Source organism: Andrena cerasifolii, chromosome 14 (assembly GCF_050908995.1).
Source record: "Andrena cerasifolii isolate SP2316 chromosome 14, iyAndCera1_principal, whole genome shotgun sequence".
NCBI lineage: Eukaryota > Metazoa > Arthropoda > Insecta > Hymenoptera > Andrenidae > Andrena > Andrena cerasifolii.
The window spans coordinates 5,153,724-5,284,573 of NC_135131.1; the positions used below are offsets into that span (position 1 = coordinate 5,153,724).

At 43.0% G+C, this 130,850-nt stretch overlaps 23 protein-coding genes across 49 annotated transcripts; 12 read left to right on the forward strand and 11 right to left on the reverse strand.

Moving 5' to 3' along the window:
• Positions 1–1,377: 1,377 nt before the first annotated feature.
• Positions 1,378–9,116, reverse strand: Bicd (Microtubule-associated protein Bicaudal D). 2 transcript variants are annotated; one of them, XM_076827330.1, is made up of 8 exons: positions 8,668–9,116; positions 7,623–7,763; positions 6,705–7,541; positions 6,474–6,620; positions 6,215–6,247; positions 5,127–5,556; positions 4,773–5,039; positions 1,378–4,248 (listed from the first exon to the last, which is right to left on the reverse strand). In XM_076827330.1, the coding sequence occupies exons 1-8, from the start codon at positions 8,875–8,877 to the stop codon at positions 3,968–3,970; spliced, it is 2,346 nt and encodes a 781-aa protein (XP_076683445.1). In that variant the 5' UTR covers positions 8,878–9,116; the 3' UTR covers positions 1,378–3,967. The 2 variants fall into 2 exon arrangements, with proteins under 2 accessions (XP_076683445.1, XP_076683446.1); XM_076827331.1 differs by lacking the exon at positions 6,215–6,247 and having other exon boundaries at positions 8,668–9,114.
• A 1,233-nt stretch (positions 9,117–10,349) lies between these two features.
• On the reverse strand, positions 10,350–16,009 carry Cnbp (CCHC-type zinc finger nucleic acid binding protein). Of its 3 annotated transcripts, none has more exons than XM_076827350.1 (3): positions 15,794–16,009; positions 14,406–14,665; positions 10,350–14,244 (listed from the first exon to the last, which is right to left on the reverse strand). In XM_076827350.1, exons 2-3 carry the CDS (start codon positions 14,652–14,654, stop codon positions 14,020–14,022), a joined length of 474 nt encoding a protein of 157 aa, XP_076683465.1. In that variant the 5' UTR covers positions 14,655–14,665; positions 15,794–16,009; the 3' UTR covers positions 10,350–14,019. The 3 variants fall into 3 exon arrangements, with proteins under 3 accessions (XP_076683465.1, XP_076683467.1, XP_076683466.1); XM_076827352.1 differs by having other exon boundaries at positions 14,412–14,665; positions 15,794–16,007; XM_076827351.1 differs by lacking the exon at positions 15,794–16,009 and adding an exon at positions 15,402–15,555.
• Positions 16,010–16,843: 834 nt separating this feature from the next.
• Spf45 (splicing factor 45) lies at positions 16,844–19,226 on the forward strand. The gene is made up of 4 exons (XM_076827343.1): positions 16,844–17,826; positions 17,896–18,207; positions 18,295–18,726; positions 18,897–19,226. Exons 1-4 carry the CDS (start codon positions 17,710–17,712, stop codon positions 19,182–19,184), a joined length of 1,149 nt encoding a protein of 382 aa, XP_076683458.1. The 5' UTR covers positions 16,844–17,709; the 3' UTR covers positions 19,185–19,226.
• A 787-nt stretch (positions 19,227–20,013) lies between these two features.
• On the reverse strand, positions 20,014–21,941 carry Alg2 (alpha-1,3/1,6-mannosyltransferase Alg2). The gene is made up of 2 exons (XM_076827342.1): positions 21,693–21,941; positions 20,014–21,566 (listed from the first exon to the last, which is right to left on the reverse strand). Exons 1-2 carry the CDS (start codon positions 21,939–21,941, stop codon positions 20,586–20,588), a joined length of 1,230 nt encoding a protein of 409 aa, XP_076683457.1. The 3' UTR covers positions 20,014–20,585.
• Positions 21,942–22,203: 262 nt separating this feature from the next.
• On the forward strand, positions 22,204–23,667 carry LOC143376723 (vesicle transport through interaction with t-SNAREs homolog 1B-like). 3 transcript variants are annotated; one of them, XM_076827356.1, is made up of 3 exons: positions 22,207–22,346; positions 22,729–22,923; positions 23,044–23,667. In XM_076827356.1, exon 3 carries the CDS (start codon positions 23,139–23,141, stop codon positions 23,481–23,483), a length of 345 nt encoding a protein of 114 aa, XP_076683471.1. In that variant the 5' UTR covers positions 22,207–22,346; positions 22,729–22,923; positions 23,044–23,138; the 3' UTR covers positions 23,484–23,667. The 3 variants fall into 3 exon arrangements, with proteins under 3 accessions (XP_076683470.1, XP_076683471.1, XP_076683469.1); XM_076827354.1 differs by lacking the exon at positions 22,207–22,346 and adding an exon at positions 22,366–22,626 and having other exon boundaries at positions 23,044–23,230; XM_076827355.1 differs by lacking the exon at positions 22,729–22,923 and having other exon boundaries at positions 22,204–22,346.
• Positions 23,668–24,784: 1,117 nt separating this feature from the next.
• Positions 24,785–33,726, forward strand: Cnk (connector enhancer of ksr). Of its 5 annotated transcripts, none has more exons than XM_076827319.1 (13): positions 24,785–24,953; positions 25,443–26,032; positions 26,352–26,462; positions 26,529–26,779; positions 26,853–29,104; positions 29,190–29,319; positions 29,387–29,884; positions 29,950–30,093; positions 30,473–31,182; positions 31,243–31,644; positions 31,716–31,945; positions 32,014–32,059; positions 33,546–33,726. In XM_076827319.1, the coding sequence occupies exons 1-13, from the start codon at positions 24,896–24,898 to the stop codon at positions 33,602–33,604; spliced, it is 5,481 nt and encodes a 1,826-aa protein (XP_076683434.1). In that variant the 5' UTR covers positions 24,785–24,895; the 3' UTR covers positions 33,605–33,726. The 5 variants fall into 5 exon arrangements, with proteins under 5 accessions (XP_076683434.1, XP_076683435.1, XP_076683432.1 ...); XM_076827320.1 differs by having other exon boundaries at positions 31,716–31,888; XM_076827317.1 differs by lacking the exon at positions 33,546–33,726 and having other exon boundaries at positions 31,716–31,888; positions 32,014–32,741.
• Positions 33,688–34,652, forward strand: LOC143376721 (uncharacterized). The gene is made up of 3 exons (XM_076827349.1): positions 33,688–33,828; positions 33,999–34,248; positions 34,331–34,652. Exons 2-3 carry the CDS (start codon positions 34,058–34,060, stop codon positions 34,629–34,631), a joined length of 492 nt encoding a protein of 163 aa, XP_076683464.1. The 5' UTR covers positions 33,688–33,828; positions 33,999–34,057; the 3' UTR covers positions 34,632–34,652.
• A 140-nt stretch (positions 34,653–34,792) lies between these two features.
• On the forward strand, positions 34,793–36,364 carry LOC143376719 (uncharacterized). Of its 2 annotated transcripts, XM_076827346.1 has the most exons (3): positions 34,797–35,240; positions 35,319–35,375; positions 35,451–36,364. In XM_076827346.1, the coding sequence occupies exons 1-3, from the start codon at positions 35,177–35,179 to the stop codon at positions 36,227–36,229; spliced, it is 900 nt and encodes a 299-aa protein (XP_076683461.1). In that variant the 5' UTR covers positions 34,797–35,176; the 3' UTR covers positions 36,230–36,364. The 2 variants fall into 2 exon arrangements, with proteins under 2 accessions (XP_076683460.1, XP_076683461.1); XM_076827345.1 differs by having other exon boundaries at positions 34,793–35,375.
• Positions 36,365–36,489: 125 nt separating this feature from the next.
• Fbw5 (F-box and WD repeat domain containing 5) lies at positions 36,490–41,326 on the forward strand. Its single transcript, XM_076827339.1, has 9 exons — positions 36,490–37,326; positions 38,152–38,309; positions 38,408–38,585; positions 38,672–38,864; positions 38,942–39,169; positions 39,235–39,416; positions 39,490–39,805; positions 39,873–40,085; positions 40,447–41,326. Exons 1-9 carry the CDS (start codon positions 37,038–37,040, stop codon positions 40,712–40,714), a joined length of 2,025 nt encoding a protein of 674 aa, XP_076683454.1. The 5' UTR covers positions 36,490–37,037; the 3' UTR covers positions 40,715–41,326.
• On the reverse strand, positions 39,841–45,601 carry LOC143376724 (E3 ubiquitin-protein ligase PPP1R11-like). 3 transcript variants are annotated; one of them, XM_076827357.1, is made up of 6 exons: positions 45,243–45,598; positions 43,360–43,471; positions 42,616–42,771; positions 42,412–42,544; positions 41,534–42,341; positions 40,985–41,476 (listed from the first exon to the last, which is right to left on the reverse strand). In XM_076827357.1, the coding sequence occupies exons 1-4, from the start codon at positions 45,330–45,332 to the stop codon at positions 42,540–42,542; spliced, it is 363 nt and encodes a 120-aa protein (XP_076683472.1). In that variant the 5' UTR covers positions 45,333–45,598; the 3' UTR covers positions 40,985–41,476; positions 41,534–42,341; positions 42,412–42,539. The 3 variants fall into 3 exon arrangements, with proteins under 3 accessions (XP_076683473.1, XP_076683474.1, XP_076683472.1); XM_076827358.1 differs by lacking the exons at positions 40,985–41,476; positions 41,534–42,341 and adding an exon at positions 39,841–40,205; XM_076827359.1 differs by lacking the exons at positions 40,985–41,476; positions 41,534–42,341; positions 42,412–42,544 and adding an exon at positions 39,841–40,205 and having other exon boundaries at positions 45,243–45,601.
• LOC143376716 (succinyl-CoA:glutarate CoA-transferase) lies at positions 43,561–45,177 on the reverse strand. Its single transcript, XM_076827341.1, has 2 exons — positions 43,933–45,177; positions 43,561–43,863 (listed from the first exon to the last, which is right to left on the reverse strand). The coding sequence occupies exons 1-2, from the start codon at positions 44,992–44,994 to the stop codon at positions 43,633–43,635; spliced, it is 1,293 nt and encodes a 430-aa protein (XP_076683456.1). The 5' UTR covers positions 44,995–45,177; the 3' UTR covers positions 43,561–43,632.
• Positions 45,602–46,966: 1,365 nt separating the features above from the next.
• Positions 46,967–49,559, forward strand: LOC143376253 (putative RNA-binding protein 18). 5 transcript variants are annotated; one of them, XM_076826374.1, is made up of 6 exons: positions 46,967–47,274; positions 47,360–47,585; positions 47,710–47,807; positions 48,222–48,435; positions 48,536–48,651; positions 49,121–49,559. In XM_076826374.1, the coding sequence occupies exons 2-6, from the start codon at positions 47,580–47,582 to the stop codon at positions 49,377–49,379; spliced, it is 693 nt and encodes a 230-aa protein (XP_076682489.1). In that variant the 5' UTR covers positions 46,967–47,274; positions 47,360–47,579; the 3' UTR covers positions 49,380–49,559. The 5 variants fall into 5 exon arrangements, with proteins under 5 accessions (XP_076682489.1, XP_076682488.1, XP_076682487.1 ...); XM_076826373.1 differs by having other exon boundaries at positions 46,967–47,244; positions 47,315–47,585; XM_076826372.1 differs by having other exon boundaries at positions 46,967–47,244.
• Positions 49,560–49,826: 267 nt separating this feature from the next.
• Positions 49,827–50,864, reverse strand: Mrps25 (mitochondrial ribosomal protein S25). Its single transcript, XM_076826378.1, has 3 exons — positions 50,496–50,864; positions 50,287–50,393; positions 49,827–50,143 (listed from the first exon to the last, which is right to left on the reverse strand). The coding sequence occupies exons 1-3, from the start codon at positions 50,630–50,632 to the stop codon at positions 49,884–49,886; spliced, it is 504 nt and encodes a 167-aa protein (XP_076682493.1). The 5' UTR covers positions 50,633–50,864; the 3' UTR covers positions 49,827–49,883.
• An 807-nt stretch (positions 50,865–51,671) lies between these two features.
• Alars (alanine--tRNA ligase, cytoplasmic) lies at positions 51,672–57,919 on the forward strand. Its single transcript, XM_076826990.1, has 15 exons — positions 51,672–51,810; positions 52,017–52,201; positions 52,760–52,948; positions 53,029–53,174; positions 53,291–53,482; positions 53,553–53,843; positions 53,920–54,029; positions 54,099–54,373; positions 54,456–54,779; positions 54,849–55,107; positions 55,601–55,853; positions 55,927–56,191; positions 56,274–56,558; positions 56,646–56,823; positions 57,190–57,919. The coding sequence occupies exons 2-15, from the start codon at positions 52,058–52,060 to the stop codon at positions 57,843–57,845; spliced, it is 3,567 nt and encodes a 1,188-aa protein (XP_076683105.1). The 5' UTR covers positions 51,672–51,810; positions 52,017–52,057; the 3' UTR covers positions 57,846–57,919.
• On the reverse strand, positions 57,857–61,264 carry LOC143376520 (mitochondrial ribosome-associated GTPase 2). Of its 3 annotated transcripts, XM_076826984.1 has the most exons (8): positions 60,599–60,769; positions 59,646–60,513; positions 59,333–59,569; positions 59,142–59,261; positions 58,700–59,038; positions 58,467–58,605; positions 58,153–58,385; positions 57,857–58,074 (listed from the first exon to the last, which is right to left on the reverse strand). In XM_076826984.1, the coding sequence occupies exons 3-8, from the start codon at positions 59,567–59,569 to the stop codon at positions 57,910–57,912; spliced, it is 1,233 nt and encodes a 410-aa protein (XP_076683099.1). In that variant the 5' UTR covers positions 59,646–60,513; positions 60,599–60,769; the 3' UTR covers positions 57,857–57,909. The 3 variants fall into 3 exon arrangements, with proteins under 3 accessions (XP_076683099.1, XP_076683101.1, XP_076683100.1); XM_076826986.1 differs by lacking the exons at positions 59,646–60,513; positions 60,599–60,769 and adding an exon at positions 61,137–61,264; XM_076826985.1 differs by lacking the exons at positions 59,646–60,513; positions 60,599–60,769 and adding an exon at positions 60,888–61,023.
• On the forward strand, positions 61,160–63,481 carry LOC143376521 (cilia- and flagella-associated protein 300). Of its 2 annotated transcripts, XM_076826988.1 has the most exons (7): positions 61,160–61,287; positions 62,088–62,221; positions 62,317–62,398; positions 62,478–62,547; positions 62,612–62,784; positions 62,850–63,022; positions 63,097–63,481. In XM_076826988.1, exons 2-7 carry the CDS (start codon positions 62,127–62,129, stop codon positions 63,293–63,295), a joined length of 792 nt encoding a protein of 263 aa, XP_076683103.1. In that variant the 5' UTR covers positions 61,160–61,287; positions 62,088–62,126; the 3' UTR covers positions 63,296–63,481. The 2 variants fall into 2 exon arrangements, with proteins under 2 accessions (XP_076683103.1, XP_076683102.1); XM_076826987.1 differs by lacking the exon at positions 61,160–61,287 and having other exon boundaries at positions 62,035–62,221.
• Positions 63,373–68,360, reverse strand: LOC143376519 (uncharacterized). Of its 3 annotated transcripts, none has more exons than XM_076826982.1 (11): positions 68,245–68,360; positions 67,071–67,223; positions 66,958–67,005; positions 66,688–66,872; positions 66,497–66,617; positions 65,898–66,426; positions 65,618–65,823; positions 65,292–65,529; positions 64,345–64,561; positions 64,098–64,270; positions 63,373–64,010 (listed from the first exon to the last, which is right to left on the reverse strand). In XM_076826982.1, exons 2-11 carry the CDS (start codon positions 67,202–67,204, stop codon positions 63,912–63,914), a joined length of 1,950 nt encoding a protein of 649 aa, XP_076683097.1. In that variant the 5' UTR covers positions 67,205–67,223; positions 68,245–68,360; the 3' UTR covers positions 63,373–63,911. The 3 variants fall into 3 exon arrangements, with proteins under 3 accessions (XP_076683097.1, XP_076683098.1, XP_076683096.1); XM_076826983.1 differs by having other exon boundaries at positions 68,239–68,344; XM_076826981.1 differs by lacking the exon at positions 68,245–68,360 and having other exon boundaries at positions 67,071–68,191.
• A 684-nt stretch (positions 68,361–69,044) lies between these two features.
• On the reverse strand, positions 69,045–85,143 carry LOC143376517 (phospholipid-transporting ATPase IF). Of its 4 annotated transcripts, XM_076826976.1 has the most exons (20): positions 85,028–85,143; positions 84,762–84,898; positions 75,986–76,090; positions 75,650–75,904; positions 75,287–75,439; positions 74,920–75,218; positions 74,629–74,843; positions 73,664–73,950; positions 72,929–73,108; positions 72,558–72,705; positions 71,948–72,090; positions 71,638–71,877; positions 71,417–71,559; positions 71,166–71,325; positions 70,793–71,101; positions 70,356–70,542; positions 70,133–70,278; positions 69,964–70,067; positions 69,408–69,633; positions 69,047–69,321 (listed from the first exon to the last, which is right to left on the reverse strand). In XM_076826976.1, exons 2-20 carry the CDS (start codon positions 84,762–84,764, stop codon positions 69,259–69,261), a joined length of 3,366 nt encoding a protein of 1,121 aa, XP_076683091.1. In that variant the 5' UTR covers positions 84,765–84,898; positions 85,028–85,143; the 3' UTR covers positions 69,047–69,258. The 4 variants fall into 4 exon arrangements, with proteins under 4 accessions (XP_076683092.1, XP_076683089.1, XP_076683091.1 ...); XM_076826977.1 differs by lacking the exons at positions 84,762–84,898; positions 85,028–85,143 and adding an exon at positions 83,932–84,035 and having other exon boundaries at positions 69,045–69,321; positions 70,356–70,458; XM_076826974.1 differs by lacking the exons at positions 84,762–84,898; positions 85,028–85,143 and adding an exon at positions 83,932–84,035 and having other exon boundaries at positions 69,046–69,321.
• Positions 78,023–84,549, forward strand: LOC143376518 (2-oxoglutarate dehydrogenase complex component E1). 2 transcript variants are annotated; one of them, XM_076826979.1, is made up of 14 exons: positions 78,023–78,129; positions 78,254–78,535; positions 79,108–79,318; positions 79,384–79,561; positions 79,618–79,733; positions 79,849–79,988; positions 80,068–80,213; positions 80,534–80,723; positions 80,791–81,012; positions 81,279–81,555; positions 81,641–81,726; positions 81,989–82,309; positions 82,374–82,661; positions 83,522–84,548. In XM_076826979.1, the coding sequence occupies exons 2-14, from the start codon at positions 78,374–78,376 to the stop codon at positions 83,720–83,722; spliced, it is 2,538 nt and encodes an 845-aa protein (XP_076683094.1). In that variant the 5' UTR covers positions 78,023–78,129; positions 78,254–78,373; the 3' UTR covers positions 83,723–84,548. The 2 variants fall into 2 exon arrangements, with proteins under 2 accessions (XP_076683094.1, XP_076683093.1); XM_076826978.1 differs by having other exon boundaries at positions 78,117–78,535; positions 83,522–84,549.
• A 992-nt stretch (positions 85,144–86,135) lies between the features above and the next one.
• Positions 86,136–96,181, forward strand: LOC143376703 (solute carrier family 25 member 32). Its single transcript, XM_076827309.1, has 6 exons — positions 86,136–86,589; positions 90,814–90,967; positions 91,961–92,213; positions 92,309–92,422; positions 92,505–92,650; positions 95,313–96,181. The coding sequence occupies exons 1-6, from the start codon at positions 86,427–86,429 to the stop codon at positions 95,497–95,499; spliced, it is 1,017 nt and encodes a 338-aa protein (XP_076683424.1). The 5' UTR covers positions 86,136–86,426; the 3' UTR covers positions 95,500–96,181.
• A 73-nt stretch (positions 96,182–96,254) lies between these two features.
• LOC143376566 (uncharacterized) lies at positions 96,255–97,375 on the reverse strand. Its single transcript, XM_076827045.1, has 4 exons — positions 97,247–97,375; positions 96,820–97,007; positions 96,624–96,731; positions 96,255–96,528 (listed from the first exon to the last, which is right to left on the reverse strand). Exons 1-4 carry the CDS (start codon positions 97,373–97,375, stop codon positions 96,387–96,389), a joined length of 567 nt encoding a protein of 188 aa, XP_076683160.1. The 3' UTR covers positions 96,255–96,386.
• An 18,530-nt stretch (positions 97,376–115,905) lies between these two features.
• LOC143376272 (uncharacterized) lies at positions 115,906–121,086 on the reverse strand. Of its 2 annotated transcripts, XM_076826400.1 has the most exons (5): positions 121,010–121,086; positions 120,512–120,638; positions 120,200–120,393; positions 119,857–119,964; positions 115,906–116,362 (listed from the first exon to the last, which is right to left on the reverse strand). In XM_076826400.1, exons 1-5 carry the CDS (start codon positions 121,033–121,035, stop codon positions 116,227–116,229), a joined length of 591 nt encoding a protein of 196 aa, XP_076682515.1. In that variant the 5' UTR covers positions 121,036–121,086; the 3' UTR covers positions 115,906–116,226. The 2 variants fall into 2 exon arrangements, with proteins under 2 accessions (XP_076682515.1, XP_076682516.1); XM_076826401.1 differs by lacking the exon at positions 119,857–119,964.
• Positions 121,087–125,328: 4,242 nt separating this feature from the next.
• LOC143376166 (uncharacterized) lies at positions 125,329–128,628 on the forward strand. The gene is made up of 4 exons (XM_076826103.1): positions 125,329–126,067; positions 126,442–126,622; positions 127,892–128,051; positions 128,381–128,628. Exons 1-4 carry the CDS (start codon positions 125,933–125,935, stop codon positions 128,532–128,534), a joined length of 630 nt encoding a protein of 209 aa, XP_076682218.1. The 5' UTR covers positions 125,329–125,932; the 3' UTR covers positions 128,535–128,628.
• Positions 128,629–130,850: the final 2,222 nt, after the last annotated feature.

Below are 130,850 nucleotides of genomic sequence, written 5' to 3' on the forward strand. Positions count from 1 at the left end.
GAACCGACCACGCGGTCGATCACCTTTTTTCCGAGAACAATCGTATTACTGAGAAAGAGGACATGTTCCACGACAGAGTAACGTCTACGAGGAGCTTCGACGATACGTATATAAAGTGGAGGAACTTTGTGAAGGACGTCAAGTGCGTGAAGGACAGTACGATCCCTCGGAAGGACAGAATGTCTTTGGCAAAAGTCACTTATAGATTTGCGCTGGCGAGAGGATCTCATTCGTTTCGTGTCACAAAAATCTCTTCTATTTCTACCGCTCCCTTTGGAAGTTCGTACAATCATTGGAATGCAATTGCATTTTTAAGCCTGTAATTTAGAGTCGAAGTCTTTGAGGCCTGATTCGGGCTCCGAACTGCTACTAACAAGGGAAGATCCCCAAACAAGAAATTCAAAAAATTATAAAATTCTTTTTTGCTGCTCAAATTCACTCTAAGGGGGTGAAATTGACCCTTAAAAACCCAGAAAATTTCCGATTTTCTGTTATAACTCGCGAACTATAAATTATCAAATAATAGTCGTAATTAAACGAAGCAACGTTTGTCTGAAAACTTTGTTTCCCTCTTACATATCCCCAAAGTTTCATAATTTTGTGAATTTGCAGGATGATCTTCCCTTGCAAGCATAGGCGTTGCTTTGATAGTGTTGATATCAGTTTGATGATGTCGCGAATGAGTTTTCCGTGTTACTTTGGCAGTGTCAACATAGGTTTACCGGCGTGGATATTGGTTTGGCGATGTTGATGGCAGTTTGATGCTGTAGGTGTTAGTTTGATGTCAGCCTTGGTTTGATTGCGATCAGCACAGACTAATACAGAATAACGAAGTAATACTGTAAACGAGATCAGGCTGCAAAGACTTACTACACTACGATGTACAATATTGCGATTAATTTTTCACCCTTTCAAAAATGACAGACTGAAATTCACATCTCTTAATTCCGGTTGCGAACGGTATCGTCTCGCCTTGTGAATAGCGCGGACGGCAAGGCAAAAAGTCGAGGACGAATTTCTTTACGTTAAGGACGAAGTCAGAAGGAGAATACCTAAACTAACGGTCGTGATAAAGAATAATCGAGAAACGAAAGAATTTCTTATTTCTGTTTCGTTCCTGGCAATGGTGTGGGGTGAGGGGAGGAAGGGACGGTGGTTGAGGCTGGCTCGGTTTATGGACACAAATTAGAACCACCTGTGTCTATCGATAACAATTCAGCCTAAATAAACAGTTAAAATGCAAGAGAAACCGATTTACGGAGACTAATATCGTCTGTCGTCTCTAACGCCCGTGTGGGGTATTCAAAGAATCCTAATTAACTGCGTCGACGCGCGTAACAGAAGAGATAATTAACATAAAAGAATTAACACAAAAGAGAAGTGTAATCGCTGAGTTTTATTCCTCTGGATTGTTAAGTAATGTTAACGCGAGTCAGAAGAAAGAAACATAAACAAGGACTTCGGCATCTGCTTAGATTCATAGACACAGGCAATAGTGTTACTATATGGTATAAATATAATAATAATGACAACTGATCAATTAATTGATAGTCAATGAACGATCGATAAATTCTCTTTAGGTACTCATCTGGATTCCGCGATGAAGCCGACAGCAATATCGCAATAATTAATGTACAATAGTCATATTGTTCGTAATAATAATAAAGATAATAATACTAATAGTGCTAATAACAAATTTGATTAAAGACGGTTCACGATAATCGTACACTGATGACGTACACATGCAGGATACTTTGCGTCGTATAAAAATCTCACCGGCGACTCAGCGAAATAAATATCGTTACAATAAAAGCGTAAATCTCGTTAAATATTCCTGCAAACATTCTGTAAATATCTCGTTAAACATTGAATACAGCAGATGTAAAACGTCGGAAATTAGTTTAGTTGTAAAAAAGGTTGTAAAGTATATACCCTAAGAATGTCTCACGCGTGTAAGTATAAAACAGTATTTAAATATCCTGCATAATGTACCAAGCACATCGTGCTTGAATCTCTACGAAAAATACCACACGCACACGCACGCCTGCACACTTCGACGGTTCATCGAAAAATTCGAAAATTCTAATTTCAGAAAAATTAGTCTTATTAGTGATTCTCGCAGAGACGCGTTAGATGCACATAAAACTGTTTTCATGTAAACCTTATTTGCCTACACTGCAAATAAGCATCAACGCCATTTGTTTATGCTCTATCTCTCTCCCTCACTCTCTCTCTCTCGCTCTCTCTCCCTTCTCTTCATTTACTTACCTCGGTAACATTCTGCTATCGGCAGAACGGAAATGAAAAGATGGTAATCGGAGAGCAACAACGAAACTAGTTTTATGTTAACAACAAATGTACAAATCAACAGGCGCATAAAAATTCAAGGGACCAGCAAAAGAAAGCGGCGTGAATTATATACAGCCGCTTCCGGTTCAGAATTAATAATTAGTCAATCTCGCGAATAGCTGCGCCGAAATTTACAAAATATCTTCGGATCCGTGTTAATATTATACAATTGGTCAATATAAAAAGCGTAGATGCTGGTTCCGATCGGAAAGATTGTTAAAATATATGTATAAATAGAGATAAATTAACAACAACTAAAAATGCAATAATAAATCTATATTCAATATAGCAATAATGCTAATAATGTTATAAATACGATAATAAAAAAGCTGCCAAATTCAATAAAATTGAATTAAAGCCTATTTAGGCCGAGTTCCATGATCAGACTATAAAATCTTCTATTTCTTGGAAATAACTGAAATTGTAGAATACTATGGTACAATAATAGTCTACCGAAAGGGACGTTAAAATGCCACATACCAGAAAGATAACAAAAGAAAAAGGAAAGCTACCTAAACGAAAAGTAAAAGGAATACGTGTAGACGGTGAAACGACGCTTGCCTCTTTTTAACTGCACAATGGTTGTTTATCTGAGACGCTACTAGGAGAATGGGTCCCTAATTCCGTTATTTCGCTACTCTGTACTTTTCAACTCTAAAACGTCTACGGTTTTCCATTCTACTTTGATTATAAATGCTACTGCCGCGCACAATAATATTGTCTCTATGGTATGCAATGTAAAATTCTCGTTTATCTCGTTCGTCTACCTAAAAAACAGTATACGTTCGCTTTACCATGCATCCCCCATTAATACGAAACATCTTCATCGGTATCATATAATTATTATAACCATATGAACCATCCATGCAGAATACTCTCTATGCGATTACAGTGGTACTCGACATTATCATACTGGAAAATGTAAATCTCACTACCGAAACAATTGTGATTGCTAAAGACCGTAAAAACAAACACGTACATATACAATTGAAGTGTCCTTCTTAAAAAGAAAGAGTAATCGATTAAAAATCAATACATTGGATATTAATAAACGACTTGTCCACGGGAATGCGTAAATAATTCGCCGCGGATGAGCCTTTGAGCACAGAATGTTTAGTCTATTCTGTGGTAGTCGCGCCGAACAAAAAACTCTTGCAACCGAAATACATTCTATACTTGGCAGGCATCTTTACTAACAACATTGGTAACAGAAGGCAGAGCTTTCTAAAAACCCTACGATATGGAGCAATATCGATGCAAGAAAATATGAACATTTCCAAGCTTTCCAAAATCTCCTGCTTCACGTCCGCGAGTTATCCAAAAGCTTCTCTTCGCGACGAGGATAACGCGTTCATTATCTGTCCGAATTTTGTAAAAATATTCTCGTGACGTAGTACAAAAACGATGCCCTGTACCATCTCTACTCTTATGTCTACAAATTACCTGGCGGGTCGCGTGGAAATAGTGTGTGTGTGTGTGTGTGTGTGCAACGTTTAAGTGCTCAGAGGCGCATGTAAGTTTTCTGAGCCACGTAGTTTGACGATGAGCAGTAAAAACATTGAAAAGTTCAAAATCCTCGTCTCTCTCAGAATATCTTGCTCCACATCTTCATCATTTTCTAGAAGAAATCTCTGCCTAAGTGTGGACGGTTCGTCTGTTGTGTCAATCGCGCTCTACCTCGTCCGTTCGCGCTGGCGGCGTGCCTTCGTGTGTTTCGCAGCTCTCTATCGACTTCTAATTCCTCCAGCTTCATCGTCAGACCAAGCTTTTGCTGCACCGCCAGCCGCAAAAGCTGGTTCAACGTTTTCCTGTCGTCCTCTGCGGCGGCAAGCTGGCGCTGGAGTTCGTCGACCTGGGTCACGTATTCTTCGCAGCGTGCGGCGAACATGGCGCGCAGACCTGAGAAGTGTGGTTAGCAGGTATTAACACCAAATACAGGTAGAACACAGAAGGAAAGTACGCGGAGAGCATAATGGCACATTAGAGAGAAGCGATACATTAATCAGAGACTAATTTTCAGTTATTAACAGTTAACAGTTGTTTTACTTTGAAGACTTCGATAAATAGAAGCGCAATGAATTATATGGTTAATGAAATGTAAAGAATTGTTGCTGTAGTATGTTCTGCTATGAAACAAAGCAATATCGTTGATGGCAAACTCCTAATGCAACCGCGAAATCGATTGTTGCGCAACTTGTTACAAGCAGTAAGACAGACATGAGTGCTGATAGTTATTTTTGTGTTAGTTTGTTAATGCGACGATGTTAGTAAAACAAAATAGAAAAAAGTGGATAGATTAACTATATCTCACTGAGTAAACTAAGTACTTCAAATAATTCTAGAAAATACAAACAATCACTAGCATCTAAAGCTAAGTCTGTACATAGCTACAAACTTAATTAGAAATTTTACAGTCGACTTACTTGAGAATGTCGCAGCATTTTCTTTCAGCATCCTAAGCTCGTGTCTCAGCTTCAACATGGTCTCGTTAACGATGCTCTTCTCATTCTCGTATTTGCTCTTCAAGTTCGTGAGCGCCACTTCAGCGGTATTCTTGTTCGACTTCAATACTGTCCTCAAAGTAGCGATCTGCTCGCGCTTAGCTGACAACAAGGCCTTCAGCCTCAGTACTTGTTCCTGTAGGTCCGCTACTTCAGCCTTGTTCTCGCCTACAAATCCTACATCGCATTCTGCAACACACAAAAGAGGAATAGAATGCCACGAATTATAAAATTAAGTAAACAAGAACAAATTCAATCAAGATATGCCTAACTCACGCTCGCAAACGCTGCACACGTTCGATTGTATTCCCTTGGCCTTCGAAAGTACAATCGTGTGTTCCACCGCGCTTCGGAGATGTTTTATTTGATCCAACGCGATTTCTATATGCTTCGCTATTTCTTTCGCTTTAGTCAAACTTTCCAAGTCTGTGATCTGGATATCAGTCTTGAACAATGTTCTGCACCACTCTATCTTCCCGCTCTCCTCCTCCTTTTCAGGAACGATCTTCTCGTGATCGAGGACCACGCGCGAAGGTATTTCTCCGTTAACGGTGCAGACGTGATGGTAAAGTTGAGCGAGCTCGTCGGAGATGTTCTGTAAGTCGTTCTGCGCGGAATCAGAGAAACCACCAGCCTCCACTGCGAGTTTCGAGAGAGTAGCAATATCAGACTCAAGTTGCATACTTCTTTGCTCTGTGTCCAAAAGCTGAAATGTAATACACAATTTGTATAATCACGTTCTGCTTATTTGCTAAAAACCTATCTTTCTCGTGTATCGCGTATTCATTAGAATTCCGAGTGTATCAGCTTTAAAGCCTTCGTCGTAGAGGCAGATTTGATGTTTCAAGGAAACGATGCTTGACGGCCGTAATAATTTTGCAAGACTGTACAAGAGATATAGTGTATCTGTTTGATCATCGTGCAAACAGGCTCTGCGAGTCTAACTCATGCCACGTTAGATGCAAGTGGAACAAGTAGAAGAACAGTGTCCACTGAGTTCTCGTTCCTAAGCACATTCTATTTTAATGCCACAGTGCACAGCGACTGAGATCCGTACATTTGTTCGAGCATTCGATAAGAACATTCATATAGACGCAAGATGTATCGACCCATTTGTGAAGACGATAACACGGCAGAACTCGTAGATATCTTTCACAAAGGAGTCCGCGAATTATGAGACGGTGAAATGTTCGTCAGTAGATATAGCGGCATGTATAGTTAAGAATATGAAGATATCAGAAGCAATAAAAGACGGGCTTTTGTTAGGACACTGAGAAGCGATCTGTACGGATGATTAAAGGAGCCAAAAGACAAATTGTTATTAAGTAATTGATATATACGTCAAAGTGACCACACGTTCCAACCTTTTGTCGAAGGCTCTTCTCTGACTCGGGGATCTGAAACGCCATAATTTCTATTCAAAGTCTAAATTTTGAATGTTAATCGTCGTCGCGTCGAAGTCACAGTTAACTCTCGTCAACTCCGCGTATCAAGTTATTCTCGGTGGAAATTTAACGAATTGGTAACTTACACTTCTTTCCCTTGTCATAATTGCCGCAATAATGCTGTTTACGGATTTATGGGATGAAAAACAATGTGTAAAAATGCAGAGAAATTGTATACCTTGTTTCTAAGATTCGTTAATTCCGTTCGTAATTGCTGCGTCGAATCGGATATAGTTAAACCATTCTCTAAATCAGCCAAGTCTTTTCGCAGCTGATTTACTTCGCGTGCGGACATAGTACTCCATTGATGGTACTGCATAATTACCTAAGATAAAACATAAATAATAAATAACATTTGGTTACATATAGAATTAATAATTCTGTCCTTGAAAATATTTCGCGCACATACTTGATTCAACTTATCCAATGTGGTTTCTTCGGTTTGCTTCTCGGGCAAATTGGAGTGAAGGTGATGCAATGATTGCACATGGGCTGCTAATTGCACAATACGCGCGACAAACGACTGTAATTCATTCTGACTCTTTTCAACAGCATACTGCGACTCTCGTAAGTTTTGTGTCACATGGGCCTTCTCGGACTCTGCCAGCTCTAACTGTTTCTCCAGTTTCTTCAGTTCGTTTATGTGGATTTCAGAGAATAAGTCTACTTGCTTGTCAGTGGCAGAAGTGCCTGGTTCTTGGGTTTTCAAGTCCGCTTCGATTCTACGCAATGCAGGAGAATCATCCTCCCCGTCGCTGCATATCGTTTGATCTTCTGTGATCCCTCTAATTGAAAGCGCAAGATTGCTAAGGTTATAAATTGATTCGCTATTAATTCTCTGATCCAATTCCTTCTTAAGAGCATATTTCGCCTCGCGCTCGGCTTGTAAAGACTCAAGGGCTTCCTCCATTTGCTTCTCGGCAATCTTCTTTAAATTCATTAGCTCTTCGACTTGACTATTCAAAAGCTCCACGTCCTCCGTTAGTCTCCTTATTTCATGCTTGGCACCTTCGAATTCTACCTGACTGGAGCGTAAGCCAGACACCTGTTTCTGTAATGAAATATTCTCGTCCTCCAATTCAGAATAATCCTGGAGGAGTCGCGCTTCCCGAAATCTACATTCGCGTAACATAGCGCGCAAAGACTTTCTCTCCGTCTCCGCTTGCTGGTGATCTTTCCCGACTTCTTCACGCTCCTGCAGCGCATGATCGCGTTCCGCTTGCACTCGTTCCAGTTCATGGCGCAACTAAACAGAACAGTACCAAATCAGAGACACATAAACGTACAAATAACTTTTTATATATCTCTTCAGAAGTAAGCTACGTACTTGCTTCGTTTCATTTTCTAATTCAATTATTTGTGTTTGAAGAGATGTTTCTCGGGCGGCACTTTCATGAAGTAAACTCTCTTCCTGCTCTATGCCACTTTTCGTAGTTAATTTCGTAGTCGTCTGAAACTTTGCTAATGCCTGTGAAAATATAAAAACCAAATATCGATTTGAGCAACTTTCTCAGAGTACCAATATCTTCTCGTTAAAACAACAAATAACTCTTGCTCGCCATTGGTAAGAAACTTTCATCGGGTTACTCGTTTAACCGACTTCTCTGAAATAACGAGCTGAATTTATAGCGCATGAAGTAACACAGAGTATGCGTCTGTGAGTTAGACTTTAAGCGTGCTCTGATCCCATTTGGTTTACTTTAATTAGTTTCATTTAATTTCATACAGAGGCAATCCGCTGCTTAATAAAGATCATTCTAGTGGAACAAGAGAATCTATCATAATATGATTTATCTACCTAGTTACTCTATTTATAGCAATTACATAGCAGCAATGTACAAATATGGTAAATTAAAATGCGCTTTGTATGTATTTGGTGAGTATTCTCAATACTCCATCTACTTGCAAGCTCCTCCCTCGATCGTTTCTCAACATTTTCTCACCAATTAAGTTGCGAAGTTTCCTCTAAAATGTTTCCTATTAATCGCTCGTCATTTCTATCATACCATAAATTTACCAAATACATAACTACACGCTCTACGATTTATTTTCCATTTTACCCATCAGCCCCTAAAAACTTTCAACAAATGAATTACTTGATTTCTTTACAGTCGCGTCCAATCTAAACGTCACGCAGACTTAAATATCACACCCAATCCGCGGTAAGAAACAAATGTCTGCCTAATGTGTTAATTGTGTCCAAGCACAAAGTAATTACAATCCGTCAAGCGTGTCCCTACTCACGATAAGAGTATCGAAACGGAGTTTGGAATTGTCAGCAGTGAAATTAGCTGTGGCAAAGGGACTTCTCGGCAGATTGGCAAGCAGCCGATTCACGTGCGATCGGAGTACGCAGAGAAGATCGAGCTAACCTCTTGCGTGATCTCCAACTCGTGTTTCGTGTTTTCGTAGAGGGCCTCGAGATCGTTGCATCTTTGCTGCAGGCCGGACTTCTCCTCGAGCAAGGCGAGACCGTATTGAGCGGACTGTATCTTCTCCGTGGACGCCAAGTCCAACTCCCGTGAAAGCCTCTCGATCTCGATCCGGAGGTCTTCTATCGTAACGCCGTCTGTCGTGGCCATTGCTACCGCGCGCACCGTACAATATCACTTCGCTCCTTTCCCCGTCGAATGCGTCCTCGTCGTTACCGCGAATATGTCGGAACATCGGCGGCCGTCATGTACTTCGAATATGAGAGCATCATGCGGATAAGCCTCTGACGCGGTCCCCTTTGCGTGCCCGTTTTCCAAGCCTTCACATCTTCCGCGGTGACCGCGGACGACTCACGACCGTTTGACAGACGTGAGTTACGGGCGGGGAGAGGCACGCGGGGGCGGAGGGGGAGATCGCACGGACCGGATACATTGTTCCCTTCACGTGTTCCGTGTTCCCAGGTTCTCGTTCCGCGATTCCAACTGATTCCAACCGTTCCTCGGTATATAGCACACCATGACGACCACGACGGACACGTTGATACGTGCGACATGATTATATTCATCGAATAAAATCATAGCGATCTTCATTCGTTTGGAACGGAGAATTAAAATGGGAATTTCTCGTGTTACATTCGTACATGTTTCAGCGTTATTATTTATTCATTGTAGATAAAAACAGATATTCTTCCCCCTTCCCCTCCCCTTCTCGCCTCTCCGTCTTGTTAGGCTAATCGTATCTCGTGAAATACATTTCATATTCTGATATCTTACGCAAATATGATAAAATTTCTTCGGAGAATCGTAGCGCGTATGTGTATACGCGCTTCGATTCGCACTTTAAAGAAAGTGGAGAATGAAATTGTCTGCGATGCTTTGGATTTGCACGCGTTACGAGAGAATTTTAATAGACATTTACTTCCGGCAATGCATACAGAATTATGATGAACGCGTATGGAATGAAATATTGGATGAACATAGCTCTCGTTATCGAACAAACTGTTATTTAGTACACGTATGCGTTTTAGGGTTGGATTTAATACTGAAACCATTGAAAGAGTTCGCATAACCCTATTAGCTATTTGACCTTCTCCGCGAATTATAACCACTTTTGTGTTTGACCAATTTATAGCTGCTTATCTTTAGATATGCTTAAAATAACCATCTCGCATCTCGATACAACCCTGCGAACGTGCGATCTTCAATTTTTTAGCGAGGAATCACGAAAGCTACGGAATTCCAACGCGTAATGATCTTATTCTCTATTAACCAAGCGTTAATTCTAAACAATTCAATGTACCTACATGATCGGTTAGGCCAGTCCAATTTAACAGAGAGGAGCAGAAAAATGGCTACAATTCGGTAATAGTGGCAAATAAATCAGATGTTTACACGAACTCGTTTTTTATTGTTTAGTGTCGAATCCAACCCTCAAAAACCGACATCCTATGCATGAAATAATTTAGGTTCCGTTGAATTGCTCGTTTCGCCCAACGATACAATTCCGAGATTACAGTATTTATGCCTGCAGATGAGCGCAGATTTGACGGAACGTTTGATTAAACAATAAAAGAAGTATCACGCAACAGTACATATACACAAAAGGATGAACAACTAAAAAGGAAAGCATACATTTACATTTTATTAATAATCGATCTCCTTTTCCAACTGAAATATAAATAATACAGATGAATGTATATCGTACAATTTCTTAGTCGTAGAAATGCCGGTGATACTCCCTCGGGTAAATAGAAGAGCAAATTACCAGCCCGATAAGCAATATGTATGGGGAACAGAAAAAAGAAAAACAAGATCACGTCTTTGCCTCTCCGTACACATTCTATTTCAAAAATTCAGTTTAAAAACATAACTTCAAATACTCCGCAAACCTTTATTACTTTGTAGCTTATTTCTTTTCTTTTTTTTTCTTTCTTCCTCTTCGTCCTCTTCCATCTTCCTCCTCCTTTAAGTATTAATAGATTAATATATAAGTCGAGCTGTGACCGGCCGATAATACCGATCGAATTATAGTTCATACACTGTAACAGTCGTATTCTTTACAATATTCGTACGTAAGTCTTGTAGCAGAGACAAAAAAGCGCAGGTGCCCTATCGCACTCGTTTTTATTTTTTATGCTCGTTTGAACCTCCGGTGCCACCAATGAACCCCCAACGCCTAAATCGTATTTACTTCCAAATGTGCTTTTCGCCCCCGATACCATACATAGTAAGATACCGGTCGGTTTTTCATCTTCAATTTTTCACCATACGTCATATATCCGTGCACGTGCATTCGAACAGTACAACACATCAATCGCAAAAAAGAAACAAGGAAAAATACTTTTACACGGATTTTCAATCTTTTTTTTTTGTTTTTTCTCTCTTTTTTCTTTGTTAAAGTCGTGCATCCAATGAGAGCACCAAAGGTTACCGGTCCATTAGCGAAATACAATTTTTTTTGATCCTCCAAATCTCGTCAGACGCACTAGCGCACTGATTATTAACTACTACCAAAAAAAAATCATACATATGAGATCGGTTTAAGTCCCGAACAGTTAAGTGTATAAAATTGTTGCAGGACACCTGTACTACACACGATTACAACGCACAACGGCGCTTCTTCACAGTTCCACCGAGTCAGGCACGCCTGGCTTCTTCTGAACATTAATACACATTTGTCGCTGCTGGCAAAAGTATCAAGTGTTTGGATCGCGCGCAGGCCCCGCACGCGGAAGATCCGTGGTAATTTCAATTCATCGAATTTAGAAAAAAACAAAAGTAAGGGCAGAGAAGAAGAATACTTCGAAACATGGTTGCACGGACCGGCACGCGTGCAAGGCGCATTCACGCTGAATCCATCTATAGACTGAACAGAGATCCGTGAACGATTTTCTTGTTAATTTAAATTTAATCACTCATTCCAGGAAACGAATTCTTATTTAAAGTCTCACGGACTCGATCGATTTACATCTCAACAACACTGCTCGTATTTCTAAACCATAACCGTCATCATACAAAATTTGCACCAGCGTATTTTCAATTTCTTATGTAGTTCGTTTTCTCATTTTTTAGGGGGAGGTGGGGGAGAAAAGCTTTGTACAGTGTGTTTATACAAATGTGAGACATTTTATCAGGATCGCTTCTATTCATCAAAATAGTTTAGTTTTGCAGTTATAAGCATTTTTATATTCTATCAAACACCGGCCCGAAATGTCTACAAAGGGTAGCCGGGAGGCCTGGCGCGTTCGTCAGTTGGCCTAGTACACTATATTTTCAATCATATCCTTTCCTTCTCGCCTTTAAAAAAGCAAAGGCGAAATGATAATCAATTTATCGATCCGCGGAAACGCAGCCGGGCTTCGTTAAATCCCACTTCAATAGACATTTCCGGCCCGTGTTTGACGAAATATAAAAGTGCTTATAACCGCAAACCAAAGCATTTTTTTTTATTTTTTTGGCGATTAGAACCAATCCTGAAACAATGTCCCACATAGTTATAAACACCCTGTATATCTCCTGCTAAATTATTCCAAGAGAAGTATCCGAGGATTTCCAAATACACAACAGGTTTGTTTTCCTTGTTTATCGTTTCATGATTTTTTGTTTTTCCAGCAGACATTCGGCAAAAAAAATATACTAGACAAATCGCGTCTAAAAATTTCGTTCTACGACTTGTAAAAAAAAAGAAGATTAGCACGATACTTTATACATGAAAATATAATTCCTTTCCTTTTCCTTAATGTGATGTATAAATAAGATAATCATCGGAATTAGTCACCAGCAACGACCAGAGTATGTCTAGCTTTTTACAGTACAAAATACAGCTCCTGCACATATGTATGTATATATGTATACACATATGCGCATATATATATACATATACCTAGTAACGAAACATTTCACCATATGTAAGGATATAGTAAGGGTAAAATGGCAACTGCGTATCCATTGGATGTCCGTAACGATCGCTGACAATATGAACAATGATGACCATCGGTACAATTATGACTTTTTACGTATAAAATGTGCAAACTTGTATAGACCTCTGTGTTTATACGTATATATACATATATACGCCGCGATGATCACTGGCGATCATACGCCCAGCAGGTTCCGTTCATTTTCCTTTTCACTCGATTAAAGAATCTGACATACGAAGCACACCGTGCACTGCCCTAGTTTATCAGAATTCCAGAATAATGGCCCAAGTATAACTGTATATAAACTCGTAAACACTGACGACCCTACAATCGTGCAGCTTCCCGATGACGTGTGAAACTAGGTTCTGTTACAAAATAATGCGTTCGACGAGCCTCATTACATCCTTACACATTAAAAATTGGCGTTACTAAACCTTATTTATATGTATTCAGGGCCGGCATGTTCATTTCCTTTCCCATTTACTTCTGAATTTTTTATTATTTTTCTTTTCTCTTTTGTTTCTCGAATTGCTAGAGAGTTCGAGAGGGAGGACCGGATACAAGATGCGTGGATGTGAGAAAGGAACACAAGTCTGACTTATTACGATCTGCTCATAACCATCGTATCCCTCTCTTGTGTGGCAAAAAAAAAAAGAAAAGATACGTAACTGTTGCTCCAATATTATTTTCTTTTACTTTTCCCTTTCTTATCGTTTGATAATCATCCTTGGTTCAATATGAGTCGCCAGTACGCGTCGAGCTAGCGGCCAGGCTGATAAAGGAGAATTGCCGTGAATGCTGACCGTATAAAATTTCTTTGACAAAGTATATTTTAAGAATTCATACATCTTGCATCACAAAACAATGCGCGTACGAGATAGTTTGAAGGTCAGGGGACAGAGGATTCATGTCTCTACTCTAATTCAATCGAATGTTTATAATATTATTACCATCGTATAGTGTGTTATGGGTGTGTGTATGTGTATTCATGTAACGCTGGATGTGTTTTCCATGTGTAAATGTACTTCTTTTTTTTGTGCGCGCGCGCGCATATGTTACGGTAGTGTAGTGTAACAGCAATAAAAAAAAAACAAAGACGTCATAAGAAAAAACCCTTGGCGAAGAGAACAACGATGTGTAGAGGGTGGGGTGGGGGTGGGGGAAGGAAACTAGGAATAAAAATGGGCTTCCGGAAGTTGGGCACGGGAGAGATGGAAATTCGAACGATTATGACGAAACGCGCTTTCAGCGATTATACCGCATCAACGAGACATACGTTCGCACATCCCTACCTAGCTACAATCCCCGGTAGTAGCGCGCGCGACGGTAAACGGCTTATCGTTAAGCGAGCGGCACGGATTCCGGTTATATCCTACTTCCTGTCATCCTGATCACATTCACGGCTTATGTGACCAGTCTTGCCACAGATGTAGCATGTCTTTCCTCCAGCTTCAGTGCAGTTGCGAGCGATATGACCTGTCTTATTACAATTGTAGCAGCTCTGCATCGCGAAGCGTCCAGAGTCGTTACCAGCCTCCGGGCAGCTGCGAGCAATATGTCCAGTCTTGTTGCAGTTGTAACAGCTCATCTCGGGCCCCTATCGAGAACAGTCTACATTACGCTACGGCGCGACACCTCGTCGTTAATGTATTCCAAGGGACTCTTCGCAATGTATCAAACCACAGGGCTACGGGAGCCTGTTGTGCTAGGATTCATTGAATTACTGGAGGCAGAAATAATGATAAGCATTAGATTTACAATAACCTGTTGGCAGTCTTTCGCAATATGCCCGACTCCGTTGCAGCGGTAGCAAAGATCTTGATCCTCCTTGCACTCACGCGCAAAGTGTCCAAATTGGTTACACTTGTAGCATTTGTCGCGACCGCGTCCAAAGGCACCATCTCGGTCGCGACCACGGTCGCCTCTACCGCCGCCTCCGCCACCTTGTGGACACTCCCGTGCGTAGTGGCCCATTCGGTTACATTTATAGCAAACGCTCGAACTCATTTTTTATGAATCTACAACAGTCAAACAACTTTCTATACTCGCTTTCTAATAAACATACACGCATATGTTCGCTTCCGAATGCTCATGCTACGATTGATACGTATATGGCTCGACCCGAATCCACTGGAGTTGTAACTTCAAGAGGATGAAACCTGAGGCTCGGGATAGAATTTAAATATCGACGAAAAATCAAAAGAATTGATTAAAAATTTGTTGGCAATGACTGAAATATTGCAGAATATTAAGACGTATATTATACTAATATACATTAAAACAGACCTAAAAATGCAAAAATTCGTCTAAGTTCGAGATTAGTTGGAATATTTATTGATGAGGGGTACAGAAAATCATGATGCAAAAATATATATCGTTACGCGATATTTGCTCCGAAAAGAGTTACTTAAAATAAAGCGAAAAAAAGCGAGGCATGAAAAACAAGATACAAGTATTGCGGAGGCACGGAATTGATAAAATCCGCGAAAGATCCACGTTTTTTTCGCCCCCGGGAGCCATAAAAGCGGTCGCGCATAACTGGGAGGATATTTGGAGGAGTTTTAGAGTTATTTTAAATAACAGTATAAGATGGCATCGTGCATCCGTCCATACTAAAGGAGGTACGTAGAATACACGTGTCGTGTGGAGCGACGCGGCGCACAAGGGCATTTTTTCCCGGTCCCGGGGGGATTTTCGTGGCGCGGGCGAATTTTCGCGAAGGAATATACGTATCGGACGCGCTCGATGATTTACATGTATGAAAATCTTCAGAAATCGCCGTCCATCGTACAACGTGGCTCTATCGCCCCCACTTTGCAGTGGTGGTACGCAAGTACGCCACGGCGCGAAGATGGCATCCAAGACTGACGCCGTACTGCGCTTTTTTTGCCTCGGAACGAAAAGATCGGCCGAGGGCGAGGTGTGCACGCACGGCCTAATGAAACCGCCGCGGGCACGCCGGATGGCCACGAATATCCCCCGCGGGGCAGGAAGATGGGGTCGGGATAGCCCGTTTGCCGTGCAGCAAGAAAATCGAATCAGCGAAGTCGAGGACCACGTGTGAAATCGCACAGAAAGAACCCCGCGGGGCACAGAATCGCGGCGGCGTACAGCACCGTTTCTTTATTAGCGGCGCGGTGACTTACCTCCGGTGCTCGATGTATCACGCACGATAAATCCTCCTTCCGTTAGGCTTCGCCGACGCGTCGGGGACAATGGGTCCGCGGGAAGTAGTGTTTTCCCAGGAAAACTCGAACCGATACTCAGCCGGATGACTGCGGCGACCATCGACTACGAGAGGAAAGACCGGCCAATCCTAGCTACGTTGCCCGCCAAACTCCCGTTGCAACTGTGGGCGACTGTGGCGACCACACTGATGCCTCCGGTGCTCGCCGCCAGAGGGCTGCGAATAGAAGCCGGGTTTGCGAGCCTTTCGATGCCTCCGAATCTATTTAAATCTGCAATTCTGTATCTTGTGCAGAGTATATTCGTGTCTGATACGGAGTCTATTAAATAAGCTCTATTAATAAATGCAATTGATAAATTTTTTCAATATAACACGCTCCTTTTAGTTCCTTGCCCCGACTTAACTTCAGTCGCGACACAATAACGAACACTACATCCCCTAGGAACAAGGGATGTCGTAGCCAACTGGAATCTCAAAACAAGAATTTCCTCTAGCGAAATTCGATATTTATATGTTAACTAGATTGGACTAGGCATTCATTGAAGCCATATAATGTCGTTTAAAGTTAATTGATATTGAACAGAAAAGTATAATTATGTGATAATGGTGCTAATAGTCGACTTCGATGTTCATTGGTCGCGTATCTATGAAGCTGCGTTAAAAATTCATGTCGACCAATCACTGTACGATCGAAGGCATTATAGATTCGTTCAATGAGAAATGATGTTGTGTGAATGTGCAGATGGAGGGAAGATCAGCCAATCGGTAAAACCATGGACGTCACTTCCCTTGTAGACGCCTATCGTGACCAACTTAAATCACGAAACCGTTAATTTCTCGTAATCAAACTTCCTTTGTACTGCACAGTTTGATGAGCACATTGTGTTAATAAAAATATTACAATTTCATTCGAAACTGGCCAATTTGAAAATTAATGAACCCAATATACCCTCAACAATATCGTCAGTATAGTTATCGACCTCTGCATTCATTGATTAGCTATCTTTGGAGCTATATTGATAACCCGTTGTGACCAATTGCGTTCTACTCTGAACGCATCATAGACGCATTTAATTTGAAATAATATCGTGCGCATTATGTGTAATAAAACCTTGAATTACAATATATATGCTTTGTATAGCCGAGGCAAAGGAAAATCGAGTTAGTAGCTGGAGGAAGTTCCATGAACAACAATCCCCACTCTCTACCTTATCCCAACTATCTCGATGATCTTAAACATAATATTAGAAATATTTCGATTTTTGTTAATGATGCATATTATTACTACTATTTATATTTACCTCTATTAACATTTATATTAACCCCTAATAAAACATTCCTAAATAAGTAAAAACACCTACCACCTACTTCACACATGCAAACACTACATGCAATTGTTTAAATCTTGTATACCGCATGCGGTATCTACATTAAAATAACCCTTTCGTTGTCTGCATCTGTATAAATCCCGAAGCTTGTAATATAACCTACACTTTTCGCAGTTCGATATATATAAAACCAAACACAAATCGCTTGAATTAGTTACTTTCGTATGTGTGTGTACACTCGCCGTTTCTGTTTAAACAGACACATTCATAGAAGCGCTGTTAGCACTAACCTCAAATACACAAGGATTTTATTTAATGTTAAAAAAAAAACAACGTATAACCGTGTTTATTTTAAGGAATCGCTCGATTAACAGTATCTTTATTGTATTAATAAAACTGTTGAAATATTTGAGCATCACTGGTTTTGTAAGATCTATGACTTAGCCATACCCCCAATTTTAATTACGAGATCGAACAATACACTGCGATTTGTTATTAAGAGGCAACGTTTAAGTTAAGCGCAATACGCTTTGAGAGATTTAAAGCAATGTCTTTATACGACGATTTCGATAAACATCGAACATCTGACAAAGTGGCGGGATGGTCGTCCAGCATTAAGCTATTGCAATCTCAGTTACAATTAAAAAAAGCTGCTACTACGCAGGTAAATCTTTTATATAATAATGACTGAATTATAAGAGCATTTGAGATCATCGCTTTACTATGTGTTTAGCCAAAGCGTGAACAATATAGAAAAGCCACGGCGGTATTGGCACCTGTAATTGATTTGAAATCAAAGGCGAATCGAAACACAGATAGGGAGGAGGATGGGCCGCATAATAATCCGCTCTCCTCCGGTACTGTTAGCAGTATCGGGGTGGGCGGGGAGTTCGATTGGAACGTAGTAAACGAATACGATCCTATGTGGCCCAACGAATATGACAAAGTTGTTAAAGAATTAAGAGATTTACGGGATAGAGAGCACGATCAAGAGACTGAAATGCGTAAACGCAGGCGAGATAGCTCAAGGTTTGAGGACACGCAGGTAATGTATGATCGTTGTACGAACTTTACCTTGTATGTCTTGAAAACATAGACATTCCTCTTTATATGATACAAATGCCTGCTTTAGGCTTCCTCGGCGAACAACACAATGATTCCTCCTGAGAGAGACGAGGAAAGAACACCAACCTCGAGGGGTATCGTTGGTGGAGCAGCTATAGCACCGCCACCTTCTTTGCAAGAATCTTCCGACCTTCCACCACCAGCGTCGAGGCCACAAGCTAATATGGGATACGCGACATCATCCGTGGCGGCTAAAATAATGGCTAAATATGGCTTCAAAGAAGGACAAGGGCTCGGTAAAAAGGAGCAAGGGATGTCTGTTGCGCTACAAGTGGAGAAAACTAGCAAACGGGGTGGAAGAATTGTCGGTGAAAGGGAGCAGCTTATGCCGCCGCCGCCACCCCTTGCTGTTTCTCCACCTCCAGCGGCATTACAAGGTTCTCTGGTACCATCTGCGGAGGAGCCTAGTATTACAGAAATAATGAAATGTCCGAGCAAGGTAATATTGAAGGGAAATGATGGATGTCGCGAATTATTTGAAATATTCTCTTATTCGATGCCCATTCTTATTGAGACACTTAAGGGGTCATTCTGGTAATCACGCCGCAAAATTCGGCAACATTCAGGCTTTTTTTTCTCCATTTAAAAATCTATAATGTTCTCGATTAGGTTGTATTGTTACGTAACATGGTTGGTCCTGGAGAAGTGGACGAGGACCTCGAACCTGAAGTTAAAGACGAGTGTAACACAAAGTATGGCGATGTGGCGCGTGTTATTATCCACGAAGTGGCAGACGCTGTTGCCGAAGAGGCTGTCAGGATCTTCGTAGAATTTAAAAGAATAGAAAGTGCTATCAAAGCTGTCGTTGATTTAAATGGACGCTTCTTTGGTGGAAGACAAGTTAAAGCAGGTTTTTATTCCAGTGAAAAACTTGACACTTTACAATTAATGGACTAACTTCCTACTGAACAATTTCATTTAATAAATGCAATAAAACAATTGTACCAAATTAAGGATATTATTCCGAAAGGGACCGGTGGCCGATCGAGATGAGGTTTGGGGGAGGGGTTGCGGATCCTAAATCTAAAATTGTAGCTTCGGGTATTTATTAGTTTCCGAAATATTAATAAAAAATTATTAATTTTTTTTTTAAATCTTTTTTTGGACGTTGGTGCAGGTCCCCCTACCCGGGAACCTTCCCGTCCTGCCATTTTTTCATTTTTTAAATTTTGTGACCACAGTCTCATTTTTAGCATCCCCAAACTCACATCGGTTCGCTACCATGCTTTACGCGCTCCCCGCACTAATCTAGCCCCAACCAATACTAATACCCGGAACAAGTTGGAAAGTGGAATGCGTTGTGTCGGTATAAGTCAATAGAAATATTGTTAAGAGGGGGGACCGTGGTAAAGTGATTAAAAAAAAATCGGTAAGGCGTACCCTTTTATGCACAATTACCCCTGTATCTTTTGAACGCATTAATTGCCGAAGCTAAAATTTTATATTTGGGGTCTTTCCGCACCCATCGTAATACCCACTAAGTTTCATCTCGATCAGTCACCGGTCCCTTTCGGAAGTACAGCCCAAATTAATGCGTTGACTATTATGTAGAAACATATAGAATGTATTGTAGTTTTTAAGTTAACGTTTATGCCATTACATTTAAATAACGTGGATGAAGTTTCTGATGACTCGATGCGATGGAAGGGAAGCAGAATTTACACGATAGTCAACGAATTAATAAACATTTCAGTCCATGTTCCATTTAGAACTAAACGAGGTGTAATATAGTTTAAATGCTTTTATATGTATCATATAATTACTAATCTTCTTATGAATGTAATATAAAGAACATGTGCACAATAAATATAAATGATAGGTACATATAAAAATTCTTTGTCCTACATAAATAAGAGTAACAGCAGTGGCGGATTTAAGGAAAAGGGCCCAGGTGGCAAACGTTCCGAGGGGCCCATTTTATCGGGAAAATGAAAAGGTAGTTTACTAAAAACGGGCTAAGGCAGCAACAGCTCATCGGCCGCCTATTAAATCCGCCACTGAATAACAGATAAAATTGAATAAATACTCTCAACCCTCGATACAAACATTAATATATAAAATATGGAATATAGAAGACAATAAAGGAACATATATACTTTTTCGAACGTCATAATGGACTATAGTAAAATGATGTAGTAAATCTACACTTGCATTGCAATTTCAGTTCACCCGTGCAATGATATCGTATATCATCTCTTTGTCACATTCTCCATATATTTGCATTGTATAAAAAATATAATTAAAATGTAATAGATCGAATCTTCATCAGTAACATACAAAAGTCCAACAATTAGGAATTTATGTTGACTTTTTATTACTAATTAAGTCCTTGACTGCCTCATCTAGCTGAGCACTAAATGCAGTAAAGCTGAAGGTCTTCATAAATCGATCTTTGCCCTCGATACCAAATTCTTGTACGCTCTTCGGATTCTTTATCAAAAAAGCTATTTTCGAAGCAAACGCATCGCCAGATAGGTCGACTAAAAACCCAGTAACTCCAGAAATCACAGACTCCTTTGGACCACCGGAATTATGCGCGATGACTGGTTTACTCGTATACATTGCCTCGAGTGGGACGATACCAAAGTGTTCATTTAACGGTGTGTATAATAACACTTTACAATGATTTAAAATAGATACTTTATCAATGTCCGACGGAGAGCGAAGGAATATTACTTTGTCAGTGACGTGCAATTCATCAGCGAGCCCTATTAATTCCAAGTAATGCTCCACATTCTCCTCCACTCTTTTGTCATACCCCCCAGCCATAATTAAGTACACTTTCTGGTACTCCTCGTCTGTTAAGTACTTCTTAAGTTCCGCGAGCGCTTCCACCGCTAATCCCAAATTCTTCTTACGTTCGTATCTATTAATCGACAACAATACGATACTATCGGACGGTAATTTCTTATCGAGTACTCTTTCCAAGGTGATTATTCGAGTCTTGTCGAAAAAGTCTGTGTTAATGGAGGGATACAGGACTTCAGGCTCCACGTGCAATCTCTTAAAAGTATTTTGGAATACGCTGCGCGTGTACACGCTATTCACGAATATCTTATGCGCCATTCCAGTCGTGACTTCTTCCAAATAATTCAGAGGGGCGCGATACAACTGTTTAATAATGCCTTCTGGTTGCGAGAGCAACTGGTCCGGGTGATGGCAGTAAAAGATTATGTATGGAATTCTTAATCGGAGGATGGGAATGCATACAGACACCAAGTCGCAGAACACGATCTCTGGTCGGTGTTCGCAGAATATGATGTAACTAGCGGCGTATATCTGTAACAAAGATACAGCATTGAACGGGCGACGGAGGATCGTGATCCCGGTGCGGAAGGTATGTGGCAACAGGTTCTAACATATTAAAGCGAGCGAGATTGCTTAGTATGTATGAAATTAGCTCACCATACGTATGTATGCGAAAAGTGCAAAGAATCTACCCAAGACATGCCTGGGTAACCAGTTCCCAACGACTGTAACGGGAATCGTTCCATCTTTGGTTTCGGAGAAACAGTGCTCCGGATCGTGATGAGTTGTCACGAAATTAACCTCGTAACCCTTTCTCTTTAAAGCCAGCGCAGCATCGACTACCAGCCGCTCTGCTCCCCCGATTCCAAGGTCGGGATGCAGAAATGTAATTCGTGTCATTTTCATTAATCAAATCACATCAAATACAATATCCTCTTAAAAGAACAGCATTAGATCGCAATGTCCACAATACTGCCGGCCGCTAGTAACACCTGGTAACACCTGTTAGACCGTCACTGTAAAGGCTATTTTTAACACGCAAAGAAGCTGATATCATCGCGCCTGTCAAAGTCATAGAAACTGCCGAAACATTAGTCGAATGTTTATACAGCGACGATACTGCATAATACAGCTAAAATCTCTTTATGCGGTTACAATTTAGAGGAAAATTTGAAGATAATTGAAAGCGTATGTGCACGGGAACGGATTAGAAAGAAGTGCGTATTGCGGAGCATACTTGGCCGCGACATAACCAGTTGATTAACAAAAGACGTCAATCACCAGATCGTTCCCTGCGACTTCACTGATAAGGTAAACCCTGATTATTGAATTTCAGTGGTAATTAAATAGATTCTGTCGATTATGTCGGCTGTTGCGAGAAGTAACTTGGGCGGGAATGAAAAGAAACGCTTGAGAGAATCGTTTCGTCTGATGGACAGTGACGCAGATGGTTATTTAGATTATCATGAAATGAAAGCTGCGTTGAAAGCTCTGGGCTTTGCAGTCAAAAAATCTTACGTCTTAGCTGTTATGCGAATGTACGATAAGCACGGTTCTAACAAAATTAGTCTCGAAGATTTTAATTATGTTGGTGCGTGAAAGAAGATGCTTGTTAATTATGCATGGGTAGTGTTAACCTAAATAGGGTGTCGTTAAATGTTTCGAAAGTAACGTCGACTCGATCTTTGTACAGTGTCAGAGAAGTTAAGCAAACGCAGTTCTTTAGATGAAACGAAATATGCGTTTAAGGTGTTTACAAGTAATTCTACAAGTAATAGGATAACTTTAGAAGATTTACAAAGACTTAATAGAAACCTTGACTGTAACTTGACAATCGAAGAGATGGAACTTATGATCAAAGAATTTGACTCTGATCAAGATGGTTCTAGTAAGAAGATTTTAATAAGAGTCGATTAAGTTTATTGATATGACTTAAATCTGATGTTATGTATTTTATTTTATTCTTTGATGAAGTAGGTAACTATATAATGTCTATTTATGATTTTAGTCGATGAGAGTGAATTCATGGAAATTATGACGGATCTTGGAATTTAAATGAGCGTTGCTCTTCGGTTGTGAATGTAAATTGTGAATATCTTCACGATGGATTTCGGGATCAATTGGGAAGAAGAACACAGGCGTACGTTACTGGAAGGTAATGCAGTACTGGCGCGTTCGGTACAGTCGGTTGCGAGGTCTCAAATAGCTGCTGCCGAGAATGAGCAAATAGGGACAGAGGTGATTTCTGAATTGGGGGGGCAAAGGGAGCGGTTATTACAAGCTAAGAGAAGATTATCGCAAACAGATGAAGAATTGAATAAAGCAAGGAGAATACTAAACATTATGCGAAGAGGTGTTTTAATGAATAAGTTCGTATTAATTCTAATTATACTGCTAGAAGTCGCTATACTTGGTATTATCGTGTATCTAAAATTCTTTCACTCATAATATAATGCAGCGTATTAATTGGTTTGAGTATTCCATATATTGTATGTATATATATGTACACAGACTCTTAATTTTATTAATGTAATATGTATATTCTGTATAGAACCCATTTCAACTTGCGTTATAATTCAAATATTCTAATGTATTTTACTCAAAGTTCATACAATAAAATAGCGTAATTTGAGTCCCACTAGTACATAATACTGAATATGAAGTACCAACTATATAGGTATAAATGAAATCTTAGAAATAGCTGTGTTTCATGACATTGTAATTTGTTAATGGCACCATGACATTGTAATTTGTTAATGGCACGATGACAATACAATGCAGTTTAATATATGTATGTGTAGATCATTGAGCTCTATACTATAGTCTGATTTTCGAGAGTTGAGACCTGAGGCGGGTCCCTCGGTGGTTAAGGAGGAACCAATGGTACGCTATGGATTGTGGACCCGCCTCAGGTCTCAACTCTCGAAAATCAGACTATAACTGGAGTGTGAACAGCGCACAGAGCAATGGCGGCCGGGCCAAGGAAGAGAAATATTGTGCTTTCTCTGTCTTACTACAAACTGCAAACTCCCACGGATCTGACACATGCGATTGGTCGTAGCACTTTCCCTGCCGGTTTCCTACCAATCAACAGTATATCCCTGCGCGGAACGAGTCCACTCTAAAGTGGAATGCAGTATAGAGTTCAATGGTGATTGACCAGTGGGTAGTGGTCAGTAGCAGAGTTGGGCAAAATGTAATCTAATTACAAATTACGATTAAAATGTATTTGTGTAATTGATTACACATTATTTTCTGTAATGTGACAAAATTGTGGTCAACTACCTAAATTAACGATTACAGGAAATAATACGGGGATAGATATACAAGCTTAAAAATGCTTTGTAAATTAATTTTCAAGTTTTCATTCTATTGAGAATATAGAGACAAGTCTCCTTACTCTTACTTCATGGGTAGACGGTACAGAGTCTGAACACCTGTCTATTAGTATCCTATACCCCGTCTGTGGTTAGAGACACTATAGTGTTTCTATTTTCAGTCGTGTTGCCGCGCATTCTACATTCCAGAACGGTGACTTTGGGAACTACTTCAACTCAATCACCGAAGTCGGTAAAGTTAGTAGTGAATGAGAAAACAGTTCCAACCGCTAGTAGGATTGCGATCGAATTCCACTCCGAATCGATAACATTGCATGCGGCACGAAAATGGTAAGAGGGCCCCAAGAGCCCCCGCTTTGTGTGGCAAAAATTTACATAGGATGCAAGGTCTATTCTATATCTTGTCCGTGATTGAATCAAGTATTTAACAGTTATCGACGGGGCGAAGTGGAAATTAGACCGAGTGAGAACGAGCAGAATCTTTACTCTTTAGTATTTTGTGAACCGATACATGATCGGGACATGGCGTATGTTAATGTAGCCGAATGGAAAACCGATCAAGTGTGCGAGTGGTTGAAAGGTGCGAAAAGCCTAATGCCTTTTGGAATCAGTCCACCCTTTGCTAGGTAGATTTCGCGAAACCCAGTGACTTCACATACCCGTCGAAATGGTGCATCGCCGAGATATCCGTGTGAATATACCACTTGTAATGTACACCCGCAGCCTCTCTCCTGTTCCCTCTTCCCAATTTAATCAGTCACTTCGTTATATGTGTTAAACAGTGTTGATTGGTTTAATCGTCTGCAGCGAATGCGCAATTCATGAATGATGCATTATCTCGAAGAGGGAAAGTGTTAGCGCCTAGTCAGCCAGTTTCTATTTACAAATATTCTTCTACCACAAACAATAGCTCCGTTCCTTACAGCAATTATTAATGTCTTTGTTTACCTACACTGCCATGTCCATCCGTCAGTGGACACTCGGTAGCCTCGGACGAATAGCAAATTAACGCGACAGAAAAAAACGTAATATAAATTTCAGATTAATTTAGACGCAATTTGTTTCGCAGGCTTGGACAATTCTGTGCTACCCTATGTGCATAGCTTCACGAATCACGGTGTCAGTGGACAGCAACTATTAAGTCTTAGACCCGAGGACCTAGAGCATCTCGGAGTGTTGAAGCTCGGCCATCAGGAAATTATTCTCGAAGCTGTAGAGTATTTAAGAAACTTCCATTATGAACTCGATCGCGAGAATCTGCAACTTTTGGCACTGCGATTGTCTTGCCAAGCGCACAGCCTGCAAAACGAGCTCTCCCGTCAGACGGACTCTAAACCTGTCACTACTCAAACATTATCCGACGTAGCGTCGGTTATAACGGCCGTAAAGCCATTGGTGAGGTGGCTGGATCGGCCTCCCTTCAGCGGGCAACTAGAATACAATGACAAGAAAGCCGAGCTGATGAAGCTAGCCTTGGAAATGGCCACGTGCGCGCAAAGAGATAGATTCGCTGAAAAGCCGATAGAAGAAATTAGGACGATCTGCGGGCAGCTGGCGAAATTGGCGGATTATATAATACAAGATATTACTGATCCTATGATATTGCAACCTGCTAGTTTAGACCTGGCTACTTTAAAGAAGAAGCCTGGAGATGACTTAGTGAGTATTCAAATATTTTCAATTACTAATAAACAAAATACCCTTCTATTTTAGGCCTTCTATTTTGCATTCTTCTCTTTTAAAGAAGTCCATAATGTACATAGAATATATAACATATTTGACACGAGTCGTACAGTATTACACTTTATGACCAGCATGAAAAAAGTTATCTGCTACATCCTCTACAGATAATGCCGCACCCATTGATTCAACGCAACCCTAACATCCTGCTTAGATAATTCTTCTGTAGGATATAACTGAGTTGTTAACGTTGTAGAAAAAGAATAATCGTGTATTATGAAGAATTTCTGTTTCGTAGGGATTTTACATTTTGCCATCTTTTCACGGAGCTCATCAAATCGCCGAAATTAAATTCGGCTCGGCTGCGCATCAGTGCGGCAAAATGGAGGAAGGGGATGAGATAGTTCAGGTATTTTCCCCCTGATACTCCTCCACTTTATGCTGGACGTGCCAATAATTCGAATAAATATCTTAGGTGAATTATCAGACCGTGGTTGGCTGGGAACGGAAAAATCTTCTGGAATTATTTCGCGAGAGTCCGGCCGAAGTATTATTAACTTTAAAGCGCAGGCCGAGGCACACAAAAGTATACGGTCAAATTTATATAAAGCCATATCGACTTCCAAGCAATAAGAAGACATCGTACACGACACGATGGCAGCACAATCTTCCGTCGCCGAGGCCAGAATTATTGACCATACCAGATTTTACAATGCCATTACCAAGGTATCGTCCATACCCTCCCTTTTGGCGCTCGCGTGGAGGTATGAAGTTTAATTTCTTTGTAAAATCTGTTTAGGCATATGCCAAAGAATCCCAGTCCGGAGCCCGCGAGTATTTTAGACACGGTGAATATATTAGACACGATGATCATAGACAGTAGCGACTCGGACAGCGAAGCGGAACCGCCGTTGTCCATTCGATTGTATTCAACAAAACCAAGGAATTCGGTTCAGCGGCGAGCGACTATAACTGGTGCTAGTCCTACTACCAAGCATGGAATTGATATCGAACAGTTTTGGAAGGAATTGAAGCAGGAGCATAGTACAACTTCTCAATTACGAGACAAAGCAGCGTCCTGCGCTCACGGTTTAGATAACGTACCTTCGAATATACGGCCGCAATCGTGCTTGAGCATAGAGCAGAGCAAACGAAAGAAAAGGCCCGACGGCCAAGCCGACGATAAAAAAGTGCAGTTCCAAGAGAAATTTCTTAAGCCCGATGTTCCTCAAATAGATAGCGTTACGCATGAAACGAAAGATGAATGTAAGACCGTTGAAAATTGCGAGGAAGCGTTAACTATTAGTAATACGAGCAATCCTAGCCAAGTTTCGCAAGCATCCACTAATGTTACCAATAACAATAATTCGAGTGATACAAGCGTGCCTTTAGATGAGTGCAACAATTTCATTAGAGATAGGCATAGTCATAATAAAAATATACAATGCAGTAAAGAGTCTAGTATATGTAGCGTTAAAGAGCGAGGTAAGTTGGACAAGAGTTACAGCACACCAGCGTACGACTTAATGGATACGGAGAGTATAGAGGAGAGGAAGCAGAAGTTGTTTCACACGCTGGAATCGTCTACAAGTAGCTTCGGTAATGTATCTACTACTAAGACTGATATTCGATTGACTTCTACGAATACCGAAGACCAACCGAAATCGATAAATATCGATGATCAAAGGCAAAGTACTCGCGCATGCTTTGCCAGCAGTGCTGTTCAAAATGTTAGCAATACGGACAGACATATTGTACAGAATAACGAAGGAGAGCAATTTGTCGAAGCATCCCAACACTCAAACTCGCTTAAAACTTTTGTACGTAACGTAAGTGATGTAAGTCCTAGAAACAGTATAGCAAACCAAAGCAATAAAGAGTGTATTATCTCAGATGTAAATAAGGGTGACAAGAATAACGTAATGGATAACTTAAGCGGCGAATTCGAGAATGTATCGGTAGCATCTAGTAATCAAAATTTTGCGAGTAATCCTAGCTCGTGTCACGAAAGGAATGAAGATAAGTCGGAACCGATGAATAGCTGTGCACAAAATAACAGCGGAAGCAATCAAAGTTTAACTAAATTCGGAAAGATTCTTCAAACATTTAATTGCACTCAGACGGAACAAAAGAAATTAATTGAAAGGAAACCTTCCAGCGCGTCCATAAAAGAAAAATTGCAATTTGAAGAAAAGTCACGAACAAACTGTGATTTGAATTCTGCTGAGATCGATGCGTCGAATATTAATCAACATGCGCCACAAATTCAGATTTTTCACAAAATGCAGAACGATAATACAAAAACTGAAGATGTGACTTGTCAAGGGAATATGGCACAGCCTTGTAAATATGTAGAGCTAACGAAGGTCGAATCTAGTAAGAAGCCGGATCCCAAGTCACATTCGATACCTCCGGATCCTCCTCCACGAAAATATTTTTCAAAATCAACAGTGAATTCATCTTCAGATAATACTTTAAGGGTTTCCGAAGATCAAGAGAAGCATCGCGCATCTCAAAGACCCAATGTCAGGAGGGATCTAAAAAGACCAGAATTCTCTCTAGATAATCATATTAAAAGTAACTTGGATCTTCAAGAGAGGCAAGATTATTTTGATACGTGTAATAGCTTCGCAGAGAGATCAATAGAATTTATCGACGAAACGAACGCTTTAGGTAACGAACGCAGACCTAGTTTAAACATGGACTCTTCGTATATAGAATACAATGATAAGCAAATAAAAGAAAGCAAATCTATCTGTGATAAGTACGAACCGTTCAATGAGAAATATGCTTACGCCAGTTCGACGATGGATAGTTATAATCACGAGTCTTACGCTCAAAATACGGACTCTCCCGATGGTTCGTGCTCTTCGAAGCAATCGCAAACTCTAGAACATAAATCGAAAATTTCTGAGAAGGAGAGGAACTTCGAAAAGGGCGTAGTCAATAAGGCCATGATGGTAGCCAGAAGTATCGGGCTGCATGGGAGTCTAAGCAAATCTTCGAGTAGTAGTCCCAGGAGTAGCAGGAAACGAAGCATATTATTCGCGAGTAAGAAACTTACGTTCAAAAAGATCATTTACTAACTGATGCTTGCGTTTCTAAACACTAATTTCTGTTTTATTATTTGTACTAGGGAAAAGAAATATTTCTGTGAAAGATATGGGTACAGTCGATTTAGAAGGCTGGTTAACGTACCGCACAAGAGGTGCGGGTGGTGCTTGGGCTAAAGCTTGGTTCGTGTTGAAGTGCTCCTCTTTATACAGGTTTGTTAAATAAGCTTTCATATTTGCGGGTTTACAAGCAGTTATTTGATTGTGCTTATAAATACAGGTTCAAAGCTCAAAACAGCATGAAAGCGGATTGTCTCATAGCTTTGCCAGGATTCACTGTGTCGCGAGCTGCTGAAGTGAAATCTCGAAAATACGCGTTCAAAGTTTACCACACAGGAACAGTATTTTATTTCGCTGCGGACACAGAAGACTCCCTTACGTTATGGTTAGAGGCAATCAACAAAGCAACTCTGGGCGCAGACGGTCACAGTCGAAACAGCGCTCTCTTCAGCGAAACCGACGAAAGCGATGGCGAGCAAAAGAGTAAAGTGAAGAATGCTCTTACGCCAGAATATAAATCGAACCTCGACAAATCATTCGGATCGTTGAAGAAAGTTGTTCGCAAGGACTCTACTGGGTATAAAGATCACGAGATTAATGGTGCTAGTTTAGATAGGAAATACTTAAAGTTTCTTGGTACAAGGAATCACAACGTACCGGTTCCAACCGCACAATTTAGGAGTTACAGGAGAGTGCTCCCCACATCTACGCCGAACAAGTAAATGTATACGCTGATGTATATCCCGTTCAAAGTGAACGTGTAATGTTAATTCTGCTTTTCAGGAAACAAGACTCTGTTCCTAATTCGCCGGATCTGCAAATGACAATCGCAGGAAGCACATTTTATGGGTTGTGCGCTTCACAGAGCACTACAGATATGTCGTGTAGTACTCAGGATATGGGTGATTACAGACGCACAACAGACAGGTAACAATTTACATTGCATGCTGTAATACCAATATTAATTTTGTTGTTCTTAATCGTAGTATTTATTTTTTTAACACTTCACTAAACTCGAGTTACTATATACTATCCCTTTTATTGAAAACGTAGATTTTTAACTTGAAAGAACAGTGAAAAACATTGTTATACCTTTGAATTTACAATAAAATAATTAACCCAAAGCGCTGATTAAATTTATTTTATATGTTTATAGTTTGTGCATGTCTTCCCTTATTTTAATCACTCCCATGTACTCTATCCTCAATTGGCTTGGAAAGAATGTTTACTATTAATTTTATAATGCTATAAAGGACGTAATGAAATAAATGGTGGAGCAATGTTTAATGCTTAGATGTTCTAATAGCAGAAACAGAAGACCCGATGACCTGCAAGGTTTTATCACGCTAGAGGAATTCATGTTATCCCAACGGGAAGATCGGAGACAAATAACTAGGAATAGATCCGTATCGCCGCGAATGACACCTTTAACCAGCGACCACGTTCACGTTCAACATAGAAATTTTCATGACAATGGAACAGCTAACACTGAAGCAGCCGCCAATAACGATGTTGCATATGCTCGAAGTAAAACTAACGATGAAGTAGCGAATAACACTACACCCTCCTACGGGTACATGCGTAATATAGACAACTCGCACGCAGCGAGGCAATTAAGTGGTGATTTTGATTCAGAAAGAAACGAGAATAAGGGGGAATCGTCGAAATTTTCAGTTCACAAAAAGTCGAGTGAATTTAATTGCGCTCATAAGAAAAAGACGCAGGATGGATTAAGTTCGCGCCATGTAAAGTCGTACGACTCGACTCATTCAAGAAATGTTACGAATGATCAGAAACGCTCCACTTCTCTATACCATAACACATCGGATATTGATGAAAGGTTCGATAGACATGCAAGCACGGTTGGCGAATATAATACTAACGCTTGTGCGTATCAAGCACAGCCATCGAACAGTAATGAAACCTCTAGAGTATACGATTACTACTCATCGAAGAAGACCAATAGTTTTACCGACGATATCAAATCATTGCCAAAGCGACTTGCCCGAAACGATGGTAAGTTCTATGCGGAAATGGTATTTTTCATAGAGAAGCTGCAACAAATTTATATTTCAGGTTGCTCTGGGTCCAGCAGTGATCTTACATATCATGCTTCTTACGAAACGTTGCAACGCGCGAAGAAAGATGCGTCTGTAAGTCGTAAAGGGAGCTTCAACCTAACTAACCGACGTGATTACGGTCCATCGGACAAGCATTGGTTGGATTCTCTACGGCGAACTGATAAAAAGGATGTAGATTACGATAAGACTCGTTTAAAGAACGCAGCGCAGTACCAACCGCCACCTATACCATCTTCTCCATTCGAGCAGGAAGGAATGACGGCTGCATTCGAGATGCATTTGGACAAAGGCGAACAAGTCCAGAAGCCAAGTCGCTTGAGAAATCTATTCGGCAATAAATGCCAGCAGAAGCCCTGCACGTTGGATTTGCCTAAAGAGACTCAGAAAACTTTGCTGGGTGAATACGACTGCCTTCGTTTTATATTCCAATGATGTGCATCTTATACTAACTTTAGCATACGCTTCCAGGATCGCCAAGATTGCACAGAGCCCTTTTTCGAGAGAAATGTTACAACCAGTCCCGATTGCCCAGCCGATCGAACAGCCAAAGTCCCGGCGACAGTGGAATCAGTCAATCTGTTAGCTCCTTCAGTGGAAATAGCCCTCAAACCCTCAGTCAGAGTTTCAGTTCAGTGAGTTCTGTAAGTGATTGGAGTCCAGATACGCCATCGCCATCTGCTTCGAACTTAATATCAAAAGTACGTGCTCGAACAGCGTATGAGTTTCAAATGGAATCCTTACTGTAATTCGACGAACTTGCTTTCAGGGCGGCGCGAGTCATCTGTTATGCCAGAAAGGATTCACCAGCACAGGTAGAAACTCATTAAACCCGCCGACATTGCCTTACATACCACCACCCACCTCACCGCCACCCGATTACCCTGGTCTCGAGTACCCGCCGGTGTTCGAGCCCGGAACCTATTCCCTTTTGGACGCTTCGTTGCTGCGTAATCGTAACAAAAGCAACCGGGACCCCCATTAACCAGCGATACCATAACGTAGGATCATTGGATCTACGATGACAACAGCCAAAGATAATTCCTTTCATTATTCATTAACGTAATCAGCTGTCTTGTGTAAGAAATTTTTAAGAGTTTACTAGTATTTTTCCACGAAGTATTGGAATATAACCGTCCATTTTATGACCATTCGAAAGCTATCAAAATCGTTTTGTATGAACTGAAATTTATAAACTATCCGCTCAGAACGGCACGAGTCGAGTGTAATATACGTCAGCTGAGTGGACGACTGAAATCGATATCGCGTACCATTGCCTTTGTAGGTGTACGGGAAATACTACTTGTATCTAATTTGAGGGGATTCCTTTTATTATCGTTATTTGTAATTATTTCTAGCATAAATAAGCGACTCGAGACGTTTTACTGTACTTTTCGAAGTGTTTTCGAGAGAGTATTATGTAAACTAAACATTTTATTGTATATGGATTATGTAATTCTATATTAATTAATAAGGAAGCATCTTTACACGCAGAAAGTTACGAGGCCACTCTTCTTTTACATAAAGGACTATTACGAAACTTATAATTGTACATTTTCTGACGAACAAAGGGGGTTGATTAGATGAACCACGAAGCATCAAATATTTCTACGATATCTAGATCGATTCGTGTATGCAGCAGTATCTTTAAACGGTCATCTCTATTTTAAATGCTGGCGTAGAATGGTCTGTTTTATTGTATATGTATATAAAGATTTAAGCTAATGAATAATATCGAACAAAAATAACGGAAGTGCTCTTGGAAGTTAGTAAAATACGAATATATTATAATTTGCATTTCTATGAAATCCATTGAAAGGGTACTGCGTTAGACTTTTTGATAGTATTTTATAAATAATTTTATATACATTAATATATATATATATACACATTTGTACACGATGTGATGTTCTGTGAAGTGCCTACATATCTTCTTTATATAATTTTTGTATATAATAAAGTCCATATTTTAGCTATTAATATATATAATTTGAAAGCGTATGATTTCTATTATAATTTATGCTCAAGAGATTTTCAAAAAGTATTACAAAGTATTAAAAAGTATTCGCGTTACGAACTATTTATGTATTTTCTGTATTTTTATAATAGTTTGTAACTATGACACATATTTTCTAAATATACTGGAAAACATTAATTATATCTGATATAACAAAGAAATGCCTGTTTTATTATAATAAGCATTTTCCGCGTAATAGTCAGATGATATAAACGAATTCCGAAGTAACGTTAAATAAAGTTATATAATTTGCTGCTAATAATAGAAAAACGTTCTTGTTTTAGGTGAATGCTTTCGTATTCCCCGCTCGACAATTTCGTCGCTTCGATCGCGATTCGATTGAAGATATCGATCAATATCGATTCTCATACGAAGAAGAGGTATCGACTATCGAGGGATTTTTCGAGTTTGTATGGTGCGACTGGTAAATTTCTCACGTAGAATCGGTTTTTAAACCGTGTTGACCGTTTGGCTGCCAAACTTTGGTGTGATCCAGTGCATTCAAGTCGATCGTTACAAAAGATACGAATTACTTTGGTGATCGAAGAAAGTTTATAACAATACACGGTTAGTACAACAGACTTCGAAAACAAATTTAACGATTCAGATTCCCACAGTTACGAATTAATACCATTTACACTTTCAATCGCTAATAACCATATACAGCGACGAAGCGATGTATTGTAAACAATTACACAATACATTCAAGTACATCAGTAATTCTCCAAACTTTCTAGAATTTCGCAGCATACACGTGCGCGCGAACACGTTATAAATAAGGACATAAACAAGAATCATGTCAAAGGCCATGTCAGAGCCAATCGATTTTATTGACTTGACGGTAGAGTCGGCGGAGAAATATTTAAACAGAAATAGAAACAGGAACGGCAATGCTGAAAACATATCTAATAATATTGCGAGAACGAAGCCAAAAAAGCGTACCTCTTCCAAACAACAACAAACGACGCAGCTCAGCGATTCGATTATGTATGTATCACTTTGTAATTAATCTCCCTTCTTTCGCTTTAAACAGAGTCGGGTGTCGTTAATAGTATAAATTTCATTTTAGAGAAATAGCAGTCGAAAGCGCGCGCAGAGATGCAAAATCGTCGGAAGTCATAGACATTGATAATAATTCAGCTCGCAACAGTGGGACGTGTTGTATCAACGAGTCCACGGCGGGAAACTTACATGTGTTGACGTGCCCGATATGTTACGAAGAACTGTCTTCTAAACTGAAACCTATGTCTACGCGCTGCGGGCATATATTTTGCTCGCATTGCTTAGAACAAATTATGCGTACCTCAAGAAAATGTCCAACGTGTCAAAGAGCCATTAAACACCGAGCTTGTACCCGCTTATACTTCTAGTTTATATCTTCTTTTTTTATATTTATTCGCATTTCAACTTTCTCTCTCTCTCTCTCTCTCTCTCTCTCTCTCTCAAAATATATATATATATATCAGTATTAGTGTAACAAGTTCTGATTTGAATCTATTTTATTGTTTAAAAAAGGGCAAATTATTAACAAATTATTCGTATGTAAGAAAATTCCAATAATAATTCGATAATATATAATTCTAGTTACACAAACATTGATACCTTAAACGAATACAAATTTTAACAATACTCAGAATATGTTGTCAATTTTTTTTATGTGTTCATTGTAATAGTTTAGTAAGATCTGAGTGTGCTTCTGACTTTAAAGACAATTTTCGCGCAAGTGGGCATTCAAATGTAACGAGTTCAATGTTTACACTTTGTTGCCACCTTAAAGTGCCCTTCAGGATGTACATGGCACAACATGAAAAGACTGTATTGTCCTCTCCGAGTCTAAACAGATGAAGTTCGTCTGCCGATATAACTGTGTAATTTAAGTAGCGTCGTATATCATTTGGTTTAGTGTAATTGAGAAATGTTCAAGAAAAAGGAAAACAGCATGACGTACTTTCTCGGCGGCACCGCAGTCGGGATGGCAGGTAATCGTAACTTTAAACATTCCCAGTGGATATATTTTCTCGCACCGGACACCCTTATTGCACAGTTTATGTTCATAGCTGGCCTCTTAGTCGGGAAATTAATTTCAAAATCAACTACGAACATTCAAAGTTTCGGTAAGTTTCTATTAGCGTTCTACGTCGAGTAAGAAACTGCGCGATTACTGATATCCTTAATTATTATTTCCACAGAACCTGGAATTCCTACCAGAGAAAGCGGAACTGTACACAAATACTCTCAGGATGATAATATTCATAATCCATATTTTCATAAAAATATACATTGTCATACGCGGTCTCGAAGCGCGTCTCGATATGAAACTAACAGCCGTTCAGAACAACCGGTATCTGCAACTTCTTTGACAAAATTAAACGATTTCAACGGTAATATCAACTACTACGTTCCCGAAGAGAAATGTGCAAATGTACAGAAGATTTCTTGCAATAATAATCAGCTACTTAATATGAGCATGGAAAACAACGCTGGATATAATTTGTCTGATGAAGTTTTCCCGGATCGTAAGGAAGAGGAGGAATATAATAACTCTCGTATCTCTAACACCCGAAATGCAGGACGTAAACCATCGTGTGTAACTCAATCGAACAGTCCTGGTTCAACAAATACGGAGCATAAAGATCCTTCGAAGATAATAAATATCGAAAGCGTGAACAGTTCTAACGTAAAAGATGCGAAAAGCTGTAGTAGCATAGAAATGCCAGAAACGTCTAACGATTTGTCTAGCGACTCCCACGTTGACGATAGCTCTGTTTGCAGCAATATTCAGAACACAAACAATTCTACGACTCTTTCGAAAATATTACAAAGTGCAAGTTACAGAGTCATGTGTAACAGTATTTCACAGTCTAACTATGAAGAGGAAGAATGGATCTCGCGCTCTAGTTCCTCTGAAGAGTTTTACGACGCTGATTTAATATCGTCCACGAGGGAAAATAATTTAGGTGTTATGTAAAGCTAAGAAATCGGAGAATATCTACTATTTTTATAGAATTAAGGAGTTACGTTAAAGAGAATACTACTACGTTACTTTGTTATACTACATTGATACTAATAGAAGCAAATAAACTGTTTTCTTGCGATTATAATATACCACACGCTGAGCTATCGTTTCTATTTCGCAGCATTACCAAATTTGGATTGAAGAAATATCTCTCGAGCGACCCTTCGAAAAAACATCGCTCCGCACGCACCAACCTAATACGATTTAAATACCATCGGCTCGCAGCAAGCGATGGTTGGTCGCATTTACCGTTTCCATATTTACATCCAGGCTCCGCCGATTGTCGCTTGGCAAATAGATAAAATGTGCTCTGCTATTCCCAAGAAACACGTTGCTTAAATTTTGCGTCTTAAGAACGCATCCTCTCGCGTCCCTGTACGCATTCGTTATATTCGCGGAAAGAGATCGCGCGTACGTTGCAATTATGTTTCGATCCTCGAGGGTCGGTTTTAAGAGAGAGAGGGAGAGAGAGAGAAGAGAAAAAAGAACAGTAGGAATCTCATTATTATTTCCGACCGTGCGATCTATTCGTCGCTGGTCGAGTTGGAAATGTACTAGACACCGTCGGCTCTAGCTTTTCCTTTTCAATTACGCGAGGATTCACGGACGGAACGGCCAGTCGCACACCTGCGGTGCGCTTAAATGCCAGTGTTTTTGATCTCGGCCAGCCACGGTGTATTACCAGACGTGCACGCATCAGGGGCAGGTATCGCCGATAGCTGTATCAGCTGTTCCGCAAAATAAAAAGTCGCGCCGCGATATGGAAATGATCGACAGCCTGACGGAGAATCAGGAGAATAGCGACGAGGATGCGGCCACGTCCGAGGACAGGAGCGACTGCTTGTCGGAAACGTTCGAGGGAAACGCGAACTGGTGCTACATGTCCGACTCCATTCTCCTCAATATCTTTAAATACCTGACACCGAAGGAACTGACAATCGCTGGGGAGGTGTGCAGGTCATGGCACAGAGTGTCTCGCGACGAGTTCCTCTGGAAAGATTTGTTCTACCAGATCTATAAAATAGACCCGGATATCGGCATTAAGCCAGGTTAACTTTATTTGTTTATTTATAAACCCTCACACTGTGGAGAATAACACCTTTGCGAGTCGAGAGCATGTGTATGAAATGTCATTCTTTTTCTATCAGATATCGTGTTTCTCAATGATCCATGTACCTCGCTTTCAGAGTAAATAGTCGAGACGAATTTCTTTCAATTGTCATTGCTTATTTCCCTTGGTTTCAGCTTTAACGATGCGTCCAGAGCTTTATGTTTTAGTAGGACCTAATTTGGATTCTTAGAAAATAATTCTCTTTATTGAATAATAAATTCAGAATATTTTCGGGACTCGCGTGTATTTTAAAGGATTCTTTTACAAATTTAATATAATCTGTAACAGCTGGAAAAATGATATTTCATATCCATAGGAACACAATACGTATCAATGGCGCGCTCAGTATTTAATCTTGGGAGAGCCGGATAGAAATGTTTTCAATGCAAATTCAATAAAATTCATTAGGTGATTAGAAGAATTTATTTAAAGAATGAAATCCAGTTTTCCTTCCTTTTCTTTCACCCCCTCTGGGTGCGCCACTGATACGTAGGGTGGGCTCAGTTCACGGTACAACCGAAAGTGGGGTGATTCTTTATGTACAAATAAATAAAAAGTATTGAATAAAATTTTGTCCTAACATTTTGTTTTCAAGGAGATTGATTCTAGAAATTCATCGAGTATAATCGAGACGAAGTGCAGCTTAGTTGTACCATAAATTGTGCTCCCATCCTATATAAAACTATTGCTGGTATTAAAACTCGGCTCTATATTCCTCGTTTTACACTTGACATTATCATCTAAAACTCATTATGTTTTATAGGGAAATCTTCTTGGTTAGAAGAATTTAAACGTTTAACGTATCATATACCGCTTGTAGAAACAGAAGTACTTAAAGCACATTCTCATCAAGTATTACATGTTAGCTTCTCGCACAATGGGAAAATGTTCGCAACATGTTCAAAAGATGCATATATTTTTGTGGGTTACTCTCATTTACTTTTTAATTATTATATGATTTCCTCCGCTATGTATAATTATATTTAAAGACATAAAACCAGTCGTACGAATTTCCCTAGGTCTGGGATAGCCAATATCCTGTCGGCATAAAGTATCTCCGCGACATGAAAACATTTAATTGGAAGTACACGCAATATTCGCAGTTCAATTCCTCCGATACCTTATTACTCGTCTCTGGCGTACATTTTGGAACTCCTCTTAGTACTCTAGGAGAAATAGCAGTATTTAGACTAGCACGTAAGAGTATCAATGAATTACCCAATATTCTATAATTAATGGTACAAAGTAGCTTGCGTATAGTTACTTGATTCTCGCTGTTGCAGCTGGCTTTAATCTCCAATGTAGAGTCTCGAATAAACCCTACGACATATTCGGTACATGGTATAGCGAACATTATCTTCTAAACGGAAACCTGTTTTGGTTGGCTCATCTGGTTACGACTAGCGTCCTTTGGCTTAATAAGGCAAATCAGGAGACATCTAGCGAACATGTACCTATCATGTCGCAACTTTTTAGGTATCACGAATATGGTTTACGAAAAGAATTCTCCAACTGTGGGACCTTTGCGACTTTGGATGTTTCACATATTTTAGGTTTTACAATGGGAACGCGTCGTCGATTCGGACGATCATGGTAGCCAATTGCTTGACACCTGAACAGGCAGAGTCCGAAGAACAACAGAGCGAGCCTTCGTCCTCCGATGAGAAAGAAGAAAAGGGGAATCCACCGAGTCATAAAGACATTTCATCTACCTCTTCTAACGATGCCATTCAACATCAGGAAGAACCAGTTCTTCTTCGACACGCGTCGTCTAGATTACAGCAAGTATACGCGTAATAGAGCAACGTGCGCACAGATCGACATTAACCGAATTATATGCAACTAGATATAACACGTTGGAAGGTATATTTATGAATTGGGAAAAGCTTGGCGATGACTTTGAATATGCCAATCCTATACAGTACAATCAAGAATACAGACAAGTGGAAATGGAGAAAAAGGTTCAAGGGAGCGAGAAGGATGATGAGAACGAGAGTACTCAATGGGACGAGGATAACGAGCCCGATGGTACAATTAGCTATTACAAAGTTATCGCGATATTTTTATTCCCCGAATCCCATTGTGAAGTTTTATTCGTCAGATTTGCCCTTGGAAGATGATACCGACGAATTGACAAATAGCTGCGACAAGTATCTCATTTTCACAACTGGATCGAAAACTTACACACCGCATCAAGTGGGTTTCAAGAGAATCAAGAATATCAAGTTCCCAACGAGATTGGTCTCGGAGCCGTCGTTGCGTGAAAGATTCGCGGAAAGAGAAAGGGAACGAGGATTACTGAACTTCAATGCTAATTGGATGAATTACGAATCTGTAGCCGATAAATTCGACAAAGTAGATCACGTAATTGACTTACACGGGCATATTATAGGAATGGGACTTTCGCCGGATCATAGGTCAGTTGTTTACATTACGAATATAAAATCACCAGTTTCCTCTTTCACGGTAAACGTTTATCTCCAGATATTTATATGTAAATACAAGACCATGGCCGCGGGGTTACGTTATTACAAGCCCGTTACAACCTCCCCCGATAGCTCAAGAGATCGACATACACGTAATTGATTTAGTAACACTGAAACAAGTTGGTACCATGCTAAGAGCTCACAAGGCTTACACGCCGAATAACGAATGTTTCTTCATCTTCCTCGATGTGTGCGACGAATACGTAGCAAGGTAATCGATACAATCCGTTACAGTTTTCTCGTTCTTAGAATTCCTATTACCCCGATGGAGGAGAAATCCTGGCCCTCTGTCATCTCCCGATTAATATCAGCAGAAGCATGGCTTTTCATGCTGAAAAGAAAATTCATGAAGTTAGGATCTGTTCGTGATATGTTCTCTCAGAGTTGGGCATTATTCGAGTAATTTTTTATCCATTATTCTTGAGTAACTTCGTTTCATTGGCAATTCTTATTCGAAATCATTGGAATAAAAATTTATTTGGATAATGCCCAGCTGTGTGTTCTCTCATGTACGATGAAACGTTCAATACTTGGGATTATATATTTATGTTTGAATATGAATTTGTTATTAGCGGTGCCGAAGACAAGCACGGGTATCTTTGGGACAGATATTACGGGGTATGTTTAGCCAAGCTCCCCCATTCTGATGTCGTTAATTCCGTTGCCTTCAATCCGCGTGATCCCGAAATGTTGGTAACTACTAGTGACGATTATACCGTTAAAGTCTGGCGTAGTCGAGCCATGGTACAGGCACTGGGATCAAACAAAGACGCTTTCCGTAGAGGTATGGAAGTACGAAATAGACGCAAGTTTCATAGAAGTAGTTGTAACATCGATTGACTAAAAACTATTCAATTTCCGATTTAAAGATGCTTCTAAAGTCTTGGACAGTATATTAAGTTACTGTATCTACACATTGTACTTACATTTGTAACATATTAATACCTCTACGAATTCGTATAAAAGTATAAATTCTATTTTCGATGAATTTAGAATAAAGGACCCGTGACGTTGCAAATCCTGATCTATAAATGTTTTATAAAATTTCGCACAACTTTCATTCTAAAGGGGGGAGTGTAGTTTGTAATAATTCGGAGAGAGAGAGATCTATTCTTTTATGTAACATCGTTTTATTAGAGTTAGAATATCACTTGTTTCAGTAATTCAATAAGCGCATACAAAAACTGTTTTTCGCGATTGCTTTTTTTTTGTATCGATTTGTGTCTTTTCTCGTGCTGCTATCGTAGCCTGTGTGTACTTAAGGTTTATAGCTTGGAAAGATAAGTTGTATATTTTTAAACATTTACAAGGCATAAAAGTGAGAATTTTTTTTAACATTTTCGTAACGGATTTTAATTGACGATATTTCTTGTCTTTAAGTAATTGTTCCGACTGATACGTTTTAATTAATTTAGAATAAACTTTGGTGGTACGCGAGTATTTATTACGTGTGTTAAATAAAAAAATTATCACTTTTACGTGTCTTACTGTATTACAATTTTCGCTCGCAGGATAAAATTTGAAATGTATCCGAAGCTTTGGCACAGTAATTTCAAGCATTCGTTTTCTACAAAAAAGAAAAAAGAATGACAAAGGAACATACTCTAATTGATATACATATATATATATATATATATATATATATATATATATATACACATATATATGATGTATCATCAGAAATGTACAAATAACTGTTCTAATTGTAGTTGATGCATTCGAATTGTAGATGTATTCGAAGTAAGGAACTATGCTTTAAATTAAAATCGAACCGGTGTTTTAATACCAATCGTATATATGTAACATAAAGTTACTCGAAATAAAGATATTTTGCTGGTAAGGGAGTACATGTAGGCAACTATTATTGTAGCGAAATGTAAAATTAATAAACAGCACTATTTCATGTTACAAATATTTCAAGCAATATACCTGTCACAGGATAAACAATATATAATTAAATGTTACACAAGATTTGTTGGAATTAACATTAGACATTAGGAATTTGTTTTTCATTTAGAGTATTTAAATTCGTTGGCAAACTTTTTAGATACCTATAGTAATGCGACTCGCTTTAAATGGCTTTAGTGCTTTGAAAATAGCTAAGACAATATGCATGCTCTATAATATAGAGTCTACATTATAGGAACTATTAGGTATTAGACTTCTATTAAACAACTAAAGAGATGTACGTGTGTTCACATACAGTCATTTCAACCCAACATACTATAAAACCATTATCTATTGTAACAAGAATTGACCTCATAAGTAACAAGAGTCAATATATTTCCCTTCTCTTTTTTTCGTTTAATAATAATGATATGCCCTACCAGTATTTCTTTACTTGGAATTATAAGTACCGCAAATCTGATTCGTAGTACTTATTCAAACATATCAATGTCATTAATATAGACATTAATAAGACAATTGCATTCAGAGTTGTAATATTTCCATTGATATTACCAATTCCCTGTAAAATGAAATTTAATCACGTACTTATCGTTACACTGTACACTTCATATAATACAAAAATAACGTACCTATTCTCCGTCGCTTTCTTTCAAATAACATTGATACAAGAAACGTACGAGTAACGTGTTTTTTTTTTGTTTCGTTTGGAAAAGTTATTTATACCAGCAATGTGCACTTATGTAGATGCTTTTACTAATCATTCTGCGAAAGAATACGCATACATTTACAAATATGTCTCCTACGAGCATGCTGGCTTTACGAAATCAAATTACCAGCGCTAGAAGGTATTTCTTCCTTAGGTGGTTCTGCGTTATGGTGTAGAACCTTTTTATGGGCATCTTTGTGTCCATGGCAATGCTCGCATTCATCCTCACTCTCTTCGGAACTACTTTCACCGAAGCTTCGTGGCTTTTCGTAAATGCAACAACCTATAGCATAGATATGCGTGCCGATATAAACATAGCTGCGGGAGGCATAAATGAATAGGCAGGCCTATCTAGAAATTTGCGAAAAATCGATTTTACGATTTTTATATTTTCTTGAAGTACAACATCTTAAAAATATTCCCTGAAACTTTAAACTGGTTTTCCTCAAAATCATGTTTCCAAAGTAGGTGAGACACATAACTAAAAAATTAATGAACCGATTTACTCGAGGCTTTGCAGGCTTATTTTAGGATTAAAAATCTAAGCGCTATCGGCAGCTTTTCCTTTTTTTTTACCTAGACTTTTTTTACACTCGAAACACGAGCGATTCTTTGCCAAATATCGATGCTTCAACTTTACACAGCCGCTATTTTGTCTCAAAATAATTTTTCCAAAATTGGGCCCGATAGCGCCTAGATAATTTCAGATATTATCCGTAAGATACTTTTATTATTAAACATTAGTCTATTGTACTCTTTCCAATAGACTAATGTTTAATAATAAAAGTTTATCGGTTTTTCTAGAAAAAAATCCCAAAAAGCATGTTGTTTGACCGTTCTAGGTAGGCCTCCTCCCTTAATGGAAACTTACATTTAGATTTCTTCTTATTCATGTGTTCGTTGTCCACAGTACCTTGAGTCCACTGAACTTTTTTATTACATTTTGGTTTTCTGAGGCGTAGTCGAACAGTTGGTGCCACATCCTGAAAGAATAATGAACAGATTAACTATTGTTTCATACGCGTCGATTGATACAGGGTATATTCAGAGACATTTGTACTGAGCTGTACGATTATGTTTGAAAATATATTTATTGCTTTTTAAATTGTATACATAATATATAAAATATAAACAAGGATCTCTTCTATTGTATAACTTTAGTCTTCTTCAAAATTTGTATCTTATCGTCAGAATAGTTTAAAACACTTTTCAATATTTCTTCAGTGTGCTGCCCTGAAATGGGAGGTGCTAATCTAACTTTATTTGTAGCGTAACTGTAAGTCACAGGAGGACCGATAACTTTAATCTTCTTCCCCGTGGAATGTTCTATTTCTTGTACCATTTCTATGTGCTTCACATGAGGATCGTCGAAAACCTATAAAATTGTCGTGCGTAAAGATCATTTAAGTTACCTACCGCAGCATAAAGATTTACCAATCTGTACCTGTCCTATCGTATTTATTGGGCCATACGGGAAAGAGGAGCCTTCGAATATCTCCGCCCAGCTTTTGTTACCTTTCTTTTTAAATTCTCTTCTAAGTATCTCTAATAACTCATCTCTGTTCTGGACTCTAGATGTATTGCTTTTAAATTTCTCACAGTCGAGCAACTCCATTAATCGCATTCTTTTAACTAGGTCTATAAATTGCGTGTCGCTTCCCGTCCCGACAGTCATATACCCATCTTTCGTGGGGAAGGCTTCGTAAGGTACAATGCTCTCGTGCTCTGAACCCCAGCGCACTGCTTCTTTATTAGCATTTAAGTAACTAGAACCAATATTTATTAAACTGGCGACTTGCGTCGCTAATAGATTACACTGAATCCATTGCCCCCTGTTGGTTTTCATTCTCTGGTACAACGCCGTTATTATAGCTCCATGAGCGTATAAACCTGTGGCCAAGTCAGTTACCGCTACGCCGACCTTACACGGTGGCCCATCCTTCGCGCCTGTTATGTGTAATAACCCTCCGATGGAGGCAGCGATCACGTCGTACCCTGGTCTATTAGCGTAAGGACCTTTGTATCCGTAGCCAGTCAAAGAACAGTATACAAGATGCGGCGCTATCTTGGAAATGTCTTCGTATCCCAATCCTAACTTTTTCAATTTCCCCGGAACATAATTCTCTATCAAAACGTCGGATTTTTTAGCCAGCTCGTAAATGACATCTTTACCTTGTTTCAAATCAATGCATATGCTCTTTTTGTTTCTGTTAACACTGAGAAAATATGTTGATTCCTGTGTCCCTTTAAGAAACGGCGGGCCCCATTTCCGTGCTTCGTCCCCACCACCCGGCCTCTCGATCTTCAAGATCTCCGCGCCAAGGTCGCCGAGAATCATAGTGCAATAAGGTCCAGCCACGATTCTTGTCAGATCCAAGACGCGAATGCCAGACAGCGGCGACCTGCATTCTTCGGTAGTCGCAGAGAAATCCCTCAGATTCCTAATATTACACGCACTTGATAAGAGTCTAGTCTTTATCGCACACTTTGACCAGAAAGCATACATGCCGTTAGTTTGTATACTACCGACGCACAGTAATTACTTCGAATTTTACAAGGAACTTGTAGCACACTCACAGAATCACCAAATGTCAGTTGAATCGCGCAACATCGGTAACTTTATAATGTTTCGGGTGTAACACTCTTCGTACAGGTATCGCGCGCTATCTTTTACAAGCGCGGTGTAAAAAAAGCATCTTTGGCCTTAAAGCTTTATCAGAATAATGACGTAGCCATAATATAAATCGAGCCTACCTGAGATCCAGAGTCTGTGACATCCGTTTCCAAAACGGTTTCCGTTTGGGTCTGAGGTGCCGATTGCTCGGACATCATTGACCTATCCATTCGAAATCTCTTTTCCCCGAAGTAATGCAACGAAGCTACATATAAGAGCTTCACCGTGATTCAATATCGCGGCTACTCCATGCTGTCATCATTCGTGATCTAATGGAAACGACGCCATGCCACTATGCTAACACAATTCTCATCTCCTATAATTCTATTTATTATTCATCGAAAGGTACCACGACGACTTCGGTGCCGCGAATCTGCCTGCAACCTGCAACAAGCCTTACGCAGCCTAATGAGATCAACGTTGTAATTAATAATGGTTTCAAATGTCCCTACGCCAAACGTGCGGGCCGAAACTGTCCCTACCGCCACGGTGTGGAGACACGCCGATGCCAGGGAACGCGCGGAAACTCCTAATGCAGTGTTTCCCAACCTTTTTTGAAACGCGATCCCCTTTTATGATATTCAAATCACCTGCGAATCTCCCCTCCATACAGTGGCGCACTCAGGATGGAGCTGAGTTGAACGGATAAAAATATTGTTAAGAAAGTTTTATTTAATGCAAATTCAATAAAATTCATTAGGCGATTATAAAAATTTATTTAAAAAGTAAAATCCATTTTTCTTTTCATTTTACAAAGCCCCTTCTTTGGGGGGTGCCACCTTGCAACGAGAAGGTTGCATTTTTAAACAATTAAAGCATAGTAAAAATATTTCAAAAATGCATATGAAGATTTCGATGGATTTACCTAATTCCTTACCGGTGTTACGCTTGAACGTGGCTGGGAAATTGCATGTAATCGATATGTATATAAAGTACGTAGGCGATTTCGTCGACGAGCTCGGGGCTTTTTCTTTGACGCTACATGCATAAAATTAGAAGTGTTCTAGACGGGAACCTGTGACTTGGCAGTACCTTCACCATGTTCATGAAATACTGTAGAATGTTAGCGATGAAAAAAGCCAACCATAGTAAGCTCGAATACAATCGAATCTCGATCGGCCACAATCGTTTGAGCTGTGTGTTGTTGCAGAACTATTAAGAAACGAAAAAAGATATTTAAAGATTGATCAAAGGTTAGGCTTTATTATAACACGTCCGTGCTTTTACAACGTCGGTGATGAATTGCGAGGCGAAGAAACAGACTTCTTCGTACGTTCGTTCCTCTTTTTTTTTAAAACATTGTTTTCGAGCGATAAGGAAGGAGGCGAAGACAAATTTCAAATGTAATAAACTTCATCCTTAACTCTTTAAAGTTCAAACTTCACGCTCCAAGAGCTTGCGCTAATCGCCGCTAGAGCGAGAATCGCAACTCGCAACAGTACGTATTAATTACTAGTACTTTCGAAAAACTGGAAAGGAAAAACCCTCGAGAAGCACAACGCGCTCTACGTGTTTATGAGTCCTAGCAATAAACTCTTCCTCGTCCTCCGTTTCGATCACGCTTAAAACCTTCCAGATGTGCTGCTCGCTTCGAACCCGCATGCCTACAATAAATCTTTCCGCTGCAAAGGATTTTGAATTACGCTCTCATACCAAAACTTGATATCTCTATGTCCTATAGCTAACTCCACATAACACACAGATTCAACCAGCGGAGATCGCACACATAAAAGCACGGTAATCGGGACATCTACCCTATTAGAAAAAAAAAACCGAAAAACCGTGGCGACCTCCCAGAAAACACTTCGCGACCCACAGGTTGGGAATCACTGTCCTAATGCGTAGTCGTCACTGCCAGTCAGAGTTCAGAGTTGAAGTTGACATAAAGCTGTTTACCTGAGCGCTATTTTCGGTACGTCTGCAAATGAAAAAATCACGTTTCCTAATTTGTGTGTTGAAAAAGTACTCGGTTTCTCGCAAGTGCGTACATGTATGTCACGATTGCGTACCTGCGCTCGTCATTCTAAGCGCAACATTGTAAATATCAGTGCACGGTTGCTGAAGCTCATACATGCTTCCGAAGTACGTACAGAGACAACTTAGTCACGATAAGTACATGATCAGGTTGAATTAGAGTGTTAATATTTATTAGGAGATACGAGGATATGTTTGCCTGATGTGTCCGAACTATTTTTAGGAACAGGTATTATGTCGTTTATAACTATCGCCCGTAACGATGAACGATTTGCTATACTGCCGTGCGTTGACTGCAGTGCGAATGGTCCGCTGTGTTTGTGGGGCTTCCTATAAATATTTAAAATCCGATGCCGCGATATGCACGGGAGCACGCTTTGAGATTGATAGCGGCAACTGAGGCGTCTCTGTGTTAATTTAATATCATTTCGGATTCCACTGACATGGAGGTGAGAATTATTCCTTTACGCTCTCGGTTATGCACAGGTTATGGGATCCTATTTAAAATTCATCGAGCGCCGCGAAATGTACGCGCATTAGGAGCTTAGTAATATTGTTTTGTTTTATTTGTAGCCAGTTACTAAAGTTCCTTTACCATTAGAACCCATAAAGTCGAATCAGGTGGAGGACAGAAGATTGTGGGTGGGCAATTTAGATTTAAGAATTAATGAGTAAGTATTTACTTAAATTGTTCGTTAGGGGGAGAGGTCGTGGTCAAAATAGCAACTTTTTGAATGGGATCGATTGACAAAAATTTGAGGGATGTTATAAAGTACTACCGACACGTTCGTACGACTTAAGGCAATTTTGGTTGGTGTGTACCTTAGTTGGAACTTTTTAGTTTATAAATCAGTGTTGATGGTGTCAATAGAGACAGTTCTTGCTTTTATGCTGACACTTTTCTATGAGAAGCTTCGAACGTACAAGGCAGATGTTTAGAAATGTTCAATACCTTTAGCGTCATTAATGTTTAGAATTAGATACCAATTCCATTCGAAAAGTGTTTGTTTTTACGTTTGTGTGCGGTATGATCTTTCTGTACGATGGAAGGAATCTGAAAAAACTAACTCTTTATCTGTCTACTGGTACCAACTCCTAAAACTCGTCCAACAACATGGAACGATAGAAAAGTTCGACCTCCTGTTCCACCGATCAGGCCCGCAAGCTGGTCAGCCAAGAGGATATGCATTTGTTACCTATAAAACTGTTCAAGACGCAGAAGCGGCCAAAGATGCTTTACATAACTTAAAAGTAGGAGCGAAAAATATTATCGTCAGATGGGCTCATAGCGTGACAGAGGTAATTGCTAAAATAACACATTTGGCGACATAATAACCCTTGTAATATACATAATTGTTTTACGATACGTGAATGGTATTAATGTTATTTGATTTTGAAGTCTGATATAGATAAGCCAAAACCGAAGATAGATATTCCTGCTTTAGCTGGGGCTAAGAAAGAAGATAAAAGAATAAGGTACATCGTTGAACAGAAATATCTCTATGGATTATGGGGGTAGGTTATCCTGAACAGCCCAAAATCAGGCCCTTCAAACGCACATTCTGAAGTAATAGATGAATATAGTTTCTTAGAATAGATGTTTCTGATTTTTTCCTTTTTTTGTAGGAAAAATATTTATCTTTTTTTTAAAGAATGTATATTGAAAATGTGCTCCCAATACATGGAGGGGAATAGTTTCCAGCAGCTCTCTGTAAATTTTCATTCAAATCGTTGGAGCGGTTTTCGAGATTTTATGTTCACCGTTTTGGAAAACGTAGTTTCTGGGAAATCGCGTTTAAAGTTCGACATCGTTATCCGATCTCATGTGCAGGCTCGTACATTTTTTACTGTAATTCCTTCAATTTTTAGAATTTCGGGGCCCGGTTGCGCTTAAAATACGTAGAAACGGTGTAGCTGGCGGAATATGCAAACATCCTAAAAACCAATTTTCGAAACTTTTGAGGGTAACCTACCCCCTTAAAAGGGACGATCGACAAACATTGTTTATACGAACATATAATTTTCTCAACAGCCGCGAGACAGCGATCCAGGCTATAGAGGCGAAACTAAAATTAATGAACGAATCTGAGGAAGAATTTGAACTAAATAAACCTTTGAATGGATCGCCCATAATACAGTTATATCAAAAACCAGAAAATCCAAAACCGTCCACGTCGACTCGTTATAATCGAAATCATTATCACAGTAATAAGCCGTATAACCGTTACAAGCCGAGGAGATAACTCGAACCCTTTTTCTTTAATTTCATAGTGTTGTGATTAAGGATAAATCTACTTTTGCAGACCAACATTTGTTCCATGACTATAGTTGATATATTATTTATATTTTCTATTTAAGTGATTTCTGTGTAACGATTAAGTTTTTTTGTACCATAAAGTCTTGTATTTTTTAGTTGATATTTATATCTGTTTTTGTACTAATCGAACATGATTCCTATAGTGGCGCACCCGCGCATCGGATACACGTGTATCTTAATTCACTGATAACGCAATGCTTAATATGTACATTAACGTACGTGTATTTTCATAATCTATGATATCTTTTTATAATAAACAGATACATACTTTAAATATGTATTTTAAAATAACGCAGAATACGATGGTCCTTTTATTCGAAAGTATCGGTACGCATCTGTATAAAGGGTATGTGATCGAATAAGACAAGTGCGATTACTATACAATTATTTTTATTATATACACAGTACGATATTAAAAATATACTTATATTTAATCATTAGCATTCTTCATTTTTCCACGCATATGGAACGGCAAAGGTACTACGCCAGGGCAAGGTATTTGACCAGGAATTACGCATATACAGCTCCTCGGGCAGCCGACGCCGAAATTTGCGGGGTTGTCTTTCTTTTCTAATCTGATACTTTCCTGCTTCAAAACTTCTTTAGGTTTACCGACTACTTTTACGAGGTGATCTACTATATCTTCGTTTTCTTGATTATCTATGTCGATTAACATAGATTTCCCATCATCTACGTAAAAGTGAAAGAGCAATTTTATGTGAAGAATTAAATGTTCCGTTATTTGCTTGATTATTATCTTTCTAACATTATACGACATATATAATAAAATTTCGTGCTGGACAAAGCAGTTAATATAAATCTTCTGTACGTACCATAATAACATTTAATGAAAGGCGTTGGTGTTAAATTTTTAAACGTAACGACTTGCACCTCTGGATTTTTATATTTCACTTGTGGTAGATTCCAGAATACGAAGTCCCTAAACATAAATCCTATTTATGTTGAATCTTGCATCGTACATTATATTAAGTTTACAGTTTAAGCGACTTAAGTACTTTTGTAAAGGTAACCTGAAACTTGCCTGGTTCCTTTATGGTTCCACCCATGCGTGTTATAATTCACAGAAAATATTTGTATGCCATCTTTTAAAATTAATTTGCCCGCTTCTAAATACTTTAATGACCTACGTATAGGCCCCGGACCGATCATAAACGGCATTTTAGCTGTTTCTTAATAAAACGCGTAACAAGGGACCAAATTATGTATTGCTATTTTCGAGTCAGACGTATCTATCGATCTAAAATACAAAATTTCTATCACAGATTTCTGAATAGAAAAGTTTGTCTTCAAAGATTCCCTTTATTTTTTAAATATCCTCTGTTCGTCATCGTACGCTTTTAATTTATAACATTCTTATATTGCTATTCAACAAACTATACATATAAGCAGGGTCGGGCGGAAACAGTGAGGAGCGGAAATTACAGGATGATCAAACTATTTCGCGGAGGGGGAATAACCAATCAACGCCAAGGTGGGAAACGCTTGGGCTGGCGTCGTTTCGTTTCCTATCGTTTCCCATCTTGGCGTTGATTGGTTCGACGTCGCGGCGCCCATCGCGCGCATGCGTGAGTTCCCCCACCGCTTTTAGAAGTACGTTATTTTTTCCTACTATTTTTAAGTCATTATGAAATTTCCTATAAAAATTTGACACATTTGGTACTTTCGCCCTAAAGCGCTCAACATGCTTCCCAGCGACGTTACTGTCTACTCGGAGAGAGGGTTGTAGGAGTCGTCCCACCTTAGCTGAAGGCGTACCGGTGGAGGGAGAACCGAAACATCTGTTTTAGGAGTGCATTTCCCCTATTTGGGAAGGCCTGCTCTATGTCAAACTCTCTCTCCAAACAAATCACACGTATTAAAGTACGCACATACCTTTCAGCATTTGAACACATTTCAGAGTAGTTGCTGAGTTGGACGCTGTCCATGAGCAGATGCCACTACATTCAGACCTCAAATTGCGGGTCGGTAATACAGTTTGGGTGGCGACATGAACATCTATAAGGTGATAGGTCTATTCTATACCTCGTCTGTGCTGGGACTATCGGCGAGGGGAACGTAAGCTTGGAAGGGAAAAGGCAGAGGTTCAGATACAGGCACGTCGGGTCAGCTTCGGATGCATTCGGCATGCCGAACCACTGAGTTACTCGATTTACCTGTATCGCTCCCCTTACCGCGAACCTTGCAACCCCCCTTAGCTTACGCTCCGTCTATATATGTCTATGGGATTTCCGCCGTTCACTGAGTTCAGGTCAGTTTAGGTCAGTTCAGGTGTTGTGCATGCACGTGCATGTCAGGCAGCTGTCCTGATATAAAGTGCTATATTTGAAAAGACCGACGTAAGTGTTAACACCTACAGTATTACGTGATTGTTTTGAGGAACCTTACAAGATTAAGATATTATCAACAATTATAAAAAAAATAAATACACAATCTCTCAGTTAACATTATTTATTCAGATGTGTTGCTTCCTCCACGATTTGATACCACTCATTCCATATGTTGTAATTGACTTTGAAATACTTCATTACATATTTCATTCTAGAAATAGTTTGGGGAAAAAGAGAAACTAGTAACCGCCTCGATATGGCTGCAATAATGAATGCCAAGGAAATTCGACAAGCATATATCGACTTTTTTAAAAGTAAAGGCCACGAATATGTCCACTCCAGTTCTACGATACCTCACGACGATCCAACGTTACTCTTTACAAATGCTGGAATGAACCAGGTATAATGAATCATTGAAAATATTATCCGTTATGTATGTATTAATTAGGGATGAGTTTCTTGAAACCCAAGAAAGTTTCCAGTTTCAAGAATTCAAAACTGCGCTTTTTTCGTGATTCAAAACTCTTGAGAGCCAGATAAGAAGTATAAAATTAATGAATAAAGAATCGTTCCCAACGTCCTTCGAGAATTTGTATATTTTATGCGTTTGTTTAAGATTTATGCAAAAATTTTGTTAACTTCAGTTCTTAAAACAAGACACTCCACTCACAAAACAAAATCAGCAATTCAAGTTTTGAGAGTTTCGAGGCCTTACAAAGTTTTGGCTTGGAATTTTGAGAATTTAAAAATTAGGTTCAAACCCAGCCCTAGTATTAATATATAGGATAAGGTACTTGAAATTACCATCTCTATTTACAACATTGTTTCTGGAGAAAGATGGCTTTAAGGAAGATATGAGTTGGAGCCATATCTCTTTAGTTAAATGAATCAAAGCGTCGATTTCAAGTATCTCATCTTTTATACCCTTTCACCCCTTATTCATTGCGGCCTGTTTCAGTTCAAGCCAATGTTTCTGGGGACAGTGGATCCTAACAGCGAAATGGCAAAGTGGGTGAGAGTTGTCAATAGCCAGAAATGTATCAGAGCTGGAGGAAAGCACAACGATTTGGACGACGTTGGAAAAGATGTCTACCATCACACATTTTTTGAGATGATGGGCAATTGGTCCTTTGGGGATTATTTTAAAGTAAGATCTTAAGCACATGACGAGTTCAAGATACTTAAAAGTCACTACTGTAATCCCTATATTTATGATTCATCTCTTAGAAAGAAATCTGTACTTGGGCCTGGGAATTTCTAACAGTCGCATTAAAACTATCACCTGCTCAATTATATGTGACTTACTTTGGAGGGGACGAGAAGAATAATTTAAGTCCCGACGAGCAGTGCAAAGAAATCTGGCTTTCTTTAGGGTAATCACATATCTATTCTCACCACACTTATCCCTTTAATAATTACTAATCTATACCGCATTCTAGGAACCACGCACGAATCCCGTAACTTATTAATATGTACGATTTCCTTTTAGCGTTCCTCCTAGTCACGTGTTACCGGGAAACATGAAAGATAATTTCTGGGAAATGGGAGAAACGGGTCCATGTGGGCCGTGCAGCGAGCTGCATTACGATCGCATTGGGAATAGAGAAGCAGCTCACTTAGTGAATCAGGATGACCCAGATGTTCTAGAAATCTGGAATCTCGTATTTATACAGTTTAATAGGCGAGTAGCTCGCAACGAGTGAAACAAATTTTACTTGCTTATTCTACTTCATCTTTTTGCATTATTTTAGAGAATCTGATGGAAGTTTGAAATCGTTGCCGAAGAAACACATCGACTGCGGCCTAGGCTTGGAAAGATTAGTGTCAGTCATTCAGAATAAACGTGCCAACTACGATACGGACTTATTTGTGCCACTATTCGATGCTATACAAAAAGGCACAGGAGCACCGCCTTATCAAGGACAGGTAGGCTCGGATGATAAAGATGGCATAGATATGGCGTACAGAGTTTTGGCAGACCATGCGAGAACTCTTACTATCGCACTTGCGGATGGCGGTATACCGGACAATACTGGAAGAGGGTAAACTAAATACATCGGTGCACATTCTTTTAATTCGTATCTCAGTGCATCGATCTGAACATTGATTGTAATTTAGGTACGTGCTGAGAAGAATTCTGAGGCGCGCTGTGCGTTACGCCACTGAGAAGTTGAACGCGAAGCCTGGATTCTTTGGAACACTGGTGAACGTAGTAGTTGAGCTACTCGGTAGGTTTTTATATAAAAAATTCTGGTATTACGTAGGATAAATTCATTTTATACTTTTTCATTCCACAGGCGATGTTTTCCCAGAAGTAACTAAAGATCCGCAGTATATAATTGACGTTATCAATGAAGAGGAGGTTCAATTTCTTAAAACCTTATCGCGCGGTCGGAATTTATTGAATCGTACTATAACAAAATTAGAGTCAGCGAGTACAGTGCCGGGTGATGTTGCATGGCGTTTGTACGATACGTACGGTTTCCCGGTCGATTTAACGCAGCTCATGACCGAAGAGATGGGATTGAAGGTGGATATGGTAGCCTACGAAGAAGCGAGGAAGCAAGCCCAGGTATTATATAAGATACTCTGGTAATAATAGTCTGAACATGTATCGTTTAATAAGGTAATTAGAATTGCTTTGTTTACGCCAGATTATGTCGCAAAGTAAAAGTGGCGGTGTAGACGATCAGATAAATCTCGACGTTCACGCAATTACCGAATTACAAAATAAAGGGATCAAGCCTACTAATGATTTACTAAAATACAATTATACAGTAACCAATAGTAAAATATACGAAGAGTATGAATTCTCTCCGTGCACTGGAACTGTGATCGCTCTTAGACGCTCTAAGACTTTCGTCGACGAGGTGTCGTCAGGAGAGGAAGTTGGAATTCTGTTAGATCAAACGAACTTCTATGCCGAGCAAGGTGGGCAAATATACGACGAAGGGTTCTTAGTGAAGGTTGACGATGAAGTAAGTAAATAATGTACTTACATCTGCATGTGTTAATATACATATGAGTAATAATCGTTGTCCTCGAAGGATACTGAAGTTCGAATAAAAAATGTTCAAGTCAGAGGCGGCTATGTGTTACACATTGGTACCGTAGGCCAAGGATCGTTGAAAAAGGGTGACAAAGTGCACTTAAACGTAGATACTACACGCAGGAGGCTTGTAATGAGCAATCATACTGCGACTCATGCTCTCAATTATGCTCTCCGAAAAGTGTTGGGCACGGAAGTTGATCAGAAAGGTTCTTTAGTTGCGCCGGATCGACTTCGTTTCGATTTTACAAATAAAGGTTTGTGAATAAATCTACTTAGAGTAGAACTTTATTATTTTCGGCCTCACAGCCATGAAAAAAGATTTGATTTATGTAAACTCTTATCATATTCTCATCCTCGCATACTCTCGCATTTCCCCTTATCCGCCTTTCATCTTTTTCTGCTTTTTCTCTACTTCCTTACTTTTTCTGCCGCTGACTATGTCCTCGACCCTTACTTTCCCTCTCTTCAACTCCTCGCAATCTCGTACTATATGGTCTAACGTTCCCCTCTTTCACATAAATCGCATCTCCTTGCCTCCTCCGCTTCCCAATCTATTTTTCCACGATCCTGCATCTTACCCTCGCTATCAAACTCTGGCTATTTTCCTTCCCTTTTTTACTCGAGTACTCTTGTCTCTTGTCCCTCCTTTAACTGCTCAATCCCCAACTGAATCCCTCTCTTTACTCGTTGCCTGCACTCGTCCTTCCGGATACGGCACCAAATACAACTTCACACCTTCTTTCGCAGGAGCTATGACTGCCGAACAGGTGAAGAAGGTAGAAGAAATTACGAACAACATGATAAAAGAGAATAGAAAGGTGTACGCTAAGGAAAGTAATCTAGCACTGGCTAAAACTATTCAAGGCTTACGTGCTATGTTCGAGGAGACATACCCTGACCCTGTGAGAGTAGTTAGCATCGGCATACCAGTTGAAGATTTAGAGAAGGACCCTTTGAGTTCTAGTGCAACACAGACCAGTGTAGAATTTTGTGGGGGAACGTAAGTAGCATCGGATTACACAATAGAAATTAGTTCAACTAATGTATACTTATTAATTTGTTTTTTTTTTTAGACATTTACATTATACAGAACATATTGGAGATTTTGTCATAGCCAGCGAAGAGGCCATTGCTAAAGGTATCAGGCGAATAGTAGCTCTCAGTGGCCCGGAAGCAACGAAAGCTCAGAAAAAGGCAGCTGTGCTGCAGACTCACTTGGAACAACTTCAAGCGACCATAACTACTGATAAAAGTGGTGTCAATGCGAAAGATCACGTGAAAAAAATAGTCGAATTAACAGACGACGTATCGCATGCTACGATTCCAAGCTGGAGAAAGGTACGTGTGTTTTAGAAAATAATTGTTTATCATTTTTATGATACGTGTAGATACACAGTATACATACATTATTCGTACGCAGGACAAAATGCGCAAGATGTTGAAAGATATGAAAAAGACGCTCGATGATAAGGAACGCGCAGCGAAAGTGGCGATCGCTAATACAGTCGTGGAGACTGTTCAACAAATAATTCAACAGAACGTTGGATGCCCGATATTGGTCGAGCTTCTGCAGGCGTACAGTAATACGAAAGCTTTGGATGCTGCTCTGAAAAAAATAAAGACTGTGTCTCCAGAAACGAGTGCGTTACTTGTAAGCATAGATCCCGATGCTAAGAAGATCTTTGCGCTTAGTGCAGTATCCAAGGTAAGGTTGAACACGTACATACGAGAATGAAGTTGCTCGAAAGAAGGAAGACTATAACGATTATTATTGTGTTGCAAAACATAAAAGTCTGCTGTAAGTAAAGGGTTAAAAGCAAATGAGTGGATTGGTGAAATTGCTCCGCTTATGGAAGGCAAGGGAGGTGGGAAAGCTGAGTCCGCCCAGGCCTCGGGTACCAATATATCGTGCTTGAACAAATTGATGACCACCGCCAAGAACTTCGCTAATTTGAAACTTGGAATAACAGGTAAAGAGAAATACTCAGGGGCCGATTTGGGTATAAGCTATTTCTAGGGGGTATAGGCAAATTTTAGAGAGCGATCAATTTTGGGAAGCGGTAATTTTCGGAAGCGAAAAATTTGGGGGAGGGACAAATTTTGGAAAGCGGTAATTTTTGAGAAGTGACAAATTTAGGGGAGCGACAAATTTTGAATGAAAGAAATTGGAAAATGTTTAAATACAGTGGTAGCCAAAAGTCTTTGGACTTTAACTTTGTTATATCGATTGAGTTGTATTTTTCCCATCATTTGTAGTAATCTGTCTTTTGACTACCAGTGTATATTACCAAGGAATATTCTTCCTAAATTCTTAAAAATTCATTGTATCTTTCCAGAGAGCGATAAAGTATGTGAGAAGTCTGTATGTTCCAAGTCTTCGGAAAAGAAGTTAATGCTTTTTGGTAACGCTGGAAGTACAAAGTGTTACCGTGCTCAAATAGTAGCTAAGTATAGTGGCAGGGAATTGATTATTTCGCCATATAAAAAAGATAATATAATCTCCAGAGACATAAGACTAGAAGGAAATGATTTCGAATTGTCCGACAGCAATGCAATTGCTTTTTACTTAGCGAATGACCAGCTACGATGTTTAAAAGATACTTTCACATTCAGTCAAGTTCTACAATGGCTAAGTTATGCTGATAATCATATTTTACCGGCAGTGTCTGGATGGGTCGTCCCCAGTCTCGCGGGGAATACACCAAATAGCACGAAAGCGAATATTAAAACGTCCAAAGAAGATCTTTTCTCTTCTTTGAAGAAGCTAAACAGCACATTGCTCGCAAAAACTTATTTAGTCGGGGAAAGGATCAGCCTTGCGGATATCGCTGTTTTCACTGCCTTGATACCTTTATACGAACACGTTTTCGATCCAGCGTGTAGGAAAGACTACACGAATTTAAATAGATGGTTCCTTACTATCCTAAACCAACCGCAAGTAACGGCTGTAATAAAAGACTTCAAGCTGTGCGAAAAAGCCATAAAACACTAAAACAAACGGGATATCATTTTTATAAATGTTTTTTTTAACAAACTATTATAAATACATAGGAAAATTAAGTAGAATCTATCTGCTCCGCTGCCTTTCTTTCTTCGCTCTCCATTTCTTTGTCGTACAAGATTCTTACTTCCCTCAACAAAGTAGATACATTTGTACCCATTTTAGCGGAGATCGGAATAATTGGTGAATTAACTTTCTGTTTAAGTAGTTCGAGGTTTTTCTGCAATTATACAACGGACCACGTTACTATTACTTTTATACCTTTACAGTTGCATCAGAAAATGTTATTATATCTCACCACTGCTTCTGGTACATCCATCTTATTCGCGGCAATAAGAAGCGACCTATCGTGTAGCTTCTCGTTAAATTGCGTAATTTCATGTCTCAGGGTTTCAAAATCCACCCACGGCTTCTCGGAGCTTGCATCCAGAATGAATAATAAAATTTTACAACGTTCAACGTGTTTAAGGAATTGTATGCCAAGGCCTTTATTCTTATGAGAGTCAGCTATAAGTCCTGGTAAATCGGCCACTAGAAAAATAAACCGAAAATATGTTTCTCGTTGGACATATGATCACGATAACAAACTAATTTGTTACTTGCATCACCGACCTGCGATCTGCTCGTAATCATCGTACAATATCATTCCTATGTAAGGCCTCAGTGTCGTAAATGGATACGGTGCTACTTTGGGCCTGGCTCTAGATATGGCCCTTAATAAAGTACTCTTACCTGCATTCGGAAGGCCAATCTGAAATAGATTTTTCTAAAGTAGTTAATTCATCTCTCGCCTGCTATCAAATATGGTTCGAAGAAATGTATCGGCAAGAGCGTCAAGTACTTGCCAGTCCAATATGCGCCATGCTTCTAATTTCTAATACATATTGTAAATCTTCTCCGTGTGCACCGTATTCACTCACGACTGGCGATTGCTGAACATCAGACTTGAAAAATGCATTTCCATGTCCTCCAGCACCGCCCCGTGCAGCAACGAACATGAATCCTTCTTCGTTTAAATCGGCTACTATTTTACCTTCTGGGTTACGTATTATGGTACCTACGGGAACGTCTACTATGGTATGCTTAGCATTCTTCCCAAAGCAATCTTTATTATGTCCCCTCTCTCCATCTTCAGCTTTAAGAACGCTACTTATATGCGAAAGATCTTTGATATTCGTCGTTACCTGTAACATTTTGCATATAAATCTTGAATTAAATTCAACGCTAAGAAATATTTTTAACGATGTTAAATTTAAATGGGATATACAAATCTTTTAACATCCCCACCTTAAAAATTACATGACCACCGTGTCCACCATCTCCACCGTCGGGCCCAGCACAGTCGTTGGACCACAATTGGAGGAATGATATCTCTCCATCTCCACCCTTTCCTCCGATAGTTTTTACCTAAATAGTTATACAACTTAATATTCGTAAACACTGTACGGAAATGAAAGAAACCCCATTTAAATTCATACTTGCTTCATGTCAAGGATATTCCGACTTGTATCTCTCTGTGACTTTGGCTTCGTATTTCGCAACGCTCTGGGGACATGTTCTTGTCCACGAAGCCACTTAAAAGTACAGAACGAGTTGAATATAGTTTTGCTCGTCTTCCTACATCTTTGCAGATTTATAGTAACGGTGCTCGCAATATCTTGCCTCCAAGTAATATTCAGTAAAACTATACTTCTTGCTTGACGAAAACAGTGCATCTGAAAATAATTGAATTACTGAGAAATAAATCGAATATTTAAGTGTAAATGACTGAGTTTATTAAATTGTAATTACATCGAGTTATAGTTTAAATGTGTACATATAAAACCAGGCTATCTTGAAACTAGAACATTTAAATTTTCTTCCAAAATAGATGCTATTAGATTCTGGTGTATGTCAATAACTCTTTTTCTATGCAAAGGAAAATAATAAGATTTATAACTTATTCTGTAAGTTCTCTTCTCTACTTTTTGTAAAGGACATTTGTAGGAACGTACAAAAGCAACGTCACTTATAACGCGACCTGCATAATTACACAAAAGTATATAAAATTTAGCTGAATTAAATTTCTCATCGACGCTAAAAGTTATATCAAATGCGTACTTATGAGCGTACACATCTGCAGCATTTATGCACGATGTCTCTGTTATCTGACTAATACTTTTCCACGAGATATTATCAGTATTACATTGAGAAATATTAATTTCATTTTGAAGAGCAATATTCTGTGGATTTGGTGGTTCAGCTCGAACAAATATGTGAGTCAAAGCTCCAGTGGAATGGAACGATTTATCTAAACTACGATATCCAGTCACTATGTAATTTCGGAAAGATAACCATGCAAATGGTTCAACGGTGTTTAATAAAAAATCTCCATGTGCTGCCATTTCCGTGACTTTCCACGAATCATCCCAACGTCTCGGTGGACTATCAAAGGACGTGCCACCTTGACCATTGCAGAGGGTAACTAATACTCGACCATTATTTCTCAATGATTTCCCTGCGCTTACGAAGAAGCTTTTCAATAATTCTCTATTTTTTTCTATTCGCATTTTACCACCGACATGAGGGAAGTTAAAAATAATTTTGTCAAACAGCTCTGAGTTTAGTATCGGGTGTTGCTTTAAATTAGTTGCATCGATGCCGAATAATACACGAACTCCTGAAAAGAGATACATAGAATACTTGGTACAGTAATTGTATTAAAATATAAATACCGAATCTTACTTCTTTCTAAAGATACTGACCGTTACTTATTAAGTATTCTATGTTTTTCTTTCCGATATCTTGGCTGACGTTACATTCGTAACATGTGGCAGTGATGTTAATTTTTAAATTTAACTGAGACAATGCAACGGAGAAGGAGAAATTGCCTTCTCCTACTAGAAGTACGGAGTCATTTTCATTGAAGATGGTAAGCCTCATAATTCTAACACCTCAAACTACTGCTGTTAAAATGAAGAAGACGACACTGGATTATGTTATGTACTACAATTTATTTCACTTCTTTACCATCGCTGTAAAACAGTAACTAACCTTACAAAGAGTGTTGTGATTTAGTATGTATGCTCTTAACTCATGTTACAGATTATCAGGAAACTTAGTAACAATCCATTAATAACATTGTAATGGAGTAACGAGAAAATAAGGAATTCTTCGATCAGAATGCACATAAGTACACTAAATAATTAAATAGTAATATTTGAATAAATTTGTGTGGATTTAACTTTCGCTGATACCACAGTTAAGGTGCAAGTATTTTTATAGTAGGATCTTTAAACTAACCCTTATAGTCTTATCTTACTCTGACGGCTATGATGCAATATACGCAATGCGCTCTCGTTATTTTTCTCTCAATCAAACATAATCGTGTATAATTACAGAATAAACTTTTCTGTCAGCATTTATACGATTCGGAGAAATGACTTAAAACTTGGTAAAATAATATTATGGATAAGGTGTCAGTGACACAGTAGGGTACGTGTCCCGATTAAGATGCTTTGACGCCGACTTAGTCACGAAGGAATTAATTACTGACTTCTCTTACTTTAATTTTGCTTGGTGAAAATTTATATTGTTTTTTTTAAACCTTTCTCTTTATTAAGGCAATTTTTCGGGTTAAAAATGTTAGTTTTTCATATTTTTTTAATCTTCTAGGCAGTAATCGGAACAACGTGTATCGTCGCTGATTGGTTGCCGCGATTTGGAGCAAAAGCGGAAGTAGACAGAGAAAGAAACTGTAAAAAAGAAAGAGACAGAAATACTGATAAAAAGAGAGAGAAATACTGACAAAAAGAAATAGATTAACGTTTAGGTTATTTTTATTTCCGGTTTTGCCGCAAAATGGCTGCAGTTATGGCGATCACTCCCCAGAGGATCACTACCGAGAGGGCACAGTAATAGGGACAAACGCTAAATTCCTGTCCCTATTACTGGCTTCACTTTAAAAAATATGGAAACGTTTTAAAAGTCCTCATTTTTTAACCTATTTCGACCTTTTCCTACTTTTCCCTTTTGTTATCGCTTCTCTCCCCCTCCCCCCCAATTTTCCTTCGCCCCTTTCTCTCCGCTGTCCGTTTCCCTTAATTTCTCTGTTTAAACCACTTTAAAACCTATTTTAAACTCTATTTCCTCAACAACACGTCCTACGTCAGCCATCTTCTTTGATTCTTTTTCAACAGCACGATCCTTTTCCACCCTTCTGCACTTATATCACATTCATGCCATGTTTCGAAGCTCCATGGAAATAATACATGATAATACAACTGTTTAAAAATGGAAGTCGAAACCAAGTACACTTTCGTGCCTATTGCACAAAAAAATTACGTCGGAATTAATGACAAACTGTCCCAGCAACTCCTTTCTAAATGGTAACAATATCGTAACATCCTTTCTTTTTTTCTATCGTGCTTTTGCACTTTTCCTATTTATACACACGATGATTAGTCATTTTCTGATTTCGCAGGGGAATATGGGGAAATTTTGTGATCCAAAAATTTTCATTCAATGAACATTTTCAACCGTACAACAAGAATCATATAGCAGAAGTCAGTTAATTATTGCATATTATATTAATAGTTTTTTTGCAAAATAATTTGTGTATATGATTGTCTCAATTATTCCCAGGCTTTCTTTAAAGATAGCAATGTTGCGAAAGAACTACTGACAAAGCAAGGAAAGTGCTGGGCGAAGCAAGGTAGCGAAAGTATTTCCTTTGTAACTTATAGTAATGGGTCACTACTTTTCCTTCTAATTAATAGGTATAGTAGCGTCGACTATAGAAATAAAGCCTGTGCCTTGTTCCGTTTTGAACATGTCCTTTTTCGATAAGTTAAAGGATCACGAGAATGGAATTATACACAGGTCTGGTACTATTTGTAAAAGATACGACGCGGAGGTTGAAAGTTTGCTAGTCTCCGATAATCTTAGAGGAGTATGGATCTTTCTATCGTATAGTTAATCGTTAATATAAATTCGCTAAGGCTTAAATCCTTGTAGATGCTGCTGGACGACGAGTGTCCAGAATATAATTTATATGCAAACGACGAGCGGGAGGAATTCATATTTCGTATTTTTCAAATGCTCGTTCTTGGAGGGATATTATGTCAATATGAGGATATCTTAGATCCGTATTTGGATGTTACCAAAGTTATTTATAAAGATTTAATAAGGTCTCGCAATGCTTGTATAAATATTTCTTTTGCATTCGGCACGAACACTTGCGCTTAATGTTTGATTATTTCAGGGTGCAAAAGAATAAAGATTCAGATTTATCGATAAGCACAATAGTTTTGCAAGTAGTAGCTAAAAATAGTAGGGGCGAAGCATATTTTCCATGCGAACCGTCTCACGTACAGAATGTTGGGTTCCTGTTAGTGGACGGCACTACTCGTGAGATTACAACATTCCTACATCAATTTGGAGAGTACTGCCTTTCGGAGTAATTACGGGAGAACGTAATAAAATGAACTAATATGAGGGGATGAAGTGGATTTATTATATAGACATTGAAATACCCCAATTATGAATTGATTACATTATATTGTGCATTATTTACATTATACAGTTGGTAGTTCATCAAAGATATTACACTAACATTTGGCTTAATTAAATATATCAAATATGTTATTAAGACTTCTTTTCAATTTAGATTTGCAGTTCATGTATACAAAAGTCTCAACATAAATTGTCTCTTTTATGATAAATTATTATACTTCGTTAAGTAAGTTCTATTATTACATTACGCTTCTGACTAGAGTCGATTATAATTACCATCACATATAAAATAAGATTTTAGTAAGTTGTATGGTCACCTTCGTTATTAACTAGATAGATTACAATGCAGTGATGTAACAATTATATTTACTGTAGTTAGAACTGTGTGTATATTCTTTCTTTCTGATATTTAAATAGACTGGCAAGAAATGGAACTAATATTTTTTATAAATGGAGAATTAAGCATTCACTTTCTGCTAAAATTTCCAGTAGTTAACTTAGTGTTTCTCAGTTTGTGTATTGTCTTAGGTATATATACTTTGGAACTTATTAAGTGTTACTCTTTCAATCCTTACAGTAACAATACTTTCGTAAATGGAATAAAGAGTTCTCGACGCATCTTGCTTGAGATCCGTACATGTTAATTCTACTGACATCTGAAATCTGAAACAGCAGTTTGTTACCCCTTCCGATTGCTTCGTAAAGATTTAACAGAGGAATGGTATAAAATCAATATACGGAGATACTTACTTTGGTTGAAAAAGTATTCTTCTTTATATCATAGATAATGCTTACTTCGAATAATCCGTCTCCTGGCACTGTTTTTACTTTCAATTGATAAGTTTCACTGGTCAATTTGGTCTGTGCACTAAAGTCTCCTATGAAACCATCCTGATCTCCAGATTTTTGGAATTTCAATAAACCTACGATTTAATATCTTATTAGTCTCAGGGAGTTCGTGTTAGTACAAACTGCTGAAGAGAGTTCTGCACGATACCTTTATTAGGCACAAGTTTAGCAGCCCATAATATCTCTTTTAATTCCAATTCTTTGCATATGTCACGATGATCTTCTGTATAGGCATTAAGAAACTGCATAAAATACTTGGCTGCGGCGATAACATAATCATCGTCAATTGGAATCTCTTGCCAACTAAGGCAAGCACACCAATGTGGTTCTATAAATGCATCCGCACATGTTCTACCTAATGGTATCTGTATTAATTATGCGATGTGATTATTTATGAACCATATTTTATTCATTTGAATAAAACAAAAATAGAATTTCAGTATAATTATAAAATTTTCAAATCTCATTTACATTCTATATGCTGTACAAGTTAAGTTAAATCCACAGCATGTAGTTTTTAATTAATCACTATGTAACATCAGTTTAAATGTTTCGAAAATTCGAAATAATTTCAAAAATTCGCGCCATTATCGATCACCGCCGAAGATCTTTTAAAGTCGCATTTATCGCCATCTATCTAGAACATTCAATTGCGTTATTTTTTCACGATGTGCGTCGAATAATTACAATTAAAAAATAAAAACGCTTCTGTTTTAATTACTATTGTATTTCATCGAAAGGAAATGACAAATACGAACCGCGTATTGCCTTTTTAGACAGTGTTTTCAAAATTCTACGTTCGATCTATAGTTGAAAGATCAATGGTCGCTCAATAAACGGCGGTGAATGACCTTAAGAGTTATGCGCGCGGTTTTTCCGCAAGAGTTGTATTTTCGTCATCATATGCAGAAAGATAAGACTTTCGAAGTTTCATTTCGAATCATTTCGTGGTGAGTGTGTCACAGAATGTTCGAAAAAATCTATACCTTTCCCAAGCAGGTAGAACAATAACCTTCAAGTATTTTTTATTGCAAACGCCCTATTAAGTTTAACAAATCCGAGGGTCCATACATTAAGCTCTGCCAATAGACTTACCTTATCAAATAAACTAATAGCTCTTTGGTGACGATCCCCCTCCTTCGGTGTCCCGAAGTCCAATATATTTTCCAATGTTTTATGTACGTCAAACGGCGTAGTTAAGAACTGCGTATTGTGCAGGAAATTTGCGTACGCTGCAGGGTAAACTTCTTTAAACCAAGGGGGAAAGGTAAAGGAAAAGAATGGCAACCTTTCTTCTTGTTTACCCTGCAGGGTGTTGCGAATTTCGGCGAATCTTCGGAAGTAAAATTTCTTTCGTCAGTTCGCGACTCGCGTTTATTACAGTTCGAAAATTTAATCTCGCGTAATGCCTATATACAAACCTATGTCCATGATCGCTCATCAATATTAGAACCGTGTTGTTTAAGTGGCCGAATTCGTGTAAGTCTCTTAGCCAATTACGTAAGTCTTCGTCCACCACTCCTATATCATTATAGGAGTCGTGGGAGAGTTCTCCATGAAATCCGAACAGGAATTTCGGTTGTTGTTTATAAACATTAAAAACTTCCTTCATGTAATTCAGCATCACCTATAACGATGGTAGGTAAATAACGATGCCTGACTTTACGTGTATAATAAGCGCGAATAGTAGTTGAAAGAAACCATATGCCGTGGAATGCTCCCAACACAGAATTTCTTGTAGGATCTGAAGTACGGAGCAGCAGCTAAATAGAATGTTCTCATATAATGGTCAGTAGGTTGCTCCTTAAAACCCTTTAGACGATACGTGAAGGTTCCAATATGATGAACATCTTCCATGAATCCTGTTATGTATCCATTCTTTTTGTACTGGTTCCATATCAGTGGATATACGTTAACGTAATTCGCTTTCATTCCCATGCGTTTCCTGGTATCCGGTAGTTCCAGCTCTATCTTTCCAGTAAGAATGGGAATTAGCGCTTGCGGCGTCCCATCGCCTACTATATTATACCCCTCTAGAACTAAAGTGCCTAGATATTCCTTTAAGTACTGATATGTCTTTGGCAACTTGCGAATAAATGTATTTCGGGATAGAGAATCGAACCCGAACATTAGTACGTTTAATTTAAGCGCATTGTTCGCGACGTCTTCCCATTTATTTTTCTCTTTCACTTCAGGATCGTCCTTTACCCCAGCCATGATACTGTGCCACCTAAGAAAGGTTTAACTCATAAAATTTATCAAAGTCATCCGCTGAATGCTTCATTAAATTTTCCACTTACTCTTTGCCATTTTTCGATTCACATTTAACATCGACAAAGTCACTATGTTTGAGAATGTAAGAGTCAGTGGATTTAACTGCCGTAGTATATGATACGCTGTAGTCATTGTCCCTGAGGATTTCTATGTGATGGAAATGGGTGAATAGATGCGAAACGCAATAATGTATTACCATAAGTTTTACGGAGCTCACCGCTAAATAAGCAGGATATCGAGCCGTGCTTTTTCTTTGCTTTATTGCTAATAACAAGCTGCGACCCATAGAGCACCACCCAATCTTGGGGTGCGCACGATAGGGGAGGTACATCGTGGATGAACGTTGTAATTTCTGGGTCGGAAACGTTTAACCGAGGTAGCTTGCAGGCCACAACTCCATCCCTAGAATACGCAAGCCTTCTCAATCTTCTGCATTTGGAGTATCAGATATTTCATCGTTCTTGTATCAGCGAAGGAAGGTACTTACTTAACATAAGACTGCTCGGATTGTTTAATCAACCGAGATATGTGTATTCTGAAGCAACGTAAAGTAGTTAAAGGCGACACCATGTACTACGAGGGGATGAAACCGATACTTACAGTTTATCCAAATTAGACAGATCATTGTCGCCGAAGCCCAGCTCTAATCGAAACACTTGCACGATGCAAAGCAGCAGCGTGACAAGCAGTGCTATTATTATAAATCTCCGGAAATAATAGGACGTAAACCTCATGATTAGCTAGTTTCCCATGCGTGTAAAACAATATGCGCACATCTTTATTTCCCACCCCCGTAGCTTGAAAAACGTCTCGACAGCTGTCCATTCACTGTACAAACATATGCTTCAACATTTGACATTGGATTCGCTTTTTTTCAGGGTGCCTCTGTCTCGGCTTTGTAACACGACGTTCAGTGCTCGCCGCTAAAGCGACGGAGAGCGGCACGGATTTCGGAAACATTTAATGACCACTACGATTATTCTTTTCAAGATGTTACACCGATCTGCACTCAAATGATAGGTGCTCACTGTCGTGTGCATCAGCCAGCGCATCGCACGCGTATTAGTTGCAGCCCGCAGTTACTCAACTGCGTGTGCGCTCGCTCACGGCAGCTTACGGCAACCCCCGTCTCTCCGTTTTCTTAGAGATCAGCATTTACTATTCATCGTACAGAATTAGACATCGTAGCTCCACATTTAAACAGAGGTACAGCCGCACCGAGGCGCGATATTTGAGGAAAAACACTTGACAGCCGTTTCACGCGTACCTCGATTTTATTATGCGGTATGCAAAGTATCTTTTTACACAGCGCCGCGAAGGGGCAGTCACATCCGCCGATGTTTCATAACGGGCGTATATGTTATTATCTCGTCCCAGTAACCCGACGAGCGATTTTGTTATGCGAAAAGTCTGGTTGAGAAAGGACCACGTACGTTACGTTCGTTGAGGCTTTTATTACAAAATTCGATCACTTGAAAAGTACAAAATGTGTGTAGCGCATGAAGAACGAGGATACGCGAGTACTCTCACGTTGCGTGAGAAACTTTTGTCACCGTTCTTAATTAACAGTGCCGGCGAAAATAGTTTGTAATGATTAGTTGTAGACGGGACAATTTCTGATTTACGTGTAATTCTACCATCCGAATGACACGAACACGAAATTGTCTCTGATACGCCCCTCCTCGAAAGCAGGGACTCTGTTTCAACGCGACAGACACCTACCCTCTCGCAATAAATACACTGCTAAAAAAAATCAATAAATTACGCACACTTACGAAACTATGAAGTCGGTAGGCTCGGTTCAGTCGCTTGCACTCTCAGCGTGACATTACGTGTACTATGTGATAGGCCGATTTACTAGCAAATGGTCAATTAAAAGTCGTGCTATTCTAGTACTAAAGAATACGGTATATCTCTATACGCCTGATAACATCGTTATCGAATATGACATATAGTTGTAGGCGTACAGAGGCGTACCGTATGAAGAGTGCTTGCAATAAAACGTTCCCTTTTATATCGAACAACAGTTCCCAGCCTCCACTTAAACTACGCTCCAAAAGTAACTATTCCTCGTAAATAGGAATCGCCTAGAATCACGAGCACGCGAAATTCGAAGCTTCCGCTCGCAAACATTTAGTTGATAAGGTTGTGTCGATTTATCCTTCTTTTATTTCGTACGTTGCAACCCCAAAAGGGGGTTCGGGAATAAATATATGTATCTACGAGTGCCGCTGCGTTTACGCTAAACTGACGAAGGAAGCGTTACTGGAATGATGGGTGGTCTAAGGGATCTCTAACTCTAGTTTTTCCTGATGCATACTGCTTCTGTTCCATCGCTTTTCTTAACAGAGATTGATCTATTCGCGCGTGATTGGTAGGCGTAGGTGTGGCAATTTAGCTTATGATCATTGTGAGAAAGGAAGAAGAGATACGATTGGGAAGTCTACGACTCCCAATGGTGTTTCCTTGAGATTGGAGGGGTTGGAGCACAGTTTACGGTGCCCAATTGTACCTAAAATCCTTGGCTAGGTAGGGGTTTTCAGGTGTTAGGTCTGGGTTAGGTAGGTAGGGGTTTTCAGGGGTGGGGTATGTAATTGTTCAAGGATCCGAGCTTCCAGCCCCGCAGATCAGAAAAGGACACCGCAGGTGCGAGGGTCTTCGGGCCCTCGCCTGCTGAATTTGCTTCGCAGCAGGATCTGAGCGATGGGCGAATCAATGTATAACTTACATTCTGTGTGAAGCAATGCGTGATTTACTAACTTGATGAGCTCACGCAGTCCTGTCGCATCTATACAGTCTTCCTCAGCAGGAAGGTGTTCTTCCACGGAATTAGAACGAATAAGCCTCGAGTCTGTAAATCCAAAATACACTGGTTCACGATCTTTCGCTAACTGAACGGCGTCCGTAATCACAAGGAGAAAGCTGCATCATCGTTACCCATGTCTCTGATGACAGATCCTCTCCGTTATTAATGGTATTCCTGACAGCGTGCTGCGGTTGTTCCTCGTTTCGTCTGGCCACTCGAGCTGGCCTGTAGCTATTGTACGTCAGGACTAAATAGTCGGGAATCAGGCAAACAATGACGATCAATATGGTCAGCAGCCAGAACGTTATCGAGGACACCAATATCTGGAAGACCCTCAGCATGTCGCCGTCGTACCTCCTGAAATTTGTAGCAAAATATTACGGAGGCTTCGGGATATCACAATTGATACTGTTCCCTAGGCTTCTGCCTCTAAAGCCCAGATGGAAAAGATTCCTGACGTTCCGCTGACGTTAAATTTCGTTACAACTGGGCCAAGATATGCAGAAAGCTACCAACCCTCGATGATATGATTGAGGGTTGGTAGGTTCCTGCATGACTTGCCCCAATTTTGCAAATCTTTTTCAGAAGGGCGGCAAATTAAGTCGCGACCAGCATCAATTGCAAAGCGCATCGGTCTTGAAAGCCACGAGACTCTCATTTTCATGATTTAAAGGGCGCAATGCTTACAGGTGTATGAACGAGTAGCCGACGGCGAACGCGAGAAACAGGAATTCTGAGAATATCACTGTCAGCACGAACGGGAACGACCAATACGAACTGTGGAGGAGTACCTGAAAGTCAGAGGAGATTGCGTGAACCGTTTCCTCGTTCATTCGTATGTTGATTACCGACGTACCTGCACATTGGCCATTAACGTGACTAAATGGAAGACGCATGTACTGAAAGTCCAATGGTCCATCGGCGTGTTATTGTACAGAGTGACAGGATTGGTGTGTATGTAAAAGTATGTTATGTAAAATATGGCAAAAGTGTGCCAGAAACCTGAACAGATTTTTATGGAACGTTTAGGATTAGGTTTATCTGAGTTCGACCGGTCGTTAGAAAACTGTTCCCTTTACCTAGGCAAGTCCATATGAGAAACTGCTTCGTGGATAGCAAATAATTATTTTTGTACATTTTGTACAGATAGGGGTAACGCAGCAGTTTATCGGCGTTGTAGTCCTGCTCCAATAATCCGTACGCCAATATTGGCAGCGATGTGAACAATAAATTGAAGAACATTAGAAACATACTGTCGTAAAATGCCTGCAATGAAATCGCCAGAGGCGCCATATAAGAAATGGTATCCTTAGCGTTAGGAGGTATGTACGTATTCTTTAAGGCGCTATTATAGTCTGGGCAAAGTCAATTAACCGCCTGAAGGTTTAAGCAGTCACGAGCCCCGCTTTTATTTTATAGTCACTTCGCCTGTTTGGAGGACAGAAGCCGTGTGCCTTAATGCTTCAAGGGGCCAGTTGCCTTTGGCCCGTCTACAGTTAGCGGATTAAGGCTTCACCTGCATAGAAAAGCCACTGTATATCCCAAACAGTAGCTGCGGCGTTATGAACATGACGTTCTTGTAAAAGAAGTACAACGTCAGGTTGCTGGTCCGCACGTAGTACCAGCGTCCGTGCACCAGCAGGGCTTTTTTTAGAAATCTGAACTTAGCTATGGCGAAATCGGAGCTCATGGTCGCCTGGCGACCTTCTTTGCCCATTATTCCGATCCCAACGTGCGCTTCTTGTATCATCGACACGTCGTTACCCCCGTCGCCAATAGCAGCGGTGTGTGGCCGACTCTTCGCTCGTTTGACTAGACTTACGATCTGCGCAAGAGTGGTCGAAGGGTATCACCTATGTAGTCCTTCACGCGTCTCATGACCAACTTACCTCGCTCTTCTGCAACGGCGTCAGCCTGCAACAGACCACCGCCTCGCAGGCCATTCCTATGAACCTCATTTGCTGAGCATGGTTCTTCAGTGCGATCGTAATGCTGCTACTGTCGATCAGTAGACCGTACTGCTTGCTAGGCTCAAGCTTTATTCGTCTCCTGGAAAAGGAACAATTGCGTTACTCCGCCGAGGCATAGAGGGGACGTTATGGCAGACGATTGTCCTGAAGGATTGCAGAGATGCACCTACTCAAAATCTATTAGTTGCTGGGCGCAATATCGCTCCTCCGTTACTTCCAGCATCCTCAGTACCTCGGTGCCCTCTTTGAACTGTCCGCAGAAGTAGGCTATGTTCTCCGCGGTTTCCGCTTTGTCCCCAGTCAGCACCCATATCTAACCACCGCGAACCAACAGATTTAGCGATTTAGCTTCAATCGACCGGTTACTTTCGAGGTAATTCACCGGAATTACTTTAATGCCGGCGACTCGTAGACACTCGAGCGTGTCTTCCACGGAGTCCTGGAGGCGATCCTCAACCGCGGTCACGCCCAGCAAAGTGAGGCCACTTTCCATCAGTTCGTAAGCCCTCTCCATATACGCTGCTCGCTCGGCGCCGATTATCTGCCTGGCGTGGTCCACTCGCTGTATCAATCTGTCGTACTCCACCTGATCGAGCTTCTTATACGCCACGACCATGGTTCGCAAGCCTCTCTGAAAGACGGGTTCTTGTTAATCGAGCTTGAGTTAACGAGGGAAGTGGACCAGGGGGTGGCTGACGTACCATGGAAAAATCAGCCACGTGGGCGATTGTTTCGTTGATCTTCCCGGAGACTACCAGAGGCAGAATGGCCGAATCCGCGCCTTTGCAGTACAGCCAAATATCGCCGGCAGTGTCCTTCACTATCACCGACATCCTCTTTCGCTCTGTCGGGGAGGAACTTTTAATAAATACCCTTAGGTATGCGGAATTTGTAAAATTACAGGGATAAGAAAATTTTGGTCAAATTCACCCAATATCATATATTTACAAGAAACGAGCATATAAAGATAAAACTCAGTTCATCTAATTATTGCGGTTTAATATTTTAAGAACTTATTATATTGCTATAATAGAAAAAAATGATAAAAATGGAAAAAATAAAATTGAAAAGAAATTATTGTTATTATATTATTATTTATTATTGACGGTTATTATTTATTTAAAGATATGAAGGAGTTCCAGTTCGAATAATACATTAGAAAAGGAGGAATGAGGATTTGTGGTTCGATTTTGGGTCAAAATGGCCCAATTTCCGTACAAGGGTTAGTTTGACCAGCAGGCGGAGGCTTCCTCAGAAGAAATTTCCCTGATCTGTGAAGCTCCTCCGCTCACAGCAACGACGAATACGAACCGGAAGTGAACTCCAGGATCTCGAGCTTCTCGAAGTCCAGCACGCTGCCGTTGATATTAAGCTCTATCATGTCGTTGGAGGAGCTTTGGAAGACGATCCCGCATCTGGCGCTGACCTCGACCAAAGCCTTCTCATCTGCCGATGCTGCCTACCACACAGCGATCACATATTTCTCTGATTCCGAAAGTTTCAGGAAATACGCGCGATAATTCGTCAGCTCGAATTAGATACAGCACGAGGCGCTAATATTGACATTGTCGCTTAGCTCGATGGCTGGCGCGTTAACACGGCTAATGGCGCGAATCTGCCGTCAGCTGTTGTTTATCCATCGGCGATAAAAATAAGCGAACTCACGCGTCAGCCGTTTTTACCTGGTACTCTGGTAAGTCCGGGTGCATCATCAGGGAGCTGTTGACCCGCAGGATCTTCTTCTGCCTGAAGCTCTCGCGGAATTCCGTGCGCCTAGCGATGACGGCGGGCCTCTGACTCGGGGGTGTGATTTGGACTGTGTGGCACAGGGCGAGGCTTATCATGAACTGCCAGACTTCTGGCTGCAATTGGAATTAATTGATTACGCTTACTATTCAAATATTAAGACGCCCCAATTCAATGTACACGCACACTGCATTCCACTTTAGAGCGGACTCGTTCCGCGCAGGGATATACTGTCGATTGGTAGGGAACCGGCAGGGAAAGTACCAATCGCGTGTGTCAGATCCGTGGAAGCTGCGCAAATCAGTAGGGGCGTAGGTCCGCTCTTATATGGAATGGAGTGTAGTACATGTTACCAGATCCAGATTTGATCTTTTAAGGGTTGATTAGGGCAAAATTTAGAAATTGGATTTTAGGGATTTGTGTTGTTCGGCTAAAACCAAGTACCAATATCGAATTGGGCCGAAGAGATTCTGAGGAATCGGTGAAAACACATTTTACCCCTTTCCACCCCCTTAGAGACAGAATTTCCAAAAATCCTTCCTCAGTGGGTGCCTACGTGGTAAAAAACAATGTGCTTTGCAAATTTCACGTTCCTAGGTCAAACGGTTTGAGGTGGGCGTTGATGATTCAGGCAGCATATACCTATATATAATAATATATAAATTATTCACCTGCCAGACTGTCAGCTTCACGGCCTCCCGCTCGTCCCCGCTAGGAGGTAACAGGTAAAGCTGCCCGTCGCAGTCTCTCTCCATGTACGTTACGCCGTTGATGGAGCAACGCCTGAACACCATCAGGTTCTCGGTGAGTGTGCCGGTCTTGTCCGTGAAGAGGAACTCGACCTGACCGAGCTCCTCGTTCAAGTCCGACGTGTTCGCCAGCGCAGGCTGATCGCTGTCCTCGTCGTACATGTCCATGTCCCAGCTGAAGAAAAACGAACTGAGGAATTTTTGTAATTCTGCAACGAGAACAATTGATCGCAGCTGATCAGATTTCGAAACTTTGGTATCGCGCGACAAAGCAGGGAATCCACCTGGAAGCTAAGCTAACAGGGGAAATCGTGCAACTTCTTGTGCAAGGAGAGTACTTCATCCGTAACACAAAACTATTTTTTGGAAATCCCCCTCGAGAATGGTGAGTGATATCGAAAAGAAGTTTAAATATAAGTTGCATCTTTTTTTTATAATTACAAAACTGCGTAAAAATAATTATTAAAAAATTCACACTTTTCAAGTTATCCCCACCACCAATCCTTAATTCGTTAATTATTTTTATGCAGTTTTGTGGATGTAAAAAAAAGATTCCGCATTTTTTTTCAAGAGGTCACTTCATCCCCTTAAACTGCTCTATGGTAGTCTACTTGCACACAAAGTTGCATAATTTTCTGAATTTCCAAACTTCCCTCTGTAAGCTGTGCTATGTCTGGCTGTGCTATAAAACATTAAGAACATAGCACAGCTTAGCTTACCTTTGGTGGAAACGGTTCCATAAGGATGTATCGAAGCTAATATTTTAAAACTTATCGTAGCCCAGCTTAGCTTAGCTCTCAGATGGATTCCCGGCTGAAGTTTCAAAAGGGTGACGAGGAAGGATGAATTTGATGCGTAAAGTAAGCTCAGAAGAGAGTGATCTTTACCTATAGTAACGTAGAGCGATATGGGCACGATGTAATTGTACAGAAGCATGAAGCCTAGAAAATCGTTGAACAAGGTCTGGAAGGTGATGGAATCGCTGGGGCCTAAGTACGTCCTCCAATTTGCCTTCACTTCCATTATCAGTTTCAACATGCAGGACTCAAGCGTTTCGGCCAGCAGCAGGACCATAAATATGACGATGTACATGTTAATGGATCTGCAATTGAGTAGCAGCTTATCTGAGCAACTTGAGTCCACTCAACTGATTGGAACATGGCTTACTTCTCACTTACTTCTCGGTCGTAGAGAATTTGTTGCTCCTGATCTTCGAGTTCAAGGACAACTTGGTGTCCCGGCCGGTGTAAACCGCGCACCCGATGATGTACTCGGTGTCCTTCAACCTGGACCCGCGAAGCAACAGATTCTCAATCGTCAGATACGTGCTGCTCGTCTCATTGTTGCCATTATTAACTTCCAGCGTGCCGTAAAACTCATAGAGAGCGGAGGAGGGATGCTGGCAGGTGATGGTAGCTTCCATGGACACTATCTCCGCCACGGACATCTTGGAGACCGTCTTCGGGACCATCAGCGTCTAGGCGAGTAAGGATTTCATCGTGATACTTGATCGGAGTCAGCTATTACCAGCTCCGCCCGCATTACCTTCAAGTTAGTCTCGCCGTCGAGGTTCGACGTCGTGACGTAGCAGCGCTCCGAATCCTCCGTGCTACAAAGTAGCAGGATATCGCAGGGGATATCCTGGTCCCGGCGCACCTTCACCAGATCCCCGACTACTATATGCTCGCAATGAATGTTCTGAAAACACCGATAATTATAACGTGAATATCCTTGTAAAATTCGCTCAAAGGAAAAGACGTAATGTCTCACGTCAGCGATAGCTTATCGGGTACGACGGTTCTACAAATAGAATTAGCGGTACAACTTTCAGCGTTAATCATTGAGTGGTATTTAGATAAGGAAACGCGTATTGATTAGAATAATATATGGTTGCGATTTTCCCCCGACCTGCACGCATTTATTGCGGATAACGGTGATGAGCGTCCGATTCACCCGTTGATCCAGCACGTGCCGAAGATAGTCCTCGTACCCTTGCTTGCAAGCAGTTACCAGTATGACGAAGCACAGCGGTAGAACGCTGGTCAGTGGCGAAATAGGGGACTCCGTTAGGAGGGATATCAGGGCTGTTATGAGGAAATAGAAGTTTGCGATCCGCCTGAACTGCTCGAAGAGGTTCCGCGGCAGGAAGTTCCAAACTGTGTACTGCGGAAGGAAACATGTTGAGCGTTTCAGCTGATAAAGCGTGGCATATTTACACGCGGCTAATTCATTGGTGACTCGTACCTTCTTCGAAACGATACGATTACTCGGAAAGCTCGTTCGCGCTGGATCGTTTCTGTGGCTGATCGTTACAACCCTGTGGTCCGTGTATAGGGAAGAGCCGGTACCCTATAAACACAAGATTACACCGCGGTCTCTTCTTATTATCTGCCGCAGCATTGAGCAAGGCTTCCCGTGGCAAGCATTTATTTAGTAACGCAAAGCAGTTAGGTCAGCAAACTTTGCAGTGCGCCTACATGCTTCTTAATCGTTATACCACGAGCCACAGGGAATTAAGGGGTAGGATAACTTTAGAGAATAACAAACAGATTGTTTTTCAGATTTTTCTATTTGAGTCATTCAGTGGTGGAATTTTTCCAACGGCGACACGGTTGGACCTGGAATAAGAGGACAAAAGGTTTTGTAATTTACACACTAAATACTAGAGAATTCCTGCAGTGCCTAAGAAAAGAAGCTGAATATAATTCTGCTTTCACGTTGCACCGTGAAAGTTGGTGACAGCCAAACCTGCGCCTATCCCTTCAGTTGTTTCTTTTCTGAGAAGTTTCGGAGCCGTCCACTGTGAACTTGGGGCCAGTGTATATGACATCCCTATGACATCCGGATGCCAGTAAAACCGAACAGCTTTGGCGAAGGATTTTGACACCTTGATAGCGACCGTGAAAATTCCGCACTCCCGCGCATCTAACGACAAGGTTAACGCTTGGGAGATGTACACGTTCCTCGCCCATCATCTCTACCGCAGATTTCCGTGTTGGCGCGGGGACACGCGAGTTCCCACGCGCGTTCCTCTCGTGGCGGCCGACGCTCGGAAGTGGCTGGCGCGCTTCAAACACGACGGGAGCGATGGGAAAAACAAGAGATTCGACTCGTTGCTGATTATGAACAACAGCCAGTACCTGGACCACCTGTACCACATGTGGCTCAAGGATCCGCAGTCCGTGAATCCCTCGTGGGACGAGTTCTTCAGGACGGTCTACGCGGACGAGCTTCAGCAGCAACCGCAGCCGATGGTCGCGAGTCCTTCGTCTGCGCCCATCCGCGTTGAATCGTCGTCTCGGACGATTCCAGCGAATCTGGCCGCCGCGACGGCCTCAGGTGGGCTTGCCTTTCACATTTCATGCGTTTCAGGGGTAACGGCGCGATGATAGGCAAAAAATGGTGGGATAATTCTGGGGGTGATTTTAAAGAAATTCATCAACCTTATTAGAAACTAGCTGACCCAGACCCGTCATCCGGTTTCACTCGGGAATTATTTATGATGTTTCGCACGTTCTTCGTTCTCGTGCCGAAACTTTGATTCCTCTCCCAGCCCTGCTAAGGTCAGCTCAAGTCTGACCGTATCAGGTCTCTTTTCCCTCTACTAGAAAGGACCCGTCAAATTCACCGAAGTAGTCTCGGCAAACATCGGTTCCGTAGTGGTTTTTTAATTAAGGACGGCCCCTTATTCGTCTAATTTCCGCGTGCGGGCTGGGTGTCTGAAAGGAAAGTTGCGGGTTCGCACCAGCCGATAGCCGGTTCCCGATCCACCACGTATCCCTTGTTGTTCCCGGACACAAAAAGACAAAAAGTTTTGTAATCTACACATAAAATATTGACCTCTGATGGAATGGTGAACATTTGAATTTTGTAGCGGACAAAAAAGAATTGTATTCAAATGCTCGCTATTCCTTGAAAAATCAATATTTTTTTTAAATCTTTGGTACTTTTCTAGTATTTAGTGTGTAGATTACAAAGTTTTGTGCCTTTTTGTTCCAGGTCCAACGGTGCTGACTTGAATAATTCCACCGCGAAGTGACTCAAATGGAAAGTACGTATCGGCTGTATGGGTATTGCGTCGTTATTGAAAAAATCTGAAAAAGTTTTTTCGTTCTTATATGTACGTATCATAAAAACCTTATGTTACATTTTTAACAAAGTTGCTGAATTTCGCTAAAATCACCTGCAAAGTTATTCTATGAATTTGGCCTATCATCGTGGCCTTACGCGTTAAATCGAAGCAGCCGAGTCTAACGATTTCCTTTTGCCCCTGACCAGCGCCCTTGTTCCCGCAGCAGTGGTCCAGGGAGAAATCGTCCGGCGAGCTGCAGGGCGATCAGTACATACACGGGGTCCTCGATATCAACGCCACCATTCGAGCTTATCAGGTATCTGTGGCGGATTAGGGAGCTTGATACGGGATCTACGGGGTGTCTTGTTGGAGTACCCTGCATTGAGGAGTCTCGCTGGCTGAGTCCAAGTGGGATTCATATGGAATTTTCTCGGCTCAAGGCGCGAGGTCATCTGATAGCCGACACCGATCCGTTGGGCATACAGAACCCGGAATCGAAGAATCTTCAAGGTACTCCGAATCTACCACCCGCGGTCGTGGTGCGAGAGCACCTTAAGGGGATGACAGAAGCCGACATGGACAGAGAATTCCCCCTTGCACCTTTCACCGTGATCGGTGGCCCTAAAAGGAGCCTACCCTTGAAGGAAATCCTGATGCGATTGAACCAAGTTTACTGCGGGCATTTGGGCCTCGAGTACACTTACATTCACGATTTGCATGAGGTAGGTGTTGTAGAGGAAGTGGTGGAAATATAGGCTAGGGTGTAAATAAGGTCACAGTGGGTGTTTCGCTCTAGGTGTAAAAGTACGACTGGGAAAGGAAAGGAGCTGTGGGAAACAGATCCTTAAAAGATTTTGCAGGTATGTTTGTTTTATTTTTTTAACATTAATCTATTGAACTAAGAGTTAATTTGCTATGAGCACTATATTGCTGACATTGCAAGCTTGCTTTAGCATTATTTTTCAATGACTTTCCCTGTAGCCCATATTTGGATCACACTTTCGAAAACGAAGGTTCCTGTTATTACTTTAAATACAGAATTTGAAAGAAACATTACTTTTCTGCAGCTTATTTCAACTTTGTATCACAAAGTATATATATTTAACACATAGATTCAAGTGTCGCGTGATAAAAATCTTCAGCAGGTGTGGCAAAAATCTTGGAATAAATGTGCTAGCCCACATTTAGACCACTTCCTCTACGCCGGGCGAATATTAGGAATCGTGTGAGAGGAAATTCTATTATCCGACAAGGGTGTGTTGGAATATCTAAAGCTCTCTCTGATCGTTTCCAGTTAGACTGGCTGAGAGATAAATTCGAAGTGCCAGGTGCTTGGGAGTTGACAGCGGAGCACAGGAAGTTCATCTGGATGGATGTGATGAGGGCGTCAACGTTCGAGGCCTTCCTGCAGAAGAAGTATCCCACCGAGAAGAGGTTCGGCCTCGATGGCTGCGAGTCGTTCATCCCGTCGATGATACAGTGCATAGAGACATGCGCTGAGAAGGGTATAGTCGCGTTCCCCTCGTTTAAAACAGACTTCGGGACGAGTACAGCGAAAGGTTTCCCACAGGTGCGGAGACCGTCGTGATAGGCATGGCGCATCGTGGCCGTTTGAACGCCTTGATCAACGTCTGCTCGAAGCCGCTGTTCCAATTGTTGACTCAGTTCTCTTCCTTCACTATGGAGGGCTTTGGCTCCGGCGACGTGAAATACCATTTGGGGACGCACGCCGAGAGAATATTAGAGAGGTAACTGAGGGTACTGTACCCCGTACGATCCCTTTAACGCTCTCCTGGATTCGCAGGAGCAAGAAGAAGATTATGGTGGCCTTGATAGCTAATCCTTCGCACCTCGAGGCGATCAATCCTGTGGTGGTTGGCCGTGTTCGAGCGGAGCAAGTGGAGAAAAACGACACCCCGCGTTTGTATCTTATTTCATAGCGAGACGCGTCCACGACCCGTGCCTCTGCATCCGTCTAAACGAGCACGGCAGAGGTAATCGGGAAGCTCGAGGCTTGACAATTCCTCTGTTCCAGTTGGCAAGAAGTCAGTGCCCATTTTGGTCCACGGGGATGCTGCCTTCTCGGGCCAAGGCGTCGTCTACGAAACCATGCACTTGACCAACCTGCCGGAGTACACCACTGGCGGTGTCATTCACATTGTTATCAATAATCAGGTAACAGCTTCTACCAGAAATTCAATAGACAGTTGAGCCTTCGGACCATTGGTTTTTATATGATTTCCACGAATCGCAGATTGGTTTCACTACCGACCCGAGGTACTCCAGGTCCAGCGAGCACTGCACCGACGTAGCTCGCGTTGTCAATGCCCCCATATTCCACGTGCACGGCGATGACCCCGACTTGGTCACCTACGCGAGCCAAGTAGCCAGCGAATACAGGTACAAGGGAACTTTCCCTCCGGAAATTAATAGCAGCACAATAGTAGCGCAATATTTACATAATGTGTTACCCTGGTCACCTGTGTGCGTCGTGCACCTTGCACGCGCGACCTGCTGGGGCTGCGTGCACTCGTAAGAATACTGTGGCCTGGCGTTAAAGTGTGTTTTCATTCATGAAAACCGAGATAACCCGAGCGCGCCGATAATCATCGCACTTTCACGTGTCGTATCGGGAACAAATGATACTTCTCCCGATATAAATACGTACTCGAGATCAAAGCCCCTTGATGTAATCGCCGTTCTGTACGTTAACGAAACAGAGCACAGTTCCACAACGACGTGGTGGTAGACATCGTGGGGTACAGAAGAAACGGCCACAACGAGCTCGACGAGCCAATGCTCACGCAGCCCCTGATGTACAAACGCATAAGACAGCATCCGGACGTACTCACCGTCTACACTGAGAAGCTGATAAAGGAGGGAGTGATCACCGAAGCCTTCGCCGCAGAAGTACGCGCGCAAATAATACGGTATAGTTGGATGTTTGATTCATCGCAAAGACGCGTTCTCTTTCCAGGAAATTCAGAAATACTTGGACCACTGCGAGGCGGAGTTGAAAAAGGCGCAAGGGATAGACTCGATGAACATGAGAGATTGGCACGACGTACCGTGGACCGATTTCTTCTCAAATCAGAGCCCCACGCGCCCCATACCACCCACTGGCATCGACCTTAACACGATCGAGACGATCTGCAAGGCTGTATCGACGCCACCTAAAGATATCGAGGTGCACAACGTGGTACGTTAGAGGTGAAAACAGCTCCTTGTGCACCTCTGCTATAGTAGATCGTAGCGTTCGACACAGTTTCCGCTGCGAAATTTGTTTCTTCCGATTTATCTTCTTGGGGTGTCGAAGTGGATCTCGAAAAACTTTGGGAGCTACGTTGCATCTTTATTTTTAAGAACCGACCACCTCGTAAGGAAGGTTCTTGGATAGATCCAAGGCTCGTAGGTATGAGTCGGTGCAGGAGATGCGATTACAAGTTTGCGCAACCTTTCGCGTAGGTTACGAGAACAATGGACAGACGAACGCAGCTGAAGGAGTCCGGCCTGGCGGACTGGGCGATGGGCGAATGCCTAGCGTTTTCAAGTTTGTTGAAGGAAGGCCACCACGTGAGATTATCCGGCCAGGATGTCGAAAGGGGGACCTTCTCTCACCGCATACACGTCATTCATGACCAGAGCAGGGACAAAACGTGGAAGAATATTCTTCATGGTATTTGGCAGGGCCAAGCCCTCTACACCGTCAGCAACTCATCGTTATCGGAAGTGGGCGTATGCGGTGAGTGTTTCGTGGAATAGAAAAAGTAGAAGAACGTAAAACGCGATAAGAAAGTTGACTGAATCGTTGCTTACCGCAATTACAGGGTTCGAGCTGGGATACTCGACCTACAATCACAATGCCCTGACGATTTGGGAGGCCCAGTTCGGCGATTTCTCTAACTCGTGCCAGGTAATTCTTTCTCGGTATAACTGAAACTTTCTATCGGTTATTTAGTTGTCGTCGAGCAGTGGCGAACGATAAGCCGTTTTGATCGTTTCGATAGCTTGAAGGTCCAGTAACGATTCCAATGTCCAATGCGAGGCGAACTTGATGGATATCTGAATTACTTGTCACTATTTATCGTAGGTCCTGCGGAATAATCTTTCTCCGCGGGGTGTGGTAATATTATATAGCGAATAAACAGTGGTTACTCGAGCGAAATGACCTTCAGGTGATCCTGGACACTCTTCTGGCTTCCGGGGAAACGAAATGGGGCAGGCAAGTAGGATTGATTGTTCTTCTACCCCACGGGATGGAGGGCCAAGGGCCAGAGCATTCGTCTGGGAGACTGGAACGATGCCTCGAGCTCTGTGACGACGATTGCGCCTACCTACCGGGCACGGAACCAAGCGCGCCGCAGGGCGAAACCCTTGAACAGATCATGACCCGTCAGCTTTTCGAGATAAACTGGATCGTTTGCAACCTGACCACCCCCGCGAACCTCTTCCACGCATTTCGCCGTCAGATCCTCATGCCGTTTCGAAAGCCTTTGGTTAGACACGATCTTCAATGCTTGCTTAATCTCCTCACGCCTAGCAATCCATCCCTTCGAATAGGTGATTATGTCGCCCAAATCCCCGCTGCGTCACGCATTGGCGGTGTCCCCTTTCGCAGACATGGAAACCGGCACCTCCTTCATGCCTGTTCTCGCAGACCAGTTCGTTAAGCCAGGAGGTGTTATACAGAAGGTGTTAATTTGTACCGGGAAGGTGTTCTACGAGCTGGTCGCGGAGCGCCGGCGGAAACAGTTGGAGGACAAAATAGTGATCGTTCGCGTCGAGCAGCTTTGCCCATTCCCGTATCAGCTTCTCGCCCAGGAAATTGACAAATACCCGAACGCTAAGGTAGAGGATCTTAGAGAGCAAGAACCAGGTGCGCGGGCCGCAATTCTTTCAATTGTAAACCTATGTCAGAAATAACAAATTCATCCTACAAATTAAAATTCTTTGATTAGTGTATTTAAGTATTTAATATTGCGGCCCGCGTCGAGTATTAAGGTAGGCTCTCACTACGCCTCATCTCGCCTCCCCTCGGCGCAACTTCTTTTCGCACTCACATCTAGGCTCGCGTCGCCTCGGTTTTTCCGTACCTCTCGCCTCTCTTCTTCAAAATATTCTCGTGGAAGAATCCGCGGCTCGGAGTCGCGCCGAGCCGAGGCGAGGCATATTGAGAGCCAAACTTTAAGGTAGGCTCTTACTACGCCTCGCCTTGCCTCACCTCAGCTCATTTTATTCTTCCTATGCTGTTCTTATGTAGTTTGACCATTTGACTCGCACTGCGCCTTGCCTCGCCTCGTTTTGGCGCGCCTCCGAGCCGCGGATTCTTCCTTCAGAATATTTTGAGGAAGAGAGGCGAGGCGAGCCAAGGCGAGGCGTAGTGCGAGTGGATGCAATGTCACCGCACAGGAAGAGGTTCCCTGAGCAACTGACCAAACACATGAACCGAGGCAAGCTCAGATAACTTCAGGTACAGAAAACGGAGGCGACGCGAGCCTAGATGTGAGTGCGAAAAGAAATTGCACCGAGGCAATGCGAGCCTACCTAAATGTGAGTGCGAAAAGAAATTGCGCCGAGGCGAGGCCTAGTGAGAGCCAACCTTTAGATTTCCACTTTTGGCCCCCCACGGGACGAAGCTTGCTCATCACCTGTATAGAACGTCCCGTTCAATTAGAAGACGCCGTTCGATCATTTCTCATCTATTTCAGATCATGTGGCTGCAAGAGGAGCACAAGAATCAGGGCGGCTATTACTACGTGAGGGACAGGATTGCCTTAGCCTTGGGTATGCCCGTAAAAGACATTGCCTACGGTGGTCGACCCGTGTCAGCCGCTCCGTCAACCGGCAGCAAGATCATCCACCTAACGGAGCTGAACGACATGATGACGATGGCTATGAACCTCGATTGATCCATAGCGATCAATCGTTAAAGACGAATCACTGTTTCACAATGGTCTAAAATGACACAGGAAATGCCTGAGACGGTAAGATAACGCGCGAGCAAATAATCGAATTCAACGCCATCGAGTAAATAATCACTCGCCCCTTCTTTTCTCACTTCTCTTTCCGTAAGTGACCTCATTTATTTCTAATTTCTACCGAGTAAAGGCTAACTCACCAAAAGGCACAGGTACTTAGCATGCGCCTTTTTGCGGCTCGAGCAAGTCCCTCCGTCGAAACAACTCCACATCGCATTGCCGATTAAAATTTACCAATCTACGTCGCGGTTGCAACAAGCAGACGCGCGATGTGCGAAATATGACTGAACTTGAGAACTCTCTAGGTCTAGGTCTAGGTGGATGGTGCTAATAGCCGACGCGACCCACACACATGGACGCGCGTGTCAACGAGATTATTGTATCTGGATCGAGCGCCACGATTTCTCTATGCGACCTCACTCGTCCCTGCAAAGTGATGTATTTATTCCATCGAAGCTCACCCTTCAAGTAATTGCGTTAATCCTGAATCCTGCAACGTTTTATCATCCACGAGCGGTATCTGACAAATTTGTACATTTTACGTTACAGTACGATTATAAATCTATATAAGTAAAGAAAACACGAGTCTCGTTTAGTTTTCTTCGCTTGGACGGATTTTGTCTCTCATGCTGAATGCATTAAGGAATCTGACGCGGAATAAATTTATGCGATCGTCCGATGCACAGCACCCAACCAGGAATAATTAAACGTGGGCGACCCTGAGTGATCTACCGCGAGCGGCGCTAGATATTTTTCAAACGTCCAGTTTCTGGTTTGCACGACACGTGTAATACTTTACCGCTAATTGCCATGCGAGTTACTTTAATTCCTTGGGAATCTGTGACAGAAGCATTTTCAACGCACATGCACAACGAAAGGTTGCTGCAGAACTCGCGAGCGTGCGATAGCATTACCTAATGCCGCCTGATGTTTAGTTCAGCAGACGCTTCTGAATATAAAATTCGCTCACCATTTTGACAGCAGATCTGAAAAAAGCCAAAGTCCTCCTATCGGCGGATCTTCCTTTCCCCACTCCGGTGGCTGTTATCTTTACTTTATCGCTTTATTCGCTGGTTGGATAGGATGGTCTTGGTCATTTCGTATTCACTGTTATAAAAATGTCACACTGAAAACAAACTTTACCGCGATACGAGTTAATGCAAGCGAGTATGCCGTTTAATTTACTGTAAATTGTTGTGATGGACGTCAGCGTGACATGCTTGGCGATCCACTTACCCGAATCAAAGTCCCTTGTTTTTTAACCGGACAACTTGGGAACGCGGGCAGAGCGAGGTAAAGCAATCGATTCGCTGCCAATATACCTGTAAGCCTGACTGGTAACTGAGATATTCTACCGTGACAACGGATAAAAAATTCTTTATCCGCTCATCAACGATCACCAATACACGCTCCAGCCTATCAGGCACCGAAAAGATAAGCGATTTCCGTACTTATCTAACAGGTTCTGCGGTCGCCAAATACGCAAATTTGAATCGACTGATAATTGTGCCTTAAAGGAGAACCGTAGAAATTGGTGAATTTTCAACCTGGCTGGCGACGTATTTTATTGTACTTTATTTTTCATAACTTTTCCAAATATTCCTAACTGTAAATATTAAACAGTTCAGTACATATACTATTATCAAAAAATGTATCTTTATTAAAATATGACGATGTGTAGAGTGTACGTAGATTTTTGTGGTTGTCTGTAAATCGGGAGGAAATCCCCTACATATTCACAATGTTTCAGAACTTTTGGAATTTCCGGCTTCGGTATTATTTTCAAAAAGATAGGATGAAAATTATGAAAATTGTGATATTCGTCATTGGACGATACTACATTGTAAGTTAACGCGTGCGTTCTCTGTGTTTGGCACTCGTCGTTCGGCCGGGCTCGACACTCAGCGGCTTGATTAAAAAAATTATCTTTGTTCGTCCTAAATCTTTTTATCTTTTATTCATAATTTCAGATTTTTATTTAGATAACCTTTTACTTAACTCTGCCAGCCAGGTCGAAAATTGACCAATTTCTACCATTCTCCTATATAATTTAATGGACTATAATTTATTCATCAATTCATATAATATACAATCGATTTATTTCGTTACAGTTTCATCATCATTCCGACACATTCAAAGGATAAACTTAGTCTCATAATATCCCTCCTATAACTGTTTTAAATTTTCAAGTTCCGCAACAGAATAGGCTTTTCATTATCTTGCGTAATCGTGACCAGTAATTGCGCTCGTTTGAATCTGCCGCGCGGAGCGGGGAGGTTCCGTTCGCCGCCGGGAGGGGCAGCGCGTTCGAGCGTGAAGTTGCGCGGAGCCTATGCGCAGCGCGCGTGGCTCGGCCAGTCAGTCTCTGCCGGGCGCTTGGTATGGTCGTGCTTATGCGAGTGACGGTCCGTTGTGTTGCGTAATCGATTAAAAGGAGTGAGCGAGAGGAAATAAATCGACTTGGACCGTGCTGGGAACGATTTCGGCCGTGTCTCACGCTACCGTTCAGCCGAGCACACTGCCAGGTGCGGATCAAGAGACATGCCCGAGTATTGCTAGCGTCACAAAGGATGCGACCGGATCTTCTACTGGCGGTGGTGGATCGGTAACAAACGACCAACAGCAGCAGCCTGTCATGGGAAAAATGTCGCCGATGAAGACCAGCAGCGGCACGCCGGTGGCCAACACTAGACTTCTCAGCCACTTGAAGTACGAGCATTTTGTCGCGGGGATATCCGGCGGCGTGATCTCGACGTTGATGCTGCACCCGTTGGACCTGATCAAGACCAGATTCGCAGGTGAGTGTCTGCCGAGACTCGCTGACGACATAACGGGTCCCCGTTGCAAAATGGCGGGTGGGTATTTCGATATCCTCCTCCCGACATACTCGCACGTGGTGCACGCAGTGCACTTGATACTCGCCCGCTCGAGGACACGGAAAATTCCCCCGTCACTCCCTTCTTCCATCTATCTGTTCTCTCGCGCGTGACTCATAGCTTCTACCGTGGGGCATGATCGATATCATGCAGCATAGGTAGCTTTAACGCGATCAGATTTTCTGAAACTCTGATGCAGGCTTACCGCCAACTCGTCCACTGAAAAAAAAAGTAGTTAACGCGACATCGATTATTGGTACATACTATACATTCCTCTTTACGTCAGTCAAGCCACCCGTGACTAATAGGCGGCTGTTTATATCTAACCGCCAAATCTGTAACACGCGGAATCAGTTTTCGAGAATGCACGACGCCGATGTGAAGTCAGGCTTGGTGCCATTGCGGAACTTGTAGGTATAGAACTGTAGACGAACGTCAATGCTTTGCAGACTCTATGAATTCGCTTTGAGTAATGAATTAGCTTGTCGAGCAGTGGCACATGCTTAACGAAATGTCTTTCACGTATGAAGGATTTAGTGGGGGTAAAGAACAAAGGTCGTTAATGTTTCGCTTATATTCTGATCGGCACATTGGATGGTTATTTAACTCCGAGGCATTGTTTGGACGTATGTATGTACTTTAGCTAGGGCTGTTCATAATGTAAACGGGCTGTTAAGTGTATGAAAGGCAAATATACGTGGTTATTCCGTGGAATGGTCTGGCCGATATTGGACGCCGTTTCTGATCGACGGTCGAATCCATTCCAGCGGCAAGGTCAGATCGAGAAAGCACGTGGCGTTTATCGAGAAATTATTTTTATCCGGTACAGAAATGCTTTGGGTTTCCGTTAACGGTTCGAAAGGCAACTCTTTTAACTGTCTTTAGCAATATTCCATTTAGATCAGAATCTAGAATTCTAAGCTCGATTATTATAATCGCGAGTGACGGTAATTGCATTTCCAAAGTAAAGGTGATTTAAAGTCGTGTCGTTAAAAATGCGGCGATTAGAGCTCGACGTATTTGGGTAGCATTAGGCTAACGGCATCGTTAAAAATACTGGCGAAGTAGCCTTATCTAGTTATTCAGTTACAGGTACAAATATTACGAAAATAATTTCAGTGTAATACCTTTGTACATTAAATAAATAAATCTTATTGTACACTTAATAATATTATTCGAAATTGTTCATACCGACCCAGGATGCAGCAGACAATGAAAATATCCGAAGTATTCATCAGTTCCCGAGGACATTTTACATTCTTCACAATTGGTATTTCGCAGACAGCGCGTTGAGTAGTAATTTGAATGGCACATTGTTGTTGCTGGTAAGCGTAGAATGGGATCGAATTCCTGGACTTAAACGCGATACTATATCGAAACCGTGAACTCGCGCGGATACACGAGGGCGGACGATAACCGTTGATCCACTGAACTCACGTATAATGTATGGATATTAAGTTCATTTTCCTAATGGAGATTGTTAGGCGGGGAACGTTCCACTGCCAATTGGACCTCGTTATGCAGAAAGCTACCAACCCTCAAAATGACAAAAAATACACACAGTACAAAAGCCTATAATTCTGTGACCTTTATTTAATAAAAAACAAAACTTACAGAATATTTAAAATAATATCAATGATACTACTCACTATTAAATAACCCGTTAAAAATAATAGCAAAACAATAACAAGAAATAAATTATACCCAATAGAATTAAATCAATTTTTCTCTAACAATTCAAATCTTCGAACTAAAATTACTCGGTTTCAAATCATTGAGGGTAGCTTTCTGCATAACTGGGCCCAATTTGTTCGTGGTTGAAGAAAGTATGTTAAGTGAAGATTCAAATGATCGTGCGATCTCGCCGCGTGAAGTAGCGCGAAAAAGTAAAAGTAAGTATGTGTACATCGGGGAATTCGGAGATGAAGGCTGTTCGCCATGGTTTCGAATGAAATGGAAAGCGAGGTCTTCCGACTGTATTTGGGAACAGGGAAAGTAGAGATTTCTGTTCTAGGTCAGGACAGGAAGAGTGTCTGAAAATTTCCGTTCCACGCGTATCGTTCGCTACGATCTCGAGCAGCACAGTGCCGACTGCGATTACGATTTTTCCCTATTGTTTCTTGGAATAGTAATGCGGTGGTTAGAATATACAATGCCGCGTGTTATCTAATGTACGCGTATGCATGAAATGACGCTTGCAGAAACCACTCTGACGTAACGCAGGCATTTAGTGAATGAAATTAAATAACACGGCTAGACATCGTTCCGGTATTACTCGATTCGATTCGTTATTAAAAATAACGGTTATCATAATCCGTTAAAGGAGATTCGCCAGCCTCGCGTCGGTTCAAAGTAATAATTCATTGGTTTTTAGCAGCTCGAAAGAGTGGTACGTTACCGAAGGAGCTTATCTAGCGCGTCATTAATTCCCTGTTATCAGGCAAATGCCGATTAACGCAGAAGAGGCTCGTTCGCGGACGCGTATTTTCGTCGTAAAATTCGTTGGCCGCAAACCAAACAGCAAGAAATTCCACAGATTGCGTCAGAAGCACGTGAGACGGAACGATGAAATTTTAAGACGTTCTCGTGATCCAAGCCGTGCGTCACGAGGAAACCGACACCGAAATTCACGAATGGGTGCAGAATAAATGTCCCCTCTCGTCTTCTTTGCACCTACCTCCACAGGATAATCCCTTTTATAGGATCGTGGGTTTAGAAAATCGTGTTAAAAATAGTCGTCGCATACGGAAACATCCGTTTTTTAGTACACAGTTTTCTAGATAACAGATATGTTCAGTCATGTATCCAGTATTATTATTATTATTATTATTATTATTGAAATCAACGAGTGAAAACCTTTAGTACACAATACATTCTGGTTGAAATTAAATTAAATATAATTATTATATTATTAAATTAAATATAATTATTATATTAAATTAAATATAATTATTATAGTATTAAATTAAATATAATTATTATATTATTAAATTAAATATAATTATTGCGAAAACTTCTCTGAGAACGCAGATAGGAAGTATTACTGAAAATTGATTTTACGATAGGCCGGTTACCGTCTCGATGAGTTGTGCAAGATTTTAAGCCACATTGTCGCGCTTGCAAATTTGTAATGCACTGATAACTTATCGCGGGTAACAAAGATCGGGTGAATTTCGTAAATGTTTTGCACATATTGTCCCTCTGTTGTGGTTAGCAAGTAAGCAAGAGATACGATAGGTCTCCTATTTGTTCAACGTTCGATCGAAACAAATAATGCCATCGCTGAGGATGATATACGATTTTCGTACAACGAAGTGTCACGGGGCTAGCATCGAAGTAAGCGTGTATGACAAACCGCGACACGTGACGAGAGTAATACTACATTGCGTGACAAGGGAGAGAAGAAAGCGATTTCGACGAGCGTGAAGTCTGCTGCCCCAGCGCAGCGAGGAGTCTCTATTGCAAGCAGTGCTTTTAGGCCGGTAATTCATAGTCGCTACTTATTCTTAAGCAGATGCTTAAGCATGCGGCATCCTCTACTAAACCTAGTAGCTAGCAAAGGATGCCGAATGCTTAAGCATTTGCTTAACCGTTAACTGGTATACTGTTTTTGGCAAACGTGACTGGTATACTGGGGTCGTGGCAGACCCCAAATAAAAAAGGACACAGAAATTTGTAAAGTCGACACTAGAGCAACCACTATGAATATTTTCATCTTATGTATAAAATAATAGAAGCGTAGAAAGTTAAACTATTATTATAAAATTAATTAGAAATTCAGTTTACCAACTTAGACAACTGAAAATTGTACATCGAACTTTGGGTGCTTGGGGTCACGAGCGACCCCAGGATACCAGTTAAGGGTTAAGAATAAGTGGCGACTATGAATACCGGCCTTAGTTTCTTTCTTTTTATTTCAATAAATAAGCAATCGAACGTGCATATTTGTCGCTCAGCAGGCTATCAAAGGGTGCGTTCCGATTCACGCGTAATGCGCATAAAAACACACCTTTCATGCAGGTGTTGAAAAAAAATAATTTCATTCCGCTATGGCGTTATCCTTATGAGTTAAGCAAGGCGAAACAGTGCCAATCGGTGGTATCGCTTGTAAGCATTTACCTACAGAACTGCTTCCTGTTTTTACAGTTAACGATGGCCATACACGCACGGGCCCGCAATACAAGGGCCTCAAGAGCGCGATCGAACAAATTGTTAAGACTGAAGGTGTACGGGGACTTTACAAAGGTGTCACGCCGAATGTTTTAGGATCTGGCGGTGCGTGGGGTTGCTACTTCTTTTTGTAAGAACCATCATTGATTTTAATACTCTGATTACTATGAGAGCTTCCATAGTGGAAGCCAGCGGCGCACTCAGAATTTAATTCTTGGGGGAAGCCGAGTGGAAGGGATACAAATATTTTCAATGCGAATTTGATAAAATTCGTTAGGCGATCATCAAAATTTATTTAAAGCATAAAATCCAGTTGCAAAGCTCTTGAATTACTCCAGTCGTGATTATATTAATCTGCTTTTCCTTTTTCTCTGGGTGCGCCACTGCTGGAAGCTATTTAGTACTGTGCTATTTTGCTTAAGGGGTTAGACCACCTTGGCCAGGTCAATAAATATCGCATCTTTGGCAATTTATTTCTAAGTGACAAAAACACTTTTATCCATACAAATTTTTCAATGAAGATAGAGGCATCTTTGAATAATATATACAATTTTTTTCAAATATCAAAGCATTCCGAAAACTTTAATGCGTTTGTCTCGAAACCTCGTTTTCCGAAACGGTGCACGCTGTAATTCGAGTAAAACTCTATGGATTTTTATACAATTTTGCACAGATGTTCTTAAATGTATTCTCTATCCTCTGACCGTCAATATTTCCGATATTTTAATTTTTACCCAACTTATGTGTAAATAAAGTCCATTTTCTTACACACAAAAAATGAGCATTTTTCTAAAGTGTAGCTGTTTTGTTATTTTTCAACCAATCGAGAACGCATTTAAAGTTTTCAGAATGTTTTGATATTTGAAAAAAAAATTGTATATATATTCAAAGATGTCTCTATCTGCATTGAAAAATTTTTATCGATAAAAGTGTTCTTGTCACTTAGAAATAAATTCCCAAAGATGCGATATTTCTTGACCTGGCTAAGGTGGTCTAACCCCCTGAGACGCTTTGTCTGTGCCGTTCTTTATCGTAACTCGAGCCGCTTTATTAGACCACCTGTGGTGCACGCGCAATAGATGCGTTCGATCGGGTATAATACATGTGAATCGTTCTTGTTCAGCTACAACACGATTAAAGGTTGGATCCAAGGAGGAAACAGTAGGAAGCCATTGGGCCCGTCCTGGCACATGTTCGCTGCAGCGGACGCTGGGATCCTCACTCTACTGATGACCAATCCACTTTGGGTAGTAAAGACACGCCTGTGTTTGCAATACATGGACGACAAGAATCTTCCGGAGAGGCTGCGGTACAAAGGCACGGTAGATGCGATTAAGAAGATTTATCGGACAGAGGGGATCCACGGTTTATACCGGGTAAATGATCTTTAAATTCACGCGAAAAAGAGGCGGACATTAGCGCGTCCCCGTAAGCAGATTATCAGAATGCAAGTTTCACGAAAATGTTACAGGGTTTCATTCCTGGGATGTTCGGTGTCTCGCACGGCGCGATTCAGTTCATGGTGTACGAGGAGCTGAAGAATTGGTACAACAACTACTTGAATGTCCCAATCGACTCGAAGTTGGTAAGTTCGATACGCGCCGAGCGAGAAGCTGGCCCCGAGAGACCGAGAGACCACTCTACAAGTGGCTCGTGCTTATTTGCAGAACACATGGGAATACATCTTCTTCGCTGCGGTGTCGAAGCTGATGGCCGCCGCGTCTACTTACCCCTATCAAGTCGTAAGAGCTCGGCTTCAAGACCATCATCATAACTACAGTGGCAGCGTTGAATGCGTGCGATCGATATGGAGGTCAGAAGGCATAAAGGGTTTTTATAAAGGCTTAACACCATACCTTTTACACGTCACACCAAATATTTGTTTAATTATCGTAATTTATGAAACATTTTCTAATGTGCCTACAACCACTCATTGACTCTTTAGATTATATTAATCTAAATTTTTAACTGTAGCAGGAAAGGAACACGATGTTAGTCTCATTTAGATATTCTATGATTTACCAAGATTGAGTTATTCCTCGATATTGATCTTGTCCAGCCCCGAACGGTCTCTAACTGAATAGAGGTGATCAGCGGAACAATTTTTATTTGCGTATAATCATGTATTTTGTATTTTGAAAGGTTTTTTTTTCGATAGTCGAGAGTACACTTGAAACAGTATTATTAGAGAAAACTGTTACTCTCCCTCTCTTTTCCCCCCTTTCTCTCGCTCTTTCTTCGTCTCTCTCTCTCTCTCTCTGTCTCTCCCCACTCTTTCTCTCTTCAATATACTTTGGTACAAATGGTAAACCAACACATTGTGTACATCCGCCATGTCGTTTCATTCTTCAAAGTAGCGTAAGTCAATCGAAGAGCTAGCATTATTACTTAACATTGGACACCGCTCTTATAAAACATGCGCGACGTTGTCGTTCGTAATGCCCCGGGAAATTGTTTTACGAAGCTAATTCGCGGGCACATGTGCAACGATGTTATCGAGAATAGTTCTATTGCCCTTAGTGGAAATAATTTCATCCAAGCTTTCGAACCGCAAGTGTCTCTGGAGTCTAGAGATAGGTACATAATTTAATATTCTTATTTAAGTCCACTTTCAAAAGATATAGGGCACTGCACTAGTGTTTTATTAGGAAGAATTGAACGCAGTCTCTAATATATACTATTTCACTGTCGATATCTGTGTTAGACGACTGTTTCGCATAACCATAGAACATTTTACTTCACGATTATAGGAAAAGGTATATATATATATATATATATATATATACCCAATGGTATTTCAAATCTCGCCGCCGCCGCGCGACGAGATCTGTGAAATAGTAGTAATTTATACAGATCACCGGAGCATATACGTTTTATTTATTCGACTTGTGTGTACAAAATAATTTTACTTTCACTTGTAAAGCGCGAGAAGGAAACCAATGTATCTGTGAAAAGAGCACCTAGCTTAATTGTCTCTCGCGTTCTCGTAACTTCTATCCGGGCTGGCACATCGCACGATATAATGTCACGTGTACTCGAGCCATCTCTCTCTCCAATACGATGTTATATTCGCCACCTCGATTTTTGCGTAAATTAGTATTATTTCCCTTTTGATCAATCTCACTCTCGGAATTCCACTTTCGCTGTTACAAAGGCATAGCTAATTGAAAAACGCAATTCGCCGTGTACGAGATAGAGGATGAAGGGTAAAGTGTGCGTAATAGTTGAATTTACAATTAAACGGTCGCGTATGCTTGCCGCAGCGGCGTACGATTTTATTTTCTCTTAAAACAAAAATGCCGACATGTTTACGCAAGGACAGACGTGTTTCTTTGGGGTCTTCCCGTGATCTGCAAGTCACGGCGTCGATCGGTGAATTCTCGCTCGAGAATAATCGAGACGAGCGCGCTCGCAGGAATGTAACGATCACCCAGAATTTTATTGTTACCCTTGCTCCCGTTACAATGTCTTGTATGCAATGAACAAGTACCTCGTCTCGAGGCACCGATAGATGAGAGAATGTTGCAAAGTTCCTTGTAGAGTCTGGTACTCGGAGCAACCGAAGTGTAGCAATAAAGCACGACGTCGCTGAGACATTTACGAAGCAGGTCGGATTTATTTATAAGCAATGAGCGACTTAATAAACAGAAGGAATGGTAAACTATCCCACGTTCGGTTAGCCGCTGGTTCGTGATTAATTCTCTTCTTCGCCGAAGCGGAATCCCAGTGTCGCGTCTCCCAATGTTCCCTTCGGGCTTGGCGACGTCCCAGAACGAAGAGCACTCAAGGTGCGCACGATTCTGGGGTCCCCGTACCTTCCCGTCGGTTCTCGACGCGGCCTCGCGACGATTGCACTTCCTTTCGCGGACATTCTTGCAGGTAAATTAATTGCCGTGGCGGGACCACGGGCATTAGCGCGTCGGAAAGGGAACCGAGGACGCGTAAGAGGGCAATACGTTTATCCGTCTCTCTGAGTGTGCGTGAGGTGTGTGCGCATGTGACTGTGGATGTAACTCCGATCATAGAGACGGATCATTTGTGAAACCACCAGTAGTACGATTTTTGGGCGTGCCACGTGCGTCGCGTTGCGTTTGTGTCTGCAACGTATATCGCAGAGACGAGGAACCATCTGGAATGAGAAATAAACTGTGCAAAATTGGAAACGTCTGGACTTTGAGACACTCCTTCATCCATCTCTTCAGTCGTCGCGATGGCCCACGAGCTTAGCTGTCCTTGGAAGCTCGCCGAGAACCAAACAGCAATATATACCCGGTTCCCGGTGATGCCGCTTAAATTGGCAGAACGTTTGCTTGCGACGTCCCTTCGAATACTGCGACAAGAATCGTACGCCGGTTCGAGTCTGGTGCGAATGAGACAAATTACACTATAGCTGATTGAGAGGTTCCGCGCGTTAACCGACCCTAGAAAGAGAGGAAGCGAAATAACGAAAGCGTATTGCTGGTGGTTAATTGCAGGTATGAACGGTGGCGTGGCTTTTACAAGGGTCTGAGTATGAACCTGACTAGAGTCACCCCGGCGACGGTCATCACGTTCGTGGTTTACGAGAACGTGTCTCACTATCTCCTACAACGTAGAAACCGCCCGGGCATGGATGAAGACAGGCGGCCTCTGCCCATTCTGGCTAAAAACGTCGGGGCCTAACGCATCTCTCTCTCTCTCTCTCGAGAACTCGATTCTGGGAACACCTGGAGACGGGAGGCTCGGTCCGCTTGGACAAAAGCCGGCAGAGCGTTTATCTTTAGCTGACCTCGCAGCGGCGCGAAGCAGGACGCATTTACGCGTAGAATCCTGCCCGTCGAATTCTTCCGTAGGAGCATTTGTATGTAAATTTCGGCCGATAGCTATCGTTTGTAACGTGTCACGCCGTGCCCCCTCCCTGTCGTCGTTGTCCATGTGTATCGTTATTGCGAGAATTAATTGTGAATGCCAGACGCTCGCCAGCAGTCAAGCAATTTCATTTACTCCGTGAAACTTCGTCGTCGGAATCTAGCGCAATAAGAGTAGCCCCGAACAAACGATGCGGTCGGCTAAGTGTCTCCGATAGCTCGAAGCGACTAGGTACGATAATCCTTCATAGCGAGTAAGTATCGTCACCATTACCCGATGCGAAATTCCAGAAAGGCTCTCGCAAACGTTAACGGAGTACTGCGAGTACGTGCCAGCGAGGCTCGATGAATTGTAAATCATTCTTTCCACGGAGATAGCGTGTTTCCCAAACATTCGGTCCGAGGGTTTCTGTTTGTCAGTGAATTCGACGCGAAGATAACGTAATAAATGTTGCGGAAAAGTAACGGCGGAAAATAAATGGACGTTCTTAACTCCACCAACGACTTAACAGCATAATTATTTGATATCGTTGCGGGAATAGACGGCGAAGTGCTCCCGAGAATTATTTACTGCTCGGAGATGACAGCGTGTATTATCGACACGGCGCATTTATATAGCTTTTTAAAAGGTCCGTTTATTGCACGAGGGCTCATCAGCTGTATTAAGCACTACGAAGTTCGCTGGGTAATATCGTGGCTTCTTTAAGTACCGCCGCGGGGATGATAGTGGCTTATCATATCTAATGGACTCTGAGGGCATTTTTTATAGTGGCTGTCGCAATCTTCCACGTGCTCAGCCTCGACGATCTCGCGAGGAAGATCTTCGTCCCGCGAAGAGGATGGACTGTAACAGCGACCACAGGATTTACATTATAGTGAAAATTTACTTTATAGTAAATGATCATTCATTTCGTAGTGTCAAGTAGGTTCGACACTTACGTGAATAAAATCCGCAGCACATCCCCGACCACTCCGTTGTCTGTCGGAGGACTGCTCGCTATTTCGCAGATCATTCGTGGTAAACAACTCTCCCCAGAATACCCGAAGCTATTAAAGCACATCATCTTTGTAAACTGACGTGATTCATGTACCTGTCCAGGAAGAAGACCAAGCTCCTTCCGACCGATTCCCATACCTGTCCAATCTGTTCACGAGAACCTCATAAGCCGTGCGTCGATCCAAGCTGCGTTTCCGGAAATGTGGCTCGTCCGAATAATAGCTGGAGTTCCATTCGCCGGGCAGGCCGTAATTCGCCTCGAAGTACAGAGAAAATAGCACCGATTTGTTCGGGATATCGACGGGCACTCCGAGGGCAAAGAATATCTGGAAACGCGAAGGTAATTCTTTTTAATAATAACCATCCGTTTGGACGGCGACCGCGGTGAAACGATTTCCATGCAGCAATCTGTCGCCCGGCCGCGGCAAATTCCGTTTCTTAAAATATATTTCCCCATTGGGAAGGCAGTGGCGCGGTAAGCTGCGATTCGTGTACAGTGATATCGAGTTAACGGGGTTCGGCGACGCGAGTCGCTGGAGAATTAATAACATATTCGGTATTTCACCCCCATGCCGCTGCCCTCGGGAAATCCAAGCGAACGTAAATGCCTCGCCACCCCTTGCGTGATGTTTTTCACTCCCGAAACGTAGGACAGCCATGTTAGATAAGATGTCAAGAGGACGGGGCTGAACATCTGAAAGTAACGCGAGAATTAGTGACCGTAATAAACGTCCAAACTAAATCCTGCACTATTTCGCCTGCGCGTACTGTTTCGCTTTGAACGAGAGCGTACTACCGTGGTCAAACTCGCCGGCTGTATAAAACGAAGGCAGAGAGCGTCGTTAAAAGGAGAAATTTTACCAAAGCACGGTGTTAACGAATCAAGATCGATGGGCTCTCGCGACTTGATTGCTACATTTTCACAGGCTCGGACCGAGCGTCTTAACGATTTATAAACTCCGCGCTGCCTTAAAAGGACGAAAACACCGTGAAACTTTGCAAGGGACTAATAATTGCCCGCGCTAACGAGCTGTAACCGAAGCTGTTGGCGTCTACGTGTAAAGCGCGGTGGTGCGATGAAAGAAGGAGCGGGACGAGGCAGTTCGTTGCTCCCGGGGGCTGTTTGAAGCGATCTAAACGCTCGGTTTAGCGCGCGGATCAGCAGGCATTGGTCCAGCGGTGAATTAATCATTGGATCACAATGCGGGTCCGTTTCTGCGTTGTTCGGCGCATTCCGGATTCAATGGCGAACTTGCGATTATTCTCCGTGACTTTGCGCGTCCCGCTGGCAACAATAACGCGACACCTCGCCACCCTGCTCGCGCCGACACCCCAGGCCGCGGGGGTTAGATATCTAGGACGAAGTTGTTCGTGGAAACGCGCACCGCCGTTGCTTGGAAATACATCATTGATTAGCCGCGGCATGAGTTTAGCGGTCGGGAAGCTCTGCTGCTCACCGCACTCGATCCAACCCCCGCTGCGCCACCCGGGAAACACCGGTTCCCGTTGCATCGCCGAAGTTAACCTGTCGTCACCCGCGCTGTTGTAAAAAGTACAACAGTTGTGAATTATTTCTTTTTTCTGCTTGGGAGGGACCAATCGGTTTTGAATAATTTTCTAATCCTTTGCACTTTATGAGAAATCCTCGCCTCTTTTACTCGAGTTTCTCGGTCTGCACGCACAGGCGTTGAAGAGGAGTCGCGAGTTCGTAGAAAGTGCAACGCGCGTGTAAAAGTTCATTGGCGAAGTGAAACTATTGTGCGAAAGGTGTCACCAGAGCAATGGAAGTGAATAAAACAATACTTATTTATTATAGTAGTCGTTTACTCTCTCTAGACTTTTTTCTTGTTTAAACACAACCAGGTCGCTTTGTAGTTTTTAATATAGATTTAATTTTAAAGGAAACTTCTGTTCTTAACTTAAAGAAAATTAGAATACCAAGTAAAACAAGGAACAGGTAAAAATGAAAAGAAAAACATAATAAATCGTGATGTTGTAAAAAGCAGAACGTTGGAGCGGAGCTCCGAGCGCGGAGCAGTGGAGGAACGGGGTTTTGCCCGGAGCAGGAGCGGAGCCGGAGCAAGGAAAATTTTTACTGCTGCACTGCTCCAATTTTTTTTATTATTTGAATTTTCTTTCCGAAAAATTCTCAATTTTTCATCATTGAAAAAATATTATATCGAAGGGCCGCGCAGCTCGGTGGTAAGGAGGCATAGTACTTTCTTTGCCCGAAAAAACGTTTGGTACGGTTCATTCACGGACGACAGGGACCATCGAGCCGTCGATCGTTCGATCTACATCGCCCCAGGTCGGGCCAGCTGGGAGTAAAGTCTCCGGAAAGAACGGCTCGCGAAATTCGTCCTGCTGCGGAGGGTATCTCAAATGTGCCGAGTGCAGGGGTGGAGGAGAGCGAGAGGAAGCACCGAGGCGTGGGCGAAGAGTGCGCAGAGGAATCCCGATGGGAAAGGAGAGCATCCACAGAATTTCGTTTCGGGCGTTGGAACGCGGAACGATCGCGGGCACCGCCGCACGAGCTGCAGTTTCCCAGGATTGTTCGACCGACGGTTTGCAGATGGCGGCCGGTGGTTGGTATCCAGGACCTCCAGCCCCGCCCATTCAATTTGAACGGCTACCTTTTACCCCGTCCTCGACATTCGTCCTGGTCGAAATTTCCGAAGATTAACCACCCCTGCTGCCCCGTTAGCCCTGCTATTGCGGGGGCTTCCATTAAAGTTTTCGGCGGAGTCGCCGCGCAGAGCTGCTCCCCCGCAGCGAAAATCTCTGCTCGTTGCACGCGACCAGCTAATGAAGTAAATAGCAGTCGATCTGGGACGCACGGCGCCGCATCACGAAAGAGCATTAGCGCGAGTAAAATTCGAGGCTCGCCGGGCACTGTACACCGATCGCGGGGCGGTTCTCTGTTTCCGCGGACGTCGGCAGCATTTCCCAGCGCCGTTAATTAAATAAAGCGACGAGTTCCGGTTGACTGGCAAACAGCGGAATTACGCGCGGCACTTGTAAGGTGTGCGCTCGTGCGCGCGGGATACACCTATCCCTGCGGGGATGTCACGAGTTAGGATCCACGGGAATGGATACGATCCTTTTGTTTGCCGTTGAGATTTCATGACGGAGGCGGCGGAGAACAGCTGTAAAACGGATGCGGCTAATGTAACTTAGGAATTAAATTATCCCGCCTGAATTACGGCAACGCGATTACGAGGGACTCCTTTAATAACTGCCACTGTTCACGCGGTATGGCGGGGTTGAAGATTTAAAGATTTAAATGAAAGAAGCGGGAGAATTATTTAACAGGTCGCAACTACGCCGGGATGATGCTGCAGTAGAATATAAGGGAATAAATAAGTAGACGAAGTCTGATATTTGGGGATGAGGTGCACCCCCTCGCAGGATAGAATGTAAAAGTTATTACCAATGTCAGCTGGCAAAGGGAAATAATAAAAATGGGACGTCGACGATTCCAATGCAAGATTATACCAGCACGGTAATTTATTCGCATTGTATTTCGGATTATCAGCTGCGGTGATTAAATATCGCGTCGTGTGATGAATGCGGAGGTGTATAAGCTCCCTCCTCTGGACTCTAGAAAGTAATTGGGAGATATTATGAAGTCAGCGGTCGTGAACGAAGTGCTATTAATCAGGAACTACGTGAAATTGGAGTAAATCTCGCCGAGACTTACCGCCCTCGCGGGTGGGACAATATTAAGTAGTACAGGCTACGATTTGCCAGCCCCTATTGGATTTCGAAGCGCCTTAGGCCGTGTCAGGCAAGTTCCTCTCCCACGAAGGGAACTTGGAGGCTCACTTTGAGGATCCGCGAATCGGGGAACGATTATGAGTTTGCACAGAGTCAAACGTATCAACGATCGACGACTCGGCGAGGACTCGCCCCCTTTGAAACACCTTCGCCAAACACGGGCCGCTCCGAACTTCCTTCATATCCACGTACGTTTACGGGCTATACCGCCGCTCGGGCGATTTTATTCATTGCCAAATGGAGAACGTGTCGCAGCCAACAATATCGAACGTTTCCCATTACTACGCTCGCGGTTTGCTCAAGTTTTCTATGTTCGCCAGCGGGATGACTCTGCGACAGGTATCCCCGGCAATTTAACTTCAATTAGAATAGGGCGCTCCATTCGAGAAATCGATCGCCAGCATTTCATAATTAAAAACCGCGCCCGAGAGTTTTTTTCCGCCGTCAAAACGGGCAATCGAATGAATCCTGACGAAATGAATTTCTGGGTCGTGGCGCGCTGGGCAAAAGAAGATTATCGGTAATCGTATCGAATTACGCCGCTCGCGACAACCATTCTGTATCTCCGCTATGGAAATTCAGTTCCCGCCGTTCCACCGTGGCGTCGACTAGGACGTGACTGAAAAGTTCTCCACGCCCCGCGCCTTTAATTTCGCGCGACATTTCCGGGCCACCGCCGTAAAACCTAACAAGCTCCGCCATCGGGTCACATATATTACCGGCGATAAAGAGGCTGCAGGCACTTCCGGCTCGCTCGCACGCCCTCGCCAAGACGAAGGGGAGTATCTTAATCATTGCACCCTGTGAAGCTCGCGCCTGACCCTCTGCCTCTGCTCGAGACGCTGCTGCTCCACACGTTCACGGCTTCGTCTCACGAAATCCTTTTTTCGAACCGTTAACTCGGGACTCTGTTATCGTGAAACAATTAGAACTTCTTTCCCAATCAGGGAAAAGGGAACCTCAAAGTCGGAGGAGATTGCAGCGAGCTTGGATGCTACGAAAAGTTTGGATTCCTCGAAGCTTCGACTTTGGAAACAGTTTATTTTTAATCTTTATTTTATTTGTTTATTTAACAGGAAGCACCCTTTAGTTACAGTGAAGCGTAATGCTAAGTAAGAGACAGTCTGTAATCGAATAGGTCCAGCAGCCCAAGCTCGGTACGTATAGCTCGGAAGGTATTTTCTGCTTCTGGATCTACTTTTCTGAGTAGTTTTTGAAATTTGAATATTTGTCGTAAATCTGTGCTGTGGGCTTTTGAGCCAAGTTGGAAGTAATTTGAGGGGGGCTATCTTGTAGAGTTGGGTATTATTTGAATAGGTTTTTGTTCGAGTAATCTTCGAATAAAACGAAGTTATTCGAGAGTGACGAATAAATCTTTATTCGAATAAATTGTTATTTTCAACGAATAACGAATAAAAACTTTGCCACCTTGGACGCACGAAAATCAGTTTTAATCTTCAAGAGATGTATAATAAACGCCATTGATCAGATTTTCTATTGAGTTGATTATTTAAAAGAAAAAAATTGCTAAATAAAAACATGATTTTCTTGCGTCCAAGGCAGGCACCGCCCTTAAGGGAACAGACTAGTAATGCTTTGAAACGTAAGGGTGTTTTCGTGATTTTTTTTCAACCAAACAACGCAAGTGAATCAATGTATTGCTTAATATAGTTAATACGTATATATTGAAGGGTAAGAAAAAAAAATTTCAGTCAAATTCATAAATTCGTTTCTGGTATACTCTTCGTCAAAACTAGAAGCCTACGTCTATTACGTGACAATAAAAAAGTCAATATCGCAAAAAAAAAAATAACTAATAAAAAATAATAATTTTTTGGGGGTAAAAAATTGGGGAAATGTTGATAAAAAAAAAATAGAAGGAGGCCGTTAATTAGAAAAAACTGATCGTCACGTATTAGAGACGGGTTTTTCGTAGAATAAATGGCCTTGCTCATGTTAATTAGATGTATAGCTTTCTCTATACTATCAACGCGGTTGAAAAATATAATTCTGAGAAAAACACGTTCAAAGTTCCGCTCGGTTCAGTCGCGCCCTTGGTACCGCTTCACGGAAAATACTGTATCTCCGTCAATTTTATGAATTCCTGCATCAAATTTGGGGGGAGCATTCTCGAAGCGTACAAAAATATTTCCGAAAATATATATAAAAAAAAAAATCGACTCCTCAGATTTGTTACAGTGGAAGCCGGCTAAATACTATAATTGCGGCAGTATCGGTACGAGTCACAATAGTTGGACACGGAATAGTCTGAGAATTAAGGGGATTTTCAGGAGCCAGCGGTATCAGCGGAGGCCATTCGCTTCGCTAGCGGGGCGCGAAAGAATTGCTCAGAGTGATGGCCCTTGTCCGCGGCACGAAACGCCTCGAATCACCGTGAAAAAGTGTACGGTAAGCGTTTATTCCGGCCGAGTCGGCCGCGGAGCCGTAATTTTCGCGAGCGGGCGTTGCTCGGACCAGGTTATTATCAGGAGAAATTACTTTCAACCGGAAGAATCGCGACCCACGTCGCAGCCGGCTGTGTGCGCGTGTGTGGGTGTGTATTTGTCCGTGTGTACACATCTCGCTAACTTAACGCGTGCAGTAAATTAGCCGAGTGAAAAGAGATTCGCCCGCGCATTTCTCATCCCCTTTCTTTCTCCTTTCCGCTTCGAACTCGGGGAATCGTATCGCGCGGGGAGCTAAATCCTCGCGGCGCTCTCGCGCCGAAATCTCCCCGCGAGTACTTCTTCCGCGCCGTGAATAATTGCGACTACGAACGGCCCCGCGCCACGGAGAAGAGGATCCGCGAGTTCCCGACTTTTAGACAGATTAATCGACGCCGATCTTCGCGGGTTAGCGTAACGATTCGCGCGAAGAAAGATGACGGATCGCTGGAACGCGAGAGACAATCAGCATCGCCTCTCAATTGGCCCCTGGGAAACGCTTTGAATTAGCGTTTTCGGCTCGCAAAGTGGAAGCGCGGTGCGCGCGCAGCGTTAAAAAAAAACAACGTTTCGTGAACAAAACGAGTTTGCTTAACGTTAACGAGTTCAGCGTTGGTCGCGTGGCCGTGGATCAGCGATAGTAACTATAATTTAAATATTTATTCAACCCCCCAGTGACACTTTTTCATCCGCTATCGAAAGGGTGGGACACGCTCGCGTCCCTGTAATCATTAGGGGCTTTGAACTTTGTCGAAGGGGGTAAAGTGTTCTCTGCTTCTTTGTTTTCCGTTTGCTTGAAACGGTCGCGACTTGTCGGCGACAGTGTTTTAATTGGGAGTACTTTACGATTTACGGGGATCAATTAATTGGAAACTCTTGGTGCTCCCGCGCTGCTGTACCGCTCGATGATTCAATCGACGCTTTAATTACAAATTCGATTACATACTTGTGAATAATAGGCGCGTAATCCTTTATGGTAATTTCCTGTTGGGTGTACAGCACTCAACAAGTAGTTTGTTAATTCAGCGGGCAGTTAAGTCTTCGTGATCACGTGGCTGTCCGATGCCGGTCCAATTTCCCTCGCTGTTTAATTAATGATCCTCCAAGAAGTCTCTGTAATACATTCCGCGAACGTTTCAACCGGAGACCATCGAATCGATCCGCTGTTTCCTTGCAACATCAGTCGGAGACTATAAAATTCAGATCGGGCGGGTTTCGAGGGAAATACACGTTGACGGATAGTTCAGTTTCACCCTGACGCGCCCCACTTAAAACGGCCCTCGCGCGCTCAGTGGTAGCTCAGCGATCGACTCGGCTAATCATCCCTCGGAGGAGCTGCGCGACTTTGGGTTAGTCCGGAGGGAGGGAAAGGTTCGGAAGGGGGTGAGAACGAGCCGCGCGGCGCAGCGGTGTCAAGCAAGCGAAAAAAAGGGGTGTGCGTGCGATAGCGGCGAAACTCGTCGACTCGGCTCGACCCCAATACCCGCTGGCCAGTTTAAGGGGTTAGCGACGGGGGGTTGCATCCCCCATCTGGAGACCACCAGCGCGGCTGTACATACCTGGCTAAGGGCTGACAAAGCTAATTTTGTAAAGTGTGCGTCTGGGACTGGACGTGTTAAACGGGAGGAGCGTGGGTGGTCCGGTAAGAAGGCTTCGGGGGTGGAGGGTGAAAGTTATTCTGGAAAGTATGGGATTGGACCCGTCGCCGGGAACGGAGGGCGAATTCTGAAATACGCAATCTGGCGGTTGTTTGCTCGAGACTCTCGAGAAGTCGTTTCCTCCGCGACCTCGACTCGCTGGGGATGATTTCGTGAATTGGAAACTTCTATGGGATCAAGGATCGAGCGGATTCGATACGTCTGCTTTCTGAATGCGCCGGGTACCTCGCGCGCGGCTAATTCCAACGATTACCGCCGCGAATACAATCCGACCAGGCACGGGTTATCTGAGTGGATAGATAAGTAGATGGATATACAGAACGAAGCATCTGGGCAGTGCTAGGTAGGGTAAATCCGGGGCTGTCGGTGTATGTAACAAAATGGCTATTAAAACTAACAAGGACAGTTTCCCAGGTGTCCGCATCCGATTGCTTGGCCTGTTTGCATGTCTAGAGGGTGAAACCACCCCTCAAAGTTCATAAGGGGTACAAAATTCTGTTGAGTAAAACTTCATATGAAAAAACGTATCCAAAGACCAAAGCAACCGGAGGCGGACACCTGGGAAACTCTCCCTGTAAGTAACACTGGTATTATTTATTTTATCAGAATGAAGCTAATATGTTTAGAATTTTATGCTGATTCAGAATAAAAAATATATAAAAAAATTTTATGTTAAACGATTTTATTAGAAATGTAGTAAAAACTAAATTAAAATGCACTAAAAACTAAAAAATAAGTCTTTTCTGGTACTTCAATTTTGATGGTGATATACTACGCACGCCTGCAAAGTTTCAAGACAATTGGATAGTTGGAAGTGGGTTAAATTTGAGTTACCAGGTTTGAACCGTATATACAAACAAACAAACATACAAACAAACAAACAAACAGAGGATCGAAGCTGAATAAAATCGTTTAAAAACTGGTCGATATTTGCTTTAACGATCATCCGTTCCTCATTTCACGAACTGAATCTGTTCCGCGGTGTTAAATTGACACAGTGTATATTGACAAGTAAAGAACACTTCAAACAAAAAGTGAGCTATCTACTGGCGACCCGCAAAGCAAGTGAATACAAAAATTAAGAAATAAAATAAATAAACAAAAATCGTAAAAAAATAGCAAAAGTAGTCCCGCGCAAAATATTGTAAAAACTGATAGAATAAAAGTTTAGAAAGTGGTCCTCTCGTTAGCTTTGAAAGGAAGGATTACGTAACATGGCCAAATACTTTGTCTGCATTATCCGTTAATACCTCTACTATTTTATTCCCCCAAAAATTAAACGAAGTTGAACTCGGAAGTGTATTTTAAATGCGATTCTGTAAGCCACTGTTTGACAAAAGGGGTTAAATGCAACCTCCACTACCTTTCATAGCCTACAACTCCAGGAAAACAGAAGGAAGCGAAATGACGCTATTCATTCAACAGTTTGGCTTCTAGAGAAGCAATTAGTCTGCACTTTAACGCAATTTTTACTAGAGTCTCAAATACACCAGCTCCCCCGGATCGACCCTATTTCATGAATCGCCTATCCATGTATGATAAATTCACCGGTCATTTCTTCTTCCTAATTATGAGGGGATCCCCAGAGGAGGTATGTATCGGATTAAGGGCTGACGAGGATAATACTGCAGGCTACGTGCCCGGCATGGTGGATGTTAATACGTGGCAGCTAATAAAGGGGTGCGCGGAACTCCTGGCCCTCTAATCGGATTTCTATAAGTCCTATTAGTATCTTAATCCCGAAACAACTGTATCGCTAAGAATCTGTCGCGGCCGCGGGCGAACTTGGCTGCGGCGAATAATCGCCCGCAGAAGGAGCAAGTAGTAACGGTCAACGATCGGAGCGGCGTGCCGGTGGAAAGCCGTGCGATCGGCGACGCGGCCATTATAAATCGAAGGTGAAATTAGTTTTGTACCGAGCACGTAGCCCGGAAATTGGAAGCAGCCCCTGAAATACGCAATCGCTGACAAGATGATATTGCTCGGCCAACGGGAAACTCGAAAAGTCGTTGGGTTCTTCGCGGCGAACGCACCCCCAACCCGCCCGTCTCGAGGCGAAACAGGCTGGCTGCCGGGGGATGTTTCGCTGGCGCGGGGAGCGTGTCCTCGAAATAATCGATGCGATGTCGCGTACACATAGCGGGCCGGGTCAGGGGAGGGAAAAAGCTCGAAAATCCACCGAACCTATTACCGGCTCGCAGTCGTCGATGGCGCTTTAATCCAATACGCCGCGCCGGTTCCGCTGTGATCGATTGCTCGTGATAATTATTCTCGTTACCGTCGATGCCGGCTCGAGTTATCGGGTTAAAGGTCGGCGTGCTGCCTCTTATCGGCGGGCTGCTTTATTTTTTCAAACCGGCAATATCGATCGACGGTTTTCCTGGCGATTTAGCCGCCCGTCGCGGCTCTCCTCCGTTGCTGCGTCTTATTACAGGATGCAGCAACCAAACCTCCGCTTCCATTTGAATTTCAAGCCCGATTTTTCTAAGGGGCGAGCGGTCAAAGCGTCGGGGTGTAGATAACGCCCTCCTCATTTCGAACCAGTTCCGCGGCCGATGATTGGACGGAAAGTTTGCCCGGGGAAAAGGAAGGGATCGCGATCTGTGAAAGTTAATTTACGGCAAAATTACAATCCGGAAAGTTGGCGGATGACAAAAGCCGCGCGCCTTTGTCCGGTGATTGCGTGTTAGGTTCGATGGAAGCCGGGCTGCGCTGGAATGCAATTAGTTTTTAGAACGACCGTGAGAACGCTCCCTTCAAACTCGGGAATATTTAAGAGTCACCTAGAGGCTGGACGAAATCTGGAAACTTTTCGCTTGGACGGTCGATCATTTCGAATTTAATTACGCGATCCTCCGGGGACTCTCCGGACCGACTTTTGGCATCCAAAGAATCGGGGGAAACAGTTATACAAAGCAGCGATTCTACGTGAACCGTGGCGGGAGCCTCGCCCTTAGATCGGGCCGATAAATTGCCCGGGTGGTGGTCACGGTTTCTCCCGGGATCGACTGGGTATCGTTGATTTTTCGCGAGCGGTATTATTTGCGGGGGGTTGCCATGAAAGAGCTCCGGAGACGTGGCGCGCGATTGCAGCTGAAATGAAAGTTTCGCGGTTTCGTGGCCGCGCTGGGGGCCGGGGGATGGCTGGCAAAAAGACAGGGGGGGGGGGATGAAAAGGATGGCCGTTGGCAGCGGTGGATCGACGCGGTTTGTTTAAACGAAATGACGCAAGGCTGGTAGATACACGCGGTGGGAAAATGCAATTTCTCTCTGGCCCGGACGGCCGGCTACAATCAACCCCGTCCACCCTCCGGGGTCTTTGTCCCGTCCCTTCTCCTTTCATCGTCGTTAGAGGTGGCTGGGGCCGACCCTCTTCACCCACCCCTCAAACGAAATCTATCCGCTGTTCGTCTATCCGCGATACGCGGATTACCCCGCCAACCGTAAAAGAACGTCCGTGGGTAGGGATGAAGATTGAAATATCGTTTCCGCGCGACGCCTCTCTTACCCTCCTCCACGGTTCTCTCCCACCCTCCGCTTTGATTATCCTCGAGGACGTTTCTTTCCCTGGCTGGGCTCGTTCATTTTCCATTTCTTCTTGCCTTTCTGCCACTGTCACCTTGTTACTGTTTCTGATCGAGGAACGAGCGGCGGATATACATATCCAGGCGATAATGGCCCTCCGCTGTTAGTCGCCAGACGGACCTGCCCCGCCGCTGCTCGCAATCAGTCGAGCCCGGGTCGGTCATTTACGGCACTGGAGCTTGCATAAACAAAAGATAGTCGGACTAATCGCGGCGCTCGGTTTAAACGGGATAGTGGAGTCCCCGAAGAGGCGAGCTGGCCGTGGTCCGTCATCGATTTTCGTTTCCCTGACCGACGGAAACCGCCGCGCCGGCCCTGCCGGAGCTGTCCGGTTTGGTAATCAACGTAGCAAGGGGGGTTTAATCGTGGCCGCGGCGGCGGCGGCTTTATTTTCACCCCCGCTACCGGAGCTGAATCCTATCAGATTGCCTCATCGTTGCGGCGTACACGGCCGCCCGGCTTAGCGGTCGCAGGCCGGTCACTCCGATGTCTCATAATTCTTTGAAGCGGGCGCGCCCGTACGCGACCGGTCTGTTCTTGGTCTAGCGTTGATTAGATTTCGATGCGGAGCCGTTGGAATTCCATCGAGGAGATCGCTACAGAGTCAGTCGTGCCTCCCCCGATCGTTACGTCGTTCGGGGTTCAAGGAACTCTGCTCTTCAGCCGCCTGTCGGATCTACCGCAGACTTAATCTACTTTGCCCTGACGTATTCAGCAAAGCGCAATGAAATATTCCTGGGGAAGTTGATGGCGCGCTGCCTTCTGTCTGCTTCTCCCGTGCCCGACGCAGATTCCCAGGCGCGCCGTTAGAAATCCATGGTTCCTCGATCACCCGCCCCGACAAAGAATCTCTCGGCTGGCGGGGTCTCAAGGCTCGGAAGGTGTTCCCGCGAATTTCTCCAGCCCGATATGGAAATTTCAGCCGCGGCACAGACGCCGCGGAGCGGATCAATGGAAGCTATTACGGAGGCGCGTATTATTCCTGGGAATTCGCGGGAACTAATTAACGGCTGACAGTCACGGATTCGATTCGCCCCTGCCGTATAAATATTATAATCGACGGTTAACGAACTCGCGCCGGCGATCGACCGGAGGTGAGACGCGGCCGATCCCTTCGTGGCTTGGGAGCTGTCATCGCTCGGTCCCATCCAACGGGAAGCTCCTCTTCGGGGCGGGCAGAGATGAAACCCGAATCCGACGGGCGAACGTCTTTAACGAGGACGAACGATTCGTCGCGGGGGAGGCGAATTTGTTTTCCGGGGGAGATCCTCGGGGAAGTTCTCGAAGGAAAGGAAAGTTGGAGGGACGTGGAGGGATTCCTGGATGATTTTTCCTTCTCCCAGGGACCACCGTGGCAAACGACATCGAACTTCGGGGGATTTATCGTTCCACATGATTTCTTATCGTGCTCTCTGGCTCCCCTCTGCCCTCGGTTCTCTTCTTTATTAAAAACTTGGGGCAACGGTACCTGCGCGCGAGAGACACGACGCTTCAGCGGGAACCGGCAAGTAAATTCTCCTGGCTTAATAAATTTTCCCCGGGAACCGTTGCGAACGGTATCGTTCTTGCGTGCTGGCAACTAGCTGGGATGCTTTCGACATTCTTTCTTGGCGTTCGCAGCCGCGATGCGTGCTGTAGATTCCTCCCCCAACCGTGCCCGTGCTCTTTTAATATACTAGGCATGTTTGCCGAGCGGTTAATGGAACACGGGGTGTTTTAATTCCCGAGCTCCACCTTGAATCTCAAGTAGATCGCGAACACGCGACCTAAGAGAATTAAGTCTCCCCGCTTCTTCCGAATTTTCTAATAAATTTAGATCTATTTAGAGGCCCTGCAATCCCTAAGAACCCCTCGGAATGCTGCGCAGATTAAATGCACCGTGATAAAAAAGGGGGATCTGCGTCGGCCGGGTTGGTTCTCGAGAATCGAAGTTCGATCGCAGTAAAAGGATCGCTGGGAAAGTTCTCAAGATACTTGCCGGCTCTTCCTTTGGCGATTGAAGCTGCCGGATACATGAAAGGTGATACCTCGGTGAAAAAACTTAGCGGCCATTAAACGGAGAACTCATTTATGACTCGTCGGACCCCTTTGAGGCGAATTCCCCGCGAAAGTTGCAGGAAAATGGTACGGCAGCTACTGCGCTAACTTAAATATTACAGGGGGTTGCAGCCAGGAATTGGTTCGCCGGGGAGAAGCTTGTTAAGGGGGCCAGGGAGGGCCGGCCGAAATGAAATCGAGAAGAGTAACGTTAATCAATCTTCGCGGCTGCTAAGATGAATTGCGCCGGGGACAGCCTTGGACGAGGCGATTAATTAGGGACCATATATTTGCTGCGACAGGATCGTCGCGCGTGCGTTTGTGTGGGAGGGTAGTTGTCCTTTCACCGAAGGGGCCATTTGTACCCACAGGAAGGTTTCAAGTTCCATATTCACCTTGGTTTTTGGAACGCTTCTTCCGTGGCTGCGGAGACTTCTTTTATTTCAGACGCAACCCTTTCGACCCTTCTCCTGCTCGCTCGAAACGATCTATCCAGAAGAAATCTAGCCCGATCCCGGCGAGGCACGTTAATCAAATCCTCCTGACACTGTTCCCACGCCATTTACTCGCCTTCGTCCGATTCATTGCTAGCCCGTGGCTATACGAAACATACCTATAATCGTCGATTTACGACGGGGCGAGGCCCCGCCGGGGTAACTCGATTCCCGGCCCCGTCTTCCACCCTTTGTTTCACGCGAGAAGACGTACACGCGTCGCCTGAAAGCCTCTTAGCAGAGTCTGCCAGCGCCGACACCTAACTCCAGACACAATCCAATTTCACTGTCGTTCGTCATTCCACCCTTTTCGATGAACCCCGACCCCACCAGGCGAGCAACGCGTGTCCATCCGGCTGATGAACAGGGAGGCCCCGCGCGACGCGCCCCGAGGAACTCGTGTCTTGGGGGCTTTTTTCGCCCGCCACCCATTTGTCCCGTCATCGGTCACTCGAACAGATTCTGGGATGGATGACCAGCGCGGTTAGATTGATCGGGTACGCTGCAGAAGCGAGTAGATCTTATTTAATCATGCTTCTCGTCCCATCGCGCCTCGGCCTCGATTGATCTTGGAACAACATCGCCTCGGCTTATTTTATTATTTTCTTTAATTTTCTTATTATTTACTTCGCGGGGTAATTTAATTTTATTCTTCCTACGCTTCTCTTACGTATTTTCACGCTTAGGCGCGACTTCGATCGGCGCACAGTGGCCTGTTCAATAACAATCCAGCGGGACAAAAGTCGAAGGCCGTATATAAATCATCGGTTAGGTGGAAATGTTTATTAGTTTTTTTAAAAACACCATCCACATTGTTTTACAACTTTTAAAATTTTTATCTCAGCCTCCAAGGGTTTTTTTAAAATAAAAATTCGTATTCTGGGATTTCTTAAAATGTTAAAAGCGAATATGAATTGTTTACAACCACGTTATTTAGAATTAATTACACATTTTGGTTCCTAAAATCACCATTTTTGAAGATAGAATTATTTTAATTATGCGTAAAAGTTATGCAGAGCTGCAAATATTTGCAGCTATAACTCGTGAATGTGTATTCTATAAAGCAAATAGAATAAAACAGCACACTTTTCAGGTTCCATGGGGTTTCTGGATATTTAGGACTTTCACAACGAAAGCTATTGAAAAATTCCATCGTTTTTACGAATATATTCTAATTCGGTTCGTTGGAAATTTAAGTACTCATGGCTGAAGCTTGATTTACTACTTACTTGTACCTCTGCAATCCATTTTTCGAAATACTAACAATTTAAATCGCGATGCAATTCAGCACTTTTGATACATAGCTGATAGCGACGCATTCTAATAGCGTGTTCGGACGGTCGCACTGGTGCGCACTGAGTGTGAATTTTAGCCAATCGGAAGCGAAATGTTCGCACACAGTGCGCACTAGTGCGACCGTCCGAATGCGCTATAACAATCGGTTATTAAGCGGCCGACCCGCGTACGTTTTTCCGATCGTTACGTTTACGAAATACTTTTGTAAGGCGTTCTATTCGAAGCACTATAACTCCGGACATAACCACTACTTTTGCATACAATTTTTTTTCCACATTCTCCAAAGATTGACAAATAAATCCCCAAAGCTAGAAGTAAATACATTTAATGGTTTTCCTTTAAAAAATTCCCAAAGTTCGCATCATTTCTCGTTCGTCAAGGTAGGGAGACCCTTGAAATGCAAATTCAGTAAAATTCATTAGCTGAGTATAAAAATTGAATAAAATCCACTTTCCCTTTCTTTTCACAAAGCCCCTTCTTCGAGGGGTGCCATGGCCCCTTGGCTCCCCCTCTGGGTGCGCCACTGGAGTCAGTGAAATTGTCAGAATGCATAAGAAACTCACAGGAGGAATAAAATGAGCCGAGGCGAGGCGTAGAGACCCTACAGAGTTTGAAATTTCTTTTGGTAAAAATGAGGAACGCGACAGCCCTCTCGCGAACTCAGTCCTACGAGGTTTAATCGAATCAGGAGCGAGGAGAGCTCGAGTCGATCCACGTTGGTGCGTCGCCAGTGGAAAAGCTCGAAAGTTGCCGAACGTCTTAACGGTGTCCCCCGCAGCTGTCCAAGAGCGTTTGAATTTCCCGAGACCTTGAAAACCTCTGGAGCCCCATATCTAGATGCTCGAGATCGACTTGTTCGAAAGGCACCGCCGCAGCTCGCCAGCTAGAAGGGCAAAGTTTCGCCTTGGATCGTAAATTCGGGCCGCGTGACGGGATCTTGTTCGGTCCTGATCGCTATGTATAATGTACACCATAGAGGGGCGGGCGGTTGTAAAGGAAATCGATTAACGGGCCAATTTCGAAATTCATTAGCCGATCGAGCTTGAATCGCCGCGGAGTTGCTGCATGCCAACGAGCTGATTAATCGCGACTCCGCCGCGAACTTTCCACGCGTCGACGACACTCGTACAGTTTACGATCCGCCGTAGTGGTCCCAGAATTTCCGAGACCGGACCTATTTTATCGGCAAAAGAATTGACGAAGCCTGGCGGCTCGAGGCGGGCGGCAGAATTTTCCGGTGTAATAATAACGAAGCTTTTGACCGATCTGCAAATAAGCGCGTGCCCCCGGGCGTAATAGCTGACAATAATCTGTCCGCAGTGTACTCGTTGACGCGATCAATGCCCCGTACAGCTGGCATGGAATTTCCGGTCACTGGGAATCCCGATTTCCCAGATTACGGGACCTCTGGTACTGATTTCCCCGGCTGAAAGCCGCGTCTATGGATTCGGTTGAATCCATCGACTTCCCGAGCGTCATCGTAATCCACCGTTTGCGTGGCGCCCGGCGATTAGAAAGATACACCGTTCCCGCTCCACTGTTTACCGGGTTTCTAATGGACATCCCACGCTCCTGTGTCTCGGTCTTCAGGCTCCGCAAAGAACGATGCGGTCGGAAGAGCGATCGAAGCTGGGGTGGCGCGAATTCGCGTGTACGTGCAGTTAAGTACTTTCACCTGCGAGCCTCTAATGAAAGTTGGCGGGAGTTCGAAACTTGGCCCTGTAAAATATCTGGCTTTACTTTCCGCGTCGAAATTCCCGTAGACTTTACATCCTTAGCGGCTGTAAAATTCAGCCGGTTTTAGGAACTTCTGGCATAAACCCTCGCGGACCGGTGATAGCGACTGGGAACCCTTTCTTCGATCATATCTCATGTAGTGGATTCTATTCCTCCCTTCGAAACCGCGCGGGAGGTCTACTTCCCGTTCTGCAATATATTTCTACCGCCTAAGCGACGCCAACTTATCTGCCATCGATTTCACTGTCAAATACACATAGGCACTTATCTTAGCGAAGACGCACAGTGGTGACTCGTGCATGGGCGTTCGGGACAAAACTCATAACTTCTGAACTAATCAGTCTTCGACCTAAAAAGGGGAGGACACCATGTGGTAGACACCGATTTTTATGAGTCTTGGCACGATGGATCTGTGTCGAAAATAAGTAAATAGGTGTCCGAGCGTTTCAGCCAATGGGCTTTAATAATAGAGATATTTACATGTAAATTATTAAATATTTCATAAAAATCCCACCCTACCCTGGCGCCCGCGGGTGATTTCATTCTAGAGGCGTCGGGGTGCCTTTTGAAGATGTCTCCACGTCAAAAAATACTTTATAATTTTTTTGTTATAAATTATTTTTTTAGATTTTTTTTTTAACTTCGGAAAATCTTCAAAAGGCATCCTGACTCCTTCAGAGGGGAATCCCCCGGGGACGCCAGGGTAGTGTGGGATTTTTACCCACTACAACCCCACGGCCACTATGAAATTTTTAATAATTTACATGTAAATATCTCTATTATTAAGGCCCATTGGCTGAAACGCTCGGACACCTATTTACTTATTTTCGACATAGATCCATCGTGCCAAGGCTCATCAAAATACTTTTTTTTTTAAATAGGATATAAAGATGCATAGATTGATAAATAATAAAATGAAATTACATGTGAAAGATTAAAGTGATCTTAATTTTTTATTAATTAGGTTTTTGCACAGTTCTTCGTTCACAGTTTGTTGGCACATGATTACTGACTAACTTTTGTTTGAAAAACATTTTTATCAGATTATCGGGAATGCGTGGAAATTTGAAATTGTTTGCTTAGACTTTGGAGCATATGGATTTTCGGGATATACGATAAAAAATGAACATTTATTCAATTATATGCTATACGATGCCTACATCTGAATCAGAACATGCAGGCTCAGAGACTACGCAGAAGGCCTGGACGTTGAGCGTCTTAATAATGATTTCGACTATTTTCTTCATTTTGAGCAAGTCTGAGCAATTAAATTTCACGCGAATTGGAAGTTTAGTATGCCCCCAATTAATGTCTAAAAAATGACGGAGGTATTGTGGAAAAATTGTTGATATTATCAAAAAAAAAATTCGGCAGCTGGAAGGTCTTACAATACTAAACATAACTTATAAAAATCAAATTAATCGGATGAACATTCGGCAAATAGCACGTGTTTAAAGAAATGCACCGAACTCTGGAATAAATTTCAAGCCTCATTTTTGGCAACAAATTAGAAAGTTCCGTAAAAATTGTGGGTAGTATTAAAATCTACGTTCCTTTATTAGTATTTTAAGATATAATAAGCTACGAGTTTCAGACTTCAGTTTTCATACTTTTGTCCATCACACTGTGAGACGCAAGGAAATGAGTGAACTTCTTCACCTATTTTTTTTATCACATCTTTATTTCCTCGGGATATTAAATACACAGCGGCGATGAATACTATGACAATGTGTTAAAAATAATAACCCTTCGTAGTCACACGGGGTGTATCACACCTCTGGTAATTATTTTCTCCTTTGCCAATATTTCTGTAAACTCTTAGACCTTAATAATGAAATCTAAGAATCCGACGAACTTTAACAACAACAAAATCGTTTTTCTCCACAACTATTTTTTCAACTACAAATGTCAATTTTCAACACAAAATGTCATATCAAAATTTACATATCTATATTTCAATTATCACTCAAAAGTTAAAATACTAAAAAATATGAAAATTGTATCTGAAAAATGACTCCGGGGTGCAGTGAACTCCACGCGACCTATTTGTGATCATAAGAATCCGTGACCACGAAGGATTAATAACAATAATAACACGGCTTTATTACATTCCCGAAAAAAAAATACGAACAGACAGCAATTTGCTGTTTTTAATTCCAACCAATGAGAAACAAGCAATAATAACAGAAAGAGAACTACATTTATCGTACATTTAGCAGGTGTTGCTTTTAACTTGTAACCAATTTGCTGGCTCGCCCGGGGTTTTAATGACCGATTACACTTGCCCGTTACCATCGAGCGGTTTACGGAGCCCACAATTCCCGTGATCCTGGAGCAAAGCCGGCCCGGTTTCTTGCCGCTTCGAGGAAGATACAAACACGATAGGAAATGATCGATCAAGAGAAGTACACCCGTTGCAGCGTTCTTAAGCGTCCCGGCGAAGCAGGGCGGAGGCATAAAAATCGAACTGTTTGCTCGTCGGAGGCGCGGCGGTGCGCCGCGGTGGTTTTTCAGGGCTCAGCCGAGGACTCCAATCAAGTCGAACAGTCCCACGGGGCATCGCGGTCGGTACTCGGAGCAGCCTCCATTACGTCCGACCGCTTCAGCTTGAAGAATGTCCTGCGGCAGTTGCTCGTGTCGCGAGCTTGTCGGTCTGAAAGCAACGCGAGCACCGTAAACATACATCCGCGCACGATAATAAGGGGCTTTTTCTTGTCGCGATACGCCAGGAATAACGAGGCCGACGTAACCGCCCGACAACTCGTTAACGAACGGCCATTAAATTGCCCATCGCGCGAGGATATTCTGGTCAATTTAATGCTTCGCGAGTGGAGCTGGACAGTCGCGGGACTGGAGGAGCGTAATTCGAGTACAAAAGGGAGCAAACATTTCCCGCAGAGGAGGGACGGCTCGGAAAGCGAAGCTTCCATCGCCGGGCAACCCTGATCACCATCCCCGAAATTCAATTCGAAGATATTCAAATTCCCAGCGAATTAAAACCGTTCGGAATAAATTGAATATGGCCGTTCCCAGCCGAAGGTAGGGTAATGGAGGATTCACGGGTAAAATTGGATGGAAACGAGCGGGATTTCCTCGCGTCCCATCGTTTTTATTGTCGCCTGACCGTTGCCTGGTCTCGCCGGGGGATGATCACGCGCTCTGGCCCAGCGAACATGACGATACGTCTTGCGTATCGCGTGAAACCTCGAAACGAACGGGGTGGGCCATCGTTACGTCCCGCTTTTATTCCGACCTTTGTCTTCACCCCGCTTCGAGCCAAGAAGCCTCGCCAGGTAGGAAGCACGCGTTTTCCCCTCGTTCCTCCCTGCATATTGCGAGCTCCGCTTCGGAGACACGGCAAGTGAGAGACAATGCAATTTCGTTATCAGAGCGAGACGCGTTGCTTGAAAACACTTGACTCGTAAACGCCAGAGTATTGTTTACGATTTCCTTGAGATTCCCACCTTCCGTCCCAACCCCCGTCCCGCAATAACGAACCCTCGATTTCCCTGTGCCCCCGCCGAATGTGTAACCGCGTCGCCTTGTTTGTTTTCCACTCGGAGGGAGGATTTTGTCAGGCCGCCCTGCGCCACTGCATCCCTCCCTATTAAACTGCACCGCGGGGTCTCGTGCGGGTTTCATCCCCGTTCCGCGAGCAAGGAAAACAAGCTGTCGCCATGATTTTTTCATACCTCCCCGGCTCATTTCGCTCCCTTAAATTACCCGCGAGACCGCTACGGAGGACTCTGAAGGAGGGCGACGCATCCAGCGCGTTTCCCGCCGCGATAACAACTTCAACGGCAAAACAAAGCTCATTTGCAATTTTTATTCCGCCGAGCAACGCCGCTCCTAAGGTCTCCGCGTCGGTCTCCTCGTTTCCCTTTCGTAAATCACGCGAGAAAGTCCGCGCTAGCTCGCCGCCGCGCGGCGATAATTCCACCCCCTGGCTTCTGTTCCTTGGCGTCGTCGATGCTCGCGGCGCGCGCGGTCGTCGGGGGGAAAAAACGGGACGTTCTCGGGCCGCGCACTCCAAATACGGATTCCACCCTCGCCAGGACAAGTCCATTGTCTACTTTGGCGGGGCGGACCGCTCGAAATTTCCACGCCACCGTCGAGGAATAGGATGTCGTCGACGGCGAGGACGACGACAATGCGCCGTCACGGCCGCCCGCGGGCCCTCGTTTTTTATTCATACGTCCCTGGCTCGAGAGTTTATCCACCCACGAGGTAGGTCACGCGGCACCCTCACACACGGCTAGCGAGCCGGCTACACGCGCGCTGGGGAACGGAGGAGGGGATGGGAATAAGCGAGAGAGCTAAACCAAATTTGCTTTTCTACACGGCCTCTGTGTATCTACTCCAATTTGCGCCGCCTTGGACCAGCCGAAAAAAGGGCCGACTCTCTTTTTTTCGCCGCGCGAGAAAGGAGGCCCTGCCCGCGGAATTTCCAGGCCGAGTCCTTTGCCGCGCGAGAACAATGGCCCGCGCTCCGGCGCGATCCGCGCGAGTTCCCGCCGCTCTTTCGACGGGGCTGCAGGTTTGCGTAGGTGAAATCGGCTGGGCCATCGCGCGATAAAGGGAGAAAGGTTCTTATCGTGGCTACGCTGTTTCGTCAGATTTGTGTTCTATAGACACTTTTGGGGCAAATTGAAATCAGTCGGAGGGAATGTATCAGAGCCACGTAAACAGAGTTGGGAAAAATGGTATCTAATTAAAAATTATAAATTGCGATTAGAATGTAGGGTAATTGTGGGGGAGATGCTGCACTGGGAGAGACGCCGCACCTTCGGTTTTTCAGGGTTATCGAGAATAAAATAAAACACTGTCGATTTTATTTGCTTTAGGATGTTTAGGTTGGATTAATAAGCGAGAACGTGTTTTCATTATTAGTTTTATAGATTTTAAAAAAGTGTTTCACAATAGATACTGTGATATTTCAAGGCAAATTATATCTTTTTTAATGACAAATCTGATAATTCAAACATATTTGTGGGCTTTGTACTATTTCTTCATATTTTATTTTTATTTATAAATAATATCTGTACCTATTTATTTTCCCAATTTTATTGTATTTTATAACTGTATAAATTAAAAAGATGTTTCATTTTACTTTGCTTTTACTATTTTTTTTAAATAAAAAGTTAAAATTAACAAGTTTAAATGAAAAAGTAAGCGTTTTTCGAAATTCGTTTCTCCTAAAAAAGGATGTTTTTAGTTCCAATTTTTTAAGGGTGACAAATATTAAAATTCTGATTTTCTTTAATGCTAGTAGTAGCACAAGATGTTCAACTAATAATATGTATCCTTGGGAAAAAATTTCAATTCCAAAATTTAGACCCTGTGACAATTTTGCGTAAGGTGCGGCAACTCTCCCACGATTACCCTAATTGTGTAATTGATTACACATTATTTTCTGTAATGGTTAATTCAGGTAGTTGACCACAATTTTGTCAACTGGCTAAATTAGCGATTGCAGAAAATAATATGTAATCAATCACACAATTACATTTTAATTATAATTTGTAATCAGATTACATTTTGTCCAACTCTGCCCGTAGAGCAGTGTTTCTTACACTTTTTTCAGTGGCGATCCCCTTGATAATATTAAAATAACCTGCAACCCTTTTCCCTTTCATTTATGAAAAATCAGTGTTACACAGAATATAGCAATGGAGTCATATTAAAATTGTTTGGGAATCACTGCCGTTAAGGGAGCCAGGGGAATAATTTGAAAAGCAGAAATTAACAGTGAACCCTGTTTTCAAGTTTCTATTTGCCTCGATTTCGCTTCCCAACAGCAACGACTGCCGCGGTTCAAAGTTGAAGTGGTTTTGTCCTGATTGTAGGTGACTGTGGCCTACAGAAGTGATGAATATTCATGAACGAAAAGGGCGCGTGACGCGGGGACTGTTCGAGTGTTCAGTCAATGAGTCTGTTTGTCTACTTATCGCGCGATGCTTGTGTCTCGTTATTTCATTCAGGATCGAGTCTTGGGGTTATCGCGCCGATGGATCGCCTCGCCACGGCTCTGTTCCACCTTAAATATTCCTCCGCAGCGTGAAGATTTCGCGGATCGAGGGACGGGGGAGGAAAGGTTAATATCGGATAGGGGATTAAAGCGACGCGGAAGCTGGGGCGGAGACTTACGTGAAGATCACGTGCAGTATGTCACCGATGAGGCCGTTATGCCTCAAGGAATGCTCCGAAGTTTCGCAAATGGCTCTCAGCAGACATTCGTGACCCTGATATCCGTAGCTGCGCAGAAAGTCAGGAAGCAAAGTGAAAAATAAAATAAGACCGTCTCTGACCCACTGTGACTTCTAGGTCACTTTCTGCGTAGGTATATCTAGATGCTCTTGCGCGCAGCTGTTCCGTCTGCGCAGTCTTGCACAAACGTCAGCTATTGACGGAACGCAGAAGTTATAAGAGGCAAAGGATCGGCGACTAGAGTTCCAGAGTTCAGAGACCGAATAATGATTCACGAACTCACCCGATGAACTTGTTCTCTATGGCCTGGTAAACCGTAGCCCTGCCCAGGCTTCTTCTTCCCCTTTCCTCCCCAACATCCGTCCAGGGATGCTCCGCTGTAGCGTTCGTTGGCAGATCGTAAGTGGCCTCGAAGAAGTTCGCTATGGAAATTGATTTATAAGGGTCTTCCAGGGGCACCGCCAGCGCGAAGAACAACTGGGGAAGAATCCGTCCATTACACTTGGATTGAATCGTAATTAAGCAAACAACTTATTGTCCCTTGAATCTTACAATTAGTAGTATCGCAGTGAGTAAACGTTTCTTTGCCACTTACACCGGCGGTGCTCTCTTCGGGGAACGTTAGAGCCCTGATAGGTCGATGGAGAATCTCTGCCAGCAGCGAACTCGACGATTTCGAGGCAGCCGCGGCGACTACCAACGCCAGATTCAGCGCCAAAAGCCTGTAAAACGGTTCACTTACTCGCCGAACAGTAAACCACGCCCGTCCATCGTAAAAAGCAGGTCCGTAAAGCGTCGCGTAAAAACTTCCTCGCACGCGTAAGCAAAACCAGCCGAGGCGAGTCTTTAATTCCCCGCGCGATGCAATCGCCACGAACCGGGGGCGAAGGTGCATTCGATTAACGTCACAAGTGAACAAGGGCCGAGCGGAATTGAAGCTTCTTTGGGGGATGAAAATTCATGGGGGGTGGGTAAATTCGGGGAACGCCCGGGGGGTGGCTTTAATTCTCTTTACGAACTTCTAACGCGCGATATTCCTTCTACGTATCCGTTAACGAGCGTTAATCAGTTTACGTTTAATTACGTGGCGTACAGAAGTTCTTCCTGATGCCTCGACATGCCTGAACGACTCGAGAGACTGCGGACCCGACGAGGAGACGCGGATGTGAAGCGCCGGGGAACCGTTGCGGTTCATCTCGCGCGTGTGAACCGGTTCCCTGGTGTTGTTTGCGCTTCCAGAACGTTAAGTGGCGAATACTGGGGGAGCGTAGGTGTGTTAATCATCGAGCGATTGAGAACGTCGGGCAAGAATAGGCCCCTTTCTGTAGGCATTCGGTGCCTGGGAACGGCCTATGGTGTGTTTGGCACGTAGGTGGCGCCATCTTAGGTTGGGTATTTGTAGAGTTCGGAGAAGAGTGACGTTGGAGAGTCTGAGTGAGGCAAATGGCACTTTTTTTTGCGTCAAGATCGTAGGACTTTTGATAGGAATAATATAGAGGGGTGAATCTGTTTGGAGGTTGAAGCTTAGACGTAAGGGAAAAATATTGACAAAGTTGACAAGTGTCAAAATTGACATTTTCGAAGAAAATTGCGGGTTTTCCTTCATAATGTATGGTTCAAGTTTTTCCTTAACTTATTATACACCATTTCCTATAGATTCTGCCCTTCGGGATACTTTTGACAGTTTTTCAATGTCAAAATTTGTGCGTCATGCTTTTTCAATATTTTTCTTTAGTCTGCAACATCTTAGCATTAACCTCGAGAGCGATTCATCCCGCTACCTTATTTCTATCGAAATTCTACGATGTTGACAGCAAAAAGTGCCGTTTGTCCCACGGTGTAATAGACAGGTGTTCCGACTCCTTTTCAGAATGTGTGACTTTTTCGTCCTAGTTCTTCTGGCGGCCACTAGATTGGCGCTCACGCAGAAAAGGCTGACTTTTTCCGCGCAATACTACTAAAAGCTCTACTACTGCAATCACATAAATGCATGCGTACATCACGACGCCTCTCGCGACGACCAGAAGAACCAAACAGAAATCGGCGCACAGAATCGCTGGGGTAAAGGTGCCGAGTCGGAACACCTGTCTATTACACCGTGGTCTGACCTAGGGTAGATGCACCATTTGTGGCCACTTTAAGGCATTGTGCCAGTTTTGGCCATTCCTTAAAAAATATAATATTTTTCCGCGTAAACAATAAATGTAGCCTTATATTTCCGGCGGTAAACCAAACAAATTATTTATGACGTGAAATTCTCCGCATAATAATGATCTGCAAGCAGTTTAAAAATAAGATAATTATACGCATGGCCAAAAAACAGTGCAACGTTCACAAACGGTACATCCACCCTACTCGGAACACACATGCCGCGAATTCCGGCCATGATTCGTAAAATGCAATTGCGACCCGGCACGTGGGCACGTCAGACACCGCATTGGGTGATTAAAAAACTTCACCGATTTCACGCCGGCTCGCGCAGAAAAAACGCGAAGGAGCCCGCGCGCCGTTTTAAAACGCTGCCAGGGGTTAAACCATGCATACGTAAATGAGCCCACTTTGCCGGGATTATTCCCGTTTTTAATTTCCTTTCTCGCTTACATCAATACAACACCAGCGCTGCAACGACCCGAGCGCAATGGAACACGAACAGCCACCCCCTGGCAACCCTATCCCTTCCGGAAGAAACTCGTTCGAGTTACGTCGAGTTGAAACGGGAAACACGTCAGAGAGGGGTGGGGGTAGGAGGAGGGGGCGGGGGAAGAATGTGCTCTGGTTTGTGTGTCAGTGGCGAAAAGAGCCAATTAACTTACGTGCTCGTTGCCATTCAATGGTAATGGAACGAACTGCTGGGAGAGAACTCTTCTGTCAATTTTCGCAGTACTCTCCATACTCGTTCCTTCCCTTTGCCAGCGGATCCCTCGGTAAACGCAATTTTCTGCCCCTTTCTTCGTTAGACTCTTCCAGGAAACGTCTGCCCGGCCGCTCTTCTCGCGAGACGTTTTCGCGTCGCGATTTTTCCTCCGGAGGACCAAAGTTTCGCCGCTCGCCTGACGTCTTCCGACGACTCGACGGGGGCAGTTTACGGTGTCTGTCGTTCGCCAGGGCCGCTTTATTGCTGCGGAGTTTGTTTGAAGTCGATGCAGTTATTGCTCGCACGTTGCAGTAGTTAGGCGAAGATTTCCTGTAACAGTTTGTCGAGATGTCTGCGGGGCGCGAGCACACCTTGGGGCTCGATACGCAGCAGCAGTGGCGTAGTCAGGATTTAGTATTTTGGGGGAGCCGAGTTTTAAATTCATAATGAAATTAGGCGATCGTGACAGTTTATTTGAACAATAAAATCCAGGTTTCCTTTTTTTCTTACGAAGCCCCTTCTTTCCGGGGGGTGCCAAGGACCCTTGGCTTCTCCTTCAGCGTGCGTCACTGAGCGTTTCAGGAGAGCGTCATTTTATTATCTTCTTCGCTCGTTGGACGTACTATTGTACGTAGACAGTTTTTCTCGGCGGAGGTACTTGCGGCAAGTAGTTGAATTTATGGGGGGGGGGGGGGGATTCGCGGGCTCCTGGCGCTCGCAGGTGTTGCTCGAGGAATACGAAATTCAGGCTGAATCGGGGGGAGAGGATGTCCTGGAAATTGGTAGAAACACAGGCCGAGAGCAACGGAGATTTTTCTCCCTTGAATTCGAAATCTCCTCATGGATCCTTTTGTTACAGTCAGGAGCGCATGAATAATGGATCGGCCCCGGGAACAAAAATTGCTGGCTGCCTATAAACGCGATTATAAGCTGTAATTTCTAAATGGAATGTACGCCCGGGAGGCGGATCGGGCGCGGGAATTATTCCGCTTGCATTACACCGTCTCACGGCCGGTGGATCGGGGTTAAAAATCGCGGCTAAGTGGCGATGGGGACATCGAGAGCGGAGGGTTGTTTTTTTAAATCGGTCAAAGGAGGGATAATCTGAGGAGAAATTCACCGCTGCGCGCCAAGGATAATTGAATTCTACGCTCGTTACGTGTCGATGAATTTCCGCGCGGATTTATTACGCCGCCCGGCGTCCTAGGAGAGTCTTCCTCGATAAGGTCCCCCGAAACGAACACCCGCTCGTCGCGCCGGGAGCCGCGATGCGAACGAAATTTATGATAGAAACGTGACTTGATCGGTATTGCGAAGATTAACCGCCTCTGCCCCTCATTTGCGGCCGCAAGAAGCTTTAAATTGCTTAAAAACCCCGGCGGAAGAAACTTTAAACTTCGAACCCTTAGCGCGGTGCTCGCGAAACGCTGCGCCTCGCAAGAAAGTCTGCTACCGTGCAAGAATGCGGGCGGTCCTCGCGCAACATTCCATAACGGAAACTGTTCCCTGAGAACTGCGGCTGCAAAATCGCCGAAACTTTCCACGTTCTCCTCGTCGGACCTGCCGCTTCGGTGGATCGTGAAATTGATCGTCGCTAGCCTCATCGATCCGTCTTTGCACCCCTTGTCATTCGCGAGATTTACATACGTTCAATTAGCAGTGTCATAGTCGGGTGGATTGACCGGCCAGAGCGGGGCTAGTTCTCGCTACAGCTCTATCAGCCCCCATGGTACACCGTTCGCTCTATCTCTCGGCCGCTCGTGCAAATCCGTAAGCACACGCTCCCCGGCACCTCGTTAGACTTTCGTCGAGCTCCGCGCTACGTACAAAGTTCCGGCGGTCTGTAATTTCCAGCGAGCACGGGCCATTCTAATTCCAATGATAGAGACGTAACGCTCCCTCGGCCCGTTCTCAGAGGCGGCGGGAAATCTGCTGAAAGCCGCGTCCTCTGCCAGCTGGAAATTACGATCCGCACTGCGAGCGAGCGGGCACCGGTTCGACTGTCTCGCGATTGCCGATAATTAATCCGTTCGTTCACTTAGGCAGACGCGCGTTTATGCTGCGGCAGGTATACTAACTCTGGCAAGCGAATTCCGAGGCTGAGGACGTAGCCATCAAAGAGCGTGGCAGGCGGCTCGGATCGCGACGATTCCTTGATGATTCCCAACCCTCGCGACCGCGGTTTTTCCTCGTTGCTCCCGTTCCTTTGGCTCGTCGACCAGCAGCTATTCGCCGGGAATTCTCGCCGATATCGGTCTCCGTTCGAATCAATCCCCAGGGTGCTCTGGCTCGCGGAGGATATATTCCTCTCCGGTGTCTCTGCGGCCCGTTGTTAAGGAGATTTATGATCGCACCGGATGGTCTGGCGCGCGCCCCCACCGCTCCGTAATACGAAAGTAATGCAAATGCCGCGCGAACGCGACTATACTGTCGGCCCGGCTGCAAGGAGTCGCGATATTCGCGCGCTAACGGCCTGCGAATCCACCAGGATCGCATAAATAGCCTGTCGACGGACGGGGTCCACCAGGTATATCGGGGGGTGGGATTGAATTAACCTCCAGCTTTTCACACGCTTCGCCAGCGCCCAGATACTCCGATCATTTTCATCTCGAACGACCGATTACCATCCTGGCTGATACTCTCGGACTCGTACCACTGCCGCTGAAGCGTGACTGATACATGCGTTCAGATTTTAAAAGCTTCGAACTGAAACTCCGATCGTGCTCTATGCGATTAACTGCAGCCTGCTTCACCCGTTTCTTCGGCTCTTCCACCCCTCGATGCAGGAGCAGCTCCTTCACTCGCGGCCCATTAAATCGCCCGCTGTTGAACCGCGTTAATTATACCGTGGGCTGGAAAAATCCGCGTCCAGAGGAGTAGCAGTTGCGAGCCAATGAATAGGAACCGATCGCTGCATTAATTTCGCCGAGGGGCGGCCTGCGTTGGCTGCAGTTCCAGCGCAGCCTGTCCATCTCGCGTCTGCACGCGCGCCTCCTTCTCGCCCTGTTACCGTTGCGCTGCGATCAGAGCGGGTTCATTATTCGGTTAACTCGCGATAACGAACTAATTGCGTCTATTAACGAGCCCCGGTGTTTGCCTCGCCTCTACCGCCGCCTCTGAAAGTCTCACAGGCAGCTGTATCGAGCTGTCCGCGCGTTCACCATGCGGCGCGTCTTTGTGGCATCGGTGCTCCTCGCGTTCTGCACCGGCTCCATCGCGAGCGCTTTGGATCGTGAGAGGGGCAAGAGGTACCTTGTCTTCCCGGAACCTGGAGCCGTAGCGCCGACCAAAGTGCAGGTGAGGCTCTCTAATCCTTTAAGTTCCGCGACACCGAACCCTTGAACCTTTCACGTTCGCGAGTATCGAGCCAGCGAATCGAACGACTCGCGCGTTCCTTATAGAATAATTCCACCGGTGAAATGCCGGCGGCAGTGGCGATTCAATGGTATCGCGCGTAAATTTGTCGGCTGCAAAGCGAGCATTGGACGCCCGGGCGTCCCTAAATTGCCAGGCCGATGCGACCCGAAATTCCCTTCGCCTCCGATATATATTTCCCGGTCTAATTTCGTCCAGCCTCATGTCAGTCGCGAGTGAGCCTGGCAGCAGGGTATTCGATTGGCGGTTATTACGAACGATCGATGACACCTTCGTGTATTTGAAAACCGTTCCAGTTAATCCTCGGCCTCGGTTTACCTATGGAGGTCGACGTCAGCCTGATTATCGGATATGTGATGAAATTTAATTACGTCCTGCCCTATAACGCCTCCTACTTGACGGATTCATACGTTCGCTATGACAGATCGATCGATGGCGGGGCCGACGGGGATGACTACTTCTCGCCGGGTGACGAAGGTACGCCCCTTTTTTTCCCACACGCTTCCGGGGTGCTTTTTTCACGGATGCCACTTGCCCCTGACTCCGTGCAATCACCTCCCTTTAAATCACGCTCTTCCGGGAATTCCACTAGGTAGACAAGCTTGCATGAAAAGCTTCGAAACACCCTGTATACCTACTGTTATGCACAGGGTCGGATTAAGACCTTTGGAGGCCCTGAGCACTTAAGGGTGTGATTTTTGGGAATTTTTTTCTTAGAAACTATAAGACTTTATTCAAAAAACTTTTTTTTGTTCGAAAGGTAGTACCTTTAGCTATGTCTCTGAATTTTGGTGTTAAAAAATATTTATTAATAACAAAGTTATTTACAATCTGGTAGATGTCCTGTTCGAAAGAGGGGTTTGCGGTGACCACGATTACTCGAAAGTGGATTATCTAAAATCGAAAATTCGAAAAATTTAGTTAATATATTAAATTATCTAGTTCCTGGACGAAGGGTTTTTCGAAATATTGATTTAGGACAAAATGGCAAATGTTCAAACGGAAAATGGCGATTATCGGCCACAATCGCACTTAATTTTCGCGAATTAAAGAAAAAATAAGCAACAGAAACAGAAATCCTTCGTCCAAGAACTAGATAATTTAATATATTAACTACATTTCTTTGAATTTCCGATTTTAGATAATCCACTTCCGAGTAATCGTCACCGCAAACCCTTCTTTCGAACAGGACATCTAGAATATTGTAAATAACTTTATTATTAATAAATATTTTTTACCGCCCAAATTCAGAGACATAGCAAAATGTGCTACCTTTCAAACAAAGAAAAGTTTGTTGAATAAAGTTAACAGTTTTTGATAAAAAAAATTCTCAAAAATCACACCTTTTTTCGGCCTCCTGACTGTGCCTCCTAACCCCTTAAAAGATTTTGAGGTCCCCTTGTACAGTGCGATCAGTTCAACGCAATACCATTTCTTAGGCATTTCCGATAATTTAACTATTAACAAAAGTTAGATTTTAAAATTCAGAATATTTCTAAGCACGTGCTTATTTTGCTCATTGGTTAATCCAGTACTGGTTATGCGTATCTGCGCGCAGAGACAGAAGCGGCCTCGCTAAGACAGAAATCCTCTTCTTAAGATGGAAATTTTCTCCTTTACATACTAACGAGGCTACTTTTGTCGCGTGCCTTAGCACAATACCCCGAGACAGTTTCTTCTGCAACTATTCTCTTGAATCTTAATCGTTTTCCTTTCACGACACCCCGTGCTTTCTGTCGAAAGCAGGCTCCCGCGCCATTTCCAGATGGGAAATTTACGAAATCCTGGAGTCGGCCCTCGGCGGTTCGGGGAAAGCCTGCGTTCTGAGAGCGATCTGCGAGGCTTCAGCGGCGCCTCTCGCTCGCGTTCACGGTCTCAGCTCTGAGCTCATTCATCTGCTCCTCACGTGAGTACGGATCCGCGAAAATGGTAATAACCAACCCCCAGCTGCACCTTTGTTTCGCGGTCGATCGTGTGTGTCTTCTCCGGGGTTGCCTCGCGAGGATAACAGCGCGCGGTTGAAATGCGAATTTGCAGAGTACTTAGCGGGACGATGGTTAATGTGTTTAAGAAATTAGATTTTATTTGCCCGAGGGAGAGCGTTACTCTCGCGGTAAGCAGCGTCGCAGAGGGCGGTTACGATCCACCAGCCCCGGGTCTCCCCAACTTCGCGTGCCATTATGAACGTGAATCTGAATTCCGCGCCGTGACGGGCTAATTTTCTTGGCGTTTCAGGCCGTCGACCACTTCTGAGCCTTCCAGGACTGACTTTGATCGAGTATATCACGCCGCCGAAATCATGGGCCGACAGGCAGCCGCTGGCTGCGACAGTTTATTTCCGGAATGCGCGGAAAGCCCCTTGGAATACTTCACCGAAGTCCATGAATGATCATTTACTTAACTATCTAAAGTGCTTCCCGCGACTGCTGCGAAATCACGCCAAGGGTAGCGCCTTTGATACCCGCCCTAACGACCGTCGGCCTCCCGGGTAGTCCTGCAGTAGTTCCTAGACGCCGGCGGAACGGAACTTCGCGCGATAAGTGGACTCGTGGCTTGCCGATCGTCCGCGGTGAACGCGCAGAGAAACAAGAGAAATAGAGCCACGTTTATTAATACCAGCGCGTTAGAAGAGGAGCGTAAGAACGATCGACATCCCGCAAGAAGCTGCGGCCGAGGGGGAAGCTCTGTGTCGAAACTCGCCGTGTAATTTATGTGTCCCGTTGTCGCGCGATATTAGAAATATCAAGGGAAGAAAGGACGCGAGCGAAGGGCGAAGGAGGCGGGAGGGTGGCGAAGGCGGGGAGGGTTGAAACGGCGGGGGCTCTCGCGGCGAAACGTGACGCAGTTATCCGGCGTTATTGGCAGTTCTCTCGTTCAATAACAGGTACACGTAAAAGAGAAAATACTCCGGTTGAAATTTATAGAGGGTGTAGAGAGCGAGCGGAACGGGGGAAAAAATGGCCCGTGACGTCGTCGTTGACTGAGAGAAACGGAGGGCCAGGGGGGACGGGACGGGAGGGCGGTTTTCCAGGGCAAAGCCATTCGTGGTAATTAACACGAGCCCGACAATATACGATTTTACTTTCGCGTCGTTGCAACGCCACCGAGGCCGAAACCTTTGAGTTCTGCCAGCCCTCCTGTCTCTCTCCCTGCCCCTCCGGCCACCATCCACTTTGTATCTATCGCTCTCGCGGCTGTAGTTAATTGCCAATGATCCGGGATGCGTGGAGCACGACATATTCGTTGGTTCGCCAGCGGGTGTAACTGAGTTTGCCGGGAAACACGCGAGATCTGTGGCCCGACTGGTACCCGCGCCAGTCGCTGCTCAGGACTTTCCGGGCGGGTTGAAAATTGGCCCTTAGGCCGACCGGTGGGAGGCTCGGTTTTCGTAGAGTTTCGGGGGGGCGGAAAGTCGGCAGGTAAACGGGGGACCAGCCGGACGTTCGTTTCGACCCGGATGCCTGATGGTATTTGCTATTTATACGAGTTATGATCGCGGTGTGCATCCCCGGATCGTCAGCCGCAAAAGTCATAAATTCACCGCGGGACGTGGAGCGAGCCGGGGGAAAAAAGTTGAAAAAGTTCGCGTCGCGTACATTTGACAGGGAACCGAACATTCCCCAAACTCCGGGCTATACGTTAATCCCGCGGAAACTCCAGGTCGATGAGTTTTTTGCTACGCGCCTGGAAGGCCCCGCCGACTTTTTGCGAGTTCTTCTACCCGCTCCTCAAAGATGAGCCTTCCCGTTTCATTACCGACAAAGCTAATGGCTGGAAAATTAATTAGCATCGCAAGGGACTTTTTGAAACTATTCTGCGCCGGTTGCTGAAGAGCTGGCGAGCCCTCGTTTCAGATTGCAATTTCTAGGGGGTGCAGGCGGCTGACGAGGTTACGCTACGCGCGAGTTCGGGTCGGTGCGTTACGCGTAAACATTCGGAAATAAAAGCCTGATGGAATATGGGGGATTTCTACTTAATTCGTCACTTATTCTCTATTCTCCGTTCCTTAAGGTGGGTTTACACCTGACGAGTGACTCGGCCGAGTCATCGGCCCAGTGAAAATCTTGCAAGCCGAATTACTCGGCCGAGTATTGGAATATGCGTGCAGACTGGGCGAGTGCTCGGCTCAGTGGGCTCACTCGGCCGAACACTCGTCAGGTGTAAACTCAGCATTAGTGGCGCAACCCTTCGCGCAGCCGTGCGCGTCAGGTGGCCTAATATCCTCGCGAAGGCGGTCAAAGTACAGTAGAGCTTCGATTATCCGAATCTCGATTAACCGAACCGCCGATTATCCGAACCAGTGCTGCATCATCGCTATCCCCACCACTTCTATCGATACCGATTGGTTGATTGACTTTTGCGTAATATAAATTAACGCAGCAGTACTCTTGTATTTAATAAGTAATTTTAGGTATGTAATTCCTGTAGTTATAAACTGTGTAAAGTACATGCATGCTTCATTCTCCAAACTGTTCGATTCCCCGCACCCCCTCGGTTTGGGACCAATTATCCGAACTGCTTGGGGCCTTGCTGTACCTAATTGAAGTCCTTGTAGAAAACACTGTAAGTGCTAAAATTGAAATAATTCTTTTTATCGGAAAATGTTTTATGCGTCAATGGTACTACTACAGTATCAAATTTTAATGCAATTTCCTTCTGTAAGTAAGTTACCAATAGTGCTAAAAGATGGTACTCCTTTTCTCAC

Bases quoted from the DNA above. Each gene is read 5' to 3' on its own strand.
- LOC143376518 (XM_076826978.1), top strand. From the start codon at position 78,233: ATGGAATTTTCTCGGCTCAAGGCGCGAGGTCATCTGATAGCCGACACC. The intron at 81,556-81,640 runs GTGAGTGTTTCG...CCGCAATTACAG, and splicing joins ATCGGAAGTGGGCGTATGCG to GGTTCGAGCTGGGATACTCG. The intron at 82,310-82,373 runs GTTAGACACGAT...CCCTTCGAATAG, and splicing joins TGCCGTTTCGAAAGCCTTTG to GTGATTATGTCGCCCAAATC.
- Mrps25 (XM_076826378.1), bottom strand. From the start codon at position 50,632: ATGCCGTTTATGATCGGTCCGGGGCCTATACGTAGGTCATTAAAGTAT. The intron at 50,394-50,495 runs GCAAGTTTCAGG...ATTTATGTTTAG, and splicing joins TGGAACCATAAAGGAACCAG to GGACTTCGTATTCTGGAATC. The intron at 50,144-50,286 runs GTACGTACAGAA...ACTTTTACGTAG, and splicing joins TTTCATTAAATGTTATTATG to ATGATGGGAAATCTATGTTA.
- LOC143376520 (XM_076826986.1), bottom strand. From the start codon at position 59,569: ATGCACTGTTTTCGTCAAGCAAGAAGTATAGTTTTACTGAATATTACT. The intron at 59,262-59,332 runs GTATGAATTTAA...ATAACTATTTAG, and splicing joins ATATCCTTGACATGAAGCAA to GTAAAAACTATCGGAGGAAA. The intron at 58,386-58,466 runs GTCGGTGATGCA...TTATTTTTCTAG, and splicing joins TGATTACGAGCAGATCGCAG to TGGCCGATTTACCAGGACTT.
- Spf45 (XM_076827343.1), top strand. From the start codon at position 17,710: ATGTCTTTATACGACGATTTCGATAAACATCGAACATCTGACAAAGTG. The intron at 18,208-18,294 runs GTAATGTATGAT...TGCCTGCTTTAG, and splicing joins CAAGGTTTGAGGACACGCAG to GCTTCCTCGGCGAACAACAC. The intron at 18,727-18,896 runs GTAATATTGAAG...GTTCTCGATTAG, and splicing joins TAATGAAATGTCCGAGCAAG to GTTGTATTGTTACGTAACAT.
- Alg2 (XM_076827342.1), bottom strand. From the start codon at position 21,941: ATGAAAATGACACGAATTACATTTCTGCATCCCGACCTTGGAATCGGG. The intron at 21,567-21,692 runs GTGAGCTAATTT...TCTTTGTTACAG, and splicing joins TTTTCGCATACATACGTATG to ATATACGCCGCTAGTTACAT.
- LOC143376719 (XM_076827345.1), top strand. From the start codon at position 35,177: ATGTTCAAGAAAAAGGAAAACAGCATGACGTACTTTCTCGGCGGCACC. The intron at 35,376-35,450 runs GTAAGTTTCTAT...TTATTTCCACAG, and splicing joins TACGAACATTCAAAGTTTCG to AACCTGGAATTCCTACCAGA.
- Bicd (XM_076827330.1), bottom strand. From the start codon at position 8,877: ATGGCCACGACAGACGGCGTTACGATAGAAGACCTCCGGATCGAGATC. The intron at 7,764-8,667 runs GTTAGCTCGATC...ATATTTTCACAG, and splicing joins AGTTGGAGATCACGCAAGAG to GCATTAGCAAAGTTTCAGAC. The intron at 6,248-6,473 runs GTATACAATTTC...ATGGCGTTTCAG, and splicing joins TAACGAATCTTAGAAACAAG to ATCCCCGAGTCAGAGAAGAG.
- Alars (XM_076826990.1), top strand. From the start codon at position 52,058: ATGGCTGCAATAATGAATGCCAAGGAAATTCGACAAGCATATATCGAC. The intron at 52,949-53,028 runs GTAAGATCTTAA...TTCATCTCTTAG, and splicing joins CCTTTGGGGATTATTTTAAA to AAAGAAATCTGTACTTGGGC. The intron at 53,483-53,552 runs GCGAGTAGCTCG...GCATTATTTTAG, and splicing joins GTATTTATACAGTTTAATAG to AGAATCTGATGGAAGTTTGA.
- LOC143376272 (XM_076826400.1), bottom strand. From the start codon at position 121,035: ATGTCGAGGCATCAGGAAGAACTTCT. The intron at 120,394-120,511 runs GTAAGTGGCAAA...ATTCTTCCCCAG, and splicing joins CCGAAGAGAGCACCGCCGGT to TTGTTCTTCGCGCTGGCGGT. The intron at 116,363-119,856 runs GTAAGTCTCCGC...CGTTGCTTTCAG, and splicing joins ATACTGCACGTGATCTTCAC to ACCGACAAGCTCGCGACACG.
- LOC143376166 (XM_076826103.1), top strand. From the start codon at position 125,933: ATGCGGCGCGTCTTTGTGGCATCGGTGCTCCTCGCGTTCTGCACCGGC. The intron at 126,623-127,891 runs GTACGCCCCTTT...TGTCGAAAGCAG, and splicing joins CTTCTCGCCGGGTGACGAAG to GCTCCCGCGCCATTTCCAGA. The intron at 128,052-128,380 runs GTGAGTACGGAT...TTGGCGTTTCAG, and splicing joins CTCATTCATCTGCTCCTCAC to GCCGTCGACCACTTCTGAGC.
- LOC143376724 (XM_076827359.1), bottom strand. From the start codon at position 45,332: ATGGATAGGTCAATGATGTCCGAGCAATCGGCACCTCAGACCCAAACG. The intron at 43,472-45,242 runs GTAGGCTCGATT...TTATTCTTTCAG, and splicing joins TCACAGACTCTGGATCTCAG to GATGTGGCACCAACTGTTCG. The intron at 42,772-43,359 runs GTAAGTTTCCAT...TCTATGCTATAG, and splicing joins GAATAAGAAGAAATCTAAAT to GTTGTTGCATTTACGAAAAG.
- LOC143376519 (XM_076826982.1), bottom strand. From the start codon at position 67,204: ATGAGGTTTACGTCCTATTATTTCCGGAGATTTATAATAATAGCACTG. The intron at 66,873-66,957 runs GTAAGTACCTTC...TGCGTATTCTAG, and splicing joins TCCGAGCAGTCTTATGTTAA to GGATGGAGTTGTGGCCTGCA. The intron at 66,618-66,687 runs GTGAGCTCCGTA...TCCATCACATAG, and splicing joins GATATCCTGCTTATTTAGCG to AAATCCTCAGGGACAATGAC.
- LOC143376517 (XM_076826974.1), bottom strand. From the start codon at position 84,003: ATGTGGAGTTGTTTCGACGGAGGGACTTGCTCGAGCCGCAAAAAGGCG. The intron at 72,091-72,557 runs GTTCGTATTCGT...CCTCCCCGACAG, and splicing joins GATCCTGGAGTTCACTTCCG to AGCGAAAGAGGATGTCGGTG. The intron at 70,279-70,355 runs GTAAAGGGAACA...AAATCTGTTCAG, and splicing joins TCTCATATGGACTTGCCTAG to GTTTCTGGCACACTTTTGCC.
- Fbw5 (XM_076827339.1), top strand. From the start codon at position 37,038: ATGGAAATGATCGACAGCCTGACGGAGAATCAGGAGAATAGCGACGAG. The intron at 37,327-38,151 runs GTTAACTTTATT...TATGTTTTATAG, and splicing joins GGATATCGGCATTAAGCCAG to GGAAATCTTCTTGGTTAGAA. The intron at 39,417-39,489 runs GTACAATTAGCT...TTTATTCGTCAG, and splicing joins CGAGGATAACGAGCCCGATG to ATTTGCCCTTGGAAGATGAT.
- LOC143376703 (XM_076827309.1), top strand. From the start codon at position 86,427: ATGGGAAAAATGTCGCCGATGAAGACCAGCAGCGGCACGCCGGTGGCC. The intron at 90,968-91,960 runs GTAAGAACCATC...GTTCTTGTTCAG, and splicing joins TGGGGTTGCTACTTCTTTTT to CTACAACACGATTAAAGGTT. The intron at 92,214-92,308 runs GTAAATGATCTT...AAAATGTTACAG, and splicing joins GGATCCACGGTTTATACCGG to GGTTTCATTCCTGGGATGTT.
- LOC143376253 (XM_076826374.1), top strand. The intron at 47,808-48,221 runs GTAAGTATTTAC...ATCTGTCTACTG, and splicing joins TTAGATTTAAGAATTAATGA to GTACCAACTCCTAAAACTCG. The intron at 48,436-48,535 runs GTAATTGCTAAA...TTGATTTTGAAG, and splicing joins GGGCTCATAGCGTGACAGAG to TCTGATATAGATAAGCCAAA.
- LOC143376723 (XM_076827354.1), top strand. From the start codon at position 22,398: ATGTCGGCTGTTGCGAGAAGTAACTTGGGCGGGAATGAAAAGAAACGC. The intron at 22,627-22,728 runs GTGCGTGAAAGA...ATCTTTGTACAG, and splicing joins CGAAGATTTTAATTATGTTG to TGTCAGAGAAGTTAAGCAAA. The intron at 22,924-23,043 runs GTAAGAAGATTT...TTATGATTTTAG, and splicing joins CTCTGATCAAGATGGTTCTA to TCGATGAGAGTGAATTCATG.
- Cnk (XM_076827315.1), top strand. From the start codon at position 24,896: ATGGCGTATGTTAATGTAGCCGAATGGAAAACCGATCAAGTGTGCGAG. The intron at 26,033-26,351 runs GTGAGTATTCAA...TCTGTTTCGTAG, and splicing joins AGAAGCCTGGAGATGACTTA to GGATTTTACATTTTGCCATC. The intron at 29,105-29,189 runs GTAAGAAACTTA...TATTTGTACTAG, and splicing joins ACGAAGCATATTATTCGCGA to GGAAAAGAAATATTTCTGTG.
- LOC143376721 (XM_076827349.1), top strand. From the start codon at position 34,058: ATGTCAAAGGCCATGTCAGAGCCAATCGATTTTATTGACTTGACGGTA. The intron at 34,249-34,330 runs GTATGTATCACT...ATTTCATTTTAG, and splicing joins CAGCTCAGCGATTCGATTAT to AGAAATAGCAGTCGAAAGCG.
- Cnbp (XM_076827350.1), bottom strand. From the start codon at position 14,654: ATGAGTTCGAGCGTTTGCTATAAATGTAACCGAATGGGCCACTACGCA. The intron at 14,245-14,405 runs GTAAATCTAATG...TGTTCTCGATAG, and splicing joins AAGACTGCCAACAGGTTATT to GGGCCCGAGATGAGCTGTTA.
- LOC143376566 (XM_076827045.1), bottom strand. From the start codon at position 97,375: ATGTTCAGCCCCGTCCTCTTGACATCTTATCTAACATGGCTGTCCTAC. The intron at 96,732-96,819 runs GTATGGGAATCG...GTGCTTTAATAG, and splicing joins CTCGTGAACAGATTGGACAG to CTTCGGGTATTCTGGGGAGA. The intron at 96,529-96,623 runs GTAAGTGTCGAA...TCGCTGTTACAG, and splicing joins GTGCTGCGGATTTTATTCAC to TCCATCCTCTTCGCGGGACG.
- LOC143376716 (XM_076827341.1), bottom strand. From the start codon at position 44,994: ATGTATGCTTTCTGGTCAAAGTGTGCGATAAAGACTAGACTCTTATCA. The intron at 43,864-43,932 runs GTACAGATTGGT...ACAATTTTATAG, and splicing joins CAATAAATACGATAGGACAG to GTTTTCGACGATCCTCATGT.
- LOC143376521 (XM_076826988.1), top strand. From the start codon at position 62,127: ATGGAAGTCGAAACCAAGTACACTTTCGTGCCTATTGCACAAAAAAAT. The intron at 62,222-62,316 runs GTAACAATATCG...CTGATTTCGCAG, and splicing joins CAGCAACTCCTTTCTAAATG to GGGAATATGGGGAAATTTTG. The intron at 62,399-62,477 runs GTCAGTTAATTA...AATTATTCCCAG, and splicing joins ACAAGAATCATATAGCAGAA to GCTTTCTTTAAAGATAGCAA.